The 144,179-nt window shown below is 39.2% G+C and overlaps 1 protein-coding gene and 2 long non-coding RNA genes across 3 annotated transcripts in view; 1 reads left to right on the forward strand and 2 right to left on the reverse strand.

The window, feature by feature from the left end:
- LOC132418520 (uncharacterized) overlaps positions 1–9,624 on the forward strand; it is a 12,584-nt gene extending 2,960 nt beyond the window's left edge. Inside the window, exons 3-5 of the long non-coding RNA XR_009518006.1 lie at positions 484–569; positions 4,805–4,850; positions 8,914–9,624. This is a non-coding gene — a long non-coding RNA (uncharacterized lncRNA). The remainder of the gene's footprint in view (positions 1–483; positions 570–4,804; positions 4,851–8,913) is intronic.
- A 23,754-nt stretch (positions 9,625–33,378) lies between these two features.
- LOC132418527 (uncharacterized) lies at positions 33,379–93,044 on the reverse strand. Its single transcript, XR_009518007.1, has 3 exons — positions 92,948–93,044; positions 81,937–82,044; positions 33,379–33,426 (listed from the first exon to the last, which is right to left on the reverse strand). It is a non-coding gene; the product is annotated as an uncharacterized lncRNA (long non-coding RNA).
- A 26,198-nt stretch (positions 93,045–119,242) lies between these two features.
- Positions 119,243–120,555, reverse strand: LOC132418803 (peptidyl-prolyl cis-trans isomerase D-like). The gene is given in 2 exon segments (XM_060002793.1): positions 119,243–120,049; positions 120,223–120,555. Coding segments are annotated over 2 exon segments (1,113 nt in total). The 3' UTR covers positions 119,243–119,269.
- Between the last annotated feature and the right edge of the window lie 23,624 nt (positions 120,556–144,179).

Below are 144,179 nucleotides of genomic sequence, written 5' to 3' on the forward strand. Positions count from 1 at the left end.
TCTTAACCACTGTGCCACCAGGAAAGTTCCTGGAAAAATCACTTTTTAATATGACCTTGAAGTCAAATTAGTGGTGGTTTTGTTATCTACCTCTTAGTTACATTTCTCTGTGAATTCCACTTACATCCTAAATCTCATCAGAATGTAATAAAAATTACAGGACAAATGTCCATGTGAAAATTTTACTGGCAGCTAATGTGATTTCAGATGACGAAACAAGCCACTAAATAAATATAAAGTGTAATTCCCTAATGTTTTGTGTATTGATTTTAATTAACTTCAGTCAATTCCTGTGAACGTTATAGAAGAGAAGCCTAACATTTCATGAGGGGTACCATGTGGCAGGGAGTGTGTACTTCTCACCTTACATGAATAATCTCATTTAATCTTCACAAAGCTCTTAGGTGAAGTTCTCACTGTGCTGTTTTACCGATAAGAAAACTGAGGCTTAGAGAGTCTAAGTAATTCTATTCCAACCACTAGGAAATGGCAGAATCACATATGAGGCCCAGGTCTATCAGACACCACAGCTGGAACTCTTTCCACTTCCCCATGTGACATTGTCAAAGGTAAGTTGAAACAGAAATATCACTTCCTATGATCCATAATTTTCACCTTTTTGCTACTTTTTACATTACTTTTACTATGTTTGATTCTATTTCCATCCAAAACCCTTCTACCGTAAACTAGTACTACCCCAGGAATATTCTGAAAATGAATCAATAAGTGATTGCAGAGCCCATTAGAAGGCTAAATACAGCCACCCAATAACACAACACACCTATATAAAGTATATGACATTGAAGCTGCTGTAAGAATGACTTTGGCTCCAATTTTAATGTTGTCTATTAGTTTATCTGTAGATGTGCACTTTCTTATTTCACAATATTGGGAGAGAATATTTATCCTCAGATACCTTCATTGTAAGTCTTGCAGACGTCTACAAATGCCACACAGAATTTAATCTGTAGGTCAAGGTACAAGTTACTAAATATGAGGTCAGAACTAATCTAATGTATGAATCAACTTCTTTCAGAGCATCTCTCTCCCTCCTCTTCCCTTAAAAGGAACGGCTTGCATTTCAAGTGTTTGTTTCTTGTTTCTTTGAATAAATTATTAACCACTTGTATGAGAATCCTATAAATGTTTGGGAAACAATCTCTGAGACGATTCTTTTGTCCACAGGAGCCATCCTGAGTACGTTAAAGCTGTTGGAATTTACAAGATAGCGCCTAGTTACAGAACTGGTATTGTCCTAGATACGCTCATACTAACAAGCCTTGTAAGGCAATTTATGATTATCCCTCCAAGTCAGGGTTTCTCAACCTCAACACTATTGACATTTGGGGCCAGATGGTTCTCTTCTGTTGGGAGGGATTCCTGTGCTCATAGTATGTTCAGCCACATCCCTGACTCCTACCCAGTAGGTGCCAGAAGCAACACTCCCCCTGCTCCAAGTTGCGATCATCAAAAATGTCTCCAGACACTTTCAAAAGTGCCTGAGGGTTGGGCTTCCCTGGTGGCGCAGTGGTTGAGAGTCCGCCTGCCGATGAAGGGGGCACGGATTCGTGCCCCGGTCCGGGAAGATCCCACATGCTGCGGAGCGACTGGGCCCGTGAGCCATGGCCGCTGAGCCTGTGCGTCCGGAGCCTGTGCTCCGCAACGGGAGAGGCCACAACAGTGAGAGGCCCGCGTACCGCGGAAAAAAAAAAAAAAAAAGTACCTGAGCGTGGAAGGTAGTAGACAAAATCTCTCCCAGTTGAGAACCGCTGCTCTCACTACAATGTCCTTAACTTCTTTGTAGTGAGGTGCTACTTCTGATTTCCACTCAGAGCTTGAGATTAAGGTAAAGAAAAAAGAAATGGCTATAGAGAGGAAAATGCTTGAGTTGGGGAGATGTGGTCAAGAGGGTAGGGTATATCTACAAGGACATAAAATATTAACCTCTTCCCTACTGGATTGTTTCAAAAAAGAATCAAGAAAGTTATATTTGCACTAATAGATAACACATATATTTGGGAAATGTATTGGAATAGTTAAGAATTTAGTCTGTGCAACAGTATGAATCTTTATGGGAATCCCAGCTCTGCCACTTCCTATCTGAATGACCTTGGACAAGTTTCTTAAGCATCCTATGTCTCAGTTTCCTCATTTGTAAAATGTGGACAACAATATAGCACTTTTTTCACTGGATCGTTGTGACGATTCAATAATAGATTGAAATAAAGTGCCTATTAGGGCAAAACAAGGAAAGCACCCCAAAAAGGTAACTCCTTTTAGGTAAGCAACATAAAAAGACTCTTGGAAAGTTGTTTGGGGGCTTCCCTGGTGGTACAGTGGCTAAGACTCTGCGCTTCCACTGCAGGGGGCACGGGTTTGATCCCTGCTTGGGGAACTAAGATCCCACATGCCACAGCCAAGAAAAAAAAAGAAAGTTGTTTGACTAGTTCTTTTTCCACCTTGATGTTTTGATTTTGGAAATACAAAAAAAAAAAAAAAAAAAGTACTATACCTATTTTTGTGAGCTAACCCATAGAAACTTTCTTGAACAATTTCTCTAATAATCTTCCTGCTTAAATGGAATTTTAGCTTTCTTATTTTTAACAAGGAAATGATTTCCTGAACTTTTAATCCATGTATGATTATTAAAGAATAGGCTAGAACAACAGCGGAACCACCGAAGCTGCCCAAAGGACCTGCACTTCTTATGCACACATGCACCCGGAACTAGAGAGTCTCGGCCACTCTGGAAACACTACAAGGATTATTCCAAGTTTGTGAAGTAAGAGACAGTGCAGCAGAGGCTGGCTGGATTTTGGCCAGTAAAATCATGTTAGACCTGTTTGGTTCATGTGTGATTGAATTGGCTTGTGACAAAACATTTAACTATGAGGCCAAAACTTTGACCTTTCCTGGATGACTAAGAAAAATTTACCAATTGAATTGAAAACATCGAAGACCAAGCTTATGTACCTCTCCCTTAAATCACAACAAATTTAATATCTAAGGTCCAACTACAAAGTAGGCAGCTATGCCTTTGAAGAAAAAATGAAGAGGGAAATTGATTTCAATGCATATAGAGATTTAGCAGTCAGAAGTTCTGTTATAAATATCTCCTATATCTTTCAACCCCTCCCTTAGATACCAAGTCTAAGATCCCTTAAGAGCCATGAAAATAATGTGAAAAATGTTCTGTTCTTGTCAGCCTCCCTAAATCTCCTTTAAGTTTCAGCGGCAATATTAACTCAGCCACTACCTCAGTGCTTCAAGAAAGAGAAGTTTTTACCAGCAGAGAGAGATCTACACTGAGACTTTGACAATGGCCTCTTGCACAGACCTTGAAACCTAAAAGCTTCTGCTGACTGGTGTCATGATTGTAACTAAGGAGAACCTGAGATATTTCTCTAGCATTTGCCTGTCTTGTCAGCCTGATTCAAATCTGTTCAACTTCAAGACGTAGTATAGACATAGTATAGAAACTCAGGGACTGGACCATATTTTTCCAATGTCCCTGTGTTTCTTTCTACATTACTCCTACCCCGGATAAATAAAAGTGCAAAGCAGAAAATCAAAATCATCAATAATCCCATCCACCAAAATGTAACATTTTGGTACATAAATAATTTGAAACTTTTTCTATGGAGATAACGTATTTTTTAAAAAAGCAAATAAAGGATCACCTGATAAATTCTTTTAACGAGTGTTTTTCCTTACCTATTATATATATATATTATTTTGAAGAGCAACATACTTACAGACAAATGTACAAATTGTAAGTATACAGTTACCTGATTTTTCACAAACTGAACATGCCCCATGTAATCATCACCAGGTAAAGAAACAAAATATTACTGGTTTTCCGGTGCTTTGTGCCTCCTCCCAGCCACACTACCCATGCCAAAGGTAAAACACTACCCTGACCTCTTCCACCGTTCACTACTTTTATGTTTCTGAACTCTTTGTAAATGGAATTATAGACTATGCACTTGTTTTTGTATCTAGCTTCCTTCATGTTTTATTATAAGATTCATCCAAGTCGTTGCATGTGGCAATAATCACTCACCCTTATTATTGTACAGAAGTCCATTGTGTGAGCGTACAACGTTATTTATTCATTCCATACTTGAACATTTGGAATGTTTCCAATTCTTGGCTATTATGAATAGTGCTACTTCAGAGTATTCTTGTACATATCTTCAGTGCATTTTATGTTCACATTTCTCTAAACATAATTAAAAGTGCAATTGCTGGGTCATAGGCTATGTTAGCCGTTTTCCAAAGTTGTGTAAGTTTACACTCCCACCAGCAATTCATGGGCATCCTAGTTGCTTTACGTCCTTACCAAAACTTGTTATTATCTGTCTTTTCCATTTTAGCTCTGCAAATGGATGCCTATTTGTGTCTCAACCTGTTTTCAATTTGCAATTCTCTGATGATTGATGATGCTGAGTAGCTTTTCATAAATTCATTGGACATCCTTTTTTGTGAAGTCTGGTCAAGTATTTTACCCTTTTGTTTATTGGGTTGTCTGCCATTGTTGATATGTAGAATTCTTTAGATATTCTGGTTACACCAACTTTGTTGGTTATATGAATTATAAAACATCTCCCAACCTGTAGCTTGTTTTTTCATTCTCTTAATGATGCTTTCGATTAACACAAGTTCTTAATTTAGTGTCCAATCTTACAGCATCATCTTTTGTTAATAGTCTTTTTGTGTCCTGTTTAAGAAATCTTTGCCCAAAGTCAGTAAGATATTGTCCTGTTTTTGCTAGAAACTTTATTGTTTTCTCTTTCTCATTTAGATTGGCAGTCCATCTGGAATTGATTTGTATATGGCGATATATGGAGGTGAGATTTCCTTTTTTTCTATATCTAACCAAATAGGCTATGAATCTAGCACCATTGATTGAGAAGGTCATCTTTTTCTGATGCACTGCAGTACCGCTTTTGTCATACATGGAGTAACCATATATGTGCAAATGGGTTTCCAAACTCTATTCTGCTCCATTGCTCTATTTATGTAATTTTGTGCCAACATCATGTTTCTTAACGCTTGTAACTTTATAATGTCTTATTATCTGGCAGTCCGTGTCCTCCATCTTTATTCTCTTTGTCTTGATTATTCTTGGTCCTTTCCATTTCCATAAAAACTTTAGAATAAGCATTTCAATTCCCACAAAACACCCGCTGCAGTTTTAATTGAGCCTGCTACAGAATTTATAGATCAATTTGAAAAAATGGATATCTTTACAATAGCGAGTCTTCGAAACTATGTGCCTGGTATATACCTCCATTTATTTAGGTCTTTTTAATATCTTTCAGTGAATCTTTGTAGTTTACTGTGCATCGATCTGACATAGATTTCATTTGATTTCTCCTAGATATTTGCTATTTTTATGGTATTTTAAATGCTATATTTTAAATGTTCATTTTCTATGATTGTTTCTGGCATATAAATACAGTTATATATTTGATCTTGTAGTCAATGGCCTTAATAATTCACTTATTAATTGCAATAGCTTGTTAATAGAGTCTTGGATTTTCTACATACACAATTTCATCTGTGAATAATGACAGCTTTCTTTCTTTCCAATACTTACACCATTTTTCCCCTATCTTGTTGCATTGGCTAAGACCTCTGGTACAATGATAAATGAACATCCGTATCTCATCCCCAATCTTGGTGTGTACTGGGAGAGAGCTTTTCAATATTTTATTGTTAAACATGTTTCCTGTAGGCTTTTGATATATACTCCTTATCAGACTAAACAATTTCTCCTCTCTTCCTAGTTTTCTATGTTTTATTTTTTAATCTTGAATGGATTTTATCAAACGTCTAGAGAGATAAAATATGAATTTCTCCTTGATTCTGTTACAGCAAATTACATCCATTGATTTGAAAATGTTAAACCACTCTTGCATTTCTGAAATAAAAACCTATTTGGGATATATTATCTTTTTAAATATAACGTTGCATTTTATTGGATAATATGTTAGGATTTTCCATTATACAAAATTTTATGGGGCTTCCCTGGTGGCGCAGTGGTTAAGAATCCACCTGCCAATGCAGGGGACACGGGTTTGAGCCCTGATTCAGGAAGATCCCACATGCCATGGAGCAACTAAGCTTGTGCGCCACAACTACTGAGCCTGTGCTCTAGAGCCCACGAGCCACAACTACTAAGCCCACGTGCCACAACTACTGAAGTCTGCACACCTAGAGCCCGTGTTCTGCAACAAGAGAAGCCACTGCAATGAGAAGCCCGCGCACTACAACGAAGAGTAGCCCCCACTCGCTGCAACTAGTGCGCAGCAACTAAGACCCAATGCAGCCAAAAATAAATAAATTAATTAATTAATTAAGAAAAAAGAATATACCTTGCTAAAAAAAATAAATTTTTTTTGTATTGTGAGATATATGACCATGTCAATAAATATGGGTCTATTTTATCAATTTGAATGACTGAGTTTGTTCTCATATTGATGTACCATAATGCAAGTTGTTTTCAAATTTTGCCATCATAAACAGCATTGCGCTGAACACCCTTGTCCGTACATATGTTACTTGTACCTGTTTTCCGGAGGACTAAGTAACACTGCCTTCTTGGTTTCATTTGAACTCAGCAGTAGCTTTGTAAGTATCAATCGTCAAGAGTCAGAACCCAGATTTCCTGGTTGCTTTCTACAGGTTTCCTGGGTAGCAAAAGCTCCTTAATGGAATCTTGCGCTCGCTGCTATGGGCCCTGCTAAAGATTGATATCTATCCAAAGGACCAAAAACCTGGGAAGTGAAAAATCAAAACACCTTAGTGTTAAAATGGAAGACCACCTGGGAAAATACTTTATGACACAATTGAATACGGTCTCAGGAAAACTCAAATAAGTAATGGCAAGAGCAAAGCAAATAACATCAGAAACATTGGATTCATGTACCAATTACCAGCTATGTAACCTTAGGCAAATTAGTGCTTGCTGTAACCAGGAGTTTCTTCACCAATAAAATAGAAATCTATTAATATTCGAGGATTGTTAAGAGGATAAAATGAGAAGCTCATACTACAGCATTTTTTTACAGAGTAGGCATTCAGTAAATTTGTTCCTTTAGTTTCTTTTTAGTTAAGAGGCTGTTTTAAAAAATAAAAGAACTACTCTAGAAAAGATTTGCTAGTTTTTCTTTGAAAAGGCTCAGAAAAAAATGTCTTTTCCTACACCAGGATCTTCCCTTAAACTTTAATACGTGTAAACAAATAGAACACTTCCTGTTCTTTTTTTTAAAATAAATTTATTTATTTTAGTTACTTATTTTTGGCTGCATTGGGTCTTCGTTGCTGTGTGCAGGCTTTCTCTAGTTGTGGTGAGTCAGGGCTACTCTTCATTGCAGCATGCAGGCTTCTCATTGCGGTGGCTTCTCTTGTTGTGGAGCATGGGCTCTAGGTGAGGGGTTTCAGTAGTTGTGGCATGTGGGCTCAGTAGTTGTGGCTCGGGGGCTCTAGAGTGCAGGCTCAGTAGTTGTGGCACGCAGTCTTAGTTGTTCCGTGGCATGTGGGATCTTCCCCGACCAGGGATCGAACCCATGTCCGCTGCACTGGCAGGCAGATTCTTAACCACTGCGCCACCAGGGAAGTCCCAACACTTCCTAGTCTTGAAAACTGCCTGGTGAAAAAAAAAAAAAAGGATCTATATTATTAATGACATCATTTCTTTTGTATGGTCATCAAGATGTCCATGTAAATATCTTTTCTGTGTGAATTAACTTGTCTTGCAAGGCTAAAAGGCCAGGGTGAAGTCTTCGTTTAGAGATGACTAATTAGGATCAGATTAGGTACTTCTTAGTTATGAAATAATTGAGTCTCAGTCTACATCTTTTGATCTGAGAGTGGTGACATAAAATTAGCAGAAAGCATTTAGGGTATGATGCATTGGTTAACTATTTAAACTCACTGACACTTATGCCAGAGATACCTGATCCTTACTGGCCACCATAAGTCTGTAAGGCAATGTCCAGACTCTTCGCACTTCCACTCCTGTTCCTACTTTTATCCTCTGGCGCTCCTACAAGAGTTACTGTAAACCTTATTTATGTGACAGTCTTTCAACTATTTAAAGTTAGTGCTTGGGTGGGGGAGATAAATTAGGAGTATTGGATTAGCAGATACAAACTACTATATGTAAAACAGGCAACAAGGACTTACTATATAGCACAGGAAACTATATTCAATATCTTGTAATAACTTATAATGGAAAAGAATCCAAAAAAGAATATATATCTGAATCACTTTGCTGTATACCTGAAACTAACACAATATAGTAAATCAACTATACTTCAATTTAAAAAAACCCTGAGGAAACCTGAATAAAGTATTTAGTTAATAATAATGTAAAAAAAAATAAAGTCAGGGCTCATTTCTCAGTGCACTTTTCAATAAGGATTATTATATAAATCCAGTTTACAGAAGAACAATAAACTTATAAAAGCACAATTAGAATCCATTTTCAAGAAATAATTCATGATATCTGGTCCTACAGGATGGGTCATTCCCATATTTGTCAAACAACCCGAATCAATACTCCTGTAAAATAAGTAGTCAGTTTTAAAAAATCATGATAAAGGTGAACACTTGCTAATATCTTTTTGTATAGTACCAACACTTGAATATCTGTACAATTTTTAAATTTCTTAATAAATGCTGACTTGTCAAAATGTTGAACTGATGATTTCGGGAAAGGAAAGGAGAGGTTATAAGTGTCCTTCTCCCTTTTTAAGTTATTTTTGCTACAGAGTAAAGAACAGTCCAGGCTGTAGGAAAACTGCTGAAGTACCACTGATGCTGGGAATTACTCTTCTCCAAGCCAAAAGTGTTAGAGCTCAAAGAGACCTTTAAAATTACTAGTACAACCCCCTTATTTTACAGATGAGGAAGCCTAGCCACGGAGAAAGAAAATGGATTTAAGGTCATTCAACCAGTCAGAAGTGGGACTGACTTCTCAATCTGAGTTTAACGCTGTTTCCACCATTCTTCGCTACTTTCTTTTGAAGGCAGAAGAGCTGTTGTGAGATCCGTAAGAATCTGAAGGTTTTATATCTCAGTAAAGAAACACAATAGCCAGACTTGGCTTTTATGGTCTGGCTTTTGGTGACAAGTATACGATGGACATGCTTCCTGAGAAACCTAACCAAGGAGATCATCCTATCTACCATACTCAGCAGCAAAGTAGCTTGGACTTCAAGATTCCTGGGTTAAGAACTGTAGGGAAGGACAGAGTTTGTGACCTTCCAGATCATCATTTAAGGCTGACTACAATGTTAACTCATGCATGCTTCCTTTCCAAGGCTGCATGGGGTGTGAAAAACCACTTTCCCAGAGAATTGATTTTCAAATGTATTGGTCATTCTCCTTCTGCACCATCTTCCCAGCTCCCTTAAACTCCCTTCTCTGCCCCATGGGATTGCACCAGCTCCTGCCTGATGCTCCTCAACCCCCTCTGCAGATCCCAGCTCTCCCTGGACTGAGGGTGAGAGCTTCCCACTGTTGTTAGTCACTGGGTACCTCATCATCGCTTCTTGGTTCCCTTAACCCTGCCTACACCTCTGTAAATAGACCTTTCATTAAATTTTATTCAGAATCCAAGTTGAGTATATGTCCCATTTCCTGCTGGGATCCTAGCTGATAAACAAAACTCTGTACATCTTTCCCATATAATACCTCAAACCGTAACGAGGTTTTGGGTTGCATCCCTTAGGAAGATAAAAACAGGTACACTGTGACCCATACAGAGTGTTGGCCTCTCAAGATTCCTTCTTTAGAAATCACTAGCTGTCCCTATTTGCATATCCTTACCTCCAGTATACTGCTGTTGGCAGAAAATAAACATCAAACATCAGCTTTATATAAATAGATTTAAAAAATCTGTAAACAACTGAGAGCACCAGTTCCGCACATTGCAACACCAGGCTTCCATTTTAATAAGGCTTGACTACAATGCAACCATTTAAATGTCTCATCAAAACTCATTAAAGTAGAATGCATCTGTGTAGCTACTTCCATCAAGAACCATTTTTAGGCAGTAGCTGGCAAAATAGTTTTTTATGAAAACTGTCCATAGTATTCCCGAAAGGTGCTCCTGCATCTCTAGGAACTTTGCTGTATCTCCCCCCGTGCTTTAGTGTCATGGAGAGATAGGGAGAGGCCTCAGTATGAACCCAAAGTGAACCAAGACCAAGGAGTGAATAATTTGCTTCTTCTGGACATTAGGGACTTAATATAGCTATTTTGCCACAAGAACTAAAGCAACAACTACACACACGTACAGACACAGGCATCCACCAAGTTCCATTGGGGATCCTCTACACCCTCCCTCTCTACTTTGAAGGTTTTTTTAGTGACATGTCTCAGCAAAAGCCCTTGTCACACAATCATGGAATTTCTGATTTGGGTATTATATATTGTGGAGACCAGACCCTTAATCAATTCATAGATACTACCGCCAAATCACTCCTGACCCCCTCAACACCTTGTAATTACTCCAAATCTTCCACATGGGCTTTCTTCCAAACCATTGTAACCATTTCCTAACCCATAAAGTCCCTTTCCTGAGTTTAAAAAGTAAACAAACAAACAAAAACCCCTTCACTTCAGGGTCAGACTGAACTAATGCTACAGATACATTTCTGAGAGTATTCAAATCCCAGGGAACTAATACCTTCATTCATTCAACAAATATTTATTCAGTACTTTATATATAAGACACTGTTCTAGGCATTGAAGACACAGTACAGTTAATAAGATAGACAACAATCCTTGCCCTCATGGGGCTTATATTCTAGGCAGAGGAAGATTGGCATAAAACAAAATGAATAAGCTATATCAGTCATTAGAATGTGATGAGTGCTGGGGATATAAATAGAGCAGGGAAGAGGCAAAGGGAAAGCCAAGAGGGGATAAAATTTTAAAAGACAGAATGAGCCAGGCAGATATCACAGTGTTCTAAACACAGAGAACAGTAAGTGCAAAGATTCTAAAGCAAAACTATTCCTGGGGAATTCAAAGAACAGCACAGAGGCCAGTGCGGCTGGGCAAAATGAGCAAGGAAGGGAGTAGAGGAGATGCAATTACAGAAGTAGTGAAGTTGGAAGATGTATGTAAGGCGTTGTAGACCATTATAAAGACTTTGACTTTTACTCTAAGTGAGATGAGGAGCTACTAGAGGGCTGTGAGAAGTGACATGGTCTGCTTTAATGTTTTAAAAAGATCACTCGGGGGGGCTTCCCTGGTGGCGCAGTGGTTGAGAGTCCGCCTGCCGATGCAGGGGACACGGGTTCGTGCCCCGGTCCGAGAGGATCCCACATGCCGCGGAGCGGCTGCACCCATGGGCCATGGCCGCTGAGGCTGCGTGTCCGGAGCCTGTGCTCCGCAACGGGAGAGGCCACAACAGTGAGAGGCCCGCGTACCGCAAAAAAAAAAAAAGAAATGACCATTGGTTTTAGACTGTGGAGGTCATTGGCAATTTTGATAAGAATAATTTCAGTTCACAGTGGCAACAGAAACCTAATTAGACTTGGTTTAAAAGAGGATGGGACCAGAAGAAATGGAAATAGCGAATATTGGCAACTCTTTCCAAGATAGAACTAAAGTAGTGACAGATGGATTAAGGAGGCTTCTCAGGACTTTAGGTTACAGAATGGGCTGCCAGATTTAGCAAATAAAAATGCTGAACACCCAGTTAAATTAGAACTTCTGATAAACATATAATTTCAGATAAAATTCCAGGTAGACTGTTCTTAGCATAAATACGTTTGTCTCCTGAAAACAGAACACAACCTAAAAGTTGAAAATTACGTTTTATTTGGTGGACAAAACCGAGGACCTAAGCCCAAAAGACAGCCTCTTAGGTCACTCTGAGGAACTGCTCCAGGGAGGTAAGGGAGGAGTCAGGATACACAGGAGTTTTGCAACAAAAACCACGTAGTCAGAACATCAAAAGATTACTGTTCAGACATCTCCACTTAATGAATTTAGCGATTTTCTTTATGGGAAGTTACAGGAGTCTGGACTCATTGAAATCATTCCTTTGATAGGCACCTTAGCGATCTAGGACCAGTTTCCTGATTTTCTCCGTTCTGAATCCCCTCAGGGTGCACCGTTGTGGGTGGCTGCAGTGACTGCTGGCTTGGTGGCTGCAACATCCCTTGTTTACTGATATGGCAGGCGACAGTTTTCATCCATACATTCAATGCAATATTTGGGATACACTTATACTAAAAATTATTCTTTGTTTCTATGAAATTCAAATTTAACGGGGCATCCTGTATTTTTTTTTTTTTTTTTGCATCCTGTATTTTAGCTAGCAACCTTAGCTACAGATAAACCCTAACGGGGCGGCGGTGGGGGGGAATGTAAATTAAAAATGTTCTGCCCTTCCAAGTCTGTCTAGACTTCTAAAATGCCCCTGGCTTCCTGGACCACCTCAGAGAACAAGATAATGGAAGGTCTGGAGCATGGAACTCTGAGGACACAGACAAAACTGATTAGTAATCTCTTCTCACCAGGGCCCCTTTGAGTAAAAAAGTAAATCCACTAATATTGCTCAAGGCTACCCTTTGGCAAGAAGTTTAAGTGTACTCAGTCAATCAGTCTCAGACAATCTCCAGCCATATGGAAATGGACAAAGAGGTTTTCCCCATGCAAAGGCATTCACCAAAATAGAGGGCAAGGGTTAGAGACTAGGATAGGAGAACATTTTCATTCTGTGATGGATGACTAAATGTAATTTAGGTTAATAACGGCATATGGGCACCAAGTGGCATTTAAATATTACATAGATAGTATCTACTACAAATATCAGTTGATGTAACAAAGTTGCCTCCGGCAGTTACTGTGCATTAAGCATTGTGCTAAACTGAGAGGCATGCAGCACTGAATAAGACAAGGTCCATGCCCTCAAGCCCTTTACAGAGCGTTGCAAAGCAGCGAACAATAGAATAATCCTAGTTGTTTCCACTATATCTCTTTGACCTGTCTCCTACCTTTCTCATTTCAATCCAGCCCACTGGGATGGCCTGCTCCACTTCTGGGTCTTTGTATTTGCTGTTTCTTCTGCCTACAATGTTCATCCATCAGATATCTCTGTGGTTCATTCCCTCACCTTTTTCAAAACTTTGCTCAAACATCACCTTACCCGAGAGGCTATCTATAACCAACTGATAGAAAAGAACATCCATCACTCTCTCTGTCCTCTGCTTTTTCTCCACAATACTTAACACCCTATGAAATTCTTTTCAGTTGCTTGTTTAATTGTTTATTACCTGTCTCCTCCAACGAGACTGTAAACAACATGAAGTAGATACTTGGTCTGTTTTGTTTATTACTGTATCACCAGCATGAACAATAGTGCCTAGTACCAAGTAGGAGCTCAAGATTTGTTTAATGAATGATACTCTCAGTTTTTTCTAGGAACTGTACTAGGCAATTTAGACATATGAACTCATTTAATTTAATCTTCACTACAATCCTATGATGTGGGTAGCATTCTTCTCATTTTTTAGATGAAGAAACTGAAACACAGAGGTTAACTGAGTGTGGTAGGCAGAATAACGCCTCCCTCTGGAAGATGTTCATATCCTAATCTCTGCCATCTGTGATCCTGTTATGTTACATGGCAAAGAGGTATGAAGGGTTGCAGATGGAATTAAGGTTGCTAAGCAGTTTGCCTTAAAATAGGGAGATTACCCTGGATTATCTGCGTGGGTCCAATGTAATCAAGAGGGTCCTTAAAAGTGGAAGAGAGAGGCAAAATAGAAGGTCAAAGTGGTATGATGTGAGAAGGACTCAAGTTGCCATTGTTGGTTTTGCAGATGGAGGAGGGGGCCACAAACTATGGAATATGGGCAGCCTCTAGAAGCTGGAAAGGCAAAGGAACAGGTCCTTCGCCGCAGCCTGCAGAAAGGAACAAAGCCCTACCCACACCTTGATCTTAGCCCAGTGACACTGATGTCATACTTCTGTCTCTCAGAACTGAGGAACAGTATCTTTGTATTGTTTTAAGCCACTAAATTAGCAGCAATTTGTTACTGCAGGAATAGAAAACAAATACACTAAGTTACCTAAAATCAACTAGATTGTGATAAAGACATATTTTAAACCCAGCTCTGTCTGACTCATATATTAAGCACTGTTTCAGACGGCACAAAATGCCATGAGATTTCAGTGAAAATAGGTCGCTTAAAATTGGAACAACCAGGGAATGAGGAAAGGTTTCATGATAAAGTTAGAATTTGAACTGGGCCAGAGTGGTAGAAATTGATCAATATGGTGACAGTACTTTCTGAATTAAAAACTGGGTCTGAACATGATAGAGGCATGTGGAATAAGCCTATTACAGAAAATTAGGGCTGCACAGCTGCTAAAATCATAATAAAGATCACTTTATCAAAAAAAAAAAATTGAACTGGGCCTTGAAGGATTTGTAGGGCTTCAAATTAATATATCAAAACAGCCCAATGTCCTTTCATCAAGAAATGAATAAACAAATTGTGGTATGTTCATACAATGGAATATTACCCAGCAATAAAAGAAGAAGCAATTACTGTACTTACAATAATGCATACGTCAAACAGACACTTTTTTTTTTTTTTTTTTTTTTTTTTTTTTTTGCGGTTCGCGGGCCTCTCACTGTTGTGGCCTCTCCCGTTGCGGAGCACAGGCTCCGGACGCGCAGGCTCAGCGGCCATGGCTCACGGGCCCAGCCGCTCCGCGGCATGTGGGATCCTCCTGGACCGGGCCACGAACCCGTGTCCCCTGCATCGGCAGGCGGACTCACAACCACTGCGCCACCAGGGAAGCCCCAGACACGTTTTTTGAGGGAAAGAAACCAGACAAAACACGGCGCACACCATGTGGTTGCAATTATATGGTCCAACAACAGGCAAAACTAATCTTTATTGTTAGAAATCCAGAATTGGTTTCTGGGGCACAAAAGAACTTTCTGAGGTGATAAAAATGATCTTATTTTGCGTGGTAGTTATATGGATGTCTAGAATTTTCAAAATGGATAAAACTAATCATTTAAATTTCTTCACTTTATTGTGTGTTAATTATACCTTTAAAAAAAGTTCAGTACAGACACTGAAGATATCTTTCAAAGGAAAAGCATGACCAACATCTGAGAAGCCAGATATGTGCGTCAAATTTAGGAAACAAAAATTAGTGCAGTTGGCTTAAAGAAGTTCTCAATCCCAGGTGTGTGTTAGAATTACCTGGGGAGCTTCTACACATACAGATGCCAGTGCCGACCCAGAGATTCCAATTTAATTGGTTTGTGATGAGCCCCAAGCATCAGTATTTTTATAAGCTCCCCGGACAGTTCTCACATGAAGTCAGATTTGAGAAGCAGAGGCTGAGACCATGGATGTTGTAAATAGACAAATTGTGAATGTCCTAGGACACACACTAAGGAGTTTTAGTTTACTTAGATGGGGATACAGACATACTGAAGGTTTTTAAACAGGAGGGAGAAAATAATTAGAGCTGTGCATTAGGAATATTCCTCTCACACCTGTGTCCTCTGCAGAGTAGACCTGGGGGAGGAGAGGTGAATTAGAAGCCTGGTCCAATGATCCAGGCAAGAGATAATATGAGACAGAAACAAATTGGTTACTTTGGGAATGAAGGAAGGGCAGATGAATTTCTTCAGCCATTCAGCCAGTGAAATTATTCATTTCTCTAAAGAGATGGATGAATACATTCATTTATGCAGATAGTCAACATGAATTTACCGAGCATTAATCTGTCAGTCTCCAGAAATAAAGTGGAGAAAGCCATGCCCTGCCCTCCTCAGACTTACATTTTAATGGAAGGCACTAACATTTTAAATGTCAGAGGTATTTTTGTTATATGAGGGAGAGATTGAAAGAGGAAGAGAAAATTTAAGGATGATTATGGACCAAAATAAGGAAGTCAATAGGTGGAAAGACTCTTTTCAGATAAAGAAGGGAAAGAAGAATTCGTTTTGTCTTGTTTTTACTTGTTTGTATTTGTGGGGTCTGTGGAATATCTAGATATGAATGACTACTAGATAATGGAAGATTTCGAGCTAGCTAGAGCTTAAGAGAGCAGTCTGGGACAGAGACATGGATATTAGAATTACTCAAGGCAGTGATGGGGGTTAATAACTGTGAAAGTATAAGGAAAGGAAAGGAACAAAAACTAAGCCCTCAGGAACACTTACCTCAAAGATTTCCATAGATAACATCAAATAAAGAGCAATAACTGGGAGAGTGTAGTGATATGGAAGCCAAGGAAGGAGATTAATGATGTAAAATGCTTGGGCGATGCTGATAAACTGGATAAGCCTGTTGAATTTGAAATTAGGAAGTCACTAACAAAGCTGCTTCATTAGAATGGGTGGGGGTAGGATTAAGATTAGAAGGAGTTGAGAGGCATGCAACATTCAAAACCATCCCTCACAGACACCTCAGCCTCTTGTTTCTGGAATGCCCCAGATCCTCTTTCATCTGGTTGTAAAACCTTCCAAGGCCTGTCTTCAAATCTGGAAAACAGAGGAGGGAGCATTTAATGAAAAGGGCACATTCTCTCAATGGCAAAATATCTGGGTTCAAACCCTGACTGTCACTTATTAATGCATGACTGTATAAATTTTACTATTAAAAATAATGCTGTGGAGGAATGACGTCAGCAAAATGGTGGCATAGGAAGTTTTGTTACGGAACCAAACTTGGGTCTGCTTGCCAGCACTCAATAAAGCCGATCCACTGACTTCAGGTGGTGGTGAAGGAAAGTACAGCATTTATTGCAGGGTGTTAAGCAAAGAGTTCAGGACAGCTATTATTCAAAAAGCCTGAACTCCCCAATGGGTTTCAGGAAAGCATTTTTTAAAGGCCAGGTGAGGGAGGGGGGTCACAGAGTCTGTGATCAGCTCATGCACAATTCTCCGATTGGTTGATGGTGAGGTGGCAGGGTGGTGTCACAGGGGTTACCATCATCAATCCTCAGGCTCCAATAGACCTGGGCGCTATGTGGTCATGCTCATCAAGTAGTCAACTTCTTCCATTTCGTGGGGGTTTTAGCATCTGTAAAACAACTCAGGAAAGGTGCATCAGATACTGTTATCTAGGTAGTTCAGAGAGGAGCTAAGCAGAGGACATGGAGGAGGGTCCTGTTCCAGGAAGGCCCCATAGGGTCCTGCTCGTTTAATTTTACCCAGGCTCCTGCCGGCTCCAGAGGCCCCAGACAGCTCCCATGACATCAGACCCCCAGCAGGCTCACAAGAATCAAACAACCTGCCCACCCTGGCATCTGCCTACGCCAGCAGCCCCAAGCACTTCACATGGCTCTATTCACCCTCAGCAGGAGAGCTCCCTGCAGGCTGCTGGAACACAGGCCCCCACTACCCCTCCATCAAGCCCAGGTAGCCCAGTGTAGAGAGAGACTCCTTCCACATGGGAGAAGGAGAGTAAAGTGAGTGCCCAATTTCACTGCAGACCCCAGAACAGGCCACCCCAGCACCAGACCAACTCCCACAGCCTAAGTGGCTCCCTGTGGGTTCCTGCTAACCTAAACCCCTCCTCGCCCTGGCCCTTATAGGCTCCAATGGCCTCAGGAGACTCCAGCAACCCCAAATGATGTCCTTGGCACAGGCTTCTGGTGGGCTCCTGTGACTCCAGACCCTGGCTCACCCTGGTGCCTGCCTACTCCAGTGGCCCCAGGTGACTACCACAGCAGGGCTCCCTGCAGGCTCCCAGGAACTCAATCCCCCATCTTACTCCCATACTTGTTGGCTCCAGTGGCCAGAAGCAGCTCCTATGACACTAGGCCCCTGGCAGTCTCACCCTGGTTCCTGCCTACTCCAGTGGCCCCAAGCACCTCCCAAGGTCCCAGGCAGTTTCCACAGAAAGCTCCCCCCAGGCTCGCAGGAATCCAGGCCCCTGTCTCAACCCAGCACCTACCTTCTCCACCGGCTCCAGGCGGCTTACCTGGTAGGGTTCCCTTCAGGCTCCTGGGAACACAGGCCCCTGTCTCACCCTGGCACCTACCAGCTCCCATGGCCCCAGGCAGTTTCTGTGGCCCCCAACCTCCCACAGGCTCCCACAAATTCAGTTCCCCAGTTCACCTTGGAGCTTGACAGCTCTAGAGGCCCCAGGCAGCTCCCATGGCTCAAAGCAGCCTCACTGGCTCCAGGCTCTCAGAGGGCCCCTGCAAGTTCAGGCTCCCAACACATCTGGGTGCCAGTCAGCTCCAACAGTCCCGGGCGGCTCAGCACAGTTGGCCACCACAGCTCCAAGCAGCTTCCTCAGCTCTAGGCTCCTAGAAGGCTCCCATGAACCCAGGCCTCTGATCCACTCCAGTGCCTGCTGTCTCCCCTGGACCCAGGCAGCTCCAGTGGCCCCAGGTTTCTGGCCTATTCCAGTGCAGGCTGCCACTTGGGGCATCAGGTTCCAAGTGGGCTCCCATGAATCAACATTCTTGGCTCACCCCAACATCAGCCAATCTCATCACCCCCAGGGGCTCCTGGTAGGCTCCAGTAAACCCAGGCTCCTGGTATGCCCCAGCACCAACCAGCCCTTGCAGCCCTGGGTGAATCCAGTGTTCTTAGGGTCCCAAACAAAGCCCATGAACCTAGGCTTCAGGAGAGAACCTCTGAACCCAGGGTCCCAGGGGAGCCCAGCACTAGGTTGAGTACTACTTTCCTGAGCTTTCAACCCACCCCAACACCAAGCTGCCCAAGGACTCCAACAGTAAGCATGCTCATGGACACTGCCAGACTGCCCACCCAGAATTGCTGAACAAGCTGACTGGTGAAGGGCTTTCCTGCTAAAGCCTATCTGTAAAGATTGGAAGATGCGTCCATGTCCTCAGATGCACAGACACCAAGGAAAGGCCACAATGATTATAAATGATTAACCAAACATGACATCATAAAAGGAAACTAATAAAATTTCAATGACTGACTCCAAAGAAATGGAGATCTATGAATTGTCTGGCAAAGAATTCAGAAAAATCCTCTTAAAGAAATTCAGTGAACTACAAAAACAGAGATAAACAGGTAAATAAAATTAGAAAAAAATGCATAAACAAAATAAGGAATTCAATAAAGAAATAGAAATTATTAAAAATAACCAAGCAGAAATGCTAGAGCTGAAGACTAAAATGACTGAACTAAAGAATTCGATGGAAAGTTTAAACATCAGACTCAGCCAAGAAGAAAAAAGAATTGGTGAACTAGAAGACAGGTCATTTGAAATCATACAGTTGAAGTAGAAAAAAAAATAATAATTTTAAAAAAGTGAAAGAAGACTACTTGAATTATGAGATACCATTAAAAGAAACAATCAATGCATTATTGGAGCCTCAGAAGGAGAAGAGAGAGAGAAAGGATCAGAAAACTTACTTAAAGAAAGAATGGCTGATGGTGCCAATAAAATATTAAAAAACAGCCAAGTGGTATTAAGGACCCAGTTAAGGGCAGCATGAATTTTCATTAAGCCATGTTAGCATGGCCTTTACTTCAACATTCTTGGAATTCTTGATTGAGAACAGAGTAAATGGTGGCTGCCCAGGTTTGGGGGTCAGCAAAGAAGTGTGGGATAAACTCAAGAGGGTCAAAAATTATAGGGATTAGTAAAGCACTGTTGAAATGGTTCCCCATGAGGTCCAACTGAGGAGGATGGTGAAATAAAGCCAATCAGGATGATTAAAGTGATTGTAGACCATGATGAGGACAACAGGAAATAAGCAAATTGAATGTATTCAGTAGATGAGAAGGAGTGGGTATGGGGAAAAGGTCATAGTGAGTTCTGGTTCCTAAATAGAACATTTTTCTTCCTGTGTTTTCTATAAAATATGAATTCTGAAATTTCCCAATACCATATTTTACTTTATGAGAAAGAATGGCTTTAGGTAATGTAAAAATGAATGTGGCTCCAGCCACATTAACTTTCTTTCACATTTTCAAATATGCTATACTCCCTGTCACCACAGGACCTTTGCATATACTACCCCCTCTGCCTCAGTCAGTGTCACCCTCCCTCACCTAGTTAACTCCTATTCATCTTTCAATTCTTGGTTTAATATGACTTCCTCCAGGAAGACTTCCTTGACCTCTCAGGCAAGGATATGCTTTCATGGTGCTATGTAGCTCTTTTTCCAAGACTTATTACACTTGTAGTTCTAAACCTATTTGTCTGATTATTTGATTACTATCTGGCACAAAGTAAACATTCAGTAGACATTTAGTGAGTAAATTAATAAATTAATGTGATCTTTGAAAAAATATGAGCTATAACAAATTAATTTCCCTGAATTGTTTTTAGCAATAAAAAAGAGACTTTCTTTTATTTTTAACTTGTAAAGTTAATTTATTTTTAAATGAACATAGTAACACGACAACAAAAAAGTCACCTAGTAAAAGTTCTAGAGTCACATGGGATCCACATTAATGACTCAGACGCATGACTTATAATCAGTATGTCAATTAATCCACAAATTAAAAATATACCTCTTATAGAAATGGCTGTTCACACAGTTCTGATACAGTTTCACTATACTTTTAATTTACTTAACATAGCTTTCTTCAAAGATACCACAAAAGTAAACTCAAGCTCAGTTTAACAAGGTATGACTATTATAAAGAAAGGCCTTTAATTTCTCTCTGACTTATTTTCTTTATCAGGATGAAGCCACATGTAAGGTAAAGTCTATATAGGAATCTACATTGTTTGGAAATTTGTGCTAGCTAAATTAGGAAGATAGTCTTAAAAATAAAGGAGTCGTCTAAATTGGTGACATTCATTTTAACTCACTGCTATAGGATTTACTCATTGCCCCATCTATGATTATTTAACTACATATTCCAAATGTTGAAGATCAAAATGAGGTAGAATAGTAAATATTATCTGGTCCTCTTTTAAACAAGAGATAAAACTAATTTTTAAAATGTTCGCAGCTAGCAGATTGGAAAGTCTAAGGGACAATGCAAATAATGGTACAGTGTATGAACTATGTGGCTAGGTGAGCAAATTATCCCCCATTAATAAGCAAGGTATTTATACACTGCATTAATAACTTAGTCATAACATGTATAACTGATACACCAAAATCAATTTACCAAATACTATTTAAAATCAGAAAATGTTAAGGTGTTTTCCAAAAGTCTTAATTTGTCCCAAAAAAGGATTATTCCCTCCAACAAAATCTGTGCAAAATAGAGAATTAAATTAGGTTTCTCCAAAGTGCCTATATAAAATCAAACCAAATGTCTTCACAAGGCACTTATAGAGGAGTATATATGATGCAAAAGTTAATCAAAATAGTTTCAGTAAATGACAATATATAACAAATGATTTGACATTGTTCTTCATTTGCTAGAGTTAAGTAGATGATCTACTGTTAACTATTTGAATTTTGCTATTTAAGATGTATCCTGAAGTGTGTTTGTTTTAACATCCAAAAAGACTGTACTACAAAATACAAAATTTTGCTTTAGATTCTGGACCTGACAAATACTATCATGATTCCTTTATTTCCAATTAATATCCAAGTCCAAAGAGCTCAAGTAAGAAGTAAAGAAAGCTCATTAATTATAGAATTGTTTTTTCTTATTTTTATTTTATTTTCGGCTGCGTTGGGTCTTCGTTGCTGCACGCAGGCTTTCTCTAGTTGCGGCGAGCAGGGGCTACTCTTCGTTGCGGAACACAGGCTTCTCATTGCAGTGGCTTCTCTCGTTGCAGAGCACAGCCTCTAGGTGCACGGGCTTCAGTAGTTGTAGCACATGGGCTCAGTAGTTGCGGTGCGCAGGCTCTAGAGTGCGCGGGCTTTAGTAGTTGTGGCTCGTGGGCTCTAGAGGACAGGCTCAGTAGTTGTGGTTCACTGGCTTAGTTGCTCCATGGCATGAAAGATCTTCCCGGACCAGGGATCGAACCCTTATCCCCTTTATTGGCAGGCAGATTCTTAACCACTGCGCCACCAGGGAAGTCCAGCTGGTCTCTGAGTTTCTCCAGGAAGTTGTGGAGGATAAACAATTTTATTCTTCTTCTCCCATTTTCGAGATATTTCAAGAGAAGCACTTGTGTGGATATGTGATTGGGGTAAAATGCTGTGAGATAAAAAAGGCCCAAGGCCAGCTTCCCCCTCAGATTCTGCATCCATAATGCATCTGCAATATCAACACAAGCCATCAATTCAGACTCCCACCTCACTCCCTCCTTCGAGACTTTCCTATGTAACAGAGGATTATACCATTTAAATTATCTCCCTAGATCTCCTTTTTGAGAAATGCCTTCAGAGCTTATGATATAAGTTTTTTTTTTTAGTTATTCTTTGAGGGTAGAATTGAATTTGGGCAATGGCAAAAGTTATCATTTACCTATTGTGCCTTATGGAAGCCCAAAGTATTAGAAACGTGGCTAAACAAGCAGGGTAACACCATTTGGGTCCCAAACTAAGCCACATTCTTAAAATGAGACTGGGGCTTCCCTGGTGACGCAGTGGTTGAGAGTCCACCTGCCGATACAGGGGACGCGGGTTTGTGCCCCGGTCCAGGAAGATCCCACATGCCGCGGAGCGGCTGGGCCCGTGAGCCATGGCTGCCGAGCCTGCGCGTCCGGAGCCTGTTCTCCACAACGGGAGAGGCCACAACAGTGAGAGGCCCGTGTAACCCCCCACCAAAAAAAGAAAATGAGACATATTCTTGTGTGGCTTATAACCTGCTTCTAAAGAAAATTAGCAAAGGAGTTATACACATGATTAAACATTCCCATAAGGCCATCCAAGTTCCTGGTGCACTGTCTTTTAAAAGTTATATTTCTTTAATGTTACTTATAATATACTTACCTGCTTCACTTGGGACCTGGGAGTTAAATGAATGGTGAACATTAGAATGTATGGCAGATCTCTTTATTTTGTTGATGTGTTTGGAAAACTATAATTCCTCCTATATTACCATCACCAATTACCCTTGTTCCTGACCCTGTATTCTTCAAGCTACTGTAGACTAGGGGCAATGATAGAATCACAATAATAGTGACAAAGCATGGCTCTGCCCCTGCCAGTTCTGTAGAAATGACAACCCCCTACCCCATTAAGACATCTTTCAAATATTTCTCAGAATACACAGGGAGTATTTCCTATGTACCCTGTAGCTACTCTATGGTATTCACGATTCTCCTTCCCCCTAACCTCCTTGCCTGCTCTAACTGTCCTTGACCAGGTATCCTGTTGTCACTAATGCCAGAAAGTCACAGCTATGCCTCTGTTGCACAGCAAAGGATCACTGATGCTGATGACTGACAGTGGCACTGCTTCCAGTTCTGGTGTCTACCCATATCTATATCAAGTCTGCCACTGTCCACTTTGGAGGGTGCTGATGTCTACAATAGGGGCACTGGCTCCTGCTGCCGCTGAAACCACTGGCATGGTCTTCTGTCTCTGTAGGAGCCCCTGGCACCATGACTGCTGACACAGAGCATTCTCATAGGAGATTGGAATGAAAACAGCCCTTTTAGCTTTTATTCAATGTCATTGCAGCCTCTCAGGCTAAGTCTCAGGCAGGAGCCCAAATGGCTGGGCCAGAGGACAACCTGCATTTACAGTACATCTACTGAGTTCAGAAAACCGACTCGTCTCGAACCATGGACCACCGTGCTTTTAACCAAGCAAGTGTGCATCTCACTTTGTTTCAGTTAAAGTGCATTCTAAGTTTTGGACATGATGGGTATGTTTACAGCATAGATTGTGGTGACAGTTTCACCAGTGTATACTCATCCCCAAACTCATCAAGTTGTATAGATTAAATATGTACAGCTTTTTGTATGCCAATCATATGTCGACAAAGTGGTTTAAAAAAGAAAATAAATTAAAATTGATAACATCCATTCTATCCCACAGTTCCTTTCAAATAAGCCCCCTGGTGGGCACATTCTATCAGGCCTGATGACCTGCTCAGATGTACATGAATTCTCAGGAAAAAAAAAATGTTTCTGCTACACATCTAGAGTCACATAGTGGCATCAGAATGTTATTTCAGACATGTGGAAGGAGAAGGGAAGGCATCTGATTAGTGAAATGTTATAAACTATATACCCTTTCAACAAGACTTCACTTTAAAGCTAAGGGAGTTAATATATACAGCTTACCTAAGTGTTATTAGGCTCTGGGGCCAAGGAAATAATTGGTAGATTATTTACACGTGGTAAAATCAAGGCAACAAAACAAATGAAGTTGCATTTATATAAATCCACTAAAACTCTCCTTCACTTGTTCTCAGCTTTTATCAATTTAATAATACTCATTCATTGTAAAAGAATGTAAGTAATGTACATTAAGTGTGTTATATTTAATAACCCTTGTTATGGCTGTGCTTACATAAAATCTACAGATACTACTACTACTACTAATAGCTAATATTTATCTAGCCAGCACATACTACTTGTTAAGCACTATGATATATGTGTAGATTATTTTGCTCCATTCTTATAAACCTTTGAGATAGGTTCTATGATCACTCCCATGTTACATAGGAGGAAACTAAGACTTAGAAAAAAACAAGTAAACTTCACAAGGACACAAAGCTTATAAAGAAACCAGGAATCAAACCCAGACAGTCAGACCACAGAGCCTATGCTTGTAACAATTTCCTCTCAAAGTCGATGGGTACTACTGAGGCCTGAGGTACAAGAACAAAAGGTGATGAGCTCTTACCCTGATGGCCTAGAATGGATGATTTCCAGACTTTCATTGGCCTGCTATGGTGGATTATTTTATTACAGATTGATGCTCCCACTGAAGACAACTAGAATACATATTTAAAAATTTCTTGGTGGCATTTCAGAGGTGCCGAGACAACTAGGACTTGAGAGAGCAAGACCTCAGAAAAGTTAAGCACAGAGAGTTGAACCAACAAGCAGATTTTCCCTTCAGGGTATTTGCCTATTCTAGGTATAGACGACAGACTGACAAGGCAGAGGGCTGTAGTTAACAGGCAGAGATGTCAACAAAGCTTTTGGAAAAAAATGGATTTGGGGCTGTCAAGGGAACCAAGACTTTAGGGACCAACATCCCAGATAGAAGAGAGACAAAGAAAAGTGAGCCTGACATTCTGCTCTTTTCCATCTTGAGGATTTGCTGAGTTCATCACCTGTGCAGGGCAGCAGGCTAGGTAAGAAGTAGAAACTGCTGAAAAGTGGAGCCACGTTATCAAGTAATTTCTTAGCTCTGCATTCTCACAAAGGGGGAGAGCTCCTAATAAACAGAGCTGCTCTCAGTTGAGATCCACAAAGAGCTGCACTCCTGGCCTCTAGGGGCAAAATAGAGATAGACTGAGACTCAAAAAAATATCCTGCAACCAAGCTCAGTCCCTGATTGGATGAAGGTGAGCTGTCCTTAAATAGCCTGAGGACTAGAGGTTAGGGTGAACCTGCTCTAGAGGAAGATAACGTCATCCAGAGTCTCTACAATTTTTCATATACAACGTCCAAGCCCTTTTTCATTCAGTGTCCAGCAATTTCTCAAACATAAAGTCTAGCATTCAATCTGGTAGCAGAGAAATCATCCCTTATCAAAAGACATAAATTCAGGAAAGGTTGAAGAACAATGGAAAGATTCATATCTTGGTAAATGTAAATTAATATTGACTATACAAAAAGTTAATAATGAAGTCTTGCGTGGTCAAAAATATATGTACGTAGAGTTAAGAAGCATCACAACAACAGGAAAGACTGAAAGAGATCAATGAGCTTAAGCTAGTATCAGGTCATGACATTATCAAGGAAGGGGTAAAAGTATTAATTTATATTAACTGTATGAAGTCAACAATTTGTATTGCAATCTCTAGGTAGTGGTTCTCAAATTTTTGGTTTCAGGGCTCCTTTACACTCCTAAGATTTATTAAAACCCCCAACGAGCTTTTGTTTTGTGAGTTATATTTGTTGACACTTACCATATTAAAAATTAAAACATGTTCAGGTCTTTCATATTCTTGCACTCTTTTGTCTACTTATTTTATTGTTTATTGAGTAAATTATCTCCCATTATGAAAGTAGTTCTCTGTATTTTTTTTAGTTCCTCCAGATTTGTATTCTATTTATTCTGAAGCAATGAGTATAAATTGGGACAACTCTTGGAAAACTGATTGACAGCATGTACTATATTTGAGCATAATGTATACCTTATTATCCATCAATACCACTCTTAGGTATTTACCCAACAAAAATGCATATACATGCAATCAAACACTTGTAGAAATATATTTATAGTTACTCATTTAGATAGTCCAAAATTAGAAACAATTCAAATATCTAGCAACAATAGAATGGATAAATAATTTGTGGTGTATTCATACTATGGAAAACTATTCAGCAATGAAAAGTCATAAACTCCTGTTACACAAAAATACAATGTGTATGAATCTCACAAACATAATGTTGCATTAAAGAAGCTGGACACAAAAAGAATATGTATTCTATGGTTCTATTTATGTAAAGTTCAAAAGCTTGCAAATGCAATCTAAACTGATGGAAGTGTAAATAATAGTTAAATTTGGAGGTGGATAATCACTGGGAGAGGGTTTGAGGGAGGCTCTAGGGCTCTGGTGATGTTTTATGTCTTAAATTTGGTGATGATTACCTAGGTGTGTTTACACTGTGAAAGTTTCTTAAGCTGTACACATATAATTTGTGTACTTTTTTGTATGTTTGTTATGCTTTGATACAGAAGTTTAGGGGAAAAAAATAAAAATCTTTATCTCCAGCCCAGACTCCTCTCCTCAGCTCTAGACATCTGACATCTCCACTAGTATGTTTCTTGGGTAATTCTTAACACATTCAAACCCATACCCATCATTTTCCCTTCCTTCTTTCAAATCTGTTCCTCCTACGATATTGCTAACCCAAGTGAATGGCATTCCTACCAGCCCATTTACCTAAGACAGAAACGTGGGACTCAACTGACTCTCCTCTCTCATAATACCCTATGCAGTGTCATTCAATTTCTTAACAAAGTCTTTTCACGTCTTACGTCCTGAATCTATCTGGAGTCTGCTCCTCTTTTCCATTCCCATTTAGTTCCTTGCCCTACATTCAAGTCTCAGCATTTCTCATTTAGACTTTTGAAAGCCTCCTAAACTGATCTCTGAGCCCCAAGCATGTGGTCTTACTAATTCACTCTCCACTCTTAGCATGAGTGACCTTTCTAGGACACAAATCTGATCATGACATTTTCTTACTTAAAATCCTTCAACAATTCTCCATTGCTTTCAGTACAGTGACAAAGCACCTTACCATTGCCTAAAAAGCACAACCTATCCCCAGCCTAATGCTCCAACCTCATCTTGCATGACTGTTCATGACCCCCTCCCACCAACCCCAGAACTCTCAAGCCACTTTCTCATAAGAACCTTGTCCTTTAGCTGTAGTGAGCTACAATGTGTTTCCCAAATTCATTCTTCTTTCTTCTTTTGTCTTCCGTGCCTTTCAACTTATTCTTTAGTTGGGCTGAAACACCACCCCTCTCCAAAATCTCAACATCATTCTCCCTTCTTCCAACTTTCAGCTAACTCTTAGCTTATCAAAAACTCTGCTCTTCCTGAAAGCCTTTCTTTCTCCCTAGTCTGGATTAGGTGCCCATCTACTGGACTCCATAGCCCCTGTAGCATTTACCATACTGTTATCATTACCATATGTTCACATGCCTGTCTCTTTCACCAGACTGAGCTCATGGAGATCATACACGAATTTTGTCTTGAAGATCACTTGACTTCCAGCATCTAGAACAGTGCCTGCACACAATAGGTTCTCAATAAATATTTGTTGTGTCTCTGCTACTCCCAGGCATCTATCATGTGTCCCTCTTTCCCAAGTGCCATGTTTTTTACTTTTAACTTTTTGGAGTGCCGAGGTGGGAGACATTGTGTTATGCATTTTATAAACATTGTTGTATTTAATCTTCTCAATTACTCTATGATGTAAGTTCTACCATTGGGTCCATTTTATAGATTAGTGAGCTGATGCTCAGAAAAGTTATGAAGCATTCTTGACCCACCCCCAGAAAAAAACTCCACTTGAATCTGATTAAGACACTAGCTATAATTGTCAACTTACAGAAAATAGAGAGAGCAGAGGGACATGTTAAAGTACACCATGAGGATGAAATCAGCAAAACCCAGAATCTGGGAAACTCTGAAGAATAAACAAATCAGCTCCTTCAATAGATAAGTTTCAAGAACCAGAAGGAAAGTGGAAGGAGAACCCGTAGATTAAAGAGACTTAGAAAACATACAAACGATCATAATATGTAGATCTTATTATCAGAATTCAAAGAAACAAATATGGTATGTGTCATACAATTTGACATTTGAATGCTTATTGGCTATTTGATGACATTAAGGAATTAATGTTAATTATTCAGGTGTACTAATTGTGGTTCTATTTATTAAAAAATTCTTATGTTTTAGAAAATCATACTAAATATTTGCAGATGAAATGACATGATGTCTGAGTTTCGATTCAAAACAATAGGGAAGGGAGACAGTGGTTGAGGGTATTAATGGTACGAGATTAGCCATGAATTGATAATTGCTGAAGCTGAGTAATGGGTACATGGTAGATCATAATACTATTATCTCTGCTTTTGTATGTGTTTGAAATCCTCCATAATAAAAATTTTAAAACAACAACATCTAAAGAAAATTTGATAGAGAACCTAGCTCTTCACTAATACAGTTGGTTATCTGTGTTTATAGACATTTAATGCCTTTTGGATATTTTTCTTCCATCTAAATTGAAGCCAATAGACTTCAAGTGCTAATGAGTTACTTTTAGCTCTGCAGGTCCAAGAACTTGTCAATGAATTTGTAAGCACCCCCTAAAAGCTAACAGATAATAGACTTCACCAAGCCATATTTTAACTCAACCTTTACACCAGGTGCCCACATGCTTCACTGACCTCCGGCCCAAGCATACCTCTTAGCTCTTTTGATCACACAATGCCTTGCCTAACATGTTGATTCTTTTCTTAGGTTAAAGAAGTACAAATGAAGTATAAGTAATTAACAGATGACTAGATCGTTTCCCCAGCTTCCCCTTCAGTAATCCCGCAAGCAAGCTACATGAACAAGATAGCATCCAAAGAAAGAGTACAAGGAGTCAGCAAGTCTGCACACAGTGAAAGATGACAAAGACTCTGACCCCCTCCCCAAATGATTAACTGAGACTAGCTTCCTCTTTTCCCCTTTAAAATCTTTTATGGCCGAGCAGAATCTTTGGAGCTGCTTCTGGGACAAAAGTCTGCCTCCTCCCCAGGTTGCCGGCCTCCTGAATAAAGCAACCTTTCCTCTTCCAACTAACACTTGTCTTTCAGGTGGTAAACAGCCAAAACTTGAGTTCAGTAACAGATTCGGAATTTCATCCCAACTCATCCCAAGTCTCCGGTCTTTAGCAGACAGGTTTTGATCTTGCAGGTATTGGTGTAAGTTATTTTAGTGAGTGAGTTGTGCAGTCGTTTAGTAGAAGGTGGACAAAATCTTTAGATAGGGATTTCTGCTGATATACATTTATGGAATCAATGAAGAGTCAGCTCTTACTGTGGGAGGATGATAATTAAGACACTATCCCAACTTCTCTGGCAGCTTATAATATAGCAATGAAAACAAGAAACATGAACAAATCGTGCAAAAACAAAGCCACTAGTATGGAGAATGTACAAGACCAGAGGGAGGAGAGACTCTAGGCAGGGAGATCACCTGAAGGAATGCCACAATAATCCAGGTAAAATATAACGACGAGCTGATGGCTGGACAGTGATAGTGAGTAATGGAGAGGAGGGAATAAGTTCAGGGCAGGGATGTGCTCTCCCTAGGTGTCATCTTCCTTGAGCCTCAGCAACATGGGCTTTCCTCAACACCCCGACTCACATACTTTAGTCTCCTTACTTCCTGTTTCAATGCAGGGTCCTGGAGTGTGTATAGCCAACAGTGCTCATTTTGCTTTGCTAAAACGTGTCAAGGTGCAGAAACACTCCAGACCCTAAGGTATGACACTTCTCAGGGCACATTAAAGACACTTGGCCCCTTTTTGGGTGTAAAAGGCATCCCCTTGAGGAACTGTGGCTAGAGTCAGAGGAGGGGGCCTGTAACAACTGGGGGTCTTCGAGATCCCTAAGAGAATACCAACATTAAATAGCCACTGACCCCTTCCCCCAATCCCATGCGATTCACTGGCTGCTAAAGTAAGATGAAGTGATGCCGAGCAATGTAGTCTCACACTGACATTCTGTCTATTTCTAGAGCATTCCAAGTTCCTCACCACTTCAAGCCCTTTCAACATAAACACTGTAACTGGAAAGCTTTTCAGCAGGCTCTTCATCTGTCTCACTTCTCATTTTTCAGATCTCAGATTAGAAGTCACAACCTCCACAGAGGCCTCCCGTCATAACTCTAAATCAGGTGGCCCTAATCACTAACAAAACACCCTTTTAAAATATACTTTTTAGCAGCAATCCCCTTCTGAATTTAGTCTATTCCTCTATTCTATTTCTTGTCCTTTTTGTCTCTCTCCCCTGTCAAAACGTCACCTTCCTAAAGGCAAAGAAACCATGCCAAACTTTTTTTCTGTTTTATCTGCATTGCCTTGTAGTGTTCAATAAATATTTGTTGAATAATTGAGTCAATATTTCGGTTTTCTTTTTTTTTTTTTTGCGGTACGCGGGCTTCTCACTGCTGTGGCCTCTCCCGTTGCGGAGCACAGGCTCCGGACGCGCAGGCTCAGCGGCCATGGCTCACGGGCCCAGCCGCTATGCAGGATATGGGATCTTCGCGGACCGGGGCGCGAACCCGTGTCCCCTGCATCGGCAGGCGGACTCTCAACCACCGCGCCACCAGTTTTCTGATTAACCTTTGTAACTTAATGGGAGCCATCACCAGTTCTGCCTTTGACTAGCTTCTTAACAATGGCTCAATCAATAAGGTATTAAATGTTTGCTTCTAATCATGATGAGATCTGTGAGGTCTTTGCATTAAAAGCCTTGCTCTTCAAAGTGTCTATTGAATTCACAGTACTATAGTCTTCTGAATACTTAAGAAATAAACCTTTGGTTGAGCTATTTGCCATATGTCAGTGGTTGTTCTCAGCCAATGGTATCCAAAGTTGCTTTGGCTACCATTACAACTTAGGAATATTAAAGAATATATAGAATATAAAGACATTCGAGAGTTTATATTCTAAACTCTCCATGGGCCCAGCACATAGCTCAGCAGCAAAGTAAATACATTGCAGAGGCATTCGAAGTCCATAGTTCAGCTCATGCTTTCCCTCTCCTCAGTCTAGTCTGCAACTTTGCCATCTGGCTTCTACTTAATCATCAACAAAACACCTCAGAGAAGCTTTTATACTTAATTACTATTTGCATTTTGATTAAGAAACCATTGTTAAGAAGTAAAAAAGCAGAGAGAAGTTGTAAGTAATAACTGGTCACACAATCCCCAAAGCATCTAGGAAAGTTCCTCTAGTGTGTTTCAGGCTTTGGTAGTTACCAAATCAGAGTCCCTCTCCCTCCTCTGTCTCCACTGAAATAGAGCAAAAGGGCAGAAGTGTTAAACCCTGCTATTTTTTTTTTATTTGGTTATGGTCAGAAAACATACTTGATTGATTTATTGATTGATTGATTGATTTGGGTGCGTTGGGTCTTCTTTGCTGCGCGCAGGCTTTCTCTAGTTGCGGCAAGCGGGGGGGCTACTCTTTGCTGCGGTAGGTGCACTGGGGTTCAGTAGTTGTGGCACTCGGGCTCTAGAGCGCAGGCTCAGTAGTTGTGGCGCATGGGCTTAGCTGCTCCGCGGCATGTGGGATCTTCCTGGACCAGGAAGTGAACCCGTGTCCCCTGCACTGGCAGGCAGATTCTTAACCACTGCACCACCAGGGAAGTCCCTAAACCCTGCTGTCTTAAGACTGAACCCCACAGCACATGATTTTTCCGATAGCCCCATTTACTTCTTAAGAGGCCACTCCTTGTTTTGAAAATTCTTTCCTCCCAGAGTACCCTTAGAAATTCCTGGTGCCAGGGACATAGCGCCAGTCTATTTGTCAACAGCTCAACAATCCAGCGTTAGTGTTTTGAGTTTCGGTCTAAGACCAAATAAAGCTGCCCTCCCATTGCCACATCCTCAGTGCCCGGAAGGCTTATACAGATAGAATAAAGGCAGGCATTCTAGGATCAAACGAGGTCACATATTGAAATTTGTTTCAAAAAGTATAAAGTAATTACAAAGTAATTTGTTTCTGTAATGGACACACAGATTCTCCTAGGTAACACTCAAGATAGGCTAGCAGGTATTTGTATTAGATACATTGTAAGTCAAACCACGGAAGAACTTAGGTAAACATGTGTGTACTTGGGTTTTTGTATTCTATTCTGGTTACAGAATCACACAAAATCAAAGGCCAGCTCATTGGTGGTCTGTGGACCAGCAACGTTGGCATCACTTTGGATCTTGTTTTAAATGCAGAATTACAGGCCCCACCCCACACCTACTACATAAAAGTTCCGGGAGTCCTGCTTAACCTAGTGGATATCTTTAGGAGCATTTTTTTTAAAAAAACATCTTTATTGTAGTATAATTGCTTTACAATGGTGTGTTAGTTTCTGCTTTATAACAAAGTGAATCAGTTATACATATACATATGTTCCCATATCTCTTCCCTCTTGCGTTTTGTTCTTCTCAAACTTTAATGTATGGGAACTACCTGGGTACTTGTAAAAATTCAGTTAATGATTCTCCCGTAGGTCTGGGGTGGGAACTGGCATCTCCTGTAGGAGCACTATTAAATATTCAAGAACGTCTTTTATGTTAGCTAACGCTACAGAATAAAAGCACCTTCAAGTTGGTGCCTCTCAGAGAAGTACCTTTTCTTTAGCCCTGGAGTAAGCTTGCTGTTGGGATGTGCTTGAGAGAAAACAGCCAAGAAACCTCCCAGTGACCATTCTTTTTTTTTTTTTTAAAGCTTTTTTTTACAAACATTGTCTCACCGCTTACTTTATGCACACATTTAGTTTTATTGTAACAAAGCAACTTGTACACTTTTTTTAAAAATTAATTAATTTATTTATTTTTGGCTGTGTTGGGTCTTCGTTTCTGTGCGAGGGCTTTCTCTAGTTGCAGCAAGCAGGGGCCACCCTTCATCGCGGTGCGCAGGCCTCTCACTGTCGCGGCCTCTCTTGTTTCGGAGCACAGGCTCCAGACGCGCAGGCTCGGTAGTTGTGGCTCACGGGCGCAGTTGCTCCGCGGCATGTGGGATCTTCCCAGACCAGGGCTCGAACCCGTGTCCCCTGCATTGGCAGGCAGATTCTCAACCACTGCGCCACCAGGGAAGCCCCGAGTGACCATTCTTGATGACCGAATTTGGAATACCAAGTAGACAGATACGTTAACTGAAAAAAAAAAAAAAAAGCGCAACCTAAAAGTTGAGAATTATGTTTTATTCAGCAGAATTTCTGATGACTTCAGCCTGGAAGACAGCCTCTCAGAGAGCTCTGAGGGACTGCTCCAAAGAGGTAAGGGAGGAGCCAGGATATACAGGGGTTTTACCATTTCCAAGGTGAATTCATTCTTTACTATGCTGCTATCATGGTTATATCATAAACTTATAAACCACAGCCACAGCTATTTTAGAGGAATGAGATAAACCAATTCCTCTAAAATTAGCTGTCGCAGAGATCCAAGAGAAAAGATCATCCTTTTGAATGTTAGTTCATGACACGTCCTAAAAATGAGAGATTCCTGTGGGCTTTTAAAAACTGTGATTTATGCAAATGGGTATGAGGGGTTTTTTGTTTGTTTGTTTTTTGCAACAGGGTGGGTGTAGGGTGGGGTGATGAAAGTGCTGTAAAATTTTTTGTGGTGCTGGTTGCACAACTCTTGAATATACTAAAATCCACTGAATGTTATACTTTAAATGGATGCATTATGTATCAGTAAAGTTGTTATTTATTTAAAAAACTGTCATTCAAGCATCTTCAATAATTCATCTATATACAGATTGTCACAATTTCAAAATTCCTAAAGAAGTCTTTTTTAAGCCACGTTTTGAAGGTAATTGAGGATAAAGATATTGTCTTATCCCTTATTCCAGAGATAATTAAAATATGTTAAAATTAACTTTGAGAAAACTCATTAGAATGTAAAATCTATATAAGAATAGATCACTTACAATTTATATCCCCAGAAATAAGTGACAAGGTTTGACACAGCTTAGCTGAAACTAACCCACAGATCAGAGCTTTCAGTCAGAATTTTGAAAGTTGTTTTTATAGATCATAGAATATTGGAGCTTGAAGGGACCTTAAAGAAAGTCTAATCCAATCCTCTCATTTTCCAATGAGAAAACGTAGAGGAGAAAAAAGAGTAGCAACTCATTAAAAGAGACACATAAATTCATGGTAGAGTAAGAGTAGAACACAGACTTCCTGACTTTGGTCTGAGGTTCCATACAGGGAGTTGGATCCCAGCAACACAAAGCAGGGAAGCTTCCAGCATACTATGGTCATGAAATCGAACAAAAGATCTGGTCCCTGCTCACATCTCCTCCATTTTGTTCCTCTTACAAACCATAGGGCTTTTTTTTTTCGCTTGCTGTTTCTTCTGCCTAGAAAGCTCCTCCCCCAAATGAATCTTTGTGTGACTGGCTGCTACCGAACACACACATCTCTTTAAGTGACAATTCTTTAGAGAGGACTTTCCTACATACCCTATTTCGAGTAGCCACTAGCCCATCTTCTTCTATCACAGCACTGACCTAGTTCTTCAGTGGTTCTTATCGTTACTGTCATGTTCATTTGTTTGTGCTTTTCAAAAATTAATGCAGCTCTCCCCCACTAGACTGTATCTTTATCAGAGCAGAGCTCCTGGCACATAGTAGCTGCTTAATATATACATGTCAAAGGAAGAAATAAATTTCTGAAGTACTTCCTGAGTAGCCTCCCTATTACCTGATGTCTAAATTCTATAATGCCCTATTTTGATTTCTCAGGAACCAGGAAAAGCGTAGACACAATGGGAGTCATGAACAGGAAAGGTTGCCCTACCTGAGATATCCAGGAGTAAAACAGATTCAGAGAGGTAAGTAAGCTAAGCTGAAGTCCTTAGAGAATCACCTTGATATATAATGGTCAGTTGAGGTTGACAAATCCAAAGGGCAGGAACAGCATGAAAAATGTGAAACAAGTCAAGAATCAGTAATAGTGGTGTAGGAATGGAAAGGCAGGCAAGTCCAGAGAGATGCATGGTAGTTCCTATGTGAATGCTGAAAATGGGGCTTAACTTTATTGGTTTAGGGGCATGTGATGTGTGAGTGTGTAAGATTGAATTAAAGCTACAGGGTCAGGACTAAAATGAACCATAATTCTATTTTTTTTTTAAAGAAATTTATTTATTTATGGCTGTGTTGGGTCTTTGTTGCTGCGCGCGGGCTTTCCTTTTAGTTGCAGCAAGCGGGGGCTACTCTTCACTGCTGTGTGCAGGCCTCTCATTGCGGTGGCTTCTCTTGTTGCTGAGCGTGGGCTCTAGGTGCGCGGGCTTCAGTAGTTCTGGCGCATGGGCTCAGTAGTTGTGGCTCGCGGGTTCTAGAGCACAGGCTCAGTGGTTGTGGCACATGGGCTCAGTAGTTGTGGTTCACGGGCTCTAGAGTGCAAGCTCAGTAGTTGTGGCACACGGGCTCCATGGCATGTGGGATCTTCCCGGACCAGGGCTTGAACCTGTGTCCCCTGCATTGGCAGGCGGCTTCTTAACCACTGTGCCACCAGCGAAGCCCTGAACCACAATTTTAAAAGATTCATTTCCCTCCCAACTCCCACAGTGGATTGGCAGTGTGAGATTATGTTAAAGTTAAGAACACCAGTTAGGGTCACTCCTTACCTTTGGCAGCCGTTTGACTATAGAAGTTCCATAATAAGAAATGCCATATTTTATTCATCACTGCCCCTCACACTGTGCTATGCACATAGTAGATGCTGAATAAATATTTGTTAATTGAATAAACAATTGAATGAACGAACTGCTGTTCAGCAGGGGCCACCACGACAATACTCTAAAATGTTCATGGGGAAGGTGCAGAGTGTAAATTGACTCAATCTTTGGAAAGATTTTTCCTTCTTTAAAGGTCAAGTTATACTCTGTAGTACATTTGAACACTGCATGCTAGCTATGACTCACTTCTTGGCCTGCACCATCTTTGGGTGTCTGCCCTCCTTTCCCATCTGAACCTCTTTCAATCTTTCTATCCAGCTTTCTAAGAGGGTGTGGCCCTTCCTCACTCGAAAGTATGTTTTTCCTGGAGGGGGCATAGACAACTATCTAGAAATGATCCGTAGACTTAACTAAGCTATGAAAATAAATACTAGTTGTCCTGAAGCACAATGAATATCAAATTTGAAATAACACATAGCCCTTTAAAGGTCTATCTGTGTTATAATGATGAATATTCTCCCCCCCTCCGGCCCCCCCCTTTCTGTCCCTCTCCATCAATTCTGAAGCTCTGGAAGAGAAATAGCTAACAAAAAATTACTGTCCCTTGGAAGTAGTGATAGAGTTAGATTGTTTTTACTTACTCCCAGCACTGGGGGAAATATGAACCTACTTATTTCAATCCATTTTCTTAAGATAGATCAGGTGTGACTCTCTTCCTGTCTCCAAACAAGTTTTTAGAATGAATTCAAAAGGACTGACAGTTTACACTGGTTACAGACACAGTTCAAACGGCCCCTCTAGGCCTTGAGGGCCATTAAAAGGAGGAATCCCCTGGTGGGAATTGTGTGGAGAAGTATGTTAGCATATGAGGAAGGAGAAGGAAAGATAATATATATTTATCAAGCTGCTATTATGAGAAAGTTTCACATGTATTATCTCATTTAATCTCCACAAATACTCAATGCCATAGGTAACTCTATTATTTCCATTTTCCAGATGAGAAACTGATTGTTTAGAGAAGTTCATTTGGGACTTTCCAGCCAAGATGGAATGTTAAGGATGGGATTTACCCTCCCACTTAAAACAGCCACAAAAACAAAACCAGACAAAAATACATGAAGAAATAGTTTTTAAGACACTGGGTATCAATCAACGAAGGACAGTGATAACTGAGATGGGAAACAAATAAGGTGAGCCCTATAATTGTCCCAACTTACTATCTTAAGATATTTTCTGAGCTATGGCATAGAGAGTGGGAATTGAGGCAAAGGCAGTGGACTCCCTTGGTTAAACAGGTGCAGCTGTAAGTTCTGTGACAGTAATGTAGCTATAGAGTTCAGAGAACAGACTACCAGAGAGGAGAGAGCTGCACAGAGAGCTCTGGAGATCTGCAGAGGGCTGCCTTTAAGTATTCAGCACAGTAGTTATTGGTACGTGTGTGAGGAAACTAACCAAGGCTGGGAAAGAACCATCTGAAAAAAATTAGGAGAAACTGCCTCGTGCTCACACAGGGCTGGAAATAGTACCTATCCCCACCATCCAGACTGGAAAAACTCATAATTCATGAGTACTGGGCAGAGTATACAGAAGGGTCATTCCTGAGTAGTGGGAAATAAGTAGCCCTAGGCTGAACACTGCTCCAGAACTACCTAAAAAATCATCAAAGCAAGACCCAGAAGGATAAAAATATTTCCAAGTAAATTAACTGCATCATAGAACAAGGCTCAGGAATATTTATAGAAATACAAAAATAGGGATTTCCCTGGTGGTGCAGTGGTTAAGAATTCGCCTGCCAATGCAGGGGACACGGGTTCGAGCCCTGGTCCGGGAAGATCCCACATGCCGCGGAGCACCTAAGTCTGCAAGCCACAACTACTGAGCCTGCGTGCCACAGCTACTGAAGCTCACACGCCTAGAGCCCATGCTCTGTAACAAGAGAAACCACCACAATGAGAAGCCCGTACACCACAACAAAGAGTAGTCCCCGCTCGCTGCCACTAGAGAAAGCCTGCACGCAGCAGCCAAGACCCAACGCAGCCATAAATAAATAAATAAATTTATTTTTTAAAAAATTACAAAAAATATCCAGCAGTCATCAAGGTGAAATCACAATGTCTGGCATCAAATCAAAGATTAACAGCCGTGAAAAGAGGCAGGAAACATGATCCAAAATGAGGAGAATAATCAGTCAAAACTGACCCAGAAATGACACGTATGCTAGAATTAGCAGAGAAGGACATTAAAACATTTGTATAACTGAATTTAATATGTTCAAAAAGTTAAGTAGAGACATAGATGATATTTTTAAAAAGACCTACATCAGGGCTTCCCTGGTGGCGCAGTGGTTGGGGGTCCGCCTGCCAATGCAGGGGACGCGGGTTCGTACCCCGGTCTGGGAGGATCCCACATGCCGCAGAGCGGCTGGGCCTGTGAGCTGTGGCTGCTGGGCCTGCGCGTCCGGAGCCTGTGCTCCGCAGCGGGAGAGGCCACAGTGGTGAGAGGCCCACGTACCGCAAAAAAAAAAAAAAAAAAAAAGACCCACATCAAATTTCTGCAGAGAAAAACTCCAATGTGTAGTATTAAAAGTATGCTGCATGGGATTAGCAAAATTATACATTGCAGAAGAAATATTAGTGAAATTAAAGGCATAGAAATAGAAACTCTTCAAAAGGAAATACAGAGAGTAAGAAGAAAAAGTAAAGAAATAAACCTATGGGGTAGCTTGATTGGCCTAATATACATGTTCAGAGTCACAAAAAAACAGAGAGAAATGAGTGGCAGAAAAAAAAAGAAATATTGGCTGAAAAAATTCCAAATTTGATGAAAACTACAAATTCACAGACACAAGAAATCCAATGGGGCTTCCCTGGTGGCGCAGTGGTTGAGAGTCCGCCTGCCGATGCAGGGGACGCGGGTTCGTGCCCTGGTCCAGGAAGATCCCACATGCCGCAGAGCGGCTAGGCCCGTGAGCCATGGCCGCTGAGCCTGCGCGTCCGGAGCCTGTGCTCCGCAACGGGAGAGGCCACAACAGTGAGAGGCCAACATACCGCAAAAAAAAAAAAAGAAATTCAATGAACTACAAACACAAGAAACATGAAGAAAACTATACCAAGCCATATTATGGTCAAATTGCTTAAGACTAGTGATAAGGAGAAAATCTTAAAAGTGCCCAGAGAAAAAGAACTTGCTATATACAGAGTAACAAAAATAAGGATGACAGTGAATTTCTCATGGGAACCAATCAAAAAAAGAAATTGTGTAGCAATATCTTTAAAGTATTGAAAAAATGTATCTACCTAGAATTCTACCCCTGGCAAAAATATCTTTGGAAAAAAAAAGGCAAGTATAGATACTTTCAGACATACAAAAGCTGAAATGATTCATCACCAGGAACCCCTCACTACAAGAACTGTTAAAGGACCTCCTTTAAGCAGAAGGAAAACCATACCAAATATAAATCTGAATCTACACAGAAGAACGAAGGGCAGCAGAAATGGTAACTACATGGGAAGAAAGAGAGAGAGGGAGGGAGGGAGGGAGAGAGAGAGAGAGAGAGAGAAAGAGAGAGAGAAATCTGCTGAAGATAATTGACTGACTGTTTAAACAAAAGTAATAAAAATGTCTTGTGGAGTTAAAAACATACATAAAAGTAAAATGCATGAAAACAATAACATAAAGGCCAGGAGAGAAGAAATGGAGGTATACTGTTCTAAGATCTTTATTAATATATGTAAAACAGTATAATATCTCTTGAAGGCAGACTGTGATAAGTCAAGGGTGTAAACCATATATCCTAAAACAACCACTAAAATCACAAAGAGTTAATAAGCCAAAAAGGGAGATAAAAATGAATCATAATGTACTCAATTGATCAAAAGAGAAAGGCAGCAAGGAAGGAAAAAGGGAACAAAAGAACAGATGGGGGAAATAAAAAACAAATAAGATGATAGACTCAAATCTGACCATATCAGTAATCCCATTAAATGTAAATAATATAACACTCCAATTTAAAGACAGAGATTGTCAGATTGGATTAAATAGCAAGATCCAACTATATCCTGCTTACAAGAAATGCACCTTAAATATAAAAATACAAATAGATTCAAAGGATTGAAAAAGATAGTCCACATTACTGCTGTTCAAAAGAAACATGGAGTGGCTATATTATTAGGCAAAGTATATCACAGAACAGAGAGCTTCATCTATTTGCTCAAGGTCACATACCTTATAGTAGTCTACCCAGGATTCAAGCTCTGATCTTATTTCAGAGACTGCTCTTAGCATCACAGTATATACCAAGGCACCTTTTGTAAACTGTTTGTCAGAGATCGGTAGTTGAACACTCTCAAGAAGAGAATCACACATACAGACACACCCACCACCCCACCCCACCCCTCCCACACACACACACACACACACACACACACACTGGTCCAAAGAATACTAAGTTAGGGGTAATAGGACAGACTTCCTTTTTAACCCTGACTCTGCTCTTGATTACCTGTATAAGCATGAGTGCATTATTTAACCTCTCTGGGCCACAGTGATCTGATCTTTCCAATCAGATTAAGATCTTGAATCATATCTTTCCGAAGAATTTATGTGTAGCCATTGCCACAGCCAGTATTCGACCCTGGTCTAAGACCTGCCTTCCCCGTAGCCCAGGGCTTGGCACCAGATACCAAGAAGACACCATGCAGGAGACTATACTGACTATACTCACTATGCTACATAAGAGGTTCTTAGGAACCCAGAATATTGGAAGAAGGGGTGAGAGCTGGTGAAGCACTGGAGGGATGCAGGGGTCTGGAGACGGAGTTGGAAAAGGCAAAGTTTATGGTCTTGGAAAGGGTCCTGCTAGGGTTGTACTGGGGCGATGCTGAATTCTGCCTTGCAGCAGGCCTTCTCCAGCCGGGACAATGATGCATTTGAAGTTCATTTCCTGACTCCCAGCCAGTCTCAGACTTGGATCAATGATCTCCCAACCCCCTCCAGTCCCAACAGGCCTTTGAGAATTAGGCCGAGGATGTTGCAATATCTGTGGAGAAAATTCAGCTACACGTTGAATAACAGTCTTGAAATATGTCACTGCATCAGACTTGGGCCATTTGAGTACTTTTCTGGATATGTGTACAACGGACATCAGGCATATTCATTCAACCAATATACGTTTGCCTTAAGCACAGACACAGAGAGAGTATTTTCAAGGTTTTTTTCCGCAGAAAGGGCTGTTTGAACATAATATTTTGAAAAATCATTAGTCCTGCCTAGCAGATTCAAGTTTCTGTCCCAGGGACCATTTTTATTATCTGTTCAACAGTACACACTTTTGTTTCTTAGTTCTGTGAACAAGCCACAATAGCTTTCTCTAAAGCAAGTCTTACCGTCTTACCTCTGTCTATGGCCACCTCTAACTTGCTGGCACTGCTTCTCAAAGGTATCTATTGTTACCTGTTCCTACTCCTGGGCCTCTCATTTTCCAACGCTCATGGAAAAAAGTAAAAGGCAGACTAATCTACTGTTTTTACCAGTTTTTCCCAGTATAATCGGGTGATAGGTAGGGAGGAGAAGAAATAGAGTATTCATGGAGCCACAAGCGCAAATCATAGGAGCCTGGAGTAACAGCACACCGTAAAAGACCTTAGAGTTTATCTAGTCCGACTCACCTCATTTATAGACGAAGGCCTAAAGAAGCCTTGTCCAGAGTCACACAGTGAATTTGTAGTCGAGCTAGGACTGGAATTCGGGTTTCCTAACGCATCAAAAATATATATTGATTTTGTCCAGTTCATCCTCACAAATGATACTCCATTTTCACTACCTTTTAGTAATTGTTTCAGTGCTGTTCATTCAGACAGGCTGAGACAGGTTTGAGCAATCAGACAGCTGTGCATACACAGCCATCACAACACAAAACCCATACTTACAAGCAACCTATACTTTATTCCTGAGGTTTATTAAGACTAGAGAACTAGCAAGGAGACCCTGAAGTGTGAATGTCAGTTGGTCAACACATCCTGTTTTGGAAGAAATAAAGAGGCTCTCCTTCAAGAAGAGGTATGTACCCTCCATTAAAGGTAACACCACATTCTTCAAAATAAAATCAGTGTTTTGGTGTAGCCATACTTCACTTTCCACAATTCACAGTTGACATGCACCTTCCCCAAAAGACTGGGTAAAACTAATTAGGAAAGGTAATACAGAAGAAAAGTCTTATTTTGTGATTTTATGCTTTGGATAACTATATATATATATATATATGGCATGTACATACAAATATATGTACACACATACATATTTGTGTGTATGTGTATTTATATCTCATGTTGAGTGAGAAATAAGAAACCAGTGAGGTCTACAGAACACTGCCATTTATATAGATTTTAAAATATATTGTACGTACAATAAGAATAGGCATTTTACAAAAACATAAATAAAATTATACATATCAGATGCATTAGAATGGCTGCCAATCGTAAGGGGAGGATAACAGAAGTGGGGGAATGGAGGTAAGAATGGAACAAATGGATGATAGATAGATGATGAGAGATAGATACATACCAAAAAAAGAGCAGGGCCTTGCAGGGACCAGTGGGGATGGTGTGCTGTAACTGAGGCATGTGATGAAGCCAACCCTCAACCTTTGAAGTCTAACAAAACAAATCAAAACAAAATAAAACAAAACAACCTCTTTCTGAATCTCACTCTGGGGAAAAGATCCAGTGAAGAACATTGTATTGTCCCTTTTGTATAAAACAGATGAAAAGTTTCGGAGACAAAATTGAAATGACTTACACGGTAGGTATATTTGTATAATTCTGGACCTATTCATTGCCTAGGTTGTATATGAGCAAATTAAAGTCCACTTGAGCATGACTCCAGTGTCTCTCACCAATATACAAGTGGCAGTGATGGTTTTGTTAAAATTTAGAAAGTCAAATCTTTAACCAGCTACATATGTGTATTTAATTTGATTGGGAAAGGTTAGAAGTTTCCTTGGTTTTGCTAGTTTATGCTTTAACTAATTTTAGTCTAACTTGGTCATTTGGGTCATTGTTTTCATTTTGTTTTTTCTTCTAGTTAAGCGTTTGGCCACACTTCTGGTCCATATTGCATCAATAATGTGTTTCATTTTGAAGTTGTTAAACATAAAACACATTTCCATTACGAGCATGTAATGGTATAAATTTCCATTCTGGGTCCTGAAACACGCAGAAGAAGTCTCCTCATACTTTGTTAATTAAAAAAGTAAACAGGTCCTTGGTGGAGACAGTCCTCTTCCTTTCCCAGCTTCTCAGCAATGCAGTCTTCTTGGCTAGCATTTCAACTCCCTTTAGTTAGGAGAGGAGAGGGAAGAAACAGATCAAGAAAGGGGGCCTATCCTGGCTACATTTGTGTTTTTAATTAGTTGTCCTATGGACTATAAGCAAAGAAAGTGTACAATAAGAAAAGGAAGTATACAATGTGGTATAGTGGTTGTTAAGCATTGGGGATATGACATCAAAAACTCTGGACCTGAATCCAGCTCTATCACTGGGTGACTCTGGGAAAGTTATCTAACCTCTCTGAGCTACTGTACCAGTAAGATGGGAATATTACCTATAATATTCCTGTAATTACCTATCCCTTAAGGTTATTATAAGGATTGAGATGTCTATATAAAGCACAGATCCTGACACACATTAAAGCACTCAATATATAGTAGCTCTTGCTAACTAAATAGTAGTAATACTAGCAGTAGTAGTAGTTAGATTAAGACAGCGATAGTAGTATAGTAAAAGTCTCTGCCCTAAACTGACAAGTAGAGTTCAAAATTCAACCTTGTAGATTGTAGGGTTGCATTATCAAAAGGTTGCATGTAGTGACCAGGTGATCTGGGAGAGCTAGCTGGCCTCCATTTTCAAGAGTCCTGTTGCACTAATAAAATCCCTCTGGCCCCCAGATGCAGCTTGGCATCTATTAATGGAGGTTGTCCACTCAATTTCAATACCTTTAGTCATCCCTCAGTGCCCTTATGCCCACCTCCGAAAAATAACCCAGCCCTACTTGAAAAGAGACTAGGGTGGGGTATGGGAGCCAATCACAAATTGAGTTATATTCATGGTTATCGTAAGATTTTGCTATAGTAATAGAAAAGTAAAATACTTTATATATTTTAACTGCTTTATTTTCATATCATGTACTAAGTTTATTCAATGTGGATAAATATTATTTTTTCTATTAAATATTAAAATATACATGGTTACTATATCCATTTATGCCAGTGTTGTATTTGGTTTATTGGTTGTAAGAGGGCAAGGACCTTTCCATTACTTTTGCTTTATATACCTGATCACAGACAGACAGACCTTAAGTAACGGTGGCAATGCTTTTCCGTGCAGTCAAGATGGCTGTCAATGGCTACGCTGTTGGCGCAGTGGTTGAGAGTCCGCCTGCCGATGCAGGGGACGCGGGTTCGTGCCCCGGTCCGGGAAGATCCCACATGCCGCGGAGCGGCTGGGCCCGTGAGCCATGGCCGCTGAGCCTGCACGTCCGGAGCCTGTGCTCCGCAACGGGAGAGGCCACAGCAGTGAGAGGCCCGCGTACCGCAAAAAAAAAAAAAAGATGGCTGTTAAGAAATAAGACTGTTCCTTTCTCACAGTGGGTGTCAGAGGCTACAATTTAAAAGATATCTATAGTTTTCTAATGCTTATAGGATATCTGGAGTAAGACTTTCTTATCCCCCAGCCACCAACACAAGATTTGCCAAGTTTATTAAGATGTTTTTCATCACCTTGGCTGGTCACATGGGTCAGAACAGAACAGAAGCAAATCGACCCCATGCTGTAACACGGAGACCCCCGTAGACAGAGACAAGAAGATGCCTAATATGCTTGGTCTACATTTTAGAGGTAAGATAACTAGATCTCAGTCACTCTAAAAGTCTCCGTACAAACCAAATGCCCTTCTACAAATGAGATCACGCTATGGCATAAATGGAGTGCTTGCTTAATAACCACCGCCTGTCAGGGCAATTCAAATACAACGCACTATAACATCTCTGCATTTAAAGAACCAACAGTATATGAGGGTGCATACCAATGTGACCATTTTCAAGTTGAATTCATCCCATTATAAGCAATAGTTAAAGTACTGACTCAGATAGGTGGCCCGTTTGTCATGTCCTGCATTGGCATGTGGCTTTAACAACATGCTACCTACTGCTTATTCTCAGTTCTTCTTTTCGCTTCTATACTCGGCTTTGGAATTTGCCAATATCTGGGTTTCTGAGCCCTAGGGTAGCAAAACTGAGTCATAGGGTCTCCATTTTGCAACGATGAGTTCAGAAGACCAAGGTGTGACCTCAAGGTGAGGAGACAGATTTTTCTCATGTGACTTTTGGAAGCATTCTCCTTGACTTATGGACTTGCCACATACACTCCTTTTTTCCTATATGCTTTCAGGCTTATACTGAAAGAGACTTATTGGTTAGCTATGTAGGCTATGCAGCTTTAATGAGATGGGGGACTTTATTTTTTTTTTTAACATCTTTATTGGAGTATAATTGCTTTACAATGGTGTGTTAGTTTCTGCTTTATAACAAAGTGAATCAGTTATACATATACATATGTTCCCATATCTCTTCCCTCTTGCGTCTCCCTCCCTCCCACCCTCCCTATCCCACCCTCCAGGTGGTCACAAAGCACCGAGCTGATCTCCCTCTGCTATGCGGCTGCTTCCCATTAGCTACCCACCTTACGTTTGGTAGTGTATATATGTCCATGCCTCTCTCTCGCTTTGTCACAGCTCACCCTTCCCGAGATGGGGGACTTTAAAAGCACCCCCCCCCACACACACACCCACACACACATCACAAACACACTTCATGCCCCCACCCACACACAAAAGCTTATATAGAATCCATCTACAATACCAACTTGCTTTCTGGTTAAATAGACCCTTGTTGATTATATAGATAAGGATGAGGTTTGTTTTCCTTTCATCATTTGAAAGGCTTTCTCCCAACCAAAGTATTTACAAGCAATCAGCAGCTGCAGCAGTAGTTTCTGAGAGTTGTCTGGGTGAGTTGTTAGTCTGCAGGATATCACCGACCTCTTGCAACTGCAATAGTAAGGAACAAAACCCAATTCCCTATAACTCACTTCATTCCACAGACTATAAACCCTAAACTAAGTTCCATAAGCCTATAACATGGACACATATATTGTCTGTATCTGTTGCTTTTTAAATAAAAACTGAAATGCTTGGTGCTTGATGACCAAAAAAGCCTCATCTATCCTTTTCTTCTCTCTGTATTTCTCCCTCATTTGTGTTGAATTAGCGATGAACTAATATACACTTTTATCCACCTTTATGCATAAAGGTATATAACCTCTACCAATCCATATTAAAATTAAAATATTTAATTTGTAAGCACTATTACATTATCAACAATATATATGTAAACATACACATTTTATAGACAATTTAATATTTCTAGTAAGTTAATATAAAATCTTCCAACTTGATTCCTTGCTCTAAACTGAGCATTGTCTCTGATCATGACTGGATGTACATTTTTTGGGGGGAAAAGCTGAGATAAGCCAAAGTGATGATACAATTTCCAACCATAGTTATGAACTGGTAGGTCTGATGATAATTTTATTTGTGACAATAGGCATTTGTATTGCAACTGAGTTGAGATGTGGACAGGTGCCAAGGTCACCATGAAAAAAATGGGCTCTGGTCTTCTGTGCTTGTATTACTGAGAGAAAAGAAAGAAGGAAGGAAGGAAGGAAGGAAGGAAGGAAGGAAGGAAGAAAGGAAGAACTTGCATATCATTTATTTGGCATTTATCATCCATTGATTTATTTTGGTTAATTATTTTTTCTTTTCCTTTTTTTTTTTTTTTTTTTGATAACTCAATAGGGGAGATAAATGCATTAAAAAAAAGAAAAACGCTTAACAAAAAACAGGAAACCTACTACCCGGAATAGAAAATTATTAACATTTTGTCATTTTTGTCTTACATTTTTTAAATAAAATAAATCAAACTTTACAGGTAAAATTGAAGTAGTAATCTTTGTGTCCATCCCAAATTCTATTTCATTTTCTCCATCCACACACACACTCTCTTCAGGGGCAGCCAACATCACGAGTTTAGTGGGTATCCTTCCATTCCTTTTTTATTACAATGTATTTATATATACATGTACCTACAAAGAGTATATAACATGTTTTTGTTTTAAACATTTACATAAATGCTGTACACTACATATTCTGCAACTTACTTTTCTCAAAGTAATGAGAAACATCTAGTTTTTTGATATATTAACTGTTTCATATCATTTTATTGTTTGACAAAAACGTTATTTTTGTTATTCATTTTCTACTTGGTCTAAATTTAGACAATTTTTGTTTTTTCTATATAGCAAACAGTATTTCACTCTACTTGGATGCAAGCTCTGCAAGAACAGGAATTTTTGTCTGCTTTGTTCAATGATGTAACTCCAGCACATAGAATAGTGCCAGGTATATAGTAGGCACTCAATAAACACGTGTTGAATGAATGACATGATGAACGTTATATACGTGCTTCCTTGAACTCATGGAAGAGCTCACGGAAGAGCTTCCCTTTGGCAGATGCCTAGGTACAGTACAATACCTATTTATACTTGTTGGCAGTTGGTGGTATGCAATTTGAGTTTCATTAGGGGCTGCTGCCCACTGCTTTCCAGGTAGGCTATGCCAGTTTACACTTCCACAAGTATTCCTTGTACCTCACATTCTTATCAGCCTGGTATTATCAGATTTTTTTTTTTTTAGCAATTCTAATGAATTATAAATAGTGTCTTCTTAAGGTTTTAATTTGCATTTCTTTGGTTAGCAGTATGGTGGGGCATATTTTCATGATCATTGGACAGTTAAATTTTTTAATTAAAAAAATATGTATGTATATATATGTCACATTTTCTTTGTTCACTCATCCAACGATGGACACTTAGGTTGTTTTCACATGTCTTGACTATTGTAAATAATGTTGCAATGAACATGGGGGTGCAGATATCCCAAGAGAGTGTATTCATTTTCTTAGTATATATACCCAGAGGTGGGATTGCTGGATCATAAGGTAATTCTATTTTTAATTTTTTGAGGAACCTCCATACTGTCCTCCATAGAGGCTATACCAATTTACTTTCCCACCAACAGTGTACAAAGTGTTCCATTATCTTCTCATCCTTACCAAGACTTGTAATAGGTTGTTGATGATTGTCATTGAATTGTTTAGTTCAATCATTATAGTCTCCAACTCCAGGATTTCTGCTTGATTTTTTAATGGTTTCTATTTCTTTGTTGAACTTCTTGTTTTGTTTATGCATTGTTTCCCTAATTACATTTAGTTGTCTATCTGTGTTTTCTTATAGTTCACTGAATTTCTTTAAGAGAGTTATTCTGAATTCTTTGTTGGACAGTTCATAGATCTCCATTCCTTAGGGACAGTCACTGGAGCTATTAGTTTCCTTTGGTGGATTCATGTTTCCTTTATTATTCATGATCCTTATGGCTTTGCACTGCATGTTTGAGGAAGCAGGCACCTCTTCGTCTTTAAGACTGATTTTGGCAGGCATAGCTCCTTACCAGTTAACCTGTTCAGAGGTTTTGGGTTAGCCATCTGGTGGTGTCTGCAGGTGAGCTTGCTGCTAGAGTCCTGGACTGGGCAGGTCTGGTGCTTGGGTCAGTAGATGGGCTTAGTGTTGGTGTACATAGAGACCAGCTTGGTGCCTGGGTCTGTGGGGGCAGGCCTGGAGTCCAAGTTCACTTGGGTGAGCCTGAGCTTGAGTCTGTATTGATGGAGCTATGCCCGTGTCTTTGTAGGCAGACCTGGATCCTGCTTCTACTGGGACCAGCTAGTCACCAGAGACCACTAGGGTGGGCCCAGCATCTGGGTCCATGGGAGCCAGTTTGGTACTAATGTGGGCCAGGAGGCTGGTTTCATAAGAGCTTGCCTAGAGGTTGGACCACAGGGGCCGGCCTGGCACTAGAGCAAGACCAGAGCCTGAGGTAGCTGGAGTCAGCCTGTAACCTGGAGGCTTGGTCTCTGGGTACCCATCTGGCATTTAGGCAGGCTAGGAGCCTGGGTCTATAGGAGCCAACCTCCAGGCTAGGGCCGTGGGGACTGACCTGGTGAATGGGTGGACTGACAGCCTGGGTCCATATGATCTGGTCTGGAATCTTGGTCCACAGGGGCTGGTCTGGCCCTTGGGTGGGCCAGGAGCCTGGGGCCATGAGCCAGCCTGGTGCTGGATGATTTGAAAGCCTGATTCCGTGGTAATCAGCTTGATGTAGGGTGTCTACTTGGTGCCTAGGTTTGCAAGGGTTGATAGAGAGCCTGGGGCCACAGAAGCCATCAAGATCCAGGAGAGCTGGCCAGCGATGGGATGTGCCAGGAACCTGGGTTTGAAGGAAACCATGGGGAGGCTGGCGTCATGAAAGTCTCCCAGCACCAGGGTAGGCCAAGAACCTGGTTTCACAGGAGCCTGTCAGGTGCCTGGGGCCACAGAAGCCACCTACAACCACCCAAGCAGATGTCAGGGTGGATTGGGGCCTGAGTTTCTGACCCTGAGACCGGGAGCCTTGTATTTAAAATGCCACCTAGGGCTGCAGGAGCTGCCTGAAGCCACTGGAGCTGGCAGGCACTGAGGTGAGCTGGAGGCCTGGGTTCTCAGGACCCCACAGGGCATCATCTAGTGCTGTGGCCGCTGGCCTGATGCTGGGGCGGGCCAGCTCTGGCAGTGAAGGCGGGCACTCACTTCACTCTCCTTCTCCCATAGGGATGGTGTCTCTCTCTGCACTGGGCCTCTCGGGATTAGGGCAGGAGAGACAGGAGTGGTGTGAATCTATCTTTCCTACCTTCCTCAGTGCATCTTTTCCTATGTTTGCACTTCACCCAGATATGGTAAATCCCTCACCTAGAATCCTTGGCTCTTACGAAGGGATTTTTGTTCACAGCTGTTCAAATTGATGTTTCTGGGCTGAAGGGGAATGAGCCCTACAAATTCCTATGCTGCGATTTTGCTGATGTCACTCGACAATTGAATTTTCTTTTCCATATTCATGACAACGAATCAGTAAATTCTAAGGAGTGAGACCCACTTTTCATTCTTCTTTTCATGCCCCATAGCATTACTTCATGCCTATATGTTGTTAATTAAGGTTATATATGACATCGCCAGCATGTAGAACTTACCTCCCATGCCAACTTTGCATCATGGATTATTTCTATGATAAAGCAAGCATATAAGCAGCACTGGATATAATTTATATTAAATCACTTTGAAAACTTCAAATACAAGCTCATGTTATCACTAGAATGGAACTCCAAGTTTTGAGCGAAGGGAATTATTGCAAGAACTCTGGATACAGTCAGCATAATGAAACTATAAAGTTCTGTTATGAAACTTGAGGGAAGCAGTTTGAAAATGGGCAAGTAGAAAATGCCCAGATCTAGGAGCAAATAGGTGGAGTACTCTTTAGTGAGGCCTACCTCAGGAGGTAAGGGTAGGGCAAGGCCTATAAGCCTAAAACTGGGTTTTTGTCTTCCACTGACTTATCTCTACTTTTAGGGCCTCATCTCCCTTCAAGCATCTGGTGCTCTTATGTTGCTCCAAATCTCTCCTAACAGAGAGAAAATGGATGTGATCAACTCAGTCACACTGATATAGACATAGCTAGACATTGACCCATTCATTCTTTATGTATTCATTCCTTCATTCATTCCTTCATTCAAAGAATACATATTAAGTACCTACTATGTAAGACACTGTACTAGACTCAGTGTAGTTCCCCTCTCACAAAGGAATCTACCAATACCTGCCTATTAGAATCTTATCCATAGTTCAAGGTTATCCGAAATGCTTTCCTAATCCTCCCAACTATAAATTTCTTCTGAATGCCCAAATACCTCTCTTTTCTTGGTTTATAACTTGATGGGGCTCTCTTTAGTTCCCCTAAGAGATTTCAACACAGAAAACATCATGAACAAAGTCACAGTGACAGACATATGCATTGGATGGTTGTGGGAAGATGAATAGACCATTTGGGCTGCAGCGGAGGCTTTTCGTAGGGAGTAAAAGAGGATGTTTGCAAGGGATTCAGGTCAGCATCCTCACAAGAGCTTTGAACAAAGCTTTGAAGATGAGTAGTTTTCCAACAATCAAATTTGTTAGACGGCAGGTGCTCCAGAGAGAGGGAATGACAAAGGCTTGTAGTTCAAAAATAAATGGGGCATGATTAAGGAAGAGCAAATAATCCTGTTTGGCTGGAAAGAAAGGTACACGTGTAAGGCAGTAATAGAAAATGAGTTCAGAGAATAGGAGGGGATTCTGATGTGGAGAACTTTGAAATCTTGGCTGGGGATTTGGAGGCTAATTTGGGTAGAGTCCTTTGGGGGCACAGAAAAGAATTTCCCCTCATGATGCCTTGTGACCTAAGGCATCAGTGGTGTCTGTGGCGACAGAAATGGATTTGAATGGTGGCAGTGCGAAGTCAACGTAAACAGACATAAAAAACTGTGAGTCTGACGTCATTAGGCACATATTAACACTAGATCTAGGGAGTACTCCTTATAACTTAAGATGGTTTTATGACCAATAGGAGGAAGTACATCTTTACACAGCAGGAAGTATGCATATGGGACCTATTATTGCAAGAGGATATACAAGGAACAGAAAATAAACAGAGATTCATGATGATAGTTCTAAAACAGGTAGCTGGATTCTGAAGGTGGCATTGCAGGGGAGCAGAATATGCCACACCAAAATTTATCACTTTGGCAGCAGTACAAAAGGATACTCTGACCCTCTTTTGTCTCCCTGAAAGCATGTGAAGTGTATCCTCCTTATGTCAGGAGGATAGAAGGCATCCTTATTGTCAGAGGTGGGGAATTGCCTGAGAAGGCTCTATAAACAAACCTTGTTACTTCCTCACTTACCCCAAGCCCAAACTTCAGCTTGTCAATTCCTCACAAATTTATTATTTTCTTTGTCTAAAAGGTATAAAAGCTGTCTGCTTTTGTCACTTCTTTAAGCCTCATATCTTTGGGGATCACATACATACAAAACTAAATTAAATTAAATTTGTTTTTCTCCTGTTAATCTGTCTTATGTCAATTTAATTATCAGACCAACCAAAGAACCTAGAAGGGAAGAAGAGGAAAGTTTTCCTTCCCAACAGCATAAAGCAGACAACCACCATATTTTCCCACAAAAATCTCATGGCATCATTCTACTATGGAAAACAGTACAGAAGTTCCTCAAAAAATTAAAAGTAGAAGTACCATATGATCCAGTAATTCCATTTCTGGGTATATATTAAAAAGAATTGAAAACAGGGCCTTGAAGAGATATTTGCACCCCCATGTTCATTGCACTATTAGCCACAATAGTCAAAAGGTGGAAGCAACGCAAATGTCCATTGACAAATGAATGGATAAAGAAAATGTGGTATATATATATATATATATATATATACTATGAAACATTATTCAGCCTTAAAAAGAAGGAACTCTTAAAATATGCTACAACATGGATGAAACTTGAGGACATTATGCTAAGCGAAATAAGCCCATCAGAAAAATATGCCATGATTTCCAGGCTCCTGGACTTCAGACTATACTACAAAGCTACAGTAATCAAAACAGTGTGGTACTGGCACAAAAATGGAAATACAGATCAATGGAACAGGATAGAAAGCCCAGAGATAAACCCATGCACATATGGTCACCTGATCTTTGATAAAGGAGGCAAAAATATACAGTGGAGAAAAGACAGCCTCTTCAATAAGTGGTGCTGGGAAAACTGGACAGCAACATATAAAAGAATGAAATTAGAACACTCCCTAACACCATACACAAAAATAAACTCAAAATGGATTAAAGACCTAAATGTAAGGCCAGACACTGTAAAACTCTTAGAGGAAAACAGAGGAAGAACACTCTATGACATAAATCACAGCAAGATCCTTTTTGACCCACCTCCTAGAGAAATGGAAATAAAAACAAAAATAAACAAATGGAACCTAATGAAACCTAAAAGCTTTTGCACAGCAAAGGAAACCATAAACAAGATGAAAAGACAACCCTCAGAATGGGAGAAAATATTTGCAAATGAAGCAACTGACTAAGGATTAATCTCCAAAATTTACAAGCAGCTCATGCAGCTCAATATCAAAAAACAAACAACCCAATCCAAAAATGGGCAGAAGACCAAAACAGACATTTCTCCAACGAAGCTATACCAGTTGAAACAATAGAAACAATAGAAGCCCAAACCATAGAAATCCATAATCCAGGATTTTGTGTACCCAGTGTATTCTGTGGAATAGAGGCAATTTTTGTAACCTATTCATATATTCATAGTGATCTTTGCTGAAAATAAACTCCTCCCAAAAAAAGAAAAGAAAATCATTCTCCAACTTCAGAGATTTAACTATATTTAGTACGTGATCAGAGTCAGTCAATGTCCCCCAGTTGTTTCCAGGACCAATATGTTACCTTGTGCTTTAAAATGTCCAATCAGCTTGGCCAGATGAGAGTTATATAGAATACTTCTGAAAACAGAGGAAAAAAATCACCTGAGAGTAAGACAGTAGACACTGAGCATGTTTGTCTTTTATTTTTCATTAAACCTATTTTAGTATATATTGGTTTGGAATCACAGGTAGTATTTGGCACTGCCTAATTTTGTTTGGTCTGCAAGTTTCTTTCCAGAGATGAAATCCCTAGTGAAACTGAATTTTTGACATTGTAATAAAACCTGTCTTTGCTGGGAACATTACATGAATTTTTTTTTTTTCTTTTTTTTTTTTTTTGCCCTCTTAAGACTCATGACATTTTACATTGATTTTTTTTGTTTTTTTTTTTTAACTTGGAAAAGATTTTATTTTTACAACTGAGGAGAAAGGTAGCACATATTTTTATTCCCACGTATTGGAAACACACAAGTATATGGGGTTTTTTTCCATGTACATAGCGTTATATTTCGAATTCTATATACACTACAGTGTGCTCACCACCAAAGGGGTGGGCGAAGGGCAAAACTGGTAACTGTATGGTTACATTGAGTTTTATATATATTTTGAAAAACCTGTTTAAGACATATCTTGAATTTGGGGGTTAAGCTTCTTAGAAGCATCTCTTTCCGTTTCCTAGACTAAAAATAAAAACCTGTTTTAGGCAAGATTTCAATGTCTTTTCTCTGTCCATCGGGAATTTTCTATAATAAAGTTTGAATGTATAATGGTAGCAAATAATTCTCTATTTTCTCAATCTGATTTGGCATAAATACCAATATAGCTCATAGTGGATATGCTTCTGGAAAATATGCACACAAGACTGACCAAAAAGTCCAGAGATGTGTTATACTCGGGACACACCAGCCAAACACTTTCCTAGCTCCCTTGTCCCTGTTGCAGTACTGCGTGTATGTGGCAATCATTGAGATTTGCTGTATCCTAGGGTTTATAGACCGAGTTATAGTTTTGATATATGCCTAAAGTGACCTTTAAACCTAGACTGCATCTAGACACAGATGCAAACAAATGGAGGGACATTCAGTCAGTAGTTAGGCATTTCCACATTTGCTTAACAGGTTTCAAAGAGCCAATCGTTCCTGTCTCTCTGAGGCTAATTTGAGAATTAATGCAGAAAGTCTAAGGCTAGGCCCTTTGTGTCCAGAAAGCCTATTTCCATTTCCACAGCAGTGGTAACTCTAAAATGAGGCAAAAACATTATTTGAATTGGATCTTGTCAAAAACTCATCACAACCAGAAATACATATGCCCTCACTTGAGATAGAAGCTGGGACTGCTTTGTACATACAATGTTTGGTGTGAGAGATCCTTAAGTATTGAGAGGCAGTGCAAAGCAGTAATTATGAACATAGTAATGTGTACTCATGGAGACTTGAGCCACTTCCTGTATATGTGACCTTGGGAAATGTACATGACCTCTCTGAAACACACTGTTTCTTTTGTATGAATATGGGAGGCAATAAATATCTATCTGATAAAACTGTTGTAGGGATATCAAATGAAATATGCAAAGTGTCCAAAACAGTAGTTAATACAGAGTAGAAGCTTAATAAATGGCAGCCTAAACCATTTTGAAATGGCAGTTGTGACCAACATACCGGGAAGGAACCTAAAGTGGGAAGAAACAGCTTAATCTTACTTCTTTATACTTGGTCAAATATTTTATCATGGTTTCAAATTAAACAGACTTACTGAGATAACTCTGGCTATTAAAACGCAATCTCTTTCAGTAATCAAGAAAAAAAATGTGTTTCACTCCTTAGGCAAATACAAGACTCTTGAAAACTTAGTTTTAGATAAACAGATGATTTAGTAGCACTGATTTATTTGAAGTTCAGTCCAAATGAATTAACATCTGAACTGTCTACATAACACACCATTAGAAAACATACTCAGTGAAACAATAAGGTTGGGCAAATTTCCATCTTGTAACATGTTCAAGATTGATATTCTCATATTCTAGCTGCTCAACCTTGCTTCAGTTGTTTTTTGTTTGTTTGTTTTTGTTTTTGTTTTTGCGGTACGCGGGCCTCTCACTGTGGTGGCCGCTCCCGTTGCGGAGCACAGGCTCCGGACGCGCAGGCTCAGCGGCCATGGCTCACGGGCCCAGCCGCTCCGCGCCATGTGGGATCTTCCCGGACCAGGGCACGAACCCGTGTCCCCTGCATCGGCAGGCGGACTCTCAACCACTGCGCCACCAGGGAAGCCCCTTGCTTCAGTTTTAATCCTCCCTTGAAAGAAGATGGTGTGGACCATCTGCAAATGAGCCCGCTAGAGCACTAGTTTAGGGGAAAGGTACTAGGGCTTCAGTTACAGAAGTCTGGAGTCAGATCAGGGTATCTTACTTAAGATATCCAGGAGTAGAAACAACCATAGAGCGAATATGAGCCAGAATTCCTAAAGAGTTCTGAGACTGAATCAGAAGCATGCAAGATTGGTGAGTCCAAAGGACTAAGAACTTGGGAAAATGCCAAAGATCAGCAGTCAGGAAAAGACTAGAACAAAATAGGAGAAAGTCACAAGTGAATTGAGAAAAAAAATGGCCATTATTGTGAAAAAATAAAAAAGCTATTCAAAATGCGATACCTGATGAGATTTGCTGACTTAATGATGTAACATTGTGGTAGATGCCTTCAGAGAAGTTTATACTCAAGACAATTGAAGGACCTTGGCCAGAATGCCCACCTCGCCATGTGGTTAGCTCAACTAGTTAGAGTGGGTTAATATGAGATTTGACTTTTGCCTAACCAATAAATGGTTTTCTTGAATTGTTGATTAATGAGCACATATTATATGACAGGAAAATGATATACATTACCCCGTGTGGTCCTTACAACAGCCTATGGGGTAGGTGCTAGTATTGCTAGCATTTTAGAGATAAGGAAACTATGGGTCAGAGAAGTTAAGTAACTTGCCCAAAGTCAGCAGACAGCAAGTGATCTCAGGATTTGAGCCCTGGTTTGTCTGATTTCAAAGCCCATGCTTTTAGCTATTATGTATGGTTAGTTTTCCTTTGATTCACAGACTCCAGGCATAGGCCAGGGTGAGCTGTCTTACAAATATGTATCACTAACCATAGCAGGATCTGCATGTGGGTGGCCCAGAGCAAATCCATCACCACCCACGGGGAAAAACACACAACAATTAAGGCCAGGTCCTGATGAAGGCCTTCTTCTTGGGCATGTGTCCTTTTGGCTGCCAAATTTCACAACAGAATGCCAACAATAAATTGTCATTTAAAGATCTATTTAATTGGTAATTTGGAATAGCTACCACCCAACATCTATTAAAAGCTAAGTGGAGGAAAACATATTTATGAAGGTTTATATGTATTTTTGTAAAGGCATTTGGTTTTTTTTGTTTTCTTTTGGTTTTTTGTTTTTGTTTTTTTTTTTCATTACTCAGTGTCCTTTTAAGAGGAGAATAGAGAGACATTTCTCCCCGGTCTTAACTATCAGGAATAGTAGTGTTTCTTTAGGGAACATTCGTTAGCTTTTGCTTGTTTATTTTTGTTTTATTGCAAGTAGGTGATGGTGGGGCCTTGTGGACCAAATATTCCAGTGGCTTTCAATCCTGACTACACATTAGAACTACCTGGGGAGATTTTTAAAAATATGAATACTTGGACCCAACCCCCAAAGATTCTGATACACTCTGTCTAATTTGGTCGTAGGAATCAACATTTTAGGTCTCTCCAGGGGATAAAGTTGAGAGCCACTGATGCAGCTTATCAAGTTTAGATTTTCCTTCTTTGAGAAAATGCTTAGAAAGCACAGAGTCAGAGCCGTGGTCCACCCATAGCCAGCATGTTAGGACTTTGAAGTATGCGTTATTTTTATTAATCTCATTTCTGGCTCTGTTTTATGTCTCATCCTTGTTTTTTCTCTTTTACTTTCTCACCTACTAACTAGAGGTTTTTTTTTTTAATATCTCGATATTCTAGGTTTCCATGTAAACTACATTTTTTAGAACATGTTAATGTGTACAGTCAAAATAGTGTATTGAAAATTATGATGTTTGCAAGTTATGAAATATAGTTTAAGGAAGTTTTCATGTTCACTCTCAGTTTTTGCCAAATTTTAAGGATACAAAGATCTACCTTGCTCCTCGCCTTTACACTATTGATGTTCCAGGTAATGAAAAGAAAAATAAATCTAAATACTACTGGCTCAATTCACTCCTGATTCATTTTTCTGTTTTTCAATAGCACATAAAGAGCCAGTATATTGTTCAAATATGGCATGGTGTATTAGACTAAACACTGGTAACTATATATCTCTGTGATCTTTGACAAGTCCATCAATGTCTCTGGATTTCTTTTTTTTTTTTACCTTAAAAAAAAAAAGGAAAGTGGTGAGAATTTGGATTAAATTCCTTTTCCCTCTACCAGCTCCAAAATCTATGACTATCAGACCCAATTTTGCCATTTTGGATTTTTTGTCATTTTTCTATTCGATTACAATGAGTGGGATCAGAGATAATGACAACTTTATAGCTACTAGTCTTATCACAGAATAATATGCATGGTTATATTTTTAAATACTTTGTTAAAATTCAAAGCAAATGTTTATTGTAGTGAGTGAATGAGTCAGAAGAGAATTTAATATTAAAAAGTATATCAGAGACTGAAAAGGCAGAAGGTATCACTGAGGTATCAGGGAGCAGAGAACATCTCCTAGGGTTGGGGCAACTATTAAGCCAGGTGGGCTTAATAAGGGATTCCTTGATGAGAAAACTCTTTAGTGGTATTTTGAAAGGACAAACCTTGATCGGATAGTAGGATAGGGTGGTTATTTGAAGCAAATCTATTCCCTGTTCTTCACCTCCATTGCTACCACCCTAGTTAAAGTCACTATTATTTCTTGCCTGAACTTATTGAGTAGGCTCCTACCTGGTACCCCTCTTTGCACATTTACCCACAAACAAATCATCCTCTGTTTATGATCCAAAATTACATTTTTAAAAATAAAAAATCAGATTATGCAGCTTTGCTGCTTGAAACTCTTAAAAATGGCTTCCCTCTGCACTTGAAAAACAAAATTCAAACTCCTTTCCTACAAGGGCCTACTTGACCCAACTTGTGTCTAGCTCTCTGGCCTAATTTCACATCATGTTCTCCCCTGAGCTCTGCATTCCAGCCGTGTTTACCCTTTAGCTCCTCAGATCTCTTATATAATTCATTCTGCTACACGGTCTTTGTACTCGTTGTTCCTGCTTTATGGAATGATTCCCTTTCTTTCTTTTATCTAGTTAACACTCACCCATCCTTCATATCTTAAGTCAAAAGTTACTTCCTCAGGGATGCCTTCCCAAATTAGGTTGGGTTCCCCTCCTACAGGTTTTCAGGACACCAAAGCACTCTTTCTTCAGTGTGCCCCACTGTTTATAATTATACACTTATTTAACTAAATCTGCCTCTCCCATTAGACTGTAACCTCTTTGGGGGCTGAACCAGATCTATGTTGTTCACTAAGATATGTCCTGCATGTAGCACATAGGAGGTGATCAACATGCCTACGATACATTTTAATGAATAAATTAATGGGCTGCTTTAAGGACAAGGGCTGGGTCTTACTCCCCACTGCCCACTGCAGTGCTTACATTTCGTATGTACTCAGTAAATGTTTGCTAGAATATCAATGGGCCTGAAACCAGAGGAAGTTGGATTTTCTTCCTAGTTATCCAATTGTCTGTCAGGGGTCACCATAAATGTGTTTTTAGAAGCCTCTTCATTGATTTTGTTGGGGTGAGTAAATGATCCCTTAGCAGAGCAAGTCTTATATGTAGATCTTGAAGTCTATGAGTTGAGCAAAAATTCTAGTCTCTAAAAGCCTACTCCAACATTCCCCTCCCTAACCCATACCCAGATTTTATTTCTGTGACCAGTAGCACAAATGAAAATGCTCACAGTACAAGGTACAAGACAAAAAGAATAAGATTGTGATGATATGTTTTTCCAATAAGAAGCAGGGAGATGACATGCCACTTACTTATAAATTCCTTTATAATTACTTTTTTCACATAAAAGCCAAAAGGCCAACTTATGATTTTACATCCATTTGTCAGCAATACCACATCGTTGAATCCAATTTCAGTGAAACTTCAAGGAGCTGCAAGGCTCTTTGTCACTTGAAAAAGAAGATGCAGATAATCTTCGAATACCAGAATTGCCAGACTGCTAAGATATCTTTATGTGTAAACCCAATTACGTTTGGACTATTAACAGTGATCAGAACAAAATTAATTCACACTAGTGATAATAGTCACCTTTAATTGAATGCTTACTCTATGCTAGGAACTGAATTAAGTGTTTTGCAGTAAGCATCTCTAATCCTTACAACAGTCCTATGGGGTAGGTATATTTATTTAGCTTCATTTTTACATATAGGAAACCAGAAGCTTAGAGATGTTAAAATACTTCACCCACCGAGTCACAATTCGAATTGATTCTCTAGTTACAAACACAAAAAGACAGTGTTACTGCTAGTTGGTTTACTGGTCATGTGCTCCTGTCTTTTTCAGTAATTTGACTCCTGCCTCACCCTCCTTCCCTCAATTATCCTAATCCACGAAACGATGCTTATTTTTGCCTCTCCTTGTCACTGCTTTGGGAATCTACTTCCCATATGAATGACTGTATCTAATTATGAACCACTCAGAGACGTGATCCCATCATGGATAGATTTTAATTTCATGTTTTTGTCCTGACAACGCAGTAGATTACACGTAATATTCGTGTCTCTTTCACAGTAAACACTTTGGAAAAGAGAGCGAATAGTGTGGTTCAATGGAAAGAGCTCATGTTTGGGATTCTAGTTCCCAGTCCCCCACAAACTAGGTATATTATCTTAAGCAAACCACTTTATCTCTCAGCGTCTCAATTTCAGATTTGAACGAGTTAAATCTCTTCTAACTCTAAGCCATTCTGCATATATGATTTTTCCTGTAACTGAGGTCCATCTTTGAAATTCAAGGAAAGAGGTATGAAATAAAATCATTGTCATCTTATTCTGGGCATTGAGAAAAAAAAAGTTACCAATCCTTTATTCCATGGCCATCTACACAGCTCAGTGAAGGACTAGAATTCAGAAATAATAACATCCCAGTATAATAATTATTATCCCTTCTCCCTTTATCTAACATGGCATGATTCACCCTAATGACTTGGTAAGCATAGAAGGATGGGAGTCATACACCAGCATAGTGTCCAGTACATAGAAGTTTCTTAATAAAGTTTTGTTGAACTATGGGACTTCCCTGGCGGTCCAGTGATTAAGACACTGCACTTCCACTGCAGGGGGCACGGGTTCAATCCCTGGTCCAGGAACTAAGATTCAAATTGTTGAACTAATAAACAGATACTGCTACATCCCCCTAGCACACGTCTTTCTCATCTCCACTGGATGCAAATGTCATGTGTTCTCCAAATTCAGATTTGGTAGCCCTTAGACTTCCATTCAAAGGACCACAATCAATCAGAAAATCTGCATATTTCACACAGTTGTCGATGTCTCTATTTTAGACAAAGGTTCATTAAGCCACGGTGTGTTCAAGTTAGGCATGATCTAGCTTAATAAACAGCAAAAATGAGCCTGAGTAAACAGGATACATCTCCATGAAGATAATGTCAATATCTGTTTTGTTCTGCATTATATTCCCATTACTTAGCATGGTATCTGGAACATGGTAGATTATCAGTAAATATTTATTGGGTGATTTTGTGCAATACAGCTGTACCATCTGTCTCCTCATTGATCATCAAGATTGATTTGATCTCTGTATGTAAGGAGACTACTAGAATGAACCAAAGAGAAATACATTTCACTTTTAAAAATTTGTACACAGACATTCTATACTATAGAGCAGAATCAGTGAACTTTTTCTATAAAGAGCCAGAGAGTAAATATTTTAAGCTTTGTGGGTCATATAGTCTCTGTCTCAACAATTCATCTCTGCCATTGTAGCACTGAAGCAGCCATAGACAATTCATAACAAATGGGTATGGCTGTGTTCCAATAAAACTTTATTTTTAAGAACAGGAGGAAGACTGCAGGTTGACCTGTGAGCAGTAGCTTGTTGATCCGTAATAGAGAGGAATTTGCATCATAACTATAACTTTGTAATCTAATTTCTAGACCAGCAGTTCTCAATATTTTGGTCTCAGAACCTCCTTATACTCTTAAAAATTATTGAGGACTCCAAAAAGCATTTTTGTTTATGCAGATTTTACCTATCGATATTTACCATATTAGAAAGTAAAATTGTGAAATTAAAAGAATATTTATTTTTATTCATTTAAACAACAGTAATAAACCTAGTGTGTATCAACATAAATAACATTTTCTTGAAAAGTGATTATATTTTCAAAATTTTTAAAATAGTGAGAAGAATGGCACTGTTTCATATTTTTGACTTGATAGAAGACAGCAGGATTTTCATAACTGCTTTTGGGTTCAATCAGTTGTTTAGCTGAAGTATATGAAGAAAATGCAACCTTACACAGATATGTAGGTGGAAAGGGAAGGACAGTGCAGATCCCCAGAAAGGAACTCAGGGACCCCTGCAGGCCTCCTCAGACCATAGATTGAGAACTGCTGTTTCATGAAGTGGCAAATGGAAAAACAGGCAAACAAGTGGCTTTGAGTATGATTGTGTCTTGACTACAATAATGCTTCTTATGAGGAATCTATTTCTCCTACCTGCATCTGACCTCTCACCCCACTCCCATCACTACAACACTAATATTGGCACATCTCACTTATTAACAATATTTCAAGAGTTTTTACCCACAGTAAAATTGACCCTCTGATATGTCCCGGTGGAAAGCAAGAGAGCATAAATCCCTAAACACGTCTCCAAACCAGTAGCAGTCAAGGTTTTCTGATCAACATACAAGGACAGAAAAAGAGCTTAACAGTGAGCTAGAGATTGGAAAAGCCTGGCATTTGGAGCGGGGAAAGGAATGGGGAGAAAACCAGCTTTTATTGCTAGCACTATGATTGTTTTATAAATGTGAGCTCAGAACAACCACAAGAGAGAGGTATTATTATCCTAATTTTTCAGAGCAGGGAATGATATTCAGAGAGGTTACCTGCCTTGCCCAAAGTTACACAGTTCTTGAGGGCAGAGTCTATTTTCATTCTTCTATATCACACTGACACAGATATTCAGTCAACGTTTGGAAAACAGATAAGCCATGCCTTAGAAGTTAGAAAATTTAGAAACACTTGTAATTTCAGATGGGTTGGGAGTGGGGGTGGGCGGTCTTCTAATTGCTGAGTAACTGTTGTCAAGGGGAATGGGCTAATTATATCAAGAGAGAAGGATTCACAACATGTACCCTCACTTGTATAATGAGGACATTGTCTCAATTGATTACTCATATTTTCTTCCCATTCTGGTACTGTATAAGTTGGTAAGTCATAAATCTGATGTATACATAAAGTGTCTGACCAAGAACTCCTTATATATCAAAAGTATGGAATATCCCAATAGCTGTACTCATAATAATTCATAGCTATAAGTATTCTTCTTAATAAGTATAAAGAATGAAAACATATATTACTTAGACTCTAACTAAAAATAAAGCTCGCAAAGGAAAAAACAGGTCCGAGAAAAACAGAAATAAAGAATTAGTAAAGATTAAATCAGAAACTTATGATTTAGAGAACAGAAGAAGTAATAAGCAGTAAAGAGGTAGTTCTGTGAAAATTCCAATAAAATATGTAAAGCTCTGGGTAATTTAGTCAAGTGTAATATAGAGAAGTAACAAATATATGAAGTAAGAAATGAGAAAGGTAATATAAACATAGCAATGGAGGCAATTCAAAATTAAAAGATAAAACATCTAGAAAACATGATAAATGCACAAGGAGAAATATTTAACATTTTACTGAAAGCATAAAAATAGTTTAATACACATAAATAAATTTAAACACATATCTTATATCTTGTTCAGTGATAGGAAAAGTAAATCCTTAAAATAATCTATACATTTAACATAATCCCAATAAAAATCCTGAAGAATATATTTGGAACCAGCTAAGCTGATTCTCAACATCAAACACAAAAACATAAGCACATGAAGATATCCAGAATAGCCAAGCTAATACCCACAAGGGTGATGGCTAGCCTTACCAGACATTTTCAAAAGCATTATAAAGCTCAAGAAATTAAAATGGTTTTATGCCATGAATGAAGAGACAGATACAGTAACGAAACCCAAAGAGAGTTCAAAAATAAAAGCTAATGACTAGGGAATTTAGTATAGGATATGATATTTAAAATCAGTGGGTAAATGGTGGAATAGCAAATTATTCTGGAACAACTGGCTAGCTCTTGGTGGAAAATAAGGCCTTATTTTTAAGAAGAGCCTGATCCTCTACCGTATGCTAACACATATATATGGAATCTAAAAAAAAAAAAATGGTTCTGAAGAACCTAGGGGCAGGTCAGGAATAAAGACACAGATGTAGAGAATGGACTTGAGGACACAGGGAGGGGGAAGGGGAAGCTGGGACGAAGTGAGAGAGAGGCATGGACATATATACACTACCAAACGTAAAATAGATAGCTAGTGGGAAGCAGCCGCATAGCACAGGGAGATCAGCTCGGTGCTTTGTGACCACCTAGAGGGGTGGGATAGGGAGGGTGGGAGGGAGGGAGACGCAAGAGGTAAGAGATATGGGAACATATGTATATGTATAGCTGATTCACTTTGTTATAAAGCAGAAACTAACACACCATTGTAAAGCAATTATATTCCAATGAAGATGCTAAAAAAAATTTTAAAAAAAGAAGAACCTGATCTTTTATGTCTGCTATTCTCCAGCAGCGTAACTGATGACTATGAATTCTTCCACTCCACAGCACTGGGTTGTCACAAGCCACCAACAGTGCACTGTAAACTATAAATTCTGTGGCATGGTCAAGGAAGGGCCAGGAAGAATCATGCCTAAGGAGCTACCCTAATTTTACTTGGACAGTAGGGGTTGGGTCTAAATGGACTAAATTGTTATATTAGTCAGAGTTCTCCTGAAAAACAACCAGTGTGTGTGAGAAGTCCCATGATTTGCCCTCTGCAAGCTGGAGACCCGGGAAAGCCAGTAGTATAGTTCAATTGGAGTCCAAAGGCTGGAGAACCAGTAGCATTGATGTCACAGGGCAGGAGAAGATGGATGCGCCAGCTCAGGCAGAGAGCAAATTCCCTCTTCCTCCTTAACTATTCTGGCCCTCAACTGATTGAATGATGCCCACCCACTTTGGTGATCTTTACTCAGTCTACCGATTCAAATACTAATCTCTTCTGGAAACACCCTCACAAACACACCCAGAAACAATGATTTTCCAGCTATCTGGGCATCCCTTAGCCTAGTCAAGTTGACGTATAAAATTAACTATCACAGTGGTGGACTAGGGCTTTCTGATATAATGCCTTTAGGTCCCTTGTAGCACTTAGCCCAGGATTGGGAACATCAATGAAATTCATAGTTGAATTGAATTGAAATTGAAGTTTACTCTCATCATTCAACTGAATGTGAAAATGAAAAAAAATACATTTATACCCCAAATCAATTAGGAAAACTTGATTAAAAACAGCAACTGGGGGCTTCCCTGGTGGCGCAGTGGTTGAGAGTCCGCCTGCTGATGCAGGGGACGTGGGTTCGTGCCCCGGTCTGAGAAGATCCCACATGCCGCGGAGCGGCTGGTCCTGTGAGCCATGGCCGCTAAGCCTGCGCGTCTGGAGCCTGTGGTCCGCAATGAGAGAGGCCGCAACAGTGAGAGGCCTGCGTACCGCAAAAAAAAAAAAAAAAAAAAAAAAACAGCAACTGGCTATTTGAATTCTCTTTTGTTGAGTCACATAAAACCTACTTGTGAGGACGAACTTCTTTTCAGGAGAGAAATATGGAAATAGGGTTTAGACATTTAAGTGGTATAGGGAAGAATTGGATTAGAGAATTGTTCAGCTCGTTTCAAACTTTGTTTTTATTCCATTTTCACCAAACAGCTTTCTGACTTGGGCTCCATGTAAGTGCTTACAGGGAGAAAAATTGCTGGTGGTACAGACTTGGAGTATTTCAGCGACTGTGATAGTTATTTATCACTGTGAATTAATAAACAATACTATAAATGATTATCAATTTAGTCAGCTAGGTGGCAGATGCTTACTTAACTCGCAAGATAGCTAAGTTAATGGTATCGTATCACGTTTCAAGGAAGTAGGAAACTTCCTTGAAAGGAAGTTCCTACTTCCTTTGTAGGAAGTAGGGGATCATGTGGCATTTGATTGGAAAAGGGTGATAAGGTGAAAGAAAAACTGATCTCTTCCTATCCTCTCAAGGCATTTCCTAATGTTTCTCCTTTTAGAAGCCCTGCCTTCTTGTGTCATCCCCATGTTCCCTCTCCAGCACTGAGCCAAAACTAAGTACTTCCCTTCACCCTGATAAAACAGAGCAGCTGGTCTTAGGCAGTTAATCAGGAACAATGTGTATTACTGAACGATTCACATCAAAGTGTGAATAATTCTCCCAGAGGTATGTTCCTTTTCAAAATATACATCCTCCATCCCTAATTCAGACAGTACGACAAATTAAAGTGTAAGTAGTAACTCAGTAGGAAGAAAGAGAAAGAATCTAGGGCAGGAGACCAACCACAGGGAGGCTGGGCTTCCCTGAGAATTAGTTCTGCAGTCTGATCTAAACTACCTTGCTATTTACAGCTCAACCTGAATAACTCCTAAAAGTTCTAAGATTCTTTGCAATGTCTTCTGATAAGTAAATAACACCAGGACTCCAGCCTCAGAGTAGAAAGTCAAGGCTCAGAGTCCCGTTGTTTACATGTGTGTTTTACAAGTTGGTTATTTCAAAGTCTGGGTTCACCCGCATTTGTGCTAAGGGCTGCTGCCCTAGTGTTAGGAATGGTCCTTCTTATTTAAAAATTTTGCGAACATCTTTGGCCCGATGAGTATTTTGATTTCCTACTGCCCAGGTTTCTACAGATCATATTTATACATTATATAAAAGGAAAATGCTAGTAAAACTAAAGGAAACAAATAAACATTAAGAACAGTATATCTGTATCAAAAACAAACTTATGGTTACCAAAGGGGAAACGTAGGGGGGAGGGATAAATCAGGAGCTTGGGATGAACACACACACACCACTGTGTATAAGATAGATAACCAACAAGGACCTACTGTATAGCACAGGGAACTCTACACAGTATTCTCTGATAACCTATATGAGAAAAGAATCTAAAAAAGAATGAATATATGTATATGTATAACTGAATCACTTTGCTGTACACCTGAAACTAACACAACGCTGTAAATCAACTATACTCCAATAAAATTTTTTTAAACACTGAAAAAAAAAAAACCCAGTACATCTGCAATGCAGGGAGACTAGCTGAACCAAGTCCTTTCTTATTGTCTGGGTGGGAATGGAGGTGGAATAAAAAAAGGAGAGTGGTGATATTTTGGTACCAGTGGTAATAGCAATTCATTTCTTTGGAAAGGGAAGCAGGGGTCAAGGAGGGATAAAGCCACACTTCTGTTCTGTCAGGCAACTTGTGATTTATGCCACTGTCCCCAGATTTCTGATATCCTAGGCTCTTCACTATTGCTATTTCTCACAACGTGCTTGCCTCCTTCAGCGACTGCTAAGCAAAAGAGAAGGTGATCGGGACCATGCAGACAGCACATCACCAGTCAAAAGTCGTTTGAGACAGGAAAAGAGTTGGTCGCCAAATCTCTGAGAAGCACATCCTATTAGGACTTTAATAATTCATTTATTGAAAAAGTCCTTTTTGCACTTCCCTACAATGTAGTTTTATCTTGTCTTCAAAAGCCAGTATATTTCTGAACATGTAACTTCATTTCTATTTAGCTGAGTCCAATTAAGCTTTTTTTCTCCAGTCAGTTCCTACAGTAATCAAATATATTGAAGAGCTTGAAAAAAATCCAATTTGAGGAATTATTTTTTAAAATGAAAGCTTGGTCAGGAAGAGGCACTTACACTATTTCGATTACAAAATAATAACAAAATAAAACAAAATTCTACCACCCAAGATTAACAAGCTCAGATTGACAGAAAGGTTCATAACCTCTGACAAACAAATCAGCATATTAGGACTGTAAAGCATTGCAATTAATTTTTAAATTTAAGATAATCATTCCTCCAGCCAAAATTTATCCCATTGATAAACTCCTGTAGTATAATCTTACCTCTAAGCAAGTTTCTCTCTCTTTCTCTATCCCTCTACACACACACACACACACACACACACACACACACACATACACACACACGCACACACACACACACACCTCTGAGTGATACTGAAAATTCATGCTCAAAGTCACATATTATTTCCTACTGACTTTGACAGAGCATAATGCCATGATGCTTATAACAAAAGGAGTTTCAGATCACAGTGGGCATTCAGGGCCTTCTTTGCCATTTCTGAAGGTGAATATTTCTCTCAACTTTTCAAAGTGTATTCTTAAAGTATTATGTCTTCCTATCCATCAACTTTCTCCAGTACAGGTAGCACAATTCAGTGAAGAGTTCCTTTTTTATTCCTTAAACTACCTTTTGTCTGATTGTAACTTTACCTGAATTAATTTATATGAAAGTCAGGTAAGCAGACATACTGAGGTGAGAACTCTTTCAAAAAGAGGACCGTGAGGAAATGGATTTAACAATTGAGTCAATAATCACAGAGATGCAAAAGTTGACATGGAATCAGGCTGAGAAAAGTTCTAATTTACTTTGAATTATTTTCAAGGCCTCCTTGTATCATACAGCAATACTATCACATGACAGGTTTTTCTTGAAAGCAAAGTTGAGTTTATTGTAACCAGTGTCGATTTCCAAAAACAAAACACATTAACCCCATAAGCCCATCAGAATAAGAAGTATGATCAGCCATAAAGCAAACATTTTCTCTCCACACTAAGCTAGATTTTCATTAAGAAATAAGTCCTGTTTGATTCAGTTGTTGATCAGAATTAATAGTCTATAGAAATCTAATCAAGGGCAATAGACCTTGTTAATAGTTGAAGCAAGATGGGTTATTTGCTATGTTGGACCCTTGAGACAAAATCTGAGATAATAGAGCTCCAGGTCCCCATGACCATAACATTTACTCTGTCTTCTTTGCCTCCAGAGCAGCGTTTGTCAAAATGATATTTAGTGGCACTATGCTTAGGAGATACTCCTCAAAAAATGTGTTCTCTGGTCACCCATGGTTGCCGTCTTCTACACATTCTATTCCACCTTGGAAATACACCATGCATACCAGCATATTTAAATTTCTAAGAATTCTTCCAGTAAAGAAACTTGTTCAGCCTAGCGGTTGCCAAACTTATTTGACCACAGAAGTAATATTTTTTTTCATGGAACACCAATTAACGTCTCATAGAATTGTTATTCCAAGAAAGACCTTCATAGCGGATGCTGTGATACATTCAAGATTCCACTTAAGGACTGAAGGGCTTATTTCCCAGCTTCTGGGAATGCCTCTGGCTGACTGCCCTCAGCTGCCAATCCTCTCCAGAAGTTGCCATTAGCTGGAGAGACTGCCTCTTCTAAGTTCATAATCCCTTCCCAGGGACCAAATGTAGTCAAGACAGAAATATAAAGCTCATCATAATGTGGGACAACTCCAAAGGACTCTCCTAGTTTCAGAGCTCACCTTGGGATTGGCTGAGGCCTTTGCTGTGACTGTTTCACAGCCCGCTCTTGTTTTCTTCCCTTCTTTTCTCCTCCCACAGTTGCTGATCCTGAGAACACAGCTTAATAAGCTTCCTGTGGGTGGGGGGGGGGAGGGTAAGCTGGGACAAAGTGAGAGAGTGGCATGGACATATACACACTACCAAATGTAAAATAGATAGCTAGCGGGAAGCAGCCGCATAGCACAGGGAGATCAGCTCGGTGCGGTGCTTTGTGACCACCTAGAGGGGTGGGATAGGGAGGGTGGGAGGGAGACGCAAGAGGGAGGAGATATGGGGATACATGTATATGTATAGCTGATTCACTTTGTTATAAAGCAGAAACTAACACACCATTGTAAAGCAATTATACTCCAATAAAGATGATTTAAAAAAATAAAAATAAGCTTCCTGAAACTCTGAGTTTGCTTTTGGAAGAACCTAGCCTACAAAACATTTTAGGACACTTAGTCTGATGAAGACTACTGATGCAAGGAAAGAGGGAATGTATGACAAACGAAGTGTGGAAAGAAAACATTCCAGACTTGGGAAGATCTATAGAAAACATAAAGTGAATAATGAACCTCCACTTACTTAATTTTAAGAAGCACGCGATTGGAGTGCCAGCTGAGGAGGGATAGGCTATATGAGAAATCTATGAAGACAGCTGGTTTTGAGGGAACAAAGAATCTGGCCAACTGAAAAGAGATAAAAGCTTAAAAAGCTGATGAAAAATCATGTCTTCATCATTATCATCTGAATTACTGGCTTCTTAACTGGTTTTCCTCTCTCTAATCCTGCCCTCTTTCTATCCATTCATCCCTAGCAGCCAGGGTGATGCTTTTAAAATGTAAATATGATCATGTTACATTCCTAATTAAAACCCTTCAGTTATGTGCATTGCTCTCAAAGTTCTTAGCCCGACATGTAAGGCCCTTTGTGACTGAACCTCTTGAGTCACTCCTGACTCAATAATCTGCATACCTGCTCTATTGAACTTCTTTGGTTCCCTGAAACAGGAATGCTCTCAAATGACTCTGGGCCTCTGCCTATGCTATTACCTTTGCCCAGACCCCTCCCCACCACTCCCACTCATTCTTCTTTTAGATCCCAGCTTAAGTGTCATCTCCTTTAGGAAGTTTTCCATGGCCACCGGAATCAGGCCAGGGTTTAGTACCCCTGTCATATGCTTCCATACCACTCTATACTTCCCCTAACTTAGGACACAGCATAATGTAATTGACTGTTTAATAATATGCTCCTCCTTCCAGTAGATTGTGAGGTCATCAGTGACACGGACTATATCTTACTCATGGTATCTATTAAATGGTGATGAGCACATAGTAGGTACTCATTAAATATGGAATAAATATATGAATAAATATCTAGCTTCCTAGCATTTCTTGACCCTAAAACAGTAATGTAGACATTGTGACAAAGACCAATTCAATGTCAATTGTGACAAAGACCAATTCAAAGTCAAATCCCTATCTTTCCTTAATACGATAAGAGGTTATAAAAAAATAACACTTTTTTTCTCTAGTCACTACTGGCTTAATAATCTATGTTCCAGCTCAACTAAAGTACTGAGTATATATATTTGGGAGTACTGCCTGTCTATCTACCTATCTACCTAAAATACAATTTATTAAGCATTAGGTATACATTAGATACAATTCCTGCCTCTAGGAGACCTGCAATTTTCTTGAGAACAAAACTAGAGAATATAAAGCACTAAGCCTTTTGGTGTAAATCAGCAGTTTCTGAAATGGGTGTCATGATCAGTAGTAAAGTGTATCACAAATAAGTTATTACTAATAAAAAGTATCAAAATGTAAAAATAATTCTTAATAAATAAGAGCAATTTTAAGATAATTGCTTTAATATCACTCATGCTTTGCAATCCAGTATGCTTCCTTGAGTGGGAGAAAAGGAGGAAGCTATTGCTAGTTCATTGGAAATTGTTCCTAGTCTTGACTAAATCCACAGAACTTTATCTTATAAGTGAATCCATCAATCATGTGTGATACCTGGGGGCGAACCTCTGGTTTAGATTGCAAATGCAGTAAAATTTCATAGACTGAAAATCAGTTTGGACTAGAGGCATATAGGAAGGCTACAGGTAAGATGTCTGCTCTGTTGAGAATCTAGCAAGCCCAAAGGTTGGCCATGGTAATAAGCTGATATGTGTAACTTGTACAAGTCTGGATCTGTATGTTTGAAATAGGGAATGGTTTGGTTTAACCCCACTAAATTTTAACATAGATTTCTTCTATATATAATGAGATATTTAGCGGGACTTTTCATATTGCCCTGGAATAGGCAATGAAGCTTCAAAGATGGACAAAAGAATCTCTAAACACTTTCTTAGGCAACCCAACAACAGTTGGGTCCAGAAACTCTCATAAAGACTTACAAAAAGTGGAAAAACTGACCATGAAACCACTAGCCACTGCCCTAAGCCTCTACTCCTTGGCCAATCCATGTAAGACCAGGAGAGTGGGAGACAAGAGGGAATTATTAGAGTTGTCAAGACTGCCAATTTACAATGAAAAGTCTTTTCCCTTTCTTCACTACGTGGGAAAGGGTGAGAGTTACTCCCTCCCAAAGTCAAGTGGAGGGAAGAATCAAGAAAATAAGGGCTCCCTGCAAGAAAGTGAGGCTATTATCTTGTTTCCTAGCTGGATACTTGCGAAGCTATAAACTACAGGCCCACCTCTGTGCTTCCATAAGGATGGAGTGGACCTTGGTGAGGGAATTCTTAGGAGAGCTTGATGTATTTCTCATTAATTGAAGTAGATATGAACATATAGGGGTTGCCAGCTTATCTGAAGTGACAGGTTTTCTTGAGTAGCCTGCAGCAGAGGAATAAGAAAACACCATGATACAGTTTTCCAAAAAAGAGATCAGCCCTTAATGCTTGAGGACATGAAAGAGGACTTCAGCTGTGGCCATGGCCCATCATGAGGAAAAGAGAGATTACAGGAGGAGACAGAGAGCCAGAGAAGAAGTTAGGGATGTGGACCATAAGCAAGAACAGTGCTCCCTCCCAAGAAAACGATACCAACCATCTATGTAGATCAGTGAAGGCCACGAGTAGGAGATGGAACCAGATAAAGCCAGGGTGAATCCAGAGAAGCATCTTTGTCAACAACAGATGACCAGCTGTATGAGAAGAAACCTGCCATCTCTCCTATTTACAATCTCAAACCCAACTCTACTAGAGTGTACAAGGAAACTACACTTGTACAAGTGTACAAGAGTGTACAAGGAGTACAAGTGTACGAGAGTGTACAAGGAAACTACAAGGAAAAGGATAGCAAGTCATCTCCAGCCCTGCCCTCCCCTCCAACCACATCATGCCTCCTTCTACTCTCTGAGTCTTCCAAACACAAGGCTAACCAACAATGGATGAGGGCAGAATTTTATGACAGACATGACATTAATGGGTTAAACTGAATTGGGCTGGACTGTTAATTTTTAAAAGTGTCTAGAATGTTAGCTATATAAATTTCCCAAGAAATCTGAATTGAATTGCCCCCAAATTAATTACTATTCCAAGAAACTAATAACGCATCTGATTCAGAGAAAATGGATGTTGTCTGCTTATCATGTGTTCTCTTTTCTACATAGAGATTCTTTTCTTTAAGAATAGATGTCAGTGTTTGAGCAAATAAACTATAATCTCACAGCAAATGCTTACTGAGGCCCTAAATCATATAAACAGACCCTGGGCCTCTGGCTGTGTCTATGCATGCCAAATCTCAATATCTGAAAATATCCAAATATTCAACTATTTTCCAATCTTCACCCAAGTGCTTAGCATAGATACAGAACTCATGTCTTTATTGAACACCAGAGCCCCATGCTGAGTCAGACTGAGGAAAAAGAAATAGAAAACGTGATATTTAAGGAATTCAGAAGATCCCTCCGTGAGCCTAGGCCAATTCTATGCTTCAAATTCTACAGCAATTTGCCTCACTGCAAGCAGCATCCCACACCTGCTCTTCTTAGACATCAGATAATGCGTGTAATCTCCTAGACCAGTGCCTAACACATACCAAGTGACATTTACCCAGCTCATCTCTCTGACCCTCAAGGCCTATAAGGAAGTCGAAACCTTTTGCTTATTACCTTCTAGATATTTGTTATCTAACCTATGGTCCATGTCAGTAGCATGGGCATCACTGCAGTGCTTTTAAGAAATGCAGAATCTTGGGCGCCACCCCAAACCTACTAAAACAGAATCTGCATTTTTTTTTTTTTTTTTTTGCAGTACACGGGCCTCTCACCGTTGTGGCCTCTCCCGTTGCAGAGCACAGGCTCCGGACGCGCAGGCTCAGCGGCCATGGCTCACGGGCCCAGCCGCTCCGCGGCATGTGGGATCTTCCCGGGATGGGGCACGAACCCATGTCACCTGCATCGGCAGGCAGACTCTCAACCACTGTGCCACCAGGGAAGCCCAGAATCTGCATTTTAACAACATCCCCAGGTGATTCGTATGCTCGACAACGTAGGCTGTCAAAATTCACCGAGTCAGAATCACCCCCAGATATTCAGCCTCAGTTTGGTGTGGACTCAGGCATTTTGTCAAAATATTTTCAAAAGTTTCTCAGATGATTCTAAGGTGTGGCCAGAGTTGAGAATCACTGCACGTTCTTGCTCATGCCACTGCATGTTCTACACTTTGGATGGCAACTCCAGGTGCAAAACGATCTTTGCTCAGAAGCAAGCACATGTGTCTTTGCTCGCTCATTCATTCATTCAAAAAACATTGAGCGATTACTCTGTTCAAGGCACCATGGCAGCTACAGAGAATACCACTGTAAACAAGAGTGAACACTGCCTCTGCCTTTATGGAGTTTGCATTCTAGTGGGAGATAATGGAGAGATTCATTGGCAATTAAATAAAGAGTGAGGATGAGTCTTTTGGTAGGAGAACTATCAGGTGATTGGAAAGCTGACATAAAAGTCACTAAACAATTACAGGGTCAACCTTTTTTCCAGATAAATATTTGAAAGTAAAACATCCAGATTAGTACATCCTATATTGTACCTGCCTCTCAGAGATGAAATTAAGATTGTAGTCCTCAGAAAGATATTCTGGATCTGAACCTACCACAGTGCTATCCGAAGTAGAATTTACTGCCCTCCACCTCCAAATGGTGGCCTAAGTAGTTCGTGCAAGAAAGAAATAGCAATTTTACCTCGTAAAGGTTAATCAGGGCAGTGGATAGCCCACTCAAAAGCCATTGAAGTATTACAGTAAGGTTTCTGTGAAGTCTTCAGGCTGCTTTTTCCTGTGAATTACAGGCTTGTCCACTATAATTGGACTGACTGGCCAGTTCAGTCAACATATCCAAGCATCTGGTCTGTCACTTTGCCAAATAGAATTATCAAATAGAATTAACAGTGTATTTATTTGAGTCCATGCTGTACACAAGAAGATAGATTTTAAAATAGCAAAACTGAAGTTACAAATAACCCCACTGCCACTCCTGATATTCACAATTAAGCAGTTTAGTGAAGGAGTCGTTAAAATCAAGGGCTGTAGAGGGAGAAGAAGGTAGATTCCAATCCTGTCTCTGTGATTGAGCAACTCCGAGGCCTTCGGCTTCTTGAGCCTCAGTTTTCTCATCTCTAAAGCAGGAATGTTAATAGTACCCACCTCATAGAAGTGCTGTGAGGATCAAAGGAGATAATTTATGTAAAGCTTGTAGCCCTATCTAGAACAAAGTAACATTTAGTATTAAATACGGTTGTTGCAATTGTTACAAATTCTCTGAATACGTGGGTTCCGGCCAATCGCTAGTTGAAGATGTTCTTGTCATATTTTTTCTATGAGAGCTTCATTGTTGGACTAAAACTATTTCTGACTACAGTGCAACATGTGAAATACTTCATCAGCACCATTAGACAAGGCACTGAAAAGTAAAGCAGTGTTGGAACAAAGATTTGTAGGAGACTGATACACTGCTAACCCCACTCAACCTCTTTTTAAACTATTTTTTTTTTTGTATGGTCCAATGATCAATGATCATGTCACAAATGAGTCCCTGCTGAGGAACAATACTTCCTGGGTCTGGGGAGGCCTTTAGTACCGCATTTGGAGTCTTTATTTAAGTTATTATACATTTCCCAAAATGTATAGATTTCAATTTAAGTACATTTGGCTACCAAAGCCCTTTGCTTAAATTAGCAAAGGATGGATTTAAAATACTAATAAAAGTAAACGGTATCTTAACGAGCATCACAGTAATTATACAACAGCCTAAGTCCTATATGCATAGAAACTTTGAACAAGAAGCTGATTATGATCACAAATAAATAGATATTAGCCATAGGTCAGACTTCCTTTCCTTTTTTCTTGTCTTGCGACCAGAATAGTTCCATATAAACAAAATAATTCTTCTTCCTTATCTTTCTGTTCCTTCTGCCATATTAATTCAGATTTGACATGTCCCCATATACTGTTTATGGCAAAATGAGATGAGTGAACTGATTCAGATCAAATAGCTGACTTTTTGCCCAAAACCCATGCCAAAGACAAATTGAACTTTTGAGAGTTTGGAGATATGAGTTTATTTTTGCATTGTTCTTTTTTTTTTATTTTCACATGGAGGCATCTTGGTATAATTTTAGTTTTATGCACTTGGTAGTGGTTGGAAATGTAAGGGATTTGGAGAGCTTATTTGAGTTAGTGCAGTAGAAGCTTTATGCAAGTCATCTTGTTTTTAAAAACTGCAGAATGGGGGCTTCCCTGGTGGCGCAGTGGTTGAGAGTCCGCCTGCAGATGCAGGGGACACGGGTTCGTGCCCTGGTCTGGGAAGATCCCACCAGCCGCGGAGCGGCTGGGCCCGTGAGCCATGGCCACTGGGCCTGCGCGTCCGGAGCCTAAAGGCCACAGCAGTGAGAGGCCCGCGTACCGCAAAAAAAAAAACTACAGAATGGGATATTAGTGTAAATGTGCATAAATCTACACATATTTTACAGTCCTAATAATGTTTTCAAAAGTCTTTACAATGTTGACCACAGCCCAACACAAAATATTCAATTACAGAGAAAGTAAAAGATCAAAATAGGCACAAGATTTGGACTATGTGCCCCTAAACTTTAACCTATAAATAAGGTTGTTTTATGAAAGGGGAGTCAATTTTTGGTCCTTCCTCTCCAGTGCTTTCCCACAACCAACCAAAAAAAATGAGCATAGGAAACTGGCTGGAATTATAGTGTTAATAGTTTTGCTTCAAATATTGTTTACGTACATTGGAGTGGCCAGATACAATTATCTTGAAACTTAATGCAAATACTCTAATATCAGTGCCTTCAAATGGTTTATGACCTAAGTTTAGACAGCCCAGCTAGGTCACAGAATTATAGTAATTTGGGAAACAGAGCTAAACCAACTTGCTGCCTTGCTTTGTCTATCTTGGAGCAGAGTGAAAGTGTGATGCAATGTTAACTTGGCCATAAAGAAATACTGTAACTTGTGGAAATTTTCTCCCATCTGCATCCTGGATAAGTCATCATCATCAGTAACATTATCATCTTTGCCGTATTCACAGTAGAACTTCAAGGATTATTATTCACATCTCAAAAGATGCACTTTTGTACATTACTGATGAATTCTCTATTGGCTCCTCCACAGAGATTTTCATAGCCCCGTGCTCCTCAAATGTTAGTGTGATAAAAATCACCTGGGGATCTTGTTAAAAACACATATTTCTGGACCCCATCCCCAAGGATTTTGATTCAGTAGGTGTAGAGTGGAGCCTAAGATTCTGCATTTCTAACAAGTTCCCAAGTGATGCTGATGGTGCCGGTTCAAGGACCCACAATTTGAGTAGTACTGATCTAGAGTTTCTTTCATTCTCTAACACTGAATCTGAGCTCCACCTTCAGATAATGACTTCCTTTTTTACTGAGATAATTGAAACCATCAAAGATGAGATGATGTTTCAACGTCAGAAACATACTAGATTCTTAAACATTCTCTCCTCTTTCTGTCCTACCTCAGGTAAGGTATGTACCCTCCCTCCTTGTCAAGTAAAATCTATCACTTTAATTTCAATCCCACCCCCTATCAATTATCTGCTATACTAATTAGGATTAAGTTCAGCTGCAAGTGATAAAAAAATAACAGTGGTTTAAACAAGACAGAAGATTCCCTCTAAGATAAACATAAGCATTTGTATCATATTTTTTTAGATTCCACATGTAAGGATATCATATGATATGTGTCTTTCTCTGTCTGACTTACTTTACTCACTATAACAATCTCTAGGTCCATCCATGTTGCTGCAAATGGCATTATTTCATTCTTTTTTATGGCTGAGTAACATTCCATTGTATAAATATACCACATTTTCTTAAGCCACTCATCTGTTGATGGACATTTAGGCTGCTTCCATGTCTTGGCTATTGTGAATAGTGCTGCTATGAACATTGGGGTGCATCTATCTTTTTGAATTATGGTTTTCTCTGGATATAAGCCCAGGAGTGGGATTGCAGGATCATATGGTAGCTCTATTTTTAGTTGTTCAAGGAACCTCCATACTGTTCTCCATAGTAGCTGTACCAATTTACATTCCCACCGACAGTGTAGGAAGGTTCCCTTTTTCTCCACACCCTCTCCAGCATTTATTATTTGTAGACTTTTTCATGATGGCCATTCTGACCAGCCTGAGGTGATACTTCATTGTAGTTTTGATTTGCATTTCTCTAATAATTAGTGATGTTGAACATCTTTTCATGTGCTTTTTGACCATCTGTATGTCTTCTTTGGAGAAATGTCTATTTAGACCTTCTGCCCAGTTTTGGATTAGGTTGTTTGGCTTTTTTTATATTGAGCTGTATGAGCTGTTTGTATATTTTGGAAATTAATCTCTTGTCAGTCACATCATTTGCAAATATTTTCTCCCATTCTATAGGTTTTCTCTTCATTTTGTTTATGGTTTTCTTTGCTGTGCAAAAGCTTTTAAGTTTAATTAGGTCCCATTTGTTTGTTTTTGTTTTTATTTCTATTACTCTGTATTTATACAATGGAGTATTACTCAGCCATAAAAAAGAATGAAATAATGTCATTTGCAGCAACATGGAGGGACCTAGAGATAATCATACTAAGTGAAATAAGTCAGACAGAGAAAGATAAATATCATACAATATCACTTATATGTGGAATCTAAAAAAAAATATACAAATGAACTTACATACTTAACAGAAATAGACCCACAGACATAGAAAACAAACTTATAGTTACCAAAGGGGAAAGGGGGGAAGGATAAATTAGGAGTTTGAGATTAACATATACACACTACTACATATAAAATAGATAACCAACAAGGACCTACTGTATAGCACAGGGAACTATACTCAATATTTTGTAATAACCTATATAGGGAAAAGAATCTGAAAAAAACAGACATATTTGTATGTATAAATGAATCACTTTGTTGTATACCTAAAACTAACACGATATTATAAATCAACTATACTTCTATTTAAAAAATTAAAATTAAAAGCATAAGCATAAACATAAGCAGCTCAGATCTGGTATATTAGCTCCATAACCATCAAGTCACAAATCCCTTCTATCTTGTTGCTCTCCCATCCTCAGCATACTGCTTCCACCTTAAAGTTTATCTCATAGGCCAAGAACTGCAGCTCTAGCCATTAGGTCCATATTCCAGCTAACAGGAAACAAAAAAGTATAGAAAGGCACACGCCTTCCTTTTAAGAACACTTCCTGGAAGTGAACCTATCACTTCTGCTTACATCCCATGGACCAGAACTTAGTTATATAGCCATACCTAGCTGCAAAGGAGATTGGAGAATGTACCTTTGCACATGCCCAGGTAAGATATGAGATTTCTATTACTGAGGAAGGAGGGGACAGATATTGAGGAACAATTAGCAGTCTCTATGGTACCTTTTTTCTTGATATTTATCTTTATAATTTTCTTCTAGTTATTCTTTCTAAGCCTATAAATATTCTAAAATAAAAATTTACTTCAGTACTACTCCTTTCTCCAGCTACCACTCAACCTTGCATCTTCCATTACTTTAAACTTGTCAAAAACCAAGCATTTGTTTCTATTGCTTGCATTTTGTTACCACTCACTTACTTCTCAGCACCTTATAATCTGGCTAAGACTCCACTGCTACTGAAACTACTTTCTGCTATGTCACCAGTGACTCCCTTTTCCCAAATCCATTGACTTCTAAGTCCTTGTAATAATTCCCTATGTACAGATTATTGCCATGAAAAATATGATAAAACCAAGGAAACATGGCAAGTAAGTAGTTGTATATCAAAAAGAGAGTCTTGTATCAGGGATCTTGTATTTTGAATGCAACCCTAAAAAGCCTTGCCTTTGAGAGGGACATTTTGACTCAATATATGTCAAAATTTTTGTTGTGAAATGTATATAGAGATGGACACTTGGAAATAAGTCTGCTTAGCCATAACTAAATAATATCTCACACAAATACATATGAAATTAGATAATAAAATCTTCCAAAGGAAATGCTGTATAAAATTATTTTATCTTGTTTTTCAGCTCTCTAGTATTAACTGAACTTGTCAATCTGCTTATATTTTTAATGTACTAGATTAGAGTCATTGGATCTTTGTATCCAAGGGTTCTTTCACTTATCTTTGGCCTGACATGATTACTGCACCAAAAATAATAATAGTAAGTAGGAGCAAGGGAGAAATTTTGCTGGAAATTGTGTTTTCCTAAGTCTCTTCTCAAAACTTTCCAGTGTTCGTGAGGGGAATAATATGAGAAAGAAGGACTGTATGCACCGATAAAACTTCTGGCTTTATAATAAATCCAATTTGTTTTGGAGCTCCTTGACTTGCAGAGGTGAGACTCTGAGTTTGTCAAGCTAGATGGACCCAAATCACAGCTTGAAAGGAATTTATAATCTCTGGCAACTAATTGTGACAATTAGAAACTTGGCTCTCTGACCGTCTCTGATTCTGCATGCCTAACTTCTGACTCTTATCCGGCTATTATTACTGAACTTGGCATTAATCAGCCTTTTATTTTGTGTGCTGATTTGGGCTTCTCCCCATTTCATGGATTTACATCAACCTTGATTTCATTCCTGGGTTCAAGTTCTTTGACTCATCTCCTGTCCTGTTTCCATTTCAGCATAGACACTATCTGACAATCCCAGGTTCCACAATCTCAAGCTCAACGGTACTCAACCCTGGCTGTATATTAGGTTTAAATATCTATCAATGCCTGGGCCCTACCCCCAGTACTCTGATTTAAGTGGGTCTGAGATGGGGCCAGGCATTGATAGTTTTAATGGCTCCCCAGGTGGCTCTAATCTGCAGCCAGGTTTGAAAATTACCACTCTAGCATCTGTTTTTGTCCAAAATAACTATGGACTCTACTTAGGGAACCACTCTGTTTCCCTCTCCTGGCACCAGGCCACACTGGCTGCAATGGTCCCATGGAACTCAGTAAACGTAGGTGCTAGCCAGAATCAATTAGACCTAAGATAGTAATCCATTTATTCAACAAACATGTAATGAGTATCTACTCTTTTCTAAATAGTCAGAGAAAACTAAAATATAGTCCCTTTTCTCCAGAGCCACACATGCTAAGTGCTTTCATAGAGGTATGAATTAAATGCAATGGGAATACAGAAGAGGAAGCAATTATCTCTTTGTAAAGGTCTTGGAAGAGTTCCTGAAACATATTTGAGTCTCGAAGAGTAAGCGGAAGTTTACCAGAAAGGCAAGAGAAGATAATGAAAATCCAAACAGAGGGGACAAACTAAGCAAAAACACAAAGAAAAGATATTTTGTATAAATATACATGGATGGTTTACATTTTTCATTGAAGAGTAGCATGAATTTTAAGAAATCCTTAGACTTTGGGAGTACTTTATATGCATCTTTAAAGAAAACCAAACAATATCCAGTGACTGCAAAGTGCTGTATCATTTTTGTAAACAAGACTAAATCACCTTGATAGCCCTACAAAAGAGAAAGACTAATAAAACTATAATAGCAAAGACAAGAATGAACCTACGACATTTATTTTTAATATCACTTCAGCTTGTTTGCAAATTCTGACTTTTGGGCAATGCAAACACTTATAATGCCCTTTAGATTGGTTGATCTTTCTGTATGACAGATTGAAAACCAAATTGCTACATTTCTTCTTGGTTCTCTCTCAAATCTGAGTGATTTATACTTGGGACTGATTGGCCCCCTGCACCCACCTAAAGATACAATCTTCTATCTTTAAGGTGCAGGGCTCAGAACTGTAACATTGCTGAATATTCAAAATGCTTGTTTTGTAGCAAACTATTTAAAAATTTTTGTAATGGGGCTTCCCTGGTGGCGCAGTGGTTGAGAGTCTGCCTGCCGATGCAGGGGACACGGGTTCGTGCCCCAGTCCGGGAGGATCCCACGTGCCGCGGAGCGGCTGGGCACGTGAGCCATGGCCGCTGAGCCTGCGCGTCTGGAGCCTGTGCTCCCGCAGCGGGAGAGGCCACAACAGTGAGAGGCCCGCGTACCGCAAAAAAAAAAAAAAAAAATTTGTAATGTATTAGCCAGTTTGACTAAAGAAACGTGTTACTAGCACTTATGTTGCTTTGTTAACCCCATGCAACACATTCTTACAAAATGGCACGAGGCCCACCATTCGAAAGGCATCTCAGACAAGATACATACCTTACATGCTTTCATATTTCTTCTTCAAAATCAAAATCCCTCCCAAACTTTTCTTGTTCTTTATCTTCTCAATCAGTTTAGTACTTCATGACATTCAAAAATCCCAATCTGAAAATTGGAAAGAGAGGCTTTTACAACTCACAAATGCCCTCAACAGGGCCCCTGTGTTAGATTAATGCAAGATAACTATTCTAAGGAGAAGAGGAACTTCTTCCATGGACCCCTAGTTAGGCTATGCTTGAGCAGAAATAATTCCCAGGCCGATATTCAAACACAGTCAAGATTGTCCAGAAAGATGCTTTAGTGGCACAAAGAGTTAATGACCAAAACAATATAAGAAGAGAAAAGCCAGAATGGTACTACAGGAATAAATAAGGGTGTGGCTAATAGAAACAGGAGACTATGGCAACGCAAGATTAATTAGACCAGCTTTTAAAGAAGTCAAATTGTGGCCTAGGTTTCAAAGATATTAGAGAGTCCAGTGAAACTGATTACCTTTGGTTTCTTGTTCCTAAATGTCTACCTGAACTTCACTTTGCTTTTATTATATTTCGGTTACCCAGTAAGTTTCAACGGTTAATCATCACTGAACCTATTTAAACAGAATTATTAATAGCTGGCTTCACTGTCGGTATGCCATGTAATAAGGTGTTTTCAACCATTTTCTCCCAGGTGTAACAAAGGCTATGTTTCCTTTTCTGCTTACATAAATTTGAACAATAAATAAAGTGATATATCAAATGTCACATTAAACTTCAAAAGCTCTCAAATAACTCCTATATAGAATTTCCAATACAATAGGGTGATCCATGATTCTTCATATATGCACTAACCTGTTTTCCCTTATCAGTAACAATAATTGTAGAATTAATAAATATATTTTTCTCTTTTCTACAGGATTTAGTGATCTGTTTCAAAAATAAAGAAATATGAAATTATAACCTTCTCAGGCCCAGCTTTAATTACATTGGTTTATTTAAACTGCCAAAGCTGTGGAAGGTCTGGACAAGTATTTTTCCAGTTACCAATAAAACCAATACTAAGAACTTGCTTTTACATAGAGTTTTATAACCTTTATAAAGTTTTAGTAAGTAATTTACCATCTTAGGACCACTCAGCTAGCACCGTAAGTCAGGCAACGCCAGTGTTTTTGCCCATTTTAGGGAGGTAACTAAGCCCACAAACATGAAATGCCTTCCTGCACCTGAGATCCTGTTATTTTTAGCCCCAAGTCCAAGTGCTTCTTATGAGCAGGAAAGCTTGCTTTAAAGCTTGCTTTAAAGTTAAATTAGATAATCCACTTAAAAACTTTAGCACAATACTTGATCTGTAGTATGTGCAATAAAAGCTGCTATTGATTACATATATTTCTTATATAATTTATTACTAAATTAATGATCTTGTCACTAGGATCCTAAAGCTGGTGTTCCAGGACAAGTTTGAGAGAAATACAAAAGCCTACTAAGGACCTGACTGGGCAATGCCCAACATCTGGATGGAGACCAAATTATTTAACCAAGTGTGCTCAAACCCCATAAGATCAGAGTAAAAATCCACGCACCAAATAAACATGTCGTGGAGTCAAAATCTTTCCTCAATGGTGGTGGAATCGATCCTAGAAGAAAAAACAAAAATCCAAACTACAGGGAAAATTTTATGCACAGTAATGCTCATTATATTTGTTATAAAAGCAAAATGTTGGGGAAAAGCTAAATATGTAAGAGAAAAGGGCCATTGTGCAGGCATTAAAATATCATTAAAAAGAATATACAACATAGGGAAGTTATTACTATGGTAGAATTTTTAAGAACTCTATATTAAATTATACTCCCAGTATAATCTCATTTAAACTAAGATATATAGAAAAAGAAGAAAATATGACAAGTTATTATGTTTATGAAGTTTTAGAATATGCATAGCTTTTATTTTTTATACTTTTAACATTTTGCAAATTTCCCCCAAAGCACAGAGGAAAACAAATGTTAGTTCTTAAATATATGAATAAGGTGAGTGGTCATCCTGTTTCCTGTCATGAGCATGACTTTGCATGTTCTGTCTCCATGAAACAAATGCCTATTTGAGTGATTCTCCCAATTGCTATCGTTATTGACCAAGGCAACCTCTTTGAGCTTTATTGAAAAGCCACGGGGTTCAAAGTAAACTATGGCTCCAGTCTGAGTATTGCAAAGAGAGATACATAGAATATTCAGAGATTTGGCTAACTTTCTTTAAATTTTTTTTTATACAGCTCTCTGGTGATGTTCAGATCTGCTTCCACCATTCGAATTTTAGGGCTCTTTTGCTAAGCACACAGATGGTCTCTCAGTTGTCTGCTTCCTGATTGCCCCCAATCAAAATCTGCTTCCACTAAAGCCGAAAGCAAAGCTGGTAACCTGCTGTTTACCCTATTGGGATAGGAAGAGGAAGAAGCTGTGATCATGTCCTATGTACACTAGTGCTCTTCAGTTAGTGCTATCCGACTCCAGAGTAAGTAAATTGAACGGAACCAAACAGCCATTGAAGGAAATTGCCTTCAGCTGATATGGTACAGTGCTCTGTCTTGTCTTCAAGGTCTGTGAATAAGGTTAATTTGAATCTTACGGCCAAGTTCAGGAGGGTGCCAGCTCATCAAAAAGTTCCCAGAGAAACTTGGGCAAACAAAAACTAGCACAGTTCAGTCTGTATTACTATCTAGCTGAGCTCCACATCTCCTCAGTATTGGTCTCCCTAAAGCGTGAGAAAGAAACTCCTCATCTATGACCTTGCTGGATGTTCCGGAGAAAAAATAACAGCCTCTGAGGAATCAATTTAAGGAATATGGTTGCATTTGTTAATGTGTGAAAGCAGGGAGGCAGGAAGAAAATTGGGTGCTTAGGTTTAACTGGTATAGCTCAACAAAGGATGGAAAGAGATCACTGGAACCCAAGCAAAGGGAGGGGTGGATGATGAGTAGAGACAAATGGAGCAGAGGATGGGGCAAATGTAGTTATAGAATAGCTGAGCAGCAGTTAGCAGAGCAGCTGGAAAAGAATCCTGTGGATCTGGAGAACGTTGCTGCTTAGGAGCCTGAGGGTTCTCAGCCATTCTAATTTACTCTGTCTAGTGTGGCTGAAAGGAGACTAGAGTTCCAGTCCACGTTGCAGACGAGTGTAAATAAAACAGCAAAACAAGGATGAGAAATGGAACTTCTCACTCAGTGAAGCCAAGGAGGGTGTTGGCTGCAAGTAGATCGGAATTGGGTCATTCGCTTTATCTAAAGTATCTTTCTACAAGGATGGCCAAGGGTTGATTACACTCACTGGCATATTTCATCCGCCTTCCTAAAGCTGACACCTCAGGGGCCCTTTCTTTACCTGTAGCAAAATCATTTTGTTGCATTTGCTCCAACTGGCCGGCAAATGATATTGTTCATGACTCAGTGCTGAGGAGAGAAGCCACCCCTTGAAAGCACCTTCTAGTGGTTGCAGTAGGAGTTCACATGGCACAGGCTGGCAGCTGGGACACTTTGCCACTTCGTGGATCAGAGGCTAGGAGGTACAGAACCTTAGATCTCATTCTGTGCAGAATATTTATAGTGTCTTTTTCGTCTGAAATATTAGTTGCTCCCTTTCTTTCAGTGACCACACCCAATTTTAAAAGCCATCAATCGTCTGTTATTTCTCCCCACAAAACAGTAATGATGTAATGTGGAACTCTTTTAGTAGATGCATTCTCACCATACTAAAAAAAGTAAAATCTGAGTAAATATTCATAGAAGTTAAATTAAACCTAAACCTGGCATTGATATTTCTCCCAGAATCAGACCCCTCTATTCGGAGAAACAGGAATATCCACTCTGCTTCTAATGAACAGTGTGATTTGGGCACATCACTTGGCTTTTCTAGCTCTCAGCTTCCCCATCTTTAAAATGAAGGGATATGAATAGATGAGGTATCATTATATGAATGAGTGAAATAGCAAAATGACATTCTGATTCTTCTTTTATGAAGATTGTTGGCAAAGCTAAGTAAAACTGAGAGCTTTCAGTCAGTCTGACTCTTGCTTTCAGGCACATAACCTGTGGAAGGACATTGTTATCCATGACGTGACCTTCACTTCATCTCAGGCCGCTTCCAAAGATGGACTATATGTTCAGTCATATAGATCTAACTATAGTACACAAATACAGTGTGCGCATGAGAGGGGCTTACCCTAAAATTTATGGCTTAGAGAAGCAGAGGAAAATATGGGATCCGTGTGGGCAGGCTCACTCCCAAGAAAAAGAAGAAGAAAGGGACTAGGCTACATATGCCCAGTTTCTCCTGGATGGTTTGGCTGGAATAAAGGCGGGGTCAGTTTAGTCCTACTTCCAGATCCTCTGTTGAAAATCAATAGATGTGGGTTTTCAACAACATGACTTCTGTTTGCCCACTTATCTCAACTTTGTGGTTACTAAATACTTCTTTCCAGGTCTGACTTTCTGTATTCTTTAAAGCTATAAATCCCTGTGAGTAAAGGGAACTGTTTGCCAAGTCAGAAAGTAGGGAGAAAGGAGGAGAACATAAAAATCATTACAGCTTTTTTGTTCCAGGGCCTGCATGGAGTAGGGAGGCTATATTCCAGCAGTCTTGCCCTGGAGATAATTTGCATTAGCAACTGGGAGATGATGTAGGGAGATTTGTGGTCACAGAGCAGTTTAGTTGAGTCAGTTTTGAGTCCAGGCTTTAATATTTTTTCTAGTGAGTCAAGTGGCTGTTTAATCAGTACCTTTCTGTTGGGAATGCATCTAGAATACTTCTGGCTTTGATTATGCTTAGTTCTGGAAGGGACTTTAGAGATTGCATAGTTTGACATCCTCAGTTGTAATAATTAGGTACCTACTTGTTAATCACTCTTTCTCTAGCACCACATACAGTGCCTGGCACAAAGTATGTACTCAATACCTATTGAATTTGCAAGTCAGGAAACTGACTTCTAGGATGATTAGGTACAAGACTAGCTAATAGCAGGACTGGGGCCAAGACCCAGGCCACTAGCCACCCAATCTTTCCACATCTGCTTTCTAGCTAAGTAATTCAGCTAAATACAGGGAACAATCTTAGCTTAAAATAAAGATGTTCACAATTTTTTAATACCTTTTCAAATTATTTATGTATTTTTAAACTCTTGTAAGCATGGTGGCTTAGAATGCAAGCCATAGTTTGGATATGGGCAGAGAGCCAAGGATAATGCTTGTTATTCCTACCTGATGGTTAGAACTACAATTCTGGAAGCAGGCTTGTCCAGGTGCAATTCTGGGCTTAGCCGCTGAACCACTCCTGTGACCTTGTTCAAGTTACTTAAACACTCTGACCGAATTTCTTCATCTGTAGAATGGAAGAATAGCACCTGCCTCATAGGGTTGATGCAAGGATTAAAATAATAAACACATGTAAAGTGCCTAGAACCATGTATGGTACATAATAAATGTAAGTTATTATTATTGTTCTTGTTATTATTGTTGATAGTTCAATCTGTAAGACTTTGGCAACTTCACATTTATTCTTCTTGTCTATTTGACGTTTGAGGTTTGAGGAGTACAATGATGTAAGTGAGCTTCTTCAGACTCATTTTTGACTAAAAGGTTAGGAGATGATACTTCAGTACTGAGGTTACAGGATTCCATTCACCAGGCAAGGCATAGCAAGCAGCCCCTCATTAGATTATTTGTATGAATCTGGTCTTGGAACGTGAGACATAATAGCTACAGTTTGTCCAATTGATAAAAATCCCACGTCTTATGTCTTCTTCATTACTGACAGAAACTCAGAAAGGGCAAGGAGATTCACAATGTCTCCTTTTGGTTTGGTGTTTGAGGCAGGGGGTTTGTGTGACAGTAAACCACACCCAAAATTGAGAAGTGCTGAAGTAATTCTGGCAGGTTCTCAATGTCAAACCTTAAATGAAAATTTAGCTTTCCTTTGCCTGACTAGTAGATAGAAAAAAGTGAGAAAATTCTAGGAGATGGAGAAATTACAGCAGGGTTTAAGGCACATGCTTTTAGAGCAATGGGAAATAACTAAAATTAGGATCAAGAGGGGCCATGTTATGTTTACCTGTCTGACTCTGCTATCTGAATGACTGAAGGCTAAAGGGAAGGAGTCTCCGGTCCACCTCATCTTTTTCATGAAAGATCCCACAGATTCTCAGAAAGGCTTTGACTTAATACTACATGTGGTTATCACAACTGGAATGTAGGAAAAAGGGTGGCTTTGTTCCCCTTAGAAATCCCTTGAGTGCATGTAAATTTCAACACCTGATCCCAGTGCTATGTCAGCACTGTGTTGAGAAGTAATTACATCCTGGAAGGAGGTATGGCTCACTTCTCATATTCTTATAGCTATGACAAAGTTTCCTGCTCAGGCCTAATGATTATTTTCTGAACTGAAAACAGAAACTTCTCAGAGGATGACCAGACAAGGGGATAACTCACTTTACTGACATCATCATTGCCTTTTAAAAGAAATGAAGCAACTATGACTGTGAAATGTTATACCTTTTCCACGGCAACTGTTCTAGGCTCCATTCTCCAAGAGTCTGACTCTAAGCAGTCATAGAGGCTGCTGAGTCTGGGGGCAAGAACATCAGACAGAATAACATGTTTCAAGTCTTAGTTATTCTATTTACTAGATGTTTGACCTTAAGCAGATAACTTGTTTTATTTGCTGCCCCACTTTCCTCAAAATGAAAGAGTTGTTTTGGATCATTGCTAAGGTCTTTTCTAGCCCATTATAAGATGACTGATTGCTACTAAACCATTGTAACATCCCTGGGTGTCTAAAATTTTAGAAAGGACATTAAGATAGTGAAGTCTTCAGATCTCTGTGCTAGACTGTGGAGGAAGAGATTTGGTTTTAGTGGTACCTCTTCAGCATCTATCAAATCACTGCATCTAGAAAGCTATTTAAATGGAGAGGCAACACAGTATAATGGAAAGCACACGGGATTTAGAGTTAAATGGCCTGCCTTTGGATCTTCGCTCATTCATTTAGCATCTCCTAATTTTTATAAAGGATCAACAACAATAACTATAATAATAATACTTGGAAATAAAATTTGCTAAAGCATAAGAAAGCAGGGAGGTATCTGCTTCTTTTTTTTTTTTTTTTTTTTTTTTGCAGTACACGGGTCTCTCACTGTTGTGGCCTCTCCCGTTGCGGAGCACAGGCTCCAGATGCGCAGGCTCAGCAGCCATGGCTCACGGGCCCAGCTGCTCCGCGGCATGTGGGATCCTCCCGGACCGGGGCACGAACCCGTGTCCCCTGCATCGGCAGGTGAACTCTCAACCACTGCGCCACCAGGGAAGCCCTCTGCTTCTATTTATGATGGAGTGACTAGTACCAAACATGCCTTCCTGCTATTTAAAAAACTATAAGACTGGACGTAATATAAACAACTCTTTTAAGGTATTGAACAACAGGCAATACAGGACTTTGGTCACTAAGAAAAGGAAAACATACAAGGTAAGCCCCAAATTCATGTCATTTCCCTGCTTTGGGACAATTTTGAGAACAAGACACAGGAAAATAAACACCAAGCAGACCATAACAGTCTTGCTGAGCTGAGGGAACAGATATTGGAGCTCAGGGAAGGATACCAGAGAGCAGGGAACTGTGCAGTAGGGTTCACAGGTGACTCTGTTGGGGTTCCCATAAGTCATTGGCTAAGGGTTGGGCTATACAGGTGCAGGGCAGAACCGAGCAAGACTTAGCAGCAAGAGGCTGTTATGGGGTTGACAGTGGAACAGAGACTCTAGAGGTTGCACAATGCTCAAAAACATTGGAATTCCACTGCAACCAGAGTGGAAAGACATCAATAAAATCCCCAGCATTCAGCTAAGACAACAGAAAAGAAATGAATTAGGAAAAGGACAATGTTATAGGGTAAAGGCTACTCTAGACCCACCCTAACAAAACCTATAACCAAGCCCCAACATAAGCAAGGAGAACTTCCAGTGAAGTAAAGGAAGACAGCATACATAATTGATTCCTTACAATAGATCATCCAAAATGTCTAGCAACACATTCAAATTTTTTTTCAACAGGCAAAGAAGAAAATTTGCTCCTAAATCAAGGAAAAAGCAATCAATATAAAGCAACCCCAAGATGGACCAGATTTTGGAATTAACAGACAAGAATTTTAAAGCTGCTGTTAAAAATATATTCAAAGATATAAAGGAAAATATGGTTTGACCAAAAGAACAGTTTGAATAAGAAAACAGAATCAGTCTTATCAGAGAAATGAAAACAATAATGAAGAACCACATTAAAACTCTAGGTGGGTGGGAAGGAGGTTCAAGAGGAAGGGGATATATGTATACATATAGCTGATTCACTTCATTGTACAGCAGAAACTAACACAACATTGTAAAGTAATTATACTCCAATAAAATAAAATAAAGGGACGGCAACCATATTACAATATATAAGTGTATCAAAGTAACATGATGTATACCTTAAACTTACACAATGTTACATGTCGAATTTCTCCAGTAAAAAAAAAACATTATTAAAGGTAAAATGCAAATTATAATGTCAAAATATTAAATACAATTATTTAAACAAAGCTAAAAAAAACTCTAGAAATTTAAAGTATCTGAAATGAAACAATTCATTAGAAGAGCTTAAAAGCAAACTGGAAAAAAAAAGAAAGCAAACTGAGTTAGCAGAAGAAGGAATCTGTGAGTTTGAAGACAAACTCATAGTAATTACCCAATCTGAAAAACAGAGAGAAAAATATTGAAAGACAGTTAAGTGCCTCAGTAACCTGTGAGATAATACAAAGCTCTCAATACATGTAATTGCATCCCCACAGGCAAGGAGAGAGAGAGAATGGGCAGAAAGATTTTTTGAAGAAACAATGTTCAAACTTTATTAAATTTGGTGAAAAAAAAAAAACAAGCTACATATCCAGGAACTCAGCAAACCCAGCAGGCTAATTATAATGAAAACCACACTCCGGCACATCTTAGTTAAATATCTAAAAATCAAAGACAGAAATTCTTAAAAGCAGTTGGAGAATAATGATATATCGCAACAAGGGAATAGCAACATGATAATGAGGTCAATCTATAGTAAAACTAACTGTGTTTCTATATACTAACAATAAACAATTAGAAAAATAAGTTTTACAAGTAATTCCATTTATATGTATAAAAATACTTAAGGATAAAATTTCCAAAATATGTACTAGACCTGTATGCTGAAAACTATAAATCATTTCTGAAAGAAAGTTAAAAAAAAAAAAAGCTAAATAAATGGAGAGATATGCTGTGGTCATGATAGAAGACTTAATTTTGTAAAGGTGTCAATTCTCCCCCAAATTGATTTATAGACTCAGTGAAATTTCAGTCAAAAGCTTAACAAAATTCTTTATATAAATGGACAAGTTTATGTTAACGTTAATATTAAAATACAAAGAACCTAAAATAGCCAAAGCAATCCTGAAAAGGAAAAGCAAAGTCAGAAGGCTTATTAGTACTTTATATCAAAACTTACTATAAAGCTACAGTTAATCAAGGCAGTGTGGTATTGGCGAAAAGATATTCAAGTAAGATCAGTAGAATAGAATAGAGTCAAAAAATAGACCCATTCATGTATGCTCAATTGAGTCTTAACAAAAGTTTCAAAGTAATTCAATGTGGAAATGATAGTCTTTTCAGCAAATAGAACTGGATCAACTAGATATCCAGATTGGGGGGGGGGGATGAATCTTTACCTCACACCATGAACACAAATTAACTTGAAATGTATCATATGTCTGAACATAAAATATTATATATATATATACACATCTGACTAAGTACTGGCATCCAGAATATATAAAGGACTCTTCCAACTCAATATTAAGAAGCCAAGCAGCCTAATAAAAGAAAGGGATGCAAAAGATTTGGAACACTTTACAAAAAAGGTACATGGAAAACCAATGAGCTCATGAAAAGATGCTCAGCATCTTTAGTCTTCAAGGAAATGTAAATTAAAGCTAAGATGAGATCAAACAAATGCCCATTAGAATAGCTAAAGTTTAAAAGAGTGACAATCTTAGGTGTTGGTGAGAATGTGAAGAAACTGGAAGTCTCATACGTTGTAGATAGGATGTAAAACGAAACAACCTCTTCGAAAAAAGTTTTTGCTGTTTCTTATCAGTTTAAATGTACATCCCCCGATGACCCCAGCAACTCCATATTTAGGTATTTTGTGCACCACAAAAATATTTTCATTTGTTCGTTTGTTCATGGCAGTTTCATTTATAATAGCTAAAAACCTGGAAACAACCCAAAGTTGATCAACAGATAAACTGCGGTATATTCTACAAAGAAATATAAATTAGAAAGCAATAAAAGATGCATAGAAATTTTAAAATGAACAAGTTACTGACGTATGCAATAGCATGGATGAATTTCCAAACACCAGATTAAAGAACGTAATACCATGTGATTTCATATATATGAAGTTCTAGAAAAGGGTAAACTATAAAGATAGAAACGGATTAGTGGCTGCCAGAAGGTAGGGGTTAAAATGGGAATTTTGACTTCAAAGGGGTAGGAGGGAACTTTCTGGGGGATGTTCCATTTTACATCTCGAGAGGAGTGATGTCACTCAGGTGTATACATTTGTCAAAAGTAATTGAACTGTACATTTTAAATCGGTACATTTTATTTGATGTAAATTCTACCTCAATAAAGTTGATTTAAAAAAGAAAGAGCATTCTAGGTTTGAGAAATATGTACTCTCCTCTCTCTTCCCTGGAACTGCATGAGCACATTTTCAGGCTGAAAAGTGATAGCTTTATTTGTAAACAAACGTCAGTTTTTACCTTGATGCCAAAGATGAAGTAGTATGCCCTCGAGGTACTTGATGAATGGGGTGAATACGTGTCAGTAAGAAAAGGAGCAAAGGATACTAAGGAAGCAGAGGAAGGAAAAAAAGAAGAGCAGGACAGGGTAGTAAAGATTTGAAGAGGAAATTTATGCATTCCAGACAAGATCACGGACCTGGAAAAGGTTACGCCATCACATGATTCATTCAGATTCTCTGAGGGTGTGACTAGGTAGGAGAAGATCAGGAAGAAGTGGCTTGCAATGATGCAGAGACCTTGCTACAGAATGCCTTGAATATGCAGTCTGGAGGCATCTGACCAAATGTGTGCTCAGTAACTGGCCCTGAAGCCAGTTGAATTTGCATAAACCCTTTAAATAGGTACCTGAAGTACAAGAATCCCTTAGTAAATACCGGTGTATCTCTCCTTGAGGTAAACCATGATGACTTTACTAACTCAGGGCTTGAGGTGAATGCCACTGATGTCTCCGATCTAGTGAGGAGAGAGGGCTGCTGTCTGAACATAAATATTTTTCGTTCAGAAACAAAAAACAGCAGAATCCTTTCCCCTCTTGACCACTGGCTCCTTCTTTGACCCAATGTAAATTATAAACCTCCTCCAGCCTAAACAAAAAGGCCAGTCACCCTCTGATTATTCCAGCTGATTTATCCTATCTTGCAAAGGACACTTTCTCTTCCTTCCCAGATCTCTGCTGCGCTCTCTGGTACATTCCTTATTCTCAACACCTGCATGAGATGAAAAGCAAGACATCGAAATCTTATTGGCCATTTATTAGCTATTTCTTTATAGTGTCTCCAGGGATCTTGGAAGGGGTATTGAAATATGATGGGGAAAGAGACTGAAATGTCTGATTCAAGCGAGGTTTGGGGATTTTTCTGGCTTTCTATTCCACTCAAACTCCCTGGCCCCTGTTTCTACATACAATTGGCAATTTCACTGAATGAGTTTTTTGTTTCCCCAAATAACTAAGGTTGATATTTGACAACGTAGCAATAGGGGCAGTGTAAGCCATGGGAAAGACATCAGATGAAAATAAGCTGTCTTGGGTGCAAAATCTGACTCTGTCACTCTGCCATTCATACAAGCTGTGTGACCTAAAATAAGTCAATTAATGTCTCTGAATCTCAGTTTTGTCACCTCTAATATGGGGATAATAATACTTAGCTCAAAGGGTTCTTATGATGGTTAAATGAAATAACGTGAAATGCATGAAACAGTGTCTGTCACAAGGTAAGCCCTTGGCATTGTGAGCTCCTGTTATTTATTGTGAGTCCTTACCCTTGTTGACTTCTTGGAAGCGTTTGATCCTATTATCCTATTTTATCTTATCCTATCCACTCTCTTCCTGAAATTCCAGAGTCCCCTCTCCCGTCTAAATCATTTATCACAGTGCCTTGCACATAAATAAGCCTTCAATACATGGCACTTATAACTAAGTATTATTATTAAATTGGATTTCTGAACATGTAGTACAAAACTGACATTAGGATGTCAGTGGTGTGGAGACACCTCATCTGACCATGTTTTTTCAAATGAGAGTTTGGAAATCTCAAATATTTCTTTGAAGACCAGGGTCTTTGCCCAAAAGTGTATTTTTTTTCTGTGCTTGGACTGCATAGCTGTTTGAGCTTTGGTGAATGGTCAGGAAGAGAAGGGTTCTATCCCTGCTTTTTATCTCAGAGCAAGTTTCCAGTTAATCCCTGTTGATCTTTCTTGTGACTCATATTATCTCTTTGCTGACGTCTTATTCTTTGCTTACCTAATCATGTTTTGACCTGCTCCCTCACTCTCCAGGGTAGCCCTCCACAGCTTATTCTTAACATCTGTCGTCTTCCCCAGCAACAGATACAACTGTCTCTACATTAGATGTTATTTTTCATCCCTTCTAAATTGCCCTTATCTAACCCTTTCCTGTCTAAATCCTACTCTACCCAGTTCAAGACTCTTGTAGATTCTGGATCATGCTAGGTTCCAGAGAGATTGCAGCAGATGAAATGTCTAAGAATGTTCTTGTCCACAAAAAGCTTATGGTTTCTTTAGGGAAATAGGACAAATATGAAAAATGAATTTCACAGACAAGAACTGATTCAGCATCCTCTGTGTACAGGATACTTTACTGGGCCCCCGAGATAAGGGTAATCGAGGAGCCCTGGTTTCCTGCTGTCCTGGTGAGACAGAATGGACACAGCAACAAAAGCAAAGCAACATCACTTACATAGTGTCAAATGCAGAAAAGTATTAAAATGAATCAGAGTGTAAGAACTATCACCAAGGGTGATTGATCCGACAATACTTCTTGGAGGAAGTGGAACCTGATTTGAGCTTGAAGGAGGGTATAGTTTAGGGAACTGGCAAAGAGAGGAGGGCGTGTAGGGCATTCCAGACTGGGGAGCAGCGTGAACAAAGGTGAGGTGTCAGGAATGTTGTGGGTTGTTTGGAGACAGTGAGTGCTCTGTTGAGCAGCAGCTGAGAGGTAAGATTTTACGTGGCCTTGAATGCAGAGATAAGGAACTTACATTTGATCCTGTGTTTAACAGAGCCCCAGGGCTCCTCAGAAGAGATTGCACAATCAAAACAGAGACTTCAATTTGATGCAGGTCGGGAAGAGGGAGAGAGGTGAGTGGGGAAGCTAAGCAGGCAGAGATCTAGGCCCTTCATTTCCGTGTAAAACTGATCCCATTTGTTCTGTTTGATATAATGAGAGACCATGTAAGATTTTAATTTGAAGAAAGTCTTCTGCTGCTTAAAAAATTAAAAATCCCTGCTGTAGATAGTAAAAGCCATTAAAGAGTTTTCAACATAGAATATTAAAATTAGTACCCTGCAGAGTTTCTCTCATCCAGTATGTAATCAAAGCAGGAATCCTACTTAAACATCTCTGACAGTCTCTTTAAAAATTGTCCTGTGAAAAAGAGACGCAGATGTACAGAATGGACTTGTGGATACAGAGGGGGAAGGGGAGGATGGGATGAATTGAGAGAGTACCATTGACATATATACACTACCCTGTGTAAAATAGATAGCTAATGGGAAGCTGCTGTATAGCACAGGGAGATCAGCTCCGTGCTCTCTGATGACCTAGAGGGGTGGGATGGGCAGGGTAGGAAGGCTCAGGAGGGAGGGGATATATGTATACATATAGCTGATTCAGTTTGTTCTACAATAGAAACTAACCCAACATTGTAAAGCAATCATGCGCCAATAAAAATAAACAAAATATATTTAGCCAGCATGGTGGGAAAAAAAAATTGTCCTGTGACAAGAAAAACACAACTTTACATGACTTTACATTCCACTATTGGATACCTCTAATTCAGGAGACCTTAAAGTGGAATCCACACATCCCTTAGAGGTACCATGAACTTTGATGGGAGAAAATATATTTTTTTCCTAATCTCTAACTGAAATTTACCATTTCTTCTATTATGAATGTAGGCAACAAACCCTAGCAAATTTATCAATAACGAAAAAACACAAATATTTTCAATCCACTTTAAAATCATTGCAGAGGGCTTCAACTTTTTAAAGATTTTAATATTCATATTTCAATATAATTTGTTTCCTGTGTAATCTTATGCATTTTATTTTATGCACGTAAAGACATTCCTTTGAGAAGAGTTCTCAGGCTTTTCCAGATTTGTAAAGGGGTCCAAGGCACAATATAATGTAATAAAACTCTGTGTTACGTTTATGAAGCTGTTTTCTATTGATCCAGAATTTTTCTTCCCCTAACATCTTCACATTGTTCCCACATTTCCCCCTACGGCCACATAGAATAAGCCTAATGCTACTTCCATGTGACAGTCTATCAACTATTTGAAGACAGTTATCATGCGTCAATAGACTTTTCTTCTTGAGCTAATCACCTTCCATTTCTTCATCTGTCCCTCAAAAGACATGCCACTGGGTCCCTTCATCATTCTCACCAGCTTCGACAACATCCTCCACGGGATCCACCTTCTTCACGTCTTCCTCTTGAAGCATGGTGGTTGCACCTGAGCAAACATCCAGAAAGGGAAGGGTTAAAGACAGAACTTGCAGTCTGTCTCAATAGTCTCAGTACTTCCTGTTCCCCAAGTTATGATAACATGAGTCCAGGGACTGAGATGTAACCAAATATGGTCATTTACTCTCCCCACTTATGAGCACCCTGGAACCCAGAAGAGGTAGATCTACTCAAGACAGTATACTAAAGTGCTTCAACGGGGCTACACAGGTCTGTGTTCCTTTTTTTTTTTCTTTTTTTTTTCTTTTTTTTGCGGTACGCGGGCCTCTCACCGCTGCGGCCTCTCCCGTTGCGGAGCACAGGCTCCGGACGCGCAGGCCCAGCGGCCACGGCTCACGGGCCCAGCCTCTCCACGGCATGCGGGATCCTCCCGGACCGGGGCACGAACCTGCGTCCCCTGCATCGGCAGGCGGACTCTCAACCACTGCGCCACCAGGGAAGCCCCAGGTGTGTGTTTTTATGCTATTTCTTCTGCATATTAGCTGGGTGACTTTGGGAAAATCATTTGATATCTGAAACTCAGTGTTCTCCTCTGTAAAATGAGTGAAATAATAGTACTTATTCCATAAATTTGTGTTGATTAAATGAGGTAATGCATATAAAGTGTTTAGCCCAGTGTCTGGTACATGCTTGCTAATGTTGATCAAAATAAGATAAGCATTACCATCCTCCTTATCTCATCTGGGCCTTGGACACCTCCTTCTACTCTGCATTTCACCATGGTTCACTTCCTCTTTCTGGATGCACAGTTTAAATGTGTTCCCCACCAAGTCTCACCCTTCTCATTGCAGGGCATGGAAAAGACCCACCTCCTCCTCGGAGGCTCACTCTCTCTTGAATCCCTACAGGATTTTAAAAAACCAAACCACTAAGACTGAAAATGATTTCTAAGGTTTATGTGGAAATGTTCTCCCAGTGGTTATCAGCCTTAAGAGATGAGGGCTAGGGGCTTCCCTGTTGGCGCAGTAGCTGAGAGTCCGCCTGCCGATGCAGGGGACACGGGTTCGTGCCCCGGTCCAGGAGGATCCCACATGCCGCGGAGCGGCTGGGCCCGTGAGCCATGGCCGCTGAGCCTGCGCATCCGGAGCCTGCGCTCCACAACGGGAGAGGCCACATAACAGTGAGAGGCCCGCGTACCGCAATAAATAAAAAAAGGGGGGGGGGGGGGGATGGAGCAGACCCTGGCAGCAGGAATGCTGCTCCCAGATTCCACAGTTCAATTTAATCAGCTTTGTTTTCACTCCAGTATATCTACTATACCCTGCTGGTGATAGACATGGTGTATAATTGAAACAGTATTTTAAAGGTTTTGCAAAAGAGAAAGAAGAGGATATGTAATTAAATTAAAACTGTTTTGGGCTTCCCTGGTGGTGTAGTGGTTGAGAGTCCGCCTGCTGATGCAGGGGACACGGGTTCGTGCCCCGGTCCAGGAGGATCCCACATGCCGCCGAGCGGCTGGGCCCGTGAGCCATGGCCGCTGAGGCTGCGCGTCCGGAGCCTGTGCTCTGCAACGGGAGAGGCCACACCAGTGAGAGGCCGGCGTACCGCAAAAAAAAAAAAAAAGAGATGAGGGCTATATTCCAAATAATTAACTTCCTCTTATTTTGTCAGCATAAAATCACACTTTCAAGTCCACTTATTATACCGATTTATCAGTTTACCTCTCACTTCCTCGCCATAGAGTCCTAGGAAAGTTATCAGAAGGACAATGCCTAACACAGTGCTGAGGGCATCCCCCATGTTGGGGAAAACTTTTAATAGCTCCGATAATTAATCAACCAAATACTGAATGTCCCCTCTGAGCTAAGGCTTAGTTAGGTGTTGAGGTGAGGGTGGGGTGGGAGTGGCAAGGGTGACAAATGGTAAAGTGTAAGAAAGTCCCTCCAGGGCTTCCCTGGTGGCGCAGTGGTTGGGATTCCGCCTGCCGACGAAGGGGACGCGGGTTCGTGCCCCGGTCTGGGAAGATCCCATACGCCGCGGAGCGGCTGGGCCCGTGAGCCATGGCCGCTGAGCCTGCGCGTCTGGATGACTGTGCTCTGCAACTGGAGAGGCCACAACAGTGAAAGGCCCGCATACCGAAAAAAAAAAAAAAAAAAAAAAAAAAAAAAAAAGAAAGTCCCTCCAAAACGCTGACAACCTCATTAGGGAAAGAAATAAGGTAAATACGAAAAATAAACAATATACATATTACAGGCAGTTTCCTTTCCAAATTGAGTTATCTTTCTGTGGATTTTCTCCTCATATCCTAAACATAAGTCAAATTCTAATGAAAACGAGTATACTTCCATCTAGGTCCTTTGTGCTCTCTACCTCTCTCTCTTTCATTCTCTCTCTCTCCTTCTCTCTCTCTCTCCCCCTCGCTCTTGTTCTCACTCACACTCACACTTTTGCTGTCACTCTCTCTCTCTCTCATCCTTCTCCTAACCTCAACTCACCCAAATAACAGGTAGCTCTGATATATCTTAAAATAAAAATCTATGGTGCACATCCCTCCAAATTTTTCTCATTCCCTTATCACTCCTATTGAAGCACATATCCCCCCTTACTGTGGAAAGCTCAGTGAGCTAGTCGGAAGAAAGCAAATTGCAGGTTTTAAAATTTTACTACTATATTTTAGGAGCTATTTGTCTTTTTAGATAGCCTTATTAATTCAGACAAATGAATCCGATACTTCTGAAGAAGATTTATTGGAGCCTTTCCAATCCCATTATCAAGGGACTTCCTCCTCTGGTAGGACGATTCCAATCTCCTCTTCGAAGTTGTGTCTTACTTGAGGATTATTAGCCAGGGCTATGTCTAGTCTTCCATATGGGGTTGCATCATTAAGTATAATGTAAGACTGGGCTACCCTAGGCATTTATCCATAAAACTTTGGACACATTAGATGCTAAATTAATGGTTGTTAGATGTAGAATAAATGACATGAGCTATTGCATATAAACAAAATAAGCCTTTAGCAAATACAACGAACAGTGTACACTAAGCAAAACGTTGAAGGAAGGGCAGTATTCAAAGTTGTATGTTACCCAGTAAGGAGGCATTTGGAATGTCTCTTCCAGTCACCCAGGAATGGATTCCTGAAGAAAGTAGGCCTCTCAGGAGCTGCAGACTTAAAGACTGAAGAGCCCTGGGAACATTCCAGGCATATGGTACAGCTTGGGAAAAAGGCTCAAGGGTGAAAGTAACATATTTGGGCTTGAAAAAAAAAAAGAAGCGTTTTGCCAAACATGTTTTTCCCCTCAGTGTTCAAAGTAAAAAAAGGAAATGCAATCCATATGGTTTGGACTCATTTATGCTCAATTATGAAGAGCTTCAAGACATTTTCTAACCCCTTAAGTTTTTAGGCCCTTTTTCTCCCTGAAGAACAGGAAGTCTTAATTTTCCTAGCTTAAGGGAACTTGAAAACTAAACGATTTATGTTGAACTTAAATATGAGAGTTCATGAGTTTAAATTCAGACAGACTTGGTATAATCTGATGTCCAAACTGTTGCCAGTGATGTTTTTTCTACTCAGAACCCTCAGTGTGATATCTTTCAGAGCAATTCTGTTTTGATTTCTGTCTTTAAATGGAGGAGAACATACTTTGAAATAAGAAAATGCAGGGGGTTCAGAATTTATAACTGGGTTACTGATGGCTTCAGCCCAGTTGTACATCTGAACAAATTGCATCCATATGCTAGCATAGCCTTGTTTTTTTTTTTCATTTCTTACATCTGCAAGGAAAACAAATCTCATAATATATTAGTAAACAAGCATACCATTTGATTTTTAAACCTTATGTAATCACTTTGATCCAAGAGAACTCTTCCACACAGAACTAGCATTTTTACTGACTTTCCTCTGACATGCTCCAATTTTAAAATTTTTATTTCCTTCACCACTAAGAATTGCCTCATGCATTGAAGTACATAGTTCATTATTTCCGCTATAGATAATATGAAGGGTACTGATTTAAGAAGGTAACAAAAAGGGAAAGGTTGATCAAAGTAGAGATTCAGACCAGTAATGGGACCACAAAGACAATATTTACTTTGCTTTGTTTTTGCCATAATACTTAACTTAGATGTTGAGCTTCAGCTATACCATTCCACCCTGCCCTTCAACCTGATCCCTAAAGAGACACTCAGCATTCTAATTTGCTCCTGCATCTCTTCAGTTTCCATCTTTCCATGACGCTTTCCTGTGTGGAATCTGCAGTCAGCACCAAGTTAACCAACTTAGGGAAGTTGTGACCACAGGAAATATGGTGGCCTCTTCCTTCTGTGTGAAACAACTATTGTCAAAGCTATACTTTCATATTTTTCACTGGCTCCTCAGTTATTCCCATGTTCAAATAAAGATCTTTAATCTTAAGTCTCAAGTCCCTTGAATTGGTATGGTCCAATTGTCCCAAAACAGACCATTTTTCCCTTACCCACTAGAGCAGATGGGTCCAACAGTTCTGTCTGGTATCATTCCACCTGTCTAGAAATAGACAGGATGCTTAGGTGTGGGTGTCCTGGCACCCAAATACTCTCTATCAACTGCTGCTGTTCACTGTGACTGTTACCTGCTTACATTGGCTGAAGGGAACTGTTTCCTTAGAAACATAGTGCTGCCTTTTTAGTGAGCCTGGGGTTTGGGGAGGGGGAGCCAGGTGCAGTAGAGTCTGGTTGTGATTAAAGAGAGAATGACCAGTATTAAAATAAGGGTAACTAGATTGATGACTTTTTACTTTACCTAGGTGAGTTGTAATATCTGATGTGAATAGAAGCACATAAAGCATTGTTAAAACATAATTTAATTCATTTAATCTTAGGAACAACGCTTTGAGGTAGGTCCTGTTTTTATCCCCAATTTAACAATGAGGAAATGGAAGCTCAGATAGGTTCAGTCACCTGTGCAAGGTTGAGTGGCTAGTAAGGTATAAATGTGGGAACCAAGCCCAGGTCTCTGACTCCAAGTCCACTGTTCTTTGTTTTATTCTACAAGACACCTGCAACGACAATTTGTTCCAGGAGTTTTGAGGGGTGACACAGTGAAAAAAGTGGCTTTATTCTTATTTCAATTCCCTTCCTTCAGGGCACAGTTCTCTTTTGCTCAATGTAAGGTTTTCTTTTCTTTAGTGAAATAGTCCACTTTTTTAGGCTTTTCAAATTTTTGAAGCAAACACTTTCCAAGAGTTGTATATTTATCTATCTCATTACTTAGTGGTGGATAGAATTTGGCTTAAAAAGATCAAGTTGCCTAAGAGAAAGATAAATGAGTGGCAGCAACCACAAGTCTCCAGAAGATCTTTATTGACTACTCCATTTTAAGAGTCCTTATAGTGTATGTCAATGAGTTATAAACTAGGAAAAGAAATGCACAAGGGGACATTCGGAACCTCCTATCTCTTTCTTTCAGCTCCCAGATCTGCAGAACACCACCCTCCTGCTTGGTCCCAGTGGAGCCCCTGAAGGGACGGAAGGGGGCAATAAAATTCATACAGATGAGGGAGTGTGATATAATGATTAAAATACAGGCTCTACAATCAGATCCAAGTTTAAGTCCAATCTCCAGCACTTCCAAGTTGTACAGCCTTGAACAAGTTACTTACATTCTCTGAACTATAGTTTGTTCATCTACAGAATATGGATAATAATCGTAACTACTTTATAGGGTATTTGTGAGTATTAAATAAGATAATATGTGTATGTATATGTGTGTGTTATTATATATATGATGAAATAAAGTGGTCATGGTTGAGCTTAAATAGAGACAGAGGCAACAATCACCCAGGCATCTCCTGTTATAAGTGATTAGTATAGGAGAAGGTCTAGAGGAAATAATATATTTAGGGAAAAAATTGAAGGTATAAAGCAAAGAAAAGGAGCTTTCTTTGATTCCACATTGCTGACGGTGTTATTCCAATCTGTTTATTTATAGAAACTTGAATTAAGAAGAAACTTGACAGCATATTTACATTCATCTTTTCTGAAGAAAGGGCCACACCTAACCCAGCCCAGAAGCCTGGGGATAGTTGAACAACTGGATATTTTGCTGCAACTCCGAGGTCAGCCTAGTTCAGAAAGAGCCCTTTAAGTTAGGAAATATAATAATTATTCATCTAAACAACATTCCTGAATACCTACTATGTGTGTAGTGCTGAGGGTACTAGGTGTGTGAAGGGAGGAGGGGTCGACCATAGTTCCAACATTCAAGAAACCCACAGGTTGCAGAGATAGATGTATAAACAGATATTTATAATGCAATGAGAAAAGTACTATAATGCAGGTATGTGCAAAAGAGAGAACAAATAATAATGGATGGTAAGTTAGGGAAGGATTCACTCAGAAGGTGAAGTTTGAGTTGTCTGACAAGATGGAGAAAAGTTCACCAATTAGAGCTCAGAAGAAGGTAGGAAGACAATCCAGGCAGAAGGAGCATGTGCAAAGGCACTGTGATATAAAAAACAGCACACTCGTGGATCTACAATTATGTCTGGAAGGTTGGAGCTTAGAGTACACGAGAGTAGAAGATGGGAGTAGGGAAGGGTAGGAGATGAAGCTTGAAGAGCTAGGAAGGAGGCAAATCATGAAGAGTTCTTGATGCCCAAGGGGTTTGACATTATCCTCCGGACACTGAAGAGTTCTAAATAGCGGTGGAACATAATCAAATCTGTGTTTTAGATCACTCTGGTTGCAGTGTAGAAAATAGATTGTAAACAGCAGAACACTGAGCCATGGAAACCAATTAGGAGGAAGTTGAAATAATGTAGATGTGAGATGATGATGATCCGGACTAAGGTGCTAGCACTGGACTTGTAGAAAAGCATAAAGAACTCCCCAGGTGCAAAGGCTTCTAATCTTATCAGAAATGCCAAAAGGCAAAAGGCAATAGGAAAGTAGTCTCAAGGAAGCACACCAGTAAAGTCTCAAAGCCATAGGTGTGAATGCAAATAACATCCGTTTAGTCTAACCTTCCCTGAGTAAACAGAACAAGTAGATTGCTGGGGCCTCAACCTCTGGTTTATCAAACATGATTAATAGTGAATTTCTTCCCTAAAGTACACACACTTCAGGTTACACAACTCAAAAGAAAAACAAGACAGGATTAATGTGGCATTGGTTCTCACTGAACGTTTGACACAATGCAAGCCACTGTGTTCAGCGCCTCACCAGTATGGCTTACTCAGCAGAGCTAAAGGTTCAGAGACTTCCGCATTCTTCCCTTGGGAAGCCCCTTCCATTCCTACTATTGATGTCAAGAGTGAAGGATGCAAAGTGAATCAATCCACCAGCATTTCCTGAACACCTCCTAGGTACCCAGCCCTACATTGGTACTGGCAGAAGTTAGGGGGTGGATGAGGGTGTGGGTGGAGGGTAGAGAACCATAAGATAGACCCCTTGCCCTCAAGAAGCTCACACTGTGACCTAAACTGGAAGTGTCTTAGTAGCCTAGGGAAGGTTAAGCTCAGTGTGGGCTGACCAATTCAAAGAAGACTTCCTGGAGGAGAGAGGGTGTGCATGAGTTTCGAGGGTGAGTGAGATCTGAATCGGAAATGAAAGGGAGGTTCTACCAGGCAAGGGTGGGGAGGGAGAGGATACATGGGGGGGAGGTAATAGTGACAGAATAACAATAGAGTTTATTTCCTTCAGTAACACCTTAGAGCAGGAAAAGTTCTTTCTGGCATCTGTATTGTAGCTTTAAGAGGGACAGGGCAAGGGTGGGAGAGAAGAGGTGGAAAAAATATCTTGTGAAATTTTTCCAAAATGGATTCTGTGATGACTCTCTTCTCGCATTGCTGTTGGTACAATATAGAGACAGACTTGAAGGGAATAAGAAGTCGGGAAGGGGGCTTCCCTGGTGGTGCAGTGGTTAAGAATCCATCTGCCAATGCAGGAGACACAGGTTCGAACCCTGGTCCAGGAAGATCCCACATGACGCAGAGCAACTAAGCCCATGCGCCACGACTACTGAGCCTGCGCTCTAGAGCCCACGAGCCACAACTACTGAGCCCATGTGCCACAACTACTGGAGCACATGCGCCTATAGCCCATGCTCCGCAACAAGAGAAGCCACCGCAACGAGAAGCCCGCGCACCACAACGAAGAGTAGCCCCCGCTCACCGCAACTAGAGAAAGCCCGTGCACAGCAACGAGACCCAAGCAGCCAAAAATTAATTAATTAATTAATTATTTTTTAAAAAAAGAAGTCAGGAAGGAAGAGAGAATTAGCATTTACTGAGTGCCTCTATTTCTATATCTTGTCTCACTTTGCCCCCTCCCAGAGTTAAGTGGTTCTCTAGCTGTGTACACATTGGACTTGCACTCAAAAGAGCTTAGTTCAAGAGTTAGCTCTGCCACTTAGAACCTGTGTAGACATTAATCACAGCTTTTCTGAACCTCAATTTCCTTATGTATATAGAAGGCAACAAAACTATCTACCCTACTCAATCAACAAGATTATTATGAAAATTGCATGAGATAATTGATATGAGAGTAGTTTACAGAGTGTGAACATTGCACAAACATGTATCCTATTGTGTAGTTCTGGCAACTGAACGTATGCTTGATTCTGCCACTTACTACCTGTGCAAACTTCAGATAGCCACAGCTTTCCTCTGACATTCTCTGCAGGGCTGTAAAGATGAACTTACCAAAACCCATCCATCCACTCATCAGTAAATGCTTATTAATTATCTACTCTCTGTCAGGCACTGTGCTGAAAGATAGGTATAAAAAGATTGGGCCCCTTTTCAAGGAACTGCCAATCTAGTTGAAGATACAAGCTAGGAAACAGATAAATATAAAATAAGACTTGCTTTTATGGGGATATATATGCAGAGAATGCAGTGGAGCTTAGAAAAGTCAGCCCTAACAATGAGTAAAGGAGTCAGAGTCACAAAGTGTAAGTTTTAACCAAGGCTTGACAGAGGAGAAAGGGTTTGCCTAGGGGCCAAAAAGCGGAGTGGGAGAGCTCAGTCAGCTGTAGTGTTTAGGATAAGAAAAGCCCGGGCCAAAGTTGAAATTCCAATATTTAAGAAGTAGACTGAAATAAAAGAGACTACAAAGTAGACTGAGAAAAGTTAGAACACAAAGAAAGAGCAGTATCATGACACCCAAAAAAGGAGGAAGTGGTCAAGAGTGTCCAAGGCTATCAAGAATCAAGATGAGACTTAAAAAATATCCACTGAAAATGAGCAAATGGGACCTAATGAAACTTCAAAGCTTTTGCACAGCAAAGGAAACCATAAACAAGATGAAAAGACAACCCTCAGAACGGGAGAAAATATTTGCAAATGAAGCAACTGACAAAGGATTAATCTCCAAAATTTACAAGCAGCTCATGCAGCTCAATTTCAAAAAAACAAACAACCCAATCCAAAAATGGGCAGAAGACCTAAATAGACATTTCTCCAAAGAAGATATACAGATTGCCAACAAACACATGAAAGAATGCTCAACATCATTAGAGATCATTAGAGAAATGCAAATCAAAACTACAATGAGATATCACCTCACACCAGCCAGAATGGCCATCATAAAAAAATCTAGAAACAATAAATGCTGGAGAGGGTGTGGAGAAAAGGGAACACTCTTGCACTGTTGGTGGGAATGTAAATTGATACAGCCACCATGGAGAACAGTATGGAGGTTCCTTAAAAACCTAAACATAGAACTACCATATGACCCAGCAATCCCACTACTGGGCATATACCTTGAGAAAACCACAATTCAAAAAGAGTCATGTACCCCAATGTTCATTGCAGCTCTGTTTACAATAGCCAGGACATGGAAGCAACCTAAGTGTCCATCATCGGATGAATGGATAAAGAAGATGTGGCACATATATACAATGGAATATTACTCAGCCATAAAAAGAAACGAAATTGAGTTATTTGTAGTGAGGTGGATGGACCTAGAGTCTGTCATACAGAGTGAAGTAAGTCAGAAAGAGAAAAACAAATACCGTATGCTAACACATATATATGGAATCTAAGAAAAAAAAAAAAGGTCATGAAGAACCTAAGGGGTAAGATGGGAATAAAGACACAGACCTACTAGAGCATGAACTTGAGGATATGGGGAGGGGGAAGGGTAAGCTGTGACAAAGTGAGAGAGTGGCATGGACATATATACACTACCAAACGTAAAATAGATAGCTAGTGGGAAGCAGCCGCATAGCACAGGGAGATAAGCTCGGTGCTTTGTGACCATCTAGAGGGGTGGGAAAGGGAGGGTGGGAGGGAGGGAGAGGCAAGAGGGAAGAGATATGGGAACATATGTATATGTGTAAGTGATTCACTTTGTTATAAAGCAGAAACTAATGCACATACACACACAAAAATATACCCACTGAATTTTGTGACAAGGGGGTCATTGGTGACCTTGGCAAGATCCATATTTACTAGGCTTAGGAAGTGAATGGGAATTGAGGAAGTAGAGATTACAGGTGGAGAATACTGTTATTCTAGAAATTTTGCTAATAAAAATAGGTAAAGATAGGAAGTAATGGAGGATGTAGGATTCAGGGACATGTTTGTTTCTTTATTGTTTTATTTTTTTAGGTCACAGAGATTTGAGCGTTATATCTTGAAGGGAAATATCCCATGGCGAGAGTAGTTGAGGATATAGGAGAAATAAAAGACAACTGATTGATTGAGGTTCAAAGGAGGCAAAGGTATAAGTAAGAACGCAGGAAGCAAGATCCATTTTTGACAAGGGAAGGGATACAACTTCACCTGAAGTTGGACAGAAGAAGGTGAAGCTGAGTACAAAATAATTGTTTGTACAGCACCTACCGTGTACAAGGGCCTTTGCATATACTGTTCTGTCTGCTTGAGATTCTCTTTTCCCCCTGTCACTAGGCCAGATCCCTGCTCATCATTCAGACTTCATCTCAACTGTCATTTCTTCAAGAAAGTCTTCTTCTACTCCCCAGAGACAAGGTTAGGACTCCCTATTGCATGCCATCAAGGCACTGTTTTCTCCTCCCTCATAGCACTTTTGACAGTTTGTAACTGTGCATTCATTAATGAATGTGATCATTTGAATATTTATTTCATCTACCAGATGGTAAGCTCTGTGAGGAAAGAAGTCAAGCCTCCTCTGGCTCACTTCATTATCTCCAGTAGGTAGTACATAGTGCCTAGTATAGAATAGGTATCTAATAAACACATGTTGAATCATCTTAAATGTATACACTTAATTGCACTAGGTGTTGACAAAATAGAAAATCTCTATTTTTGCTTCCTACAAGGGGCAGTTCCTATAAGGGAACTTCAGTCTAGCAGAAAAGATAAGCCATATATCCAAATGGTTATAAGACAGAGATAGCACTTGGTGCAAATAACACTCCTTCTATCAAGTGGAACACTCATCCTACCCAGAATCAATCTCTCCTTCCTCTTGACTTTCATTGCACTTTTCTCATACTGATATTGTAGTACTCTCTTTGGTTTACAGTTTATTAGCTTAGCTCTTCAGTCTTCCTGTACATTCCTCTTCTGTTTAAATCAAGTTAGAGTCAGGCTCAGTTGCTTTCAACTGAGAATCCTAATACACGTGATAATTTTCCTTAAACATCGAGCCATTTGACTCAGAATCATTTCAAAACCGGTTTTCTCTGTAGTTGTTTTTTTTTTTTTTATCAAATGCAGTTTTGAAACACATTTGATAGAAATTTTAAAATTTGATTTCAAAAATTGACTTTTTTGCTTTTGCTTATTCAATAGCAGATTAGATTTTGCTGGATATTCAGGTAATTGAACTGCTCAGCGTACTTAAAACAGCTGGCTGGTTGGCATAGTTACAGTGGTTTAAGATTATGCTGGTGTCAGGACCGATTTGGCTATTTCTTTTCTTTTCTCTTTTCTCTAAAATAAAGATACCACTAGACCCAAAAATGCAAGAGCAGCTATACATTTATGTGTTTTTCTTTTCAGTTCAAATGAGTTATAATTACCCATAAGGGCACAAATTCTAGGACACTTTGAGGCAATTAGGGAAAGCAGCATAGAAGAAGCTGCGAGGAATCTTGAAAGGTCTATCCAAAACCCTGGGATCCAGAAAAGGCGTTACTATGCTTCTGAGAAATATTTTAGGGTATTTGGGGAAGCACTGGGCTAGAAATTGGGAACCTGCAACATCTGGCTGGAAGGCCTAAGTGAAACATGGTATTTAGCACCTCCTGTCTTTGGCAAAATCCTGACAGAACTTTGTCATTGCCAACAATTTCCTTAGAGTCTTTGAGTCAGATCTGGTGGATGTCACAGAGCCATTTAGTCTGATATGATCTGGTCTGCTGCTTGGAAGACTAGGTCAATGGTGTCTAGGGGGCAGTATTGACACCAAAATTGCCAGAAAGTGGTATATAACTTTATACCTGGTTATAGTTGATAAATTATAGCTGAAAAAGCCAGGAATTTTTAATTTCATCAAAGTTATGTAAAAAAATTCCCCATCTTACATTACTTTTTTTTTTAACCTGATAAAGAAAAAGCATAGGCTCTGAAGTGAGACACGTTTAGGTTCAAATTCTACTTCACCACTTATAGTCACCTTCAGGTAAGCCACTTAATCTCTTTAATCCAAATGGGAGTCACACCACTTTCCTCATGAGATTTTTGTAAGGTTTAAGTAAAATAACCTATGAAAAGTCCCTGGAACACAATATCCAGCTCATAGAATATACTCTTCTTATATTACTGTTCTTTCCTTCTTTTGAAAAATGGGGATGTAATTTAAAGCTTTAGTTTCCATTTACTTTCATGTAGAAATTAATTATATTTTAGGGGCGATTTCTTTTATTCTTTCACTATGAAATGAACTATCTTTGCAGAAGTGTATTCATATTTCACGTAGTGGCATCTAATGCGTATGACTTTGCATTCTAGAAAATCATAAAATGAGGACTTCTGTCCTTTAGAATAGAAGCAACATAGACAAGACCAAGATTCAGGAAGTATAGGAATAAGGACTACTTGTGTTGCTCTGTCAGCGTATTACCAGAGAATAGCACAGAAAAGTACTTGAGGAGCAGACTAGTAACATGGTCCAGAGAGTTATATGATAAGAAGGAACTCCTTGTGATGCAGAGGTCTTTTAGGAAAGAACAGAGGTTTGAATACAAATTTAGGTTTGTGAGAGATTAGTTTATGCTTTATAAAATGAAGATTTGGTATTTTCCTTAAATTTTTCTAAGCATTATACTCTGCATTGAGCAGTAAAATCTTCTGAAGATATCTGGGTGTCGGTTTTTAATGTAATTTTAATAGTTCACATTTCAAATTCTGAAGCTGGTTGAAAACAAATACTATCACAATCTGAGAGATTTTCAACATACACTTTAACTTTTTTTCTGCTCTCCTTGATTTGCTGGTTTATGATTCTAGAAATATTTTCTTTTTAATTTGAGGGTAGTGCCATGGATAGTAATAAAAGAACATTAATCCATTTAGATTTTCATTATGCCTTATATTTAATTTACACTTTTTTCTTTGGTAATTAGGAAGAGAGAAGGAAATGAGAGATTCGATGGAAAAAGCTATGTTAGTTAGGAACACTTCACCATTCCTAATGTTCCCTTTTCACAAAGTGAGCTCACTTAGTCTACTAGGGACCCCTTTCTGAATCCTTTACTTACGCTGCCTGTGGGGAGATGGAAGGACACAGTTGAGTGGTAAATTTGGGAAGAATAACTGGGCATGATTGGCTTGAATGTGCCCTTTTTCCTCTTGGGAGCAAGCTTCCTGTAGATAACATAAGTTCTCCTCTGGTCTTCCAGACCACAGGTTATACATGTGGTTACACCTGCAGGGGGAGGCCAGTCCCTATCCAGTTCTGTCTAAGACGGGGTGGTTATATTTGCCTAATTATGGGAATCAGTGAGCAGGCCCACTAGGATACTAGGCCTAAAGACAAATCCTCAAACCGGACCTTCCCAATAATAAAGGGGATATCTGCATATCCATATTGCCGTCTTTGTTTTGTTTCTCAAAATACTTATAACCTGGGGCAGAAGAGAGTTGGTATTTATTGGACGCCTTTTCTCCCTTTCCCTGGAGAGCACATCATGTAAGAAAATTGCTTTTTCTAAATATTAATTTAAAAAACACTAACTGAATGTCATATAGACCTGAAGTAGCATGTTAACATTTTTAACATTTGCTCTTTTAACATGCGTTGCAACATTATATCTACTAATTTTCTCCACATTTATTGGTAGGAAATTGGGATTTGAAACTTGAATGTTCTTCACAAACAATGACTAATGCCAACTCTTCACTTAGAGAATTATGGGAAAAAAGCCAAATCAATGAAACAGCTGAGGAAAGATTGGTGTACAAGAAAAATTAATGTTCACAATTTGGAAAGAGTCTGGAATAGCATATGATATCTGGCATCCAAAATCAATTCTCCACTTCATGATTAAAGGAACATTTTTGAACCATAACCAGACACAAATGCAGCATTAAATAGAACTCAGATGGTCACCTCTCAACCTTAAAGGGAATGAAAGGCAGTGGTTTACTTTTTTTAATTACTGGTAAAATAAAGACAACCAATGGGATGGAAGTGTTTAAAAATGTTTCGTGAGCTCTTTATTATCGGGCATTAAACTAGTTAACAGTGACTACTTGGTATTTTACAAAGGACAAAGTCCAAGATAAGTTCCTAAATCACTGTGTTCTGATATTGGCACCAGAGATATTACTTGTTTCTATTTCTTGGATTGCAGACTATGGATAGGACCCAATAGGAGTGACTATAAAGTAATATGCTTGTCTCTAATAAACATGTCAGAACAAATATGATCATATTAACATTGTCCCTTTAAAGTAGCACTTTGTGTATTTATCTCAGTGATGCTGCCATTCAACAAAGTGTGCTCAGATTCCTCTTTTAAATTGATGAATAACCACAACGGACTGCACAAATCTTAAATATACAGATCAGTTAAATGTATATATGTAAGCACCACTCAAATCAAGATGTAGAACATTTCAAGAAGCCCAGAAGTCTCCTTTATGCTAACTACCAGTCATTACTCTTCCCCCCCAAAAAACCATTTTTCTAAACAGTATCAACATAGATTAGTTTTGACACTTTTTGAACTTTATATAAAATAAAAGCATACGTTATATACTCTTGAGTACCTGTCTTTTGCTCAGCATTATGTTTTTATTTTTTATTTTTATTTATTTATTTTTTTGCGCTACGCGGGCCTCTCACTGTTGTGGCCTCTCCCGTTGTGGAACACAGGCTCCAGACGCGCAGGCGCAGCGGCCATGGCCCACGGGCCCAGCCGCTCCGCGGCACGTGGGATCCTCCCGGGCCGGGGCACGAACCCGTGTCCCCTGCATCGGCAGGCGGACTCTCAACCACTGCGCCACCAGGGAAGCCCTAGCATTATGTTTTTAAAGTAAGCCATGCTCGGGACTTCCCTGGCGGTCCAGTGGTTAAGACTCTGCGCTCCCAATGCAGAGGGGGCGGGTTCAATCCCTGGTTGGGGAACTAAGGTCCTGCATGCGTGGCCAAAACAAAACAAACCAAAAAAAAGTAATTCACGTTCTTGTTCTGTTTATTGCTATGTAACATTGTACTATTGTGTGAATATACCACAGTTTATGTATGTATTCTACTACTGCAGGATATTTGGATTATGTCTAAAGTGGTGCTATTATGAATAATACCACTATGCGTGTTATTGCACACATTTTCTTATGGACATAAGCATTCCTTATACAAAAGTGGAATGGTTAGGTTATAGAAAGGTATTTAGCTTTTTAAAAATTACTACCAATCCAAAAGAGCTAAAAGTAGAGTCTTGAACAGATATTTGTACACCCATGTTCATAGCAACATTATTCACAAGAGTCAAAGAGTGGAAGTAACTCAAGTGTCCATGGACAGATGAATGGATAAACAAAATGTGGTACATACATATAATGGAATATTAGTCAGCCTTAAAAATAAATTCTGACATGCTACAACATGGATGAAACTTAAGGATAAAGAATATTATGCTAAATGAAATGAGCCAGTCACAAAAAGACAAATAGTGTATAATTCCACTTATGTGAGGTCGCTAGAGTAGTCAACTTCATAGAGACAGAAAGTAGAATGTTAGTTGCCAGATGCTGGGGGCAGGGAGGGATGGGGAGTTGTTGCCTAATGGATGCAGAGTTTCAGTTTTGCAAGATGAAAAGAGTTCTGGAGATGGACGGTGGAAATGGTTGCACAACAATGTGAATGTGTACTTAATACCACTGAACTGTACATTTAAAAATGGTTAAGATGGTAAATTTTGTTATGTATATTTTACTATAATTTTTAAAAATTTTAACTACTACCAAAGATTTTTCAAAAATGATTATAGTAGCTTATACTTCCACTAGCAATGTGTGAGAATTCCAATTGTTCCACATTCTCACTGAGTTGGTATTATTCATCCATTTAATTTTTAACCATAGTAGTGTATACCAATATTTTGTTGTGGTTCTATTTTGCATTTCCCTAATGACTAATGATGTTGAGCATCCTCTAATAAGTTTATTGCTTATTTGGATACCTTCTTTTTTCAAGTGTCTGTCCAGCTCTTTTGCCCACGTATTTCTGTTGGTTTGTCTTCCTTTTTTCTTTTTGATTTGTAGGAGTTCTTTATACATTCCAAATAAAAGTTTTTTGCCAGATTGATAGATTACAAATATTTTCTCCCACGCTGTAGCTTGCCTTTTCACTCACTTAATGGTATCGTTTGATGAACAGTTCCTATAGCATATTTTTTTGAATTTCCTTATAGGAAAATATTCTTATATTTGGAGGGGAATTTGATCCCTAGAAAAAACGTTTTAATCTTCAAAGCTGAGATGATAATGATGACGATACAACCTCCTCCCCAAGTCTAATCAAGGAGATATAAGGATTGTGAGCTCAGCACACAGATAAGGGTGGAATTAAGTTCTCATTATAAGTAGCAGACTGAGAAATTGCCTCGGCAGGAACTAATCTTTCATGTGTAACTTGTTTATATATTTTGGCTTCCTTCTTGGCACTGAGAAGAACACTTAAAGGTGCATGACTGTGTCAAACAGTAATAAATTTGATGAAGAGTATTAATAAAGTAACTAATCTTGCCATGTATTACCATTTGGAATTTAAAACTATTCAAGATCATGACATGACATCCAGGTGTGGTGTATGTGCAAGAGAAAAAGGGAGAAGGAGCGACTGTCCCTGAAGACAATACGGAAGGACAAGTTCTAAAAATAATTGGGAGGATGCCACAGACACTGAATTAGGTATGTTTTCCAACGAGATAGCAATCATTTGGATGTATGTCTCATTGCTTTTCAGTCATAAGTACAGTTCAACAAATATCCACTAGGCCCCTTGGACATGGGTGAATGGACCTTAGTGCCCTTTGTGAGGAGAGTTCCTTCGCCTCTTGCCTACCCCACCACTCAAAAGGCATTTCAGTCCTCAACCAGAAATTGAGTGAAACAACTGCCTGATCCTAAAAGGAACCTAGGCATAGCCCTAGCATCCAAAATGTCACAGTTATTGACTGTTAAAAATTCTAACAGCCATCATGGAAGTTCATGGGTTGATCCAAGTTCAGACTTAATAAAAAAAAAAATTTTCCCTTTTTACTTTTTTTTTGCTCGTATTCATTTAATGAGTGAATTCATAAAATAAGGATAAAACAGATTGTAATTGTTTTGCATTGTATAGAGAAATGGGTCTGTTTAGGCCAAACACAAAAACAAGCATCAGTGAAAAGCCCAGGGATCCTAGTGATCAAGACAAAGCCTACACATGCATTGTTAATATGAACAAATGCAAACATCTTTTTGTTCTTTACATTAATTATCTCATATTAGTCTTCAACAATACGATGAGTTGAACACTATGATCACCTCCAATTTATAGTTGAAAGAACGGAAATAGATGGAGGTTAAGTAACTTACCTGAATAAGTTACATGGATAGTGTACGGTAGAGCCAGAACTTAAACCTGATGTGTCTCACCTCAGAGCTACAATGCTCTATTACCTCCCCCACTGAAACCTACCTAACCTGAGTACAGGCAAACCTGGGAGATACTGAGGGTTCAGTTCCAGACCACCACAATAAAGCAAAAATCCAATAAAGCAAGTCACAAACTGCACTGTAATCTATTAAGTGTGCAACAGCATTATGTCTAAAAAAAAAAAATGTTAATTGTTTAACTTTAAACAATTTTAATTTTAAAATACTTTATTGCTAAAAAAATGTCAACCATCATCTGAGCCTTCAGCAAGTCACAATCTTTTTGCCAGTGGCAGGTCTTGCCTCTCTGTTGACGGCTGCTGACTGATCAGGATGGTGGTTGCTGAAGGCTGGGATGGCCGTGGCAGTTTCTTAAAATAAGACAACAATGAAGTTTGCCATATCAACTGACTCTTCCTTTCATGAACGTTTTATATGTAGCACACGGTGCTGTTTGATAGCATTTTACCCACAGTAGGACTTCTTTCAAAATTGGAGTCAATCCTCTCAAACCCTGCTGCTGCTTTATCAACTAAGTTATGTAATATTCTAAATCCTTTGCCTGTCATGTCAACCGCCTTCACAGCATCTTCACCAGGAGTAGACTCCATCTCCAGAACCACTTTCTTTGCTCATCCATAAGAAGCAACTCCTCGTCCATTAAAGTTTTATCACAAGATTGCAGCAATTCAGTCATATCTTCAAGCTCCACTTCTAATTTTAGTTCTCTTGCTATTTCCACAAATCTTCATTCCCTAGTCCAACATGAAAACTCACCCTTCAAAACCAAATTTAGGAGTCACCTTTCTTTACACCTTCCTTAACTTACCAGGTTTCCAAAGTTCTCCGATTAGGCGTCTAGTATAACATTAATAACATTCCATTTTTTTTGTTGTTGCTCATGAGTCTGTCTCTCTCAACTAAGCTCTAAGTTATTAGTGGGCATAAGTCATCATCTTACTCCTGTCTGTATCTATGGCAACTAGCCTTCTGCCATATACATAATAGATAGTAACTGTCTACTTAATTGATCTAAATGGAAGTCCATATAGGGGATATAGTCTGATCTATACTCTGATTTTGATTTATCATTCTGCAAAGGATTGTATTACTAGTTGATTTTCACCACTGGTGTTATCAGATTCAACCAGGTTATTTTATTATTTTTAAATGTGGTAAAATATATAATATAAAATTTACCATCTTAACCATTTTTAAGTGCACAGCTCAGTAGTGTTAGGTATATTCACGTTGTCATGCAACCAATGTCCAGAAATTTTTATCTTGTGAAACTGAAATTTTATGCCCATTAAAAAACAACTCCCCATTCCCCCCTCCCTCAGCCCCTGGCCACCACCATTCTATTTTCTGTTTCTATGAATTTGACTACTTTAGATACCTCATATAAGTGGAACCATACAACATTTGTCCTTTTGTGACTCCACCAGTTGATTTTTAAACTCCAAAAATGTTACATTACCAATGGGCATCAGAAGAGTAAAACTTTAAAGTGGAAGTATTTGCATTTTAATTATTTGTTCACTCACAGAGGGGTTTGTCCTATCAGGACATCTCTAAGCTTATCAGAATTCTCTATTTCCTGTATTTGAAAAGAGCTAATGTGCATTCTCTTATTGTACAAGTTTCCAGATCCCTTGGAGAAAAGACAAGATAGCAGTTGGCATAGGCTAGGAGAAAAAATTCCAGTTAAGGTCTGTAAGCTCTTTAGTGTGTGCTATACAGTGGGAAAAAATAAACAAGTGTCAGAAGAGACAGTAAGCAAATTAAAGAAATACCAGAAACATGACAGCAACCATTCTAGGGGAAAATGGTATCTGTTTCATTCACTCTCAACAAATTTTTGGATTAACTAAAAGTTAAACTTCCGACTTGTCTAGAGTTGTCCTGGGGGAAAAGAATAACAATGGGAAATTTGTGATGTTGAAATGTTCAGAATTTAATGCCATAAATGACAATCTGTACACAACATCAAATCATCTAAATTAAAACGACAAATTCAAGCCATCTTCCAAATGTTGTCTAATTTTTTTTTTGTATTGCTCAAGTCCCATCTTGTTCACAATAAAATCCAAAGTCCTTATGATGGCCTGCAAGGCTCTATGTGACCAGGTTCCTGTTAACCCACTGACCTCATTTCCTATCATTCATTTCTTCATTCACTGTTCAGCCTTCTCTAGCCACAGTGACATTTATGCTGCTTCTTAAACACTCTAGATAAACCTCAGGGCCTGTCCCTTTGTCTACCTGGAAAGCTTTACCCCAAGGCATTCTCATGGCTTACCCCATTACTTCGTTCAGGTCTTTACTCAATGTCCTTTCCTCAAAGAGGTTCCCCAGACCACCTTTTATAAAATAGTACCCTATCTCTGTCACTTTTTATCCCCTTACTTGATTTTATTTTTCTTCATAGAATCTATCATTATCTGGTACACTTCAATATTTTTTGTTGTCTTTCACCCCTTACTAGAATGAAAACTCGATGAGGTCCATTAGACTTGTCTAATTTGTTTATGCTAGATCTCTAACACCTAGCATAGTGCCTGACACATAGTGGATATTATTCACCGAACTGATAAAGTTCCATTTGCCAAGTCATTATGCAGTAGGTAGAAACTCAGTCTCCATACTGTAGGTAAATAAACATTAGGTTCTGTCCTCTAATTAGCTAAATATACAAAATCTCTATGACCCTTACTTATTTGAATTCAGGTGTTCTCCAAGTATAGTTCCTGAACCAACAACATCTGCAGCATCGGGAACTTGTTAGTAGTTCCCAAATGAATCAGAAATTCTGGGACTGGTGCTCAGCGATCTATATTTTAGCAAGTCCTCCAGGTAATGCTTAGGGAACTATATCAGTCTAATCCAAGTCCTTTTGCACAAGGGAGATCTCTAAGGGTATGCTAGAAAGAAGTTTTCTTAAAGGTAAAAAATGAAAAAGAATAAATGTATAAAATCTAAGTCCAGAAAAGGCAAGAATAGAAAGATAGCTGCTGCCTTTTCTAGAGTTTGTTTTATTTAATGTTAGCAGAGCTTTTTTTTTTTTTTTTTTTGCATGCCCTATTAGATCTGGGTCAACTATAGCTTTCTGTAGATGCCATTTAAAAGGACACTTATACCTGCCTCCTTAGAATGAACCTAAGTGTTTACCATTGAGGCTACATTTGTGCCTTCTCTTCGTAGATGTATAAAACTTCTTGACTTTAACTGATTTTTTTTCTTCAGAAACATTAAAAATATTTCACGGATATATCCCAGTATTCTGGATAATGACGTGTGAGTTCAGTGGTCACCATTTTCAAAATGATACATTGCAACTTGATAAGTACTGACTGTAAAAGCCAAGATCTCATTAAACAAAACTGGAAATAGAAATGACAGGCATCCTGAATGGGGGTGCATATCTACATCAGTGACCATTCCAGTAGGAAAAAGTGCCAAAATCCTTGAAACCTCTCCCTTTGGTTTTGACTTTTTTTTCAGGATTATTAAGACATTTGAATAAAATAAAGCTTGAAAGAACTTTAAAAAGTATAAAGCACTATACAAGTAAAACTAATCCAAATAATAGCTAACCATTAATTGGACACCTTTCTGTGCTAGGCTGTATGCAAAGCATTTTACATACATTATCACAATCTCTCAGCAATTCTTCAAGGTAGGTAGTATTACCTTCATTTTACAAATGAGGTTATGTAACCTGCCCAAGGCCATATAATTAAGAAATAGTACAGGTGAAATATGAACCAAGATCTGTCATATTTAAAATCCTATGCTGCTAACCTCTACACTCATTGACTCAGCGCCACTTTCACTGCATCTATAACTATATCCACATGCATATATTTAGATAAATTTCAAATATAGCATATTCTCATTGTAGAAATTAAAACGTAAAAGATGTATTTAAAACAAAGAGTTAAACTCCCCTTTGCCATAATCCAACTGCAATTCCACTTTTATTCATATTTGAAATGGGCAAAATTCTGTTTGCCTCAACAGGAATATTTTCCTAGTGAAAGTGAAGCAGAAATGTTCTGAAAATATCTATTTTAATAGCTCCCCTGGAAAAAAAATGGTCTGTTTTAATTACAATAAATGGATTAGTTATCGCATTTCTTAAACATGATTCAGTGAAGTGCACTTCAATTTTTATTTTTTTTAAGTTTTCATCTGTTTATTCAAACAAGATGTATCTAGGAGTTTAAAATACGCTGGACACCATTATGCTTTGTGAGTAATGCAGACAGCCATTTAAAATGAAATCAATTTCACCATATTTTGTGACACTGGTCTATTAAGAGTGAATCCCTACGTATTCCTAGACTGTAAACAATGGGAACTGAAGTCTCAGAGGGATCACATTAGGGATCATACATAATAGACAAAATCCTTAAATTGTCTTATTCGCTTTATACAATCAATGCATACTTAAGCAAAACTGAATTCCTTATTAAGCAAACATTTTTGCATAAGGTGCCTTCTCTTTATCTTTCTGTGCCTTTATCTTTTGCTTGACTCTCAGCAATTCTGCCTGGATAGCTTTATCCTCTGGTGCAATCTCCTGAGCTTTCTTAAGATCAGCCAATGCTCGATCGTATTCTTTTAGTCCTTGCCATCCTTGGGCTCTACGGTACAGTGCTTTGGTATTTGCTGGATCTATTTCAAGGGCCTCCAAACAACTGTCGACTGCTCCCTGCCAATCAGACATCTTCAGTTTCCAGGCGCCGATATTCAGCCCGCAGCTCAAAGTGACAGGCTGCAGCTTTGCTCCACTTGCGTTCTCAGTAGCAGCCTTCGAGCCTTCCACATACCTTAAAACTTTTGTGTATTTTTTAATGGCCATCTCCCAGTTCTGGGATTTGAAACAAGTATTTCCAATGTTTTTTAAGTCTTCCGTTATTAGTAAAATTTTATGTACATCTTTTAAATCTATGTCTGCATCCTCTGGGAAGTCTGGATGACTGTCACCAGATCCATCCTTTGGGAATATTCCCCAATCATCCCCTTCCTTCAGTTCTCCGCATTCTGCAATAACGTACAATTTGGCAGGTTTCTCACCTTTCACCTCCACATTTTCCAGAATCCTTGCCACACCCATTCCTTTAATCACTTGGCCAAACACCACGTGTTTCCCATCCAAGTGAGGAGTTGGAACCGTGGTGATGAAGAACTGAGAGCCGTTTGTGTTGCTGCCTGCATTTGCCATGCTCAGTAATCCCTCTTTATCATGATGTCCATTCTTATAACTTGAATGGTGCAACATACCCCGATGGGGACATCTTGGAACAATGAAGATAAGAAGGCACAGGCACCACTAATGTCCTTTAGGAGCCTGGACATTAACCAGGTCTGCTAGTTGGCAAATCCCCTGACATCCCGGACATTAGCAGTGGTTTTGTTGCTCTTCTAATGGAAATTTTCATCTTCAAATTTTTCACCATAAATACTTTCTCCACCTGTCCCATTCTGATTTGAGAAGTTTCCACCCTGAATCATAAATTTCTTAATAATTCGATGGAAAGGGCATCCTTTGAAATGGAGAGGTTTCCCAGTGGTGGGTCCAATGCCTTCTTCTCCTGTACACAACATATGAAATTTTTCTGCAGTTTTGGGTACAATATCTGCAAACAATTCCAAGGCATTTCGACCAACTTGCTCCCCTCCTATGTCCACGTCGAAGAAGACTTGGGGGTTACTGGGGTTGGAGGGCTTAGCTTGGGGGGACGGGTGCGACATTGTGGCCCGCAGATGCGTTCCCGAGCGCCTGGGAACACCCCATGGCCGCCGCGCAGCCCGAACCCCCAAGTCGCTCCGTCTGCCAAGAACGGCAGCGCTGGCGAGACGCTTCCGACGGGGGTTCACAATCCGCGGCCCAACTTCTGGCGTCACCTCCCGACTTCCGCCGTCACCGGCCCACTTCAATTTTTAAAGCAAACATTTGGACTATTAAGATAGTACCAACTAAACTTGCTACTTGCAAAGCAAATGCTTTAGTTAGTTGAGCTGTCAATGTGGACACAGCCCAACATCTCTGTATTCCCATTCAGCTATGATTCCTCCTCTATCAGCTCTATCATGTGATAAATTAGTCAGAAGCCTGGCAGTCCATCGAGATTTGCTTCATTCACCAGCAGGGCAGGTGTATTTAACAACTCTTTGGCAGGAGCACAGATTGTTTTTTTCGGCCTGCTGAAAAAGATTCTCCAGTTGTCTTTAATGAATGCTGGCTTGATTCTAAGTTGGAGAATTCTCATGGTATCTCACAGTACCACATGTCAACATGAACAATCCATTTCCATACCCGCTACACTAATACTGCCCACCTGGACTTACAGCAACATAGCAGAGAATGAATTGGGTGAAACCTTGCCTGTTTTCTCCTCCATTCTTTTGGGCAATTCCTGTTCAGTAAGTTCCAAGCTGGCTCAGTGATATTTATTTATTCTTTGATGCTTTTGTCTGCCAATTAGAAGGGAAAGGTAGCATGCTGTCACCATCAACTTTTCCCTGCAATCAGCACAATGCACTGCAGTAAGTGACTGCCCCAGCTCACAAATGCCGAACCTTCATTCAGTTTTAATGCCCAACTTCCAAAATGTTGGCTCCAAAACCCAATATGCTCTTATTGAGTCATCCTGTTGCGAGGCTATTCAGAGCTTCTGGATGATTCCATTTTGATCCTTCTTTGTCCATAAGCAATAGGACTCTGACTAATTCTTGGCGGAGTTGTTATTCTGGCTGAAGATCACCTGAGCACATATTCACCTGTCCATGCCATTTGCTCAGGCTACATCGGGACTGCTCTATTCCAACGTGAAGAGAAGCAGTCCCAGAATCCTAGGATTAAAACCAAACAGCCTGAGTCTTAGTAAGGGGGTTAAAGACAGCCTTATCTTACAGGCCCCTCCGCCACCAAGATTTCTACAGGTATTTAAGACAGAAAGGACTTCTTAGTACAAATAGAGAAAGGGAGATACTTATACCATGCTTGCTATGTAGTCCATTAACAATTAGGAGCAAAAGCGTGCAGATCAATTTCCTAAGAAGGACAGAATTTGTAGACTCAAGAGCATAGATGGAAGGCTGACAGAGGCACTCTATCCACTAGGCTTTCTACTGATTCATCATCCCCTTAGTTTCTCCCCACTCCCACCCTGATACTTTCCAGTGATAGACACTCTCCCCTGTGCACTTCAAAATTGCTATATCCATCTGGAGGAATCCAGGTCCTAGTGGAATTGAAATTCCACTAGGTATACATATGTAATGTGCTACAATAGAATGGATGGAATAAGATAGATGTCAGAGATGATATTTGGATAAAGACTTTGAATCTGTGTAAAATATTAAATAATCATATTTCCACAAGATAAAACTGAAGGGGAGGCAGGTGGCTTCAGCATATCAGACATACACAGATGCTCCAAACATGAGAAGAAAACAACTCCCCTCTTACAAACAAAGCAAGCCTTTCTTGACCACATTTGTGAGCTGATCAGGGGGAAGTAATGAAAATTGCATAAAGGTTAATGGTTAATGGAACACCACCCAGGGAGTCCCAGGGAGCCTGCCACTCAAGGTTTAGGGAAAGGTGCCATATGTATTCAAGTGCTGGTTCAGCTGTGAGCACCTGCCACAATTCTGCTTTTATAGGACATGCACTGTAAGACAAGACTGAGGTGAGGAAAATCCCAACGTCAGTCGTCGGGAAGTTAGCAATGTATGGTGGCCTTGAGAAAGTGAACTGTCTACTACTGTTCCTTGATATAATAGGATAGGCAAGGGCTTCCCTGGTGGCGCAGTGGTTGAGAGTCCGCCTGCCGATGCAGGGGACACGGGTTCGTGCCCCAGTCCGGGAAGATCCCATGTGCTGCGGAGCGGCTGGGCCTGTGAGCCATGGCTGCTGAGCCTGCACGTCCGGAGCCTGTGCTCCGCAACAGGAGAGGCCACAACAGTGAGAGGCCCCGGTACCGCAAAAAAAAAAAAAAAAAGGATAGGCAAGGAGAAAGGTGGAAAAACTCTTTATCTTGAAAAAGATACTCTTTATCTGCAGGGCAAGGTGCCTCACTGATACCATAAGCAAAAAACCTGTGAGCACAAAGGAACTTTGTTGTTAGACGTTACCCCAGGCCTGGCTGTTAAGTTGGGAGAAGACAGAAAGGACAAGGAGGAAGAGAAAAACAACAGTTACGGAAGAATGACCATTTGTTCCACTACTGACTTGGATAAGAAAGAAAGATACCGAGCAGCCATATTCTACAAGACATATGGCTTTGGGCAAGGCTTTAACTCCTCTGAGCCTCAGTTTCTCATGAAATAAGGAGAGATCCTCTCAACCGACCCAAATAGTACTTTGAGAATGATCATTTACCGTTCTCTGTGAAAACACTCCCCTGCAAAGGTAAAGTATGTTTGTTCTTTCTGGAATCCATGAAGTCATACTCCCAACTATTTCTGTAAATAGAAGGGAAGGAAGCAGATCATTCTGATGTAGATCTTCCCTCCTCCCCACACCCTCTACACATACACAGACACACACACAGAACTATGCCCGGGGTGGAAGTAGTTACTGGATACACAAACCACAAACTTTGCAGAGGCATACAGCGCTCAAGTATGGTTCTGCACCTTCTATTTATGTGCTATCTTTTACTTTTTGTGCTATGTTTGTATCATGACTGAGAGCAGTCTAGAGGCTACTGGGAAGTAATTGGAGGTGTTTGGGTCATTTACTTGGAAAGCATGGCTACAACAGAGACGCAAGAGAGAAAAATTAAAAGATGGAAACGTAATTCCTGGAGAAAGAAATATTTTCACAATGATATAAGCAAGATTCCAGCTGGACCCTTGCTTCCCTGCTCTGCACCCCATTTCTCTTTTCCTAGTGTCATGTATACTCCTCACATCTGTGCAAGAGCTGGACAGAGGGTCAAGAAAGCCTACCTGCACACTTGCTGAGGAGTCACTGGGCCAAATTCTCACACAACTGACACTCCATTTTCTTGCAAAAAATATAAATGATTGCAAGTGATAGAGGTAGTAGCATTAACAAACTCATGCTTTAAGTAAATAATTTAGAGCCTTCAGCAACTTAAAAATGATTGGTAACAAATGACTTGTAATACATTTCACAATGCAGTATATTAGGATACAGTCTTTGAACATGGTGACCAGTTTGTGGGCATCCTGTCTGTATCACATATTTTAACATGATAATATACACTTCTTGTCCCCAATATGTATGTGAGCTACTTGAGGTTAATATTCACATTATCCATCTTTGTATTGTCTTAAGTGTCTAGCATAGTGTTGTATACAAAGTAGGTAGCCAATCAGTATTTATTTCATCCCTCTTCTACAGCTGAGTAGGTTGGGCAATAGAAACTAATGGAAACTGTGTCTGAAGACCTTACACTGTGAAAGTTTGATTGCTTACATCCTGGTGACCATCCTCTAAGGCAGACCAGAGAATACAGACAAGTGGAAAGCAATTGTAAATGTATCAGAAATAAAATCATTTTCTTTGAAATAAATGCTTTTTCTGTAAAGTTTTCACCACTTGGTAGTCTGGGGAACATTCTTCTATATAAGTTGGAGCTGCAACACATTATGATTGTAGCCTCCAAGTTGTGTAGGTAACTTTTATTATTCTACCCTGAAGAGTAGCTATTACATTAGTAGGTTTAAAATGGAGTTTTGAATTTTCTTAAGAGTAATAATACTGTAAATGCTGCACAAAATTAGCTAATTTAAATAATAATAAAAAAAACAGTGCAGCTCTACAGATGAGCTTATCTCTAGGTCCTCAGCAGGATGTCTATTTAAGATAATGTCTATTTAAGATATTTTCCATCAATGAAAGTATAAATTGATTTCATAATGATTAGTTTAAGTTCCTCTTGGGGGGTAGTTATAACTCTGAAGGTTAAAAAAGAGTCTATTTCGGGCTTCCCTGGTGGCGCAGTGGTTGGGAGTCCGCCTGCCGATGCAGGGGACGCGGGTTAGTGCTCTGGTCTGGGAGGATCCCCCATGCCGCGGAGCAGCTGGGCCCGTGAGCCATGGCCGCTGAGCCTGCGCGTCCGGAGCCTGTGCTCCGCAACGGGAGAGGCCCCAACAGTGAGAGGCCCGTGTACCGCAAAAAAAAAGAAGAGTCTATTTCTAAAAATGCTTTCCTTTTCCATTTTAGAAATAATTCTAACACTAGCCATCATGTTTCAGAAAGAAATGTTATTTTAGAAGCATTTACATATGTGTAACAATGTAAATATTTTTCATTAATTTAACACAAACTGTTTACCACAGCTGGAGAGTCATGGGCAAAAACAATCAAAGAAACTCTCTTGGAAATTTTCTTTCACATTTCAGTTATTCTGTATCCATCCTGAGATACTAAGGGCAGGCATGGAAAGAGGAGATGGTTAAGAGTGTAGATTGGTGTCATTAACAGGAGACTTCCAATCAAAACAGACACCAATATGAGCTGATAACTGAGGTTAAACTGTTACATATGTATTACTTCTTCTTTTTTTTTTTTTTTTTTTTGCTGTACGCGGGCCTCTCACTGTTGTGGCCTCTCCCGTTGCGGAGTACAGGCTCTGGACGCGCAGGCTCAGCGGCCATGGCTCACGGGCCCAGCCGCTCCGCGGCATGTGGGATCTTCCCAGATCGGGGCACGAACCCGTGTCCCCTGCATCGGCAGGCGGACTCTCAACCACTGCGCCACCAGGGAAGCCCTGTATTACCTCTTTTGAGAGTCTGGGGGAGGGACTTGGATAAACACACTTCTATGAGACCTAGCTCTTCAGAGGTGAAAATGGAAACAAAGCAACTCAACTTGATTTATGTTCCTCAAAGCCACTGTGGGAGAATAATTTATCTGGTATTGACCAATTAATTGCTAGATAATGATTGTTTCATTATTTCAAGTGTAATTCACAGGGGTTAATGGAGATTATCTGTTTTTCAACCACCAGTTTTTAGAAAACAGACACCAATACCTCATTGGCATTAAACTAATTCGACATCCCCTAGAAACTATTTATTTCCTTTCAATGTTTGAAAACCTACTCTATATAGGCACTATGGGAAGCACTGGGGATACCCTCTCCCTCCATATAAGTGACAGTGAAACTACACTGGGAGGAAGTGAGAGAAAAAACGGCAGAAGAAGGAACATATTACAATAAATCCAAGACCAATTATTAATATGAAATTTAATCAGTAATCAAAAACTCCCAACAAACAAAAGTGCAGGACCAGAAAGCCTCTTGGTTGAATTTTACCAAATGTTTAAAGAAGACTTAATACTTATCCTTCTCAAACTATTCCAAAAAACTGAAGAGGAAGGAAGGCTTCCAAACTCATTCTATGAAGCCAGCATTACCCTGATACTAAAACCAGACACAAATACACAAAAAAAGAAAATTACAGGCCAAGATTCCTGAAGATATATGCAAAAATCTCAACAGAACATTGACAAACCAAATTCAAGAATACACTAAAATGATCAGACATCTTGATCAAGTAGAATTTTCCCCAAGGATGAGAGGATGGTTCAATATCCACAAATCAGTCAATGTGATACACCACATTAACAAATTGGATAAAAATCATATGATCATCTCAATAGATCCAGAAAAGCATTTGACAAAATTCAACATCCATTAGCAATAAAAACTCTCAACAAAGTGGGTACATACCTCAACATAATGAAGGCCATATATGATATACCTACAGCCAACATCATACTCAATGGTGGAAAGTTGAAAGCATTTCCTCTAAGATCAGGAACAAGACAAGGATGCCCACTCTCATCACTTTTATTCAACATAGTATTGGAAGTCCTAGCCACAGCAGTAAGAGAAGAAAAAGAAATAAAAGGAATCCAAATTGGAAAGAAAGAAGTAAAACTGACACTATCTGCAGATGACATGATACTATATATAGAAACCCTATGAACTCAACCAAAATATTATTAGAACTAATAAATGAATTCAGTAAAGTTTCAGGATACAAAATTAATATACAGAAATATGTAGTGTTTCTATACACTAATAACAATCTATCAGAATGAGGAATTAAGAGAACAATGCCATTTACAATTGCATCAAAAAGAATACAATACCTAGGAGTAAATTTAACCAAAGAGGTGAGAGTTCTATAGTCTGAAAACTATAAGACATCAATGAAAGAATTGGAGATGACATAATGGAAAGATATATCATGTTCATGAATTGGAAGAATTAATATTGTTAAAATGTCCATCCTACCCAAAGCAATCTATAATTCAAAGCAATTCCTACCAAAATACCAATGGCATTTTTCACATAACTAAAACAAGTAATCCTAAAATTTGTATGGAATCACAAAACATCCTAAATAGCCAAAGCAATCTTGAGAAAGAAAAACAAAGCTGGAGATATCACACTCCTTGATTTCAGACTATACTACAAAACCATAATAATCAAAAAAAGTATGGTACTGGCACAAAAACTGATGTATAGATCAATGGAACAAAATAGAAAGTTCAGAAATAAACCCATGCTTATATGGTCAATTAATCTTTAAATAAACCCATGCTTACATGGTCACTTAGTCTTTGACAAAGGAGGCAAGAATATACAATAGGGAAAAGACAGCCTCTTTAGTAAATGGTGCTGGGAAAACTGGACAGCTACATGCAAGAGAATCAGACTGGACTATTTTCTTACACCTTATAAAAATAAACTCAAAATGGATTAAAGAATTACGTGTAAGATCCAAAACCCTAAAACTCCTAGGAAAAAACACAGGCAGTATGATCTTTGACATTAATGTTAACAATTTTTTTTTGATTTGTCACCTGAGGCAAGGGCAACAGAAGCAAAAATAAACAAATGGAACTACAACAAACTAGAAATATTTTGCCCAGTGAAGAAAATCATCAATAAACCAAAAGGTAACCTACTGAATGAGAGAAAATATTTGCTAATGATATATCTGATAAGGGGCTAATATCCAAGTTATATAAGAAATCACACAACTCAATATCCAAAAAACAAACAATCCAAGTAAAAAATGAGCAGAAGACCTGAGCAGACATTTCTCCAAAGAAGATATGCTGATGGCCAACAGACACGTGAAACAATGATCAACATCACTAATCATCAGGGAAATGCAAATCAAAACCACAGTGAGATGTTGCCTCACAAGTGTCAGAATGGCTATTATCAAAAAGACATCAAAAAACAAGTGTTGACAAGGATGTGGAGAAAAGCAATCCCTTGTGCACTGTTGGTGGGAATGTAAATTGGTGTAGCCGCTATGGAAAACAGTATGGAGGTTTCTCAAAAAATTAAAAATAGAACTACCATATGATCCAGCAGTTCCACTTCTGGATATTTCCCAAAAATATAAAAACAGTAATTTGAAAAGATATACGCACCCCTATGTTCATTGCAGCATTATTTATAATAGCCATGATATATATGGAAGCAATCTAAATGTCCATCACTAGATGAATGGATAAAGAAGATGTGGTATATTCTCTCTCTCTCTCTCTCTCTCTCTCTCTCTCTCTCTCTCTCTCTCTATATATATATATATATATATATATATATATATATATATATATCTCATGGGGCATGGCTATGAATTCATTGCAGAGCAAACCGATAAGATTAGCATCAAAGAGTCATTGCCTGAACTGGTACATTGTTTTTAAGCAATAAAGGAGCTGGCATCACTGACTAGAACAGGATGAGAGACCTGACCTTTCCCATGGTAATATATAAGGAGTTTAAGAAGAATTACATGTGCCTTAGCTAAAGGTCTTGATTAAAATCCTGGTTCCACTATCATACAATATCCACGATTGTATGGTATTGCATGGTAAAACATTAGTCATACGATCTTGAGAAAGTTACACACCTCTCTGAATCTCAGATTCCTTGGCTGTAAAATGTGACTAGTAATTGTGACAATTACATGTGATACTGTATGTGAAAGGTCCTACCGCAAGGCTTAAAAGTAAGAGTCAACAAATATTGAATACCTTCCATTACCACCCATCCCATCATATGGCTGGGATAAGACACAGTCCAACAGACAACACTGGACCAACACTTCCACAAAACTGTCCATATTACGAAACAAAAGACCTCACCATTAGAGAGCAGAGCTCTCCATATTAACAGAACTTTGTAAATTCCAATATGGAGCAAACTTCCTTCATGGAAGTATGACAGGACAAACTACTCCTTATAGAACGGGTTATGGGATTTCCAGGTACTTATGATGAAACTCTTTCTCTTAAGGAAACGTTACTTGGCGTCATTGTGACCAGAGAGCTTACCAGTAGAGAGCACTTGGTTTCCCAGTACCAGGTTTAATCACTCTACCAGGAGGCAACTCAAGAGGCAACCCGGGCCTTTCATATTAGGGGCCTCTCCAAGACATGAATCATTGATAGCAAAGACTAATAAAGAACTTACTTCACACTGGGCACCATTTAAAATGTTTTACTTATATTAACTGCTAATCATTTTACATTTGAGAAAAATTAAGGGCTTAGAGACGTTAAATAACTTAAGTAAGGTTACACAGAGATGGGATATAAATTCTGGCAGTATGGCTCCAGGCTCCACACTTTTTTTTTTTTTTTTTTTGCGGTACGCGGGCCTCTCACTGTTGCGGCCTCTCCCATTGCGGAGCACAGGCTCCGGACGCGCAGGCTCAGCGGCCATGGCTCACGGGCCCAGCCGCTCCGCGGCATGTGGGATCTTCCCGGACCGGGGCACGAACCCGTGTCCCCTGCATCGGCAGGCGGACTCTTAACCACTGCGCCACCAGGGAAGCCCCCAGGCTCCACACTTTTAACTTCTGTACTGTACTACCCATGCTACTATGACCATTCTGTAACTGAGCACTCTGCCAGGTGAGCCACATGCTTAGCATGGAAAAGTAGAATAGATTTCTTAGCCATAAGGACTTTATAATCTAAAAAAGAAAAATTCAAAAGACACAGACTACACCATAGCTCCAGGCACTCCCTAAAGGGAGTGGTTTGGGCAGCAGGTGTGATACAAATTCAGAGGAAATGCGAAAGGACTTCATGGAGAAGGCTGAGCTTAAAGAACAATGTTTTGTGCCTGATGCGCCTTTCTAAAATGGTTTTCCTCTCATGGTTTGGGTCTCTTACTAATTGATGCAGTTTACTGAACCATTGATTCAACAACCAAGATAAGCATCATTGCTGGAATGATTAATTAGCTGGAATGAAGCTTGGTTGCCTCATCCAACCTATACATTTTCATTCTTCTCCAAGATCATGGCACATCTTTTTATATAGCTTGTGCTTTCTATGTTTGATTGTACTTTAATAAGCCTTATCCAGGACTTTTTTTTTTTTTTGGCTAATAATCAATACCATCCTCCCAATAACTTTAAAAGTCTATAACCACCCCCCAAACGTTGGCTCTCTATATATTTGATGGCCAGGTCCTAGGTACCATGGCTTTTACAAATGTGTATATTGTTAGAAGCAAAATTTGAAACTCAGCTTGTATTTCGTTAGAGATAAAAAGGATTTCTGCACAACACTGCCTACCTACCTTTGCCATATTCAAATGACAATTGCTTAGCTGCCATCTTGTGGCAAACAACACACACTGTTAAAAAAAAATGTATTCAACATTTCACAGTAAGAATCAAGATTTCCATTTTAATGCCCTCTTAATGGATGGTTCTGTATCCCCTTCACCTGCCCTTAAGGTAAACACTTTTTCTGTTTTTTCCGGTCTGAGGTTTGTTGGATGTCAGAGTAACCTCAACATTTATACTTCAGTAGTTCTTTTATGACACTGATTTTGCTCTACTTGAAAAAAAATATCTTCCACTCGTTGGATGAATGCTTATAAATGCACAAAAATTTAATATTGCCCTTTTTTGAGACAAACTATGAAGTACTTGAATGTGAGACCACGACCCCCAGACACACACACACACACACACACACACACACACACACACACACACACAGTGTTTTCTAAACAGCGCTGTGTACTTCATTCTGAAAGACCACTAATTAGAGACAGTAAAATGAAATCTACCTTCACATTTTATTTCCAGTGATTTTATTTTCACTATTCGTAAAGTTGGTCAATTCAATTTTTGAACTTTTTTTATTTGTGTTGAGAACAACTTGGCTCCCACCTCTCACAAACTTTGATTTGCCCTTGGGTCTTCTTACTTATTCCAACCTTTAAGTTAGGACTTATATTCAGGCCTTAGATATAACTGGCTAGAGAATGTTGGAAGGAGAATTTGCTCCAGAATCAAGTTTCTTTTGCTGTGTCGCTGTGCAACCAGGGAAGGCAATAACCATTCGTGTTTAAGTGTACTTCGTGTATACTCAGACTATCTAGGTCTATATCCTGAATCCTGGCTTAACATTTTCATGCTTTAGCTTCCACAAATTTAAAATGGGGATCATAACGACACCTACCTCATAGGGCTGTTGAGAAGATTAAATGAGTTAACACAGATAAAGTTCTTTGAACGGTGCCAAACAGAGAGTAAGAATTCAAAAAAAATGAGTTATTATGACTATTTATTGCTTATTGTTATACATTGTATATATTTAAATAACATTAGTATTGTTTATGCCTTTTTTTCTCTCTAATGCCAGGTCATTCTGCTGATGTCTGACTCTCAATGTTCAATCATCTTGCTCTTTTAATTGGTTTAGCAAGTGTTTGAGTCCCTAATGTGTGTCATGCATAATACTAAGTACTGAAGCGACAAGAGTGAAAGGAACAGGCAATGTCTTAGCTCTCATGCAGCTCACAACTGAGATGATATTGGATGATAAACAGATAAATTCATGAACAGCATAATTTCAGGAATAACATGGACTAGAAAAAGTAGGACAGGGCGATGTAATAAAGAGTAAGGGAAACAGAAAATATAAAGACCCCCAAGCAGTAATCTAAATTATCTACAAAGTCAGAGGAATAAAAGAGAAGTCACAGGAAATGAGATTAGAGAAGGAGGTAGGGACCAGATAACATTGGGCTTTGTAGAGCATGTTAAGGACTTTAGGTTTTATTCCAAGTGCAGTGGAAATCCATCAGAGGTTTTAAAGCAGGGAGTTACATGATCAGATGTATATTTGCTTTTTAAAAGATCATATTTTCTGTTCCATTACTTTAAAACCTGACAAGACTTATCTTCAGAGAATAAAGCAGATATACAAATAAAAACAAATAAAAATGACAGAGATGACAAGAGAGTCCCTTCCTCAAGATGAATTGCATTTACACCCATGAGTTCCATGAGAAACCTCTTTATAACAAATTCTCCCTTTTTTGCATAATATTTTTCTGAATGTTTTCTGTTGATTTCCAACCAACCAAAATACTTCTAATTACTTCACTCTACCACCTCTAAACTTGCAAAATTCATTCTCTCCACCTTTCTCAAAATACTGATTTCACCTTTATTTCCCTTATAAACATCTTCACTGCAAAAAAAAAAAAAAAAATACAGTCTTCCAATGTCCTACAAGTTCAAAGCATCTGAATCTACAGTCTTTTTTTTCTTTTACTTTTTCTTTTTTTTTTCTTTTTGGCCCTGCCGTACTGGCTTGCAGGATCTTAGTTCCCCAACCAGGGATCGAACCCACCCAGGCCACAGCAGTGAAAGAACCAAGTCCTAACCACTGGACCACCAGGGAATTCCCAGAAGCTACAGTCTTTTGATGACACTCCTGTGTATTCTGTCTTTTTCTGTGATATAACTAGGAACCAAAGGATTAACAAATACAGGGCACACTGGGGTGCTGCAGACTGTGGGAAACTGAAAACGTCAAGTAATGGGAATAGACCCTGCCACACAGAAGAAACATGGTCTCCAAGGAAATACAGTAACAGTCATATGGCATGGACGAGCTATTGACATAATGATTTTTTTTTTTCTTTTTTTGGAAGTGCCATGAGACATGAGGGATCTTAGTTCCCTGACCAGGGATCGAACCCGTGCCCCCTGCATTGGGAGTGTGGAGTCTTAACCACTGGATCACCAGGGAATTCCCTGACATAGTGATATTAATGGATAAAAGAATTTCCCAAGTGTACAGAGCGTAACCACAAACTGTTAAGGTATTCAAAGATCTAAGCTGGCAGATAGCACCAAGGAAAGTCTGGTAGCTGGTAATAGGGCTTCAGTCACAGGAATATAGCTTGGGGTCATAACGGACAAGAACAAAGGAGGTTTTCCATCCCTCAAGATTTGGTAGCTTATCAGTACAGAAAAGTCTCAGGGACCAGATAGAGACCCAGTTACTTGAACTAGGATAAAAAGTTGGAAAAGAACTACAATCAAATTTGCCTTAATATTGAATTCCTCATGTCTTGTGTAACAGCTCTATGTATGTGTCCTAAAGCAGGAGATATGGATGTATCTACAGTTGGTAAGGGGCTGAGATCAAAGACCCCAAATGTAGCACAAATGTACTATATTGCCTTGATTTATGAATTGCATATCAATGGAGAGAGTAGCTTCAAGCAGTGAGTACTCAATCTATTCGTAGCTTCAACTACTGTTCTCCTTGGAAAAGGTCAAATTTTTGAGATGCAGGCCTATTTTCTAACAACTCAAGTGAGACCAAAAAATAGCTTCTCAGAGGCACTAAACACTTCCCATTTGATAATGTTTTTCGTCTCGAGTCATGGAAACTAATGCCTTTATAGAAAAGCAGGAAAGAAGGCACGTGTGCACAGGGAATCAGGCAGGTCACCGAACACATTGTTGGCCACACAGCTACTTGCATAATAGTTCAGAGTAACATCACTGAGAAATTGCATTTTTATACCCCTATCTTCCTCAATCTAAAGGGACTCTAGGCAAAGTGAAACCACTACATGGCCTCAAACAAAAAGCAAAGTCTAATGTTAGCTTGCAAGTCTCAAATTAACGTTTATAGTTACCTCCTCTCAAAATGCTGCTGCTTCAGTCAAGCAAGGTAACTTTATGATCTTAGTGGAGCTTTCCAGTTTAAGATTAAAAGAAAAATGTATGTTTCAAATGAGTCATTGACTTTCTGGACCAGAGCAAATCCCTCTGATCTTACAAGGGTTGGACTTCTTTCCTGGGTCTTTGAGAAAGGGACCGAAATTTGCTGTGAAATGCTGTTTTTTATTTTCACCTGTGCCTAATGCAAAATCACTGAAGTGTCCAAACAAATATCACAAAAGTCAGAACAGATTCTATATCCTCCATTATCCTACAATTGGAGACAGTCACACAGAGATGGTGAAGTAATCTAAAACACATAGCCTTGAAAAAGTAAATGGAAAATGTTGACTATGTGAATACAACAGAAGCTTAAGGACTCTCACTTTTGGTGCTAGGGTCAACACTTTCAAAGAATCATTGCTTAGTGGCTCTTGCATTAAAAAGCCTTATTAATCACATAAAGGCTGCTTTCTTGATTTCAGTATTGCGTTATCCATCGTACTCATTCTGAAATCACCAGTAACGAATAAATTGATGCTGAATGCTTCTAGAGATGACACATAAACAGTGTAAATTAGAGCCAATCCAAATTCATGAACATTGCTTGCAGATCCTGTTACATACTCCATCTCCCATTCCACTGAGGGCCCGTAATCGGCGCCGGCTCCATTATTTGCAGGGCCCAGTGCAAGATGAAAATGCAGGGCCACTCGCTCAAAAAGGAAGATAAAATCATTTTTCTTCCTTCTGCAGTTTCCATCTCAACCTTCTCAAGATGTTCTTTTAATTACTATAGAATGCTGCACTCCTTAGGTGCAGGGATACTCCTGGGACAAATGTAGACACTCATAGTTACCCAGTCCCCTGGCCCACCACTTAAGGAATGGGATGTGCACACTTGGCCCCGCCCCTCAACGTGCTCATACCCATGCCTCTGCCAATGACAGAGGGTGGCAGCAGTAACTGGGCAGAGGCAGGGGAGTGGGCAGCAAACAATCAGACCTGGGGAGGCAACAGAAGGCAAAACCACACGTGGGCTGAGTCACTCCTGATCCAATGCTCCAAGACTGGAGCACATGCTCCACTTTCCAATGGGACTTTACTTAGGAAACAAATTTAAAGGTAAAATGATCAAGAATTTCAAGACAGCAATCACAGAATATTAAACCCCAAGTGCAGAGCCCCCTTCTGAGTGAGGGGCCCTGTGTGACTGCATAGGTCACTCTGCAATGAAACTGGCTTTGGCCCTAACACACCCTTACCCCACTACAAAGAAAACAGAGGTATTTAGGCATGGATTTCTTCACTTTCTCAGTCTACCATCTAAAAAGATAGCAATATCCTACACCCATCCTTTTCTTTTCTTCACCATTTCATCAAGTGACGTATGCTTCCTTCTTGTCAAAGCTAATTCATTTAGATGTGCTTTGTATTCCATCCAGTTGTCTTTTCCTCCCATATTTTCCTCTATCAAAAGTATTTACTCTTTCCTGATCTTCAACATCTTCCTCTTTCTTGGCTCTTTCCCTCCAGGTTATGAGTATATTCAAATCTTTACCACATCTTTAAAACCCTCTGTTGACCCTGAATATCCCTCTGACTATCCTATTTCTTTAATTGTCTGCACAGCCAAGGCTCTAGAAATAATTCTCTATCTTCAACATGTACCCCAAATCTGACCTCTTTTAACCACCTCCGTTATTCCCCTAGTCCAAGCCAGAATCATCTCTCTCCTAAATTACTAGCATACCCTGCTAAATAGTCTACCTGCTTCCAATTCTTGCCTTTCTAGAATCCATTCTCCACAAAACAGTCACAATGATTTTTTTCAAAACATAAGTCAAGCCCTATCAATCTTCCACTCTAAACCCATGACAGAAGCCATCTATGGGGTACTTTTTATACGCACAAGGTTTTTAATTTTTAAGTAGTCTTATTTATCAGTCATTTTCTTTGTGGCTTCTTCCATTAATTTGTGCTCAGAAAATTCCCTCTCAGCTATAGTTAAATAAATACTCACTTTTTCCCCTGGTTTTAAAAAATTTTTTGTTCTTCTTATTCAAGAATTTAATTAATCTGATATAAGGAATATAATCGGGATATAAATTTATTTTTCAAATATTTAAACAATTGTACCAGCACCACTAACTGAATAATCCTTCTATTCCCCCTACTAATTGGTAAGGTCATATTGGTCATATTCTAAATTCTTTATAATGTCACAGGTTTTGTTGCTGTTGGTAGTGGTAGTGATAATGGTAGGGGTTGTTTTTCTGTTGGACTATTTCTTTCCATTGATGCAGATATTGATTCTTGTACCAGTTCCATATCTTCTTGGCTATTGTGGTTTGAAGTGAGGCAGGAGTGGGAGGGGGATGAAGTTAGAATATGTGATGTGACAAGGCCTCTCTAATTACTCTTCCTTTTCAAAATTTCCTTGGCTAGTCTCACTGTTTGTTCGTCCAGATGATCCTTAGAAACTTTTCATACTATTCCAATATAAATTCTTCAGGAGGCTGGAATAAAAATTACATTGGACTCATAAATTATTTTGAAAATAATTTAACAATTTAAAACTGTTTGGTGTTGCTGTCCAGAATTATAGTCTGCTTCTGCATTTATCTGTCTTCTTTCACAACTTTTTTTTTTCACATAAATCCCAAGCCTCGTGGGGTAAGTTTACTTCTATGTTTTTAGGGGTTTTTTTTCTAATCCTGGAAAATGAACTTTCTTGGTCATATTTTCTAGTGAGGTTTTGGAATTTAAATGCAAGCTGTTTATTTTATATGTATGTATGTCCACCTTATCCTTATTCATTCTTATTCTAACAATTTTTAAGTTGAACTTCATGGGATTTTTTCCAGAGAACAATGATATAATCTACAAATAATGAAAATACTCTCTGCTTATTTTCAATAGCTTTGGTTGTCATTTCTGTTTCATGATATATTATTCTTACTTAGAGCTTCCATAACATGGTAATAATAATAACAATAATAAAAATAAATGATAATAATAGCAGCAGCAGCAGAGATAGGAGGCATTCTTATATTGTTTCTGACATTAATGACTTCAGTATTTTACCTTCTGAATCATTGCAGCAAAATAATCTGACCTTATCTTTCACTATTCCCTTACCAACACATATTCATCATAATTGCACTAGTCTATTAACTAATGACAGCAATACAGTATATATTTTTCTCAGACAATAAGTTTTTATTGATATATAATATACACACAATAAAATTCACACTTTAAGTGGAAAATTCAGTTGTTTTTAGCATATTCACATAACCGTGCAATGATAACACTATCTAATTCCATTTTCATTGCCCTCATAAGAAATTCCAGGCACACTGGCAGTCTCTTCCAATTACCCCCTCACCCCAACCCTGGTAATCATTAATCCACCTTCTATCTCTATGGATTTTCCTATTCTGGACATTTCATACAAATGGAATTATACAATATGAGGCCTTTTGTTTCCAACTTCTTTCACTTAACATATTTACAAGGTTCACCAATGTTGTAGAAATGTATTAGTACTGTATGCTTTTTTATTGCTGAGTAATATTCCACAATATGGTTTTACCAAATTTTGTTTTATTCATTCTTTCATGGGTTGTTTCCAATTTTGAGTGATTATGCATAATGCTTCTATCAGCATTCACATACAAGTTTTTGTGTGACTATATGTTTTCAGTTCTTTTGGGTATATACTGAGGAATGAAATTTCTGGGTCATATGTTAACTATACATTTAAATTTTTGAGAGGTATCAAATTATTTTCTACAGCAGCTACACCATTTTACACCTGTGAATATTCATGAATTCATGAGCAATTCAGCAATGTATGAGCATTCCAATTTCTTCACATCTTTGTCAACACCTGTTACTGTCTTTTTCATTACAGCCATCTTAGTGGGTGTGAATTGGTGTCTCTTTTTGTTTTTAATTTGTATTTCCCTAATAATGAATGATACTGAGCATCTTTTCATGTGCTTAGGGACCATTAGTATATCATCTTTAGAGAAATATTGATCTATGTCCTTTGCCCATTTTTTAATTGGGTTGTCTTTTTGTTCAGTTTTAAATGTTCTTTATACATTCTGTATACAAGCTCCTTATCACATATATAATTTGGAAATATTTTCTCACACTCTGTGGGCTGTCTTTTCACTTTCTTGATATTGTACTTTGAATCACAAACATGTTCTTTTTAAAATTTTTATGGAGTCCAATTTATTAATTTTTCTTTTGTTGCCTATGTTTATGATGTCATATCTGAGAATCCATTGCCATATGTAAGGCTGTGAAGTTTTATGTCTAAAGTTTCTTCTAACAGCTTTATAGTTTTGGCCTTTACATTTAAGTGTTTGATCCATTTTGAGTCAATGTTTGTATACGGTATGAAGTAGGGGTCCAATTTCACTACTTTCATGTGGATATACAGTTGTTTCAGCATCATTTGTTGAGACAACTATCCTTTGCCCATTAAATTGTCTTGGCACCCTTGGCAAAAATCAGTATGAATATGAGAGCTTATTTTTGTACTCTCAATTCTATTCCAATGTTCTCTGTGTATATTCTTACACTAGTACCACACTGTCTTGATTATGATAACTGTGTATTAAATTTCAAAATGAGGAACTGTGAGCCCTCCCACATTTTTCTACTTTTCAACATTATTTTGGCTATTCTGGGTCCCTAGCATTTCCATATGAATTTTAGGGTGAGTTTGTAGATTTCTGCAAAAATAAGAAGTGTAATTTTGAGAAGGTTGTATTGAATTATTAAATCAATTTGAGGAGTATTACCATTTCAACAATATTAAATCTTCCAATCCATGAGGATGGGATACCTTTCCATTTATTTAGGTCCTCTTTAATTTCTTTCAGTGATGCTTTGTATTTGTGAATGTACAAGTCTAGCACCTCCTTGGTTAATTTATTCCTAAGTATTTTATTCTTTTTAATGCTATTATATTTTTTATTGGCGTATACCTGCTTTACAATGTTTTGTTGGTTTCTGCTGTACAGTGAAGTTAATCAGCTATATGTATACATATATCCCCTCCCTCTTGGACCTCCCTCCCGCTCCTATCCCCCATCCCACCCATCTAGGTCATCACAGAGCACCGAGTTGAGCTCCCTGTGCTATACAGCAGGTTCCCACTAGTTATCTATTTTACACATGGTAGTGTATATATGTCAATCCTAATCTCCCAATTTGTCCCACCCTCCCCTTCCTCCCCTGTGTCCACATGTCCATTCTCTACTTCTGTATCTCTATTCTTGCCCTACAAATAGGTTCATCTGTACCATTTTTCTACGTTCCACATATATGCGTTAATATACAATATTTGTTTTTCTCTTTCTGACTTATTTCACTCTGTATGACAGATTCTAGGTCCATTCACACCTCTATAAATGACCCAATTTCATTCCTTTTTATGGCTGAGTAATATCCATTGTATATAGGTACCACATCTTTATCCATTCCTCTGTCGATGGACATTTACATTGTTTCCATGTCCTGACTACTGTAAATAGTGCTGCAATGAACATTGGGGTACATGTGTCTTTTTGAATTATGGTTTTCTCAGAGTATATGCCCAGTAGTGGGATTGCTGGGTCATATGGTAGTTCTATCTTTAGGTTTTTAATGTGGTAAGTGGAATTTTCTTAATTTCATTTTCAGATTGTTAACTGTTACCATAGAAAAATATAATTAGGGACTTAGTGGATTCTTCAAGATTTTATAAGACCACATTCCTGTAAGTGGAAATAGTTTTACTCATTTCTTTACAATCTGGGTGCCTTTTGTTTCTTTTTCTTGCCCAATTTTCCTTGCTAATCCACCACTAAAATAGAGGTGGTGAGAGTGGACATCCTTGTCTTGTTCCTGATATTGATGGGAGGGGACACTCTCAGACTTTCATCATTAAGTATGATGTTAGCTGTGGGAATTTTGTAAATGCTCTTTAGCAGGTTCAGGGAGTTCCCTTGTATTGCTAGTTTTTATCATGAAAAGATGGAAGATTTTGTCAAGTGATTTTTCTGTCTATTGGGATGCTTGTGGGGTTTTTATTTTTTATTCGGCTGATATGATATATTCTATTAATTTGGGATATTAAACCAACAATCCAACCAACCGACCATGGCTTAGATAAATCCTCACTGGTCAGGTATATAAGCCTCATATAATATATATAATCACATAATACATAACTATATGTAATATATAATTATATAGTATATATAATACATATAATCCTTATATGTTTCTGGATTCAGTTTGCTAGCACATTACTGAGGATTTTTGTGTCTATATTCATAAGGGATATTGGTCTATAATTTTCTTTTCATGTGATTTTGCTATCTGGGTAATACTGGTCTTATGGAATGAATTGCCACATATTTCCTATCTTTCTCCTTTTAAACGAGTTTGTGAAGAATTGCTGTTAATTCTTCCTTAAATATTTGGTAGGAATCACCAGTGAATCCGTCTGGTCCTGAGTTTTTCTTTGTGGGAAGTTTTGATTACTAATTCAATTACTTTACTTGATATACACATATATATTTTCTATTTTTTCTTGAGTTACTTTCAATAGTTTGTATTTAAGAAAATGTCCATTTCATCAAAGTTATCTAATTTGTTGGCATACAATTGTTTAGTATTCCCTTATAATCTTTTTTATTTCTGAAAAGTCAGTAGGAATTTCCCCTCTTTGATTCCTGGTTTAAGTCATTTGAGTACTTTTATTTTTCTTGGTCAGTCTATCTAAAGTTCTGTCAATATTGTTGACCTTTCTATCAAGTTTTGGTTTCTTTGATTTTCTCTCTTTTTTATTCTCTTTTATTTCCATTCATACTCTTCTTTTTGCTTATTTTCGATTTAGTTTGTTCTTCTTTTTCTAGTTTCTAAAGGTGAAAGCTTAGGTTAATGATTTGAGGTAAATTTCCCTCTAAGCACTGCTTTAGCTAAACCCCTTAAGTTTTGGTATACTGCACTTAATTTTTCATTCACCTCAAAGTAATTTCTAATTTCACTTGTGATTTCTTCTTTGATCCACTGTTTACTTCGTAGTGTGTTGTTTAATTTTCTTGTATTTGTGAACTTCCCAAATTTCTTCCTGTTATTGATTTCTAATTTCACTCCATTATGATTGGAGAACATTGTATTATATCAAAAATTGAAATTGATTGTGGTTTGCTTTATGGACCCCTCTACAGGGCAGGGTTTCTTGGTGGTGGTATGTTACTTATTTACTGATATTTCTGAGCTAGTTCTGAAAAGTCTGTATTCCTTTTCATGTGCAGCCACTAAACTCTCTGCTTGGTTAGCTTAGTGGTCAGCTAATGAATGGACAAAGATTTCATTAAGCATTTGGACCAGTAAGTCTCCCAGTCTTTGCCAGGGGCTCTGCGTGCATGTTAGGGAACAATATCAAGACTCAGCCAGGCAGCTTTAGTTTTCATTTCCTGCTTAGGCAGAACCTCAAGATCAGCCAGAGTTGAAAGCTTAGTGCCTTCTCAGGTCTTTCCTGAGCAAGTGCACAGCTGCACACGGCCTTGGGCATGCACAGAGCCTTCTAAATTTCCAGGATTGTGTCAGAGCTTTTCAAAGCCCTTGTGGACCTCATTCCCCAGCTTTTCTTTTTAAACTTCATGGTTAGTCAGTTGTTTGCCTCAACTGTTATCCACAACCTCAGGCAGCTGCAAAGTTAATTACTTCCCTGTAATTTGTTTCAGCAATTATCCCTGAGGAAAAGGCTTTTCACACTGGGTTAGCTCTGGGTCAGGTCAAGTAAAGATAAGTCTTAAAACTGGGGTTATCTATGGAACTGACAGACAAGTCAAACAATAGCAATTTGCTGAAAGGGGGGTGGTTTGAAAAAGTTCCAGCCCCATTCTAACTGTTTCAATGGCTGCTAAGCTGTTGGTTTTCACGATTGTGGGCTTTGGGATTTCAAGGCTAAGGATGGAAATTGGGAGAGGGACTTAAGAACAGGGCATGTTAGTATGCCACAAGGCTTACTGTTCTTACCAAGATTCAGCCATTTTTCTTGAATAAACACACTACAGAATGGTCCACATGTGATTTATATCCACCATCCTGAAAAAGTTGTTTCTGACAATTTTTGTCAGTGTTCTTATTTTATCTTGGTGGAGAGGATTTTCAGAGGTCCTTTATCTGCCATTCCCACTGACATCATTCTACTTGATTTACTTTTTGAGAGAACAATCCTTAACTTAAATTTTATTGAAAGAAATACAGACGTATTCATGAAATACTATTAAAAAATAAAGTGGAGGGCTTCCCTGGTGGCGCAGTGGTTGAGAGTCCGCCTGCCGACGCAGGGGACACAGGTTCGTGCCCCGGTCCGGGAAGATCCCACATGCCGCGGAGCGGCTGGGCCCGTGGGCCATGGCCGCTGAGCCTGCGCGTCTGGAGCCTGTGCTCCACAACGGGAGAGGCCACAGCAATGAGAGGCCCGCGTACCACAAAAAAATAAATAAATAAAGTGGAAAAAATTTTAAATCACCAAAGCATTACCTTCTATTATTAATATTTTGATGTATATGAGATGTCAAAACTATTTCCTCTCAAGTGCCAATTTTGGTTGATTTATAATAACTACATTGAAAATAGCATTGACAAGGTTTCTGAGACTGTACCTAGGCTTGTATGAACTGCTTAATTAGTTATGTTTGCCATAAATGTAAAAGGAGAAGTGGAAGAAAGCACACTACACATTTGTTATCATTGGCAAATATTTTTCAATTATTTGTCCTATGTGAACACATAATAATTTTACCCACAATCATGAAATATTATTATATATATGTTATTTTGTTACCTTCTTTTTTCGCATACCTTCTTTTTCACCTACTAATATATGTGATCATTTGTGTCAATAAATATCTATATCTGCATTTTTAAAGCTTCTCTTTATAACAGCACATGGATACATAATGATTCATTTTGCTTATCTTTTGTTATTCAATTTGTTTTCAGTCTTTACCTTTAAAACTAACATTGCAATGAAAAGCTTATATGCAAAATTTGTACCCTAGATAAATCATTTCCTTCTGATAAGTTTGTAGTGTAACAAGAAAGAACAAAATCGGAACTCCATGTTCAATCTGTTTCTTTGACTTTAATCTTTGCTTTTTGTTGCTTTTGTTATTCTAATCATACATAATGGGCAGCCTCAGGGAACCCTGCCCCTCTGCCTGAATGTTAAAGTGCCTCTGTTTAGCTCACAGGGAGACAATCTGACCCTGTCCACCTGTGAATGGCTGCAGAAAAGAAGAAATTAACACATCCCCTCACTGAAGCTGACCATTCCAGGGGGTATTTGCAAAACTTATGGCCTTTTTACTTTACTTCCTCATCTCCTCCCCCTCTCTGTGCTATAAAAGAAACTGGCATCCAAACCCTGATAAGATGGTTTTTCGGAGACACTAGTCTCCATCTACTCGGTCTGCTGACTTTCCAAATAAAGTCGTATTCCCTGCCTTAACATCTCCTCTCCGATTCATTGGCCTGTCGTGCAGCTAGCAGAGCGAGTTTGGACTCGGTAACAGTAGGATTGAAATTTCTGGATTAGAATGTATTATAACTTTAACACTTTTATTTACATTACTCAGTGTCACTCCATAAAATTTGTAGCAATTTATAATTCTACCAACAGCATGTTAAACTACCTGATACCCCCAAACTTTATCAACATTGTATGGTATCATTATTATACTCTTTACCATATGATAATAAAAGTGATTATTTTATTATCTCTTTATTTTTCATTCCTTTATTAATGGTCCTGATCTTTCAAAAAACTTTTTGCTATATTCATTTTCCCTTTCAGAGGAGCCTATTTTGATGTATTGGAAGATTAATCTTTTTCTAATTGTCTTGAAACTAGTACTAACTATATATTTTAAAAATTTATCTTATACATGTAAAAATACTTCTTTTCAGTTTAAAAATTTTTGCTTCTAGGATTTAACAATAAATTAAAATTACTCTGGAATGCCAAATAATTTCTTATAAAGTCTCCAGGTACAAATTTGCACAATCCTGGTACTCTTTATTTCCCATTTGTCTACATGTAGCTTTTTATAATTTAAACAATTTATTATTATTCAAAATATTTTATTTCTGGCTGGAAAAAAAAAGCCTCACAGAGAGTGATAAGTTATTACTACCACACTGTTGGACTGATGATCATCACTGTCATTTTTTCTCCCCAAAGATACAAGTTGTCTCTAAATTTTGGGGACATTTATAACTGACTAAGAGTATTTTTGTCTGCTCTCTTCTCACCTCAAAAGATTAACCTGATACTTATCTTCATC

This window comes from Delphinus delphis, chromosome X, assembly GCF_949987515.2.
Source record: "Delphinus delphis chromosome X, mDelDel1.2, whole genome shotgun sequence".
NCBI classification, from domain to species: Eukaryota; Metazoa; Chordata; class Mammalia; order Artiodactyla; family Delphinidae; genus Delphinus; species Delphinus delphis.